General features: G+C 45.1%; 1 protein-coding gene across 1 annotated transcript; it reads right to left on the bottom strand.

The window, feature by feature from the left end:
* Window positions 1-21,420: 21,420 nt before the first annotated feature.
* Window positions 21,421-107,824, bottom strand: DEF6 (DEF6 guanine nucleotide exchange factor). Its single transcript, XM_053457864.1, has 11 exons — window positions 107,663-107,824; window positions 106,201-106,341; window positions 72,445-72,621; window positions 65,406-65,624; window positions 64,730-64,876; window positions 53,995-54,103; window positions 51,990-52,288; window positions 51,296-51,462; window positions 49,910-50,108; window positions 33,469-33,559; window positions 21,421-21,786 (listed from the first exon to the last, which is right to left on the bottom strand). The coding sequence occupies exons 1-11, from the start codon at window positions 107,756-107,758 to the stop codon at window positions 21,635-21,637; spliced, it is 1,797 nt and encodes a 598-aa protein (XP_053313839.1). The 5' UTR covers window positions 107,759-107,824; the 3' UTR covers window positions 21,421-21,634.
* Window positions 107,825-117,580: the final 9,756 nt, after the last annotated feature.

Genomic DNA, 117,580 nt, shown 5'->3' with positions numbered 1-117,580 from the left:
TCTGGGCAGCAGAGTGGCATATAGGGGGTTTAAAGGAATATCAGGGAGGCAGAGTGGCATATAAGGGTGTATAAGGCATATCTGGGGGCATGTTGGCAAATAGGGGGTTAAAAGGCATATCTGGGAGGCAGAGTGGCATATAGGGGGTATAAGTTTGGAGACGCAAATTTTTGGAAATGTAATTTTGTACATCTGGTTAGTTTGCACATATGCCCTATTTGTGACATCTAGGCAATTAAATTCCGAGATTTCCTGGTAGGCCGGCCGGTCCAGTGACTGGTGGCGCAGTGAAGTGGCCAATGTGGGTGAAAGACCGTCAGGGCCGTCTTTAATGTGGGGGCAAAAGCCTGCAGCAACCCCATCGCAGGGGTCACAACTGCGACTGGGCCCGTCACTCTAGGGTGCAATTTGGGTTTCAGAGCTGACATGATACTTCAGGGAGGAGTCAACATGCAAGGGTGTAGGAGTATCACATAAATATATGATGTGGGGCTTGCTAGGGGCAATACACAAGGGTATGGGGGCATTAGGGAGACCACATCAGCCATGTTTTCCAGGACACATATAATTTTTACATATTGCTGACCAGCCCTGCTGGGGGATGTATAGACTCATAGAAGGGAACCAATTAAATATACCATATTTGCTCGGTTATAAGACAAGGTTTTTTTCAGAGCAAAATAGAGGTCTGATATATGAGATCCAGCGATACGCACAGACAACCTCCACTGCTGCAGGCACTTCCGCCGGGGCTTCTATGACTGAGCACTGGAAGCTCACGTCACGCTGGCGCTCCTTCATAGAAGTCCCGGCGAAACTTGTTATGTCCTGTCTACCCATTGTACAGCGCTACGGAATTTGATGGCGCTATATAAAACTAGGGCTGCAACAACTAATCGATAAAATCGATAATTATCGATAATGAAAATCATTGCCAACGAATTTCATTATCGATTAGTTGAATCGATTTTTATCGATTATAAAATGAGGGTTTTTTCAGAGCAAACGCTCTGAAAATACCCCTCATTATATAATCCGTTTAGTCTGACTCACAGCAGCAGCTCCTACTTACCAGTCCCTCCCTGTAATCACTGTGACAACTGGCCCCGCCCCTTCCTTCTCCCAGAAGGCCAGAACCACATGGCTGTGACACTCATCTAACTGTAAGTATAAAATTTATATTTGGGCTGCTGAAAGTTAGGGGAGGTGGGGGTTAATTTAGGGGCAGCTATGGTTAATGGGGTGTTTAGGGGCAGCTATGGTTAATGGGGTGTTTAGGGTTAATTTAGGGGCAGCTATGGTTAATGGGGTGTTTAGGGTTAATTTAGGGGCAGTTATGGTTAATGGGGTGTTTAGGGTTAATTTAGGGGCAGTTATGGTTAATGGGGTGTTTAGGGTTAATTTAGGGGCAGCTATGGTTAATGGGGTGTTTAGGGTTAATATAGGAGCAGCTGTGGTTAATGGGGTGTTTAGGGTTAATTTAGGGGCTGTTGTGGTTGATGGGGGTCTTTAGGGTTAATTTAGGGGATGCTGTGGTTAATGGTGTGTTTAGGGTTAATTTAGGGTAGTTGTGTTTGATTGGGTATTTAGAGTTAATTTAGGGGTAGTTATGGTTAATGGGGTGTTTAGGGTTAATTTAATGATGAGGAATATGCGTGGAGTGGAATATGTGGGAGGCAGCGTGGAGTGGAATATGTAGGAGGCAGCATGGAGTGGCATGTCTGGGAGGCAGCATGGAGTGGCATGTCTGGGAGGCAGCATGGAGTGGCATGTCTGGGAGGCAGCGTGGAGTGGCATGTCTGGGAGGCAGCGTGGAGTGGCATGTCTGGGAGGCAGCGTGGCATGTCTGGGAGGCAGCGTGGTAAGCCTGGGCTCAAATGTTCATAAATTGTGGGGGCTGGTTGGGAAATAAAGACAAGAAATGCATTTTATCAAAGTTTTTTTATTCTGCTGTTTGTATTTAACATAATTTGTTTATTAAATTATTTTAAATAAATGAAAAATGTACATTCATTTTTTTTATCCGATTAATCGAAAAAATAGTCGGCCAACTAACGGGAAGCAGAGGATGTCTACGCGCATTGCGCAGACGTCCACCGGCTGCCCCCCACAAGACACCAGACAGTATGTGGAAGCATTGTTAAGTCGGGGGCTGAGTGGCATATGGGGGGATATAAGCCATTCCTGTAGGCAGAGTGGCATATAGGGGTTAAAAGGCATTTCTGGGGGGGGCAGAGTGCCATAATGGGGTTAAACGGCATAGCAGAGTGGCATATAGGCAGGTATAGGGCATATCTGGGGGGCAGAGTGGCATATAGGGGTTAAAAGGCATTTCTGGGGGGCAGAGTGGCATAATGGGCGTTAAAAGGCATATCACGGAGGCAGAGTGGCATATAGGCAGGTATAATGCAAATCTGGGGGGCAGAGTGGCATATAGGGGTTTATAAGGCAAATCTGGGGGGGCAGAGTAGCAAGCCATGGGGCAGATGTGCATAACTGGGGTGCAAATTGGCAAATAAAAGGAAATAAAAACAAAACAAAAATATTTTTTCTCAATCGTAGTTTTGATTAAATATTTAAAATAGTTTACATGTGAATTAATATTTACTAGTAAAACAATTTTCCTATAGAGTAGTCTTATATTCAGACTTTTTCTTTTTTCCTAAATTACCATATTTGCTCTGAAAAATACCCCTCCTCTAATAATTGGGGTCATCTTATAATCAGACCTCAAATAGGGCTGCTGGGGACCTGGATCCTCCTGTCTGGTAACCCCCTCCCCAAACTTACTGGTGCTTCTGACTCCCCGGTGTGTTGTCCGGGCAGCAGGTAGACATGTACGCGATTCGTAGGCAACTTCCGCTGCAGCCGGAAGGAGGTGCGGTTAGCAGCAGGGGTTGTCTGCGTCCATCGCAAAAAAAATAAATTTCATCTTAGGGTTATAGGATGAAGTGAGAGTTATAGCGTTAATTGTAGGCTAGTGAGTGTACAAGGAAAGGTCCTTGTGAATTGTGCGTGTGTGTGTGTTATGGTTGGTTGGTTGTGAATCAGCCCGAAAAAAAGAAAGGAACGAAAGATTTGCTGAGAAAAAGTAGATGATTGAAAAATGGAAAAGGTGAATGAGTGGGCAATTGGCGACCCACTTACCTGTTTCACCCCAGAGCAAAGCATCCAAACACTGTCAGTCCATGACGGTTGGCAGCGGACTTCCAGAGCTCAGACACTAGGCCCTAGTGTAAGCTGGCAACTCCGGCGGAGGTAGCAGGCATTGCCACACTGCAAACAGACGTAGCCAAGGGGGAGAAACTACCCTTACCATTAGGGACATTTTGGGCATGACTCTAGCCAGGAAGTGAACCGGCAGAGAAGAGAGGCTGGCACCACCACCAGCAGCATTGGAAATGGAAAAGGTGAATGAGTGGGCAATTGGCGACCCACTCACCTGTTTCACCCCAGAGCAAAGCATCCAAACACTGTCAGTCCATGACGTTTGGCAGGGGACTTCCAGAGCTCAGACACTAGGCCCTAGCGTTAGCTGGCTGTCCCGGCGGAGGTAGTAGGTGTTGCCACACCGCAAACAGACACAGCCAGGGGGGAGAAACTACCCTTACCAATAGGGATATATGAGGCATGACTTTAGCCAGGAAGCAAACTGGCAAAAGATGCTGGCACCAGCAGAAGCAGGAAACGAAAAAGGTGAATGAGTGGGCAATTGACGACTCGCTCACCTGTTTTACCCCAGGGTAAAGCATCCAAACACTGTCAGTGCATAACGTTTGGGAGCGGACTTCCAGAGCTCAGACACTAGGCCCTAGCGTAACTTGGCTACACTGGCGGAGGTAGCAGGCGTTGCCACACCGCAAACAGACGTAGCCAGGGGGAGAAACTACCTTGGCCACTTTCCAAACTAAGAGCTGGGTAACCCAACTTGGGCAGATTGAATTTAAGAAAGGCAATCTGCTCCATCAGATGAGGTGCCATGCGCTCACTTTGAACAGTGGCTGGCGGACTTGATAGTAGCTGCTGCGCAACCCATGAGAGCGCAGGCCACACACTCTTCTTTTCATCCCAGTAGCTAAGAGGGTCAACATTTGGCGTAGAAGGAACTTCACTGAGGTAAAGTGTGACCATTTCAGCAGCACTACTCTCCTTTCTACTGTTCTGCTACTAGCTCTGTCAGATGGTCCAACTATACTCCCAAGTGCCTCTTCCTAAAACGCAGCTGCTCCACTCAGCTGTGTTGTGCTGCTTGTGGCACTGCTGCGGATGCTGCTGCTAGGAGTAGCAGAAAACATAATCTCTTCCTCCTCCTGCACCTCTCCCTCCTCGGACAGCATTCCCCTTTTACACTGCCAGTCACGCACCTTTTTAATCAATTGTTCCCGGTAGCTATTGAGAACATTGAATTTGATTGCTGGCTTTCCCTTAATCCGTGGATTGCAAAGGCACGCTAGCATCGTTTCGGGACTTTCTTCCATGCGTTTGCGAAGGTGTACTTTTAGCAGATCCTTCAGCTTCCTGACTGGCTGCTACGTAGAGTGCTACGTAGAGTGCCACCTTGAAGGAACACATCCATCTTGCTGCCTAGATGGAAGAACACTGGGATTACCTGGGCCAGACTGGCAGTGTTTGAGCATAAATTTTCTGTGGCATCCCTGAATGGTTTAAGGATTGCCACTAGCTGGTCGATCACTGTCCAATCCTCCCTATTCAATGGAGTGTCAGGATTCAGCCCCAGCCCTGCAAACTGCCAGGCGTGGCCGCCCCTTTAAGAGGTCTGCCTGGAGTTGAACTCCTCTCCACAACTTGCTGTCTTGTTTTTTTGTATTTTGCGATTTTGAAAAACTGCCACAGAGCCCAAAAAAGCAGTAAAACGCCAAAGAGGACTGAAAAAACGCCAAACAGAAAAACGCCAAGTGGATATGGCATTATGCCATTTCCTATTGAAGAACTGCTAACATCTAGCCGCAGCGCTTTTTCACTGTGTGGCTGAATTGGCGTTATTATGGGCATTCTTGCAAAAAAAAAAAAACCCAAGTGGAAACCTAGCCTTTCACTGCTGAAACACAGGACCGATACAGTGAGGGGACAATGTTCCTACTGAAAGTGGAACGTGACGGAACTGTGTATTGTGGAGCCACAGCCGCCATCAATTGTTTGAAAGGCTCCCCTTAAATCATGGAGAAGGATGCCCCTCCAACAGCAATGAACTGACCAATAAGTCGGGTGTTGGTTGAATTAATAGTCGAATTCTCCTCAGAAAAAGTTTTTTCTTTATTTAGATTATGCGCATAATCGAGACAAGGCACACAACACACAAAAGTCGAAGCGTTGTCTAATTACATATTTGGATTACATGGTTTATATAACTTCTTATACTTCTTATCTGCTTCTAATAGCATGCATTATTCTGATTCTGATATTGTCTTTGTCAGCAATAATATTTATGATAACATAAGCATTTTTCTAACATCGGGTTACTTTATTGGCCTGCTGTTTGGACATTGACCTCTTGGAGTGGAATGCCCCAAATTCTTCCAGGGTGGGCTGGACATGCAGTGCTCCAACATGCCTTGGTCTCTGGCTGCTAGCACTAGCTGTAGCTGCTATTGGCTCAGAAGCAGCTGTTGGGGTTTTTCCACTCTCTCTGGAGATGGTACTAGTTGTTGTTGTTGTAGTACCACGGCCACCAGCTATGCTGCCTGCCCTGTGTTTTTCTGCATCTTTTCCCAATAGCACAGCGTTGTGTTGAGTGCTGAGATGATGCTCCATGCTAGCACTGGTGAAATGCCCAGACACTTTCCCTCTGCTTATTAGCTTCCCACTATGTTTGTACTTTCCATAGTGCCCTTCTTCTACACTTTCAAAGTGCTCCAAAACTGGGGCGCGGAGAGCCTTGGACTGTGCCTTGGGTGCTGCTTCTACTGCTCTGGGTCAATAAGACCAACCACTAGTTCTGCCGCTACTCGTCCAGCAGCGGCAGAACTAGTGGTTAGTCTTATTGGCACAGTTACGGTACTGGAGGTGGCACTGGTGGTAACTGTGCCAGTGCAAACAGGAGTACTGGCCATAGTGGGACTGCTAATTTCTTTAACTCTACCAGATTTGGTAGGTTTTGCTGTTGGTGGTGGTGATGATGATGGTAGCAGAGAAGGTGGAGGCTCAGGGGAAAATTGTGCACTACTCATTTGTACACTGCTCCCTGAGGAATCTGATTCCTGACCACTCATCTCCTTTACTTCTTATGGCTCATAGTGAAGGTCTTCATTAGCCAGATCAAATGGAATTCCTGCTAGGCTGGAGCTAAGACTGATATCATGACTAGTAGTAGTGCGAGCAGGAAGAACAGAGAGGAGGACATGGAGTGGTGGGACCGGTGGGAATAGCAGGCGCAGCACTAGTGGTGGTGGTAGAGGTGGTGGTCTTGGGAGGTGGATTTTTTTTTTCTTACAAAAAGCCTCTGTGTGAAGGAACGAGATTGCTTTGGTTTGGGGACACCACTCTCAGTCTTGCTGTTAATTTTGCTCTTCTTGGTACCTTCCATGCTGCTCGTGGATGGGGAAGATGCTGCTTGGGGCAAAAGGCCCTTCTTTTTACTCACAGGACTAGTAGAAGTTTTAGTTGTGCTACCCTTTAACTTTGAACATGCTGCTGGTGCTTTAGGCTTTCCGTAAAAAACATAGAGCTGGTGGGCCTTGCAGCACTACTACTGCTTGCTTTTGGTGCCTTTCCTTTACTTGATGATCCTTCAAGCAATGATTCTTCAAATGATAAGCGAGAGCTTGGCCTACTTGTCCGACTAGACTGATGCAAAGGCTGCATCATAGAAGAACTGGTGGTGGTGGTGGTAGATGGAGCTTGTCCCTCCTTAGTCCCAAAAGGAGGATCCATTTCAAATTTTGTGTTGTGTGTGTAGTGTTTTAAACTAGGGGGACAGGGAAAAATTATTAAGAAAAATAGGATTAAAAAAAAAAGGGAGAGAATAAAAGGAAACAAAAAAATTAGAGGAAGTTTCTCTTCAGTGCTACTGCTGAAAAACTATGCACAACTGCACTGTGCTATTGTGTGCAATCTGCCAAAGTGCTCAAGTTATTTAAAAATTGGTTAACTAAAGCCGCTAAATGGTGTTATTAACTCAAGCCTACCTATAATACACTAACTAGTAAAACTAGTAGAAGTATTTTTATTTTAAATTTACACAGGCCTAAAAGTCTACTACTATGCTAAAGCTATATCTTCCTCTAGGCAAAGGCAGACGCTCTCAAGCCCACTAAGCTAAAGTGAGGTTAGATCAGTATATTATTTATTAATATAATTAATTTATATAATATTAATAGATTATAAAGTTCACTTCACTGATGGACTGAGGTGAGCAAAACAAATGAAATGAAATTAATTAATAATATTAAGAAAACTTGACTTGGTCTCTTGCTGTTGCTAAAACAAAGCACAAACCTGGAGCTGCAGTACCAGTGTTAATACGATTAGCTTAACTTCGTATAACGTAGCCGAGGTCAGGATTCCGGAGAGCAGGATAGTCGTAAACGTAGCCGAGGTCGGGATTCAGGAAAACAACGAAGTCAGACGAGCCAGGATCAAACACGGGAAACAGTAATCAAACGCTATCTGGGAGCTAGCACCACGCATAGACAACCATCAGAAGGCAAGGCATAACTGAACTGAGCAGGTTTAAATAATGAACCGCAGGGGAAGTTCGAATCTCCCGCCAAAACCTCATGACGTCACTTCCGGGGTCCGGGACTCGCGGCCATCATCCGTAACCTCCCTTCATATACCCCTGCAGTTTGCGCGAGGACAGAAGCAGGATGCCGTGTACCAGGAGGTCTGCTTCTCCTGCACGGCACTTCAGAGGACGGCGGCGGAAGCGGCTGTGCGGCGGAGGGGGGTCTCCCTCTCCTTCGTGGTGGCTGTAGTGGAGGTGGCTGTGCGTTGGAGGGGGGTCTCCCTCTCCCTCGTGGCGGCTGCAGTGGGGGTGGCCGTGCGTTGGAGGGGGTCTCCCTCTCTCTCGTGGCGGCTGCAGTGGAGGTGGCCGTGCGTTGGAGGGGGGTCTCCCTCTCCTACGTGGCGGCTGCAGTGGAGGTGGCCGTGCGTTGGAGGGGGGTCTCCCTCTCCTTCGCGGCGGCTGTTGTGGCAACGTGGGAGCCGAGGACAGGTGAGTAACAAATATATTATAATATAGCTAATTAATTTTTAAGCTAGCTAAAATTAATTATAATAATATTATTATTAAATATTAATGGTTTTAGATTACACACTAGTAGTCTACACTCTACACTAGTATACTATATGACAATATAATAATGTATTTTATATTATTTATGATTATATAAAATATATAAATTCTATTATTTAATTAATAATTGTAAATTCTAACAGTTCAGCTTAAAAAGTTAAACTAAGTGAAGATAGGGCAGGCAGTAGGCACTGCCAGCCCAGGGCAAGGGCACCCCAGTGTGCAAACTGTCAACTCAACAGCATTACACAGTTGACAGCCAGAAGCACTGGAAATTTTTTTTTTATTAAAATTACTAAATTATTTATTCAGTAGAACTGAAGAAGAGTAGAGTACACTGTGAGAAATGGCAGGCTGAGGCTTACTGGTCTCACACAGAACAATCTCTCACTGTAACGCTCGGATGCAGCACAGCAGTGTTGCCAAAGCAGCCACAGCGAAAATAATTAGATCTCAGGCAAGCTCTGGTCTTATAAAGGCGGTTTCTGAATTAAAAAAAAAGCAGCACAGACATTGGACAAGACCCTCAGCATGACGTCATAAGAGCAAGCTGATTGGACAGACGAGGATCAGCTCACTCAATCTGTCTCCTCCTCCTCCTGTTTGAAAATTTGGCGGTTGTGCAGAGAAAACGAAGACAGTCACAAAGAATCGAAGAGTCTTCGTTTTGTGCATCTTCGTCTACGTTTTACCGCCACTATATTCTATTCTATTCTACATTTCTTAAGAGCGAACACGAAAACGCACTCTTCGTGTTCGTTTTCATGTTCGCCTGAAGACGAATGCACAAGTCTAATTATTTCTGAGGATTTAAAGGTATGTAGACAGTGCAGTAGAGCAGCAGGTAATGCTAGCAGAATTCTTGGTTGTATAGCGAGAGGTATTACCAGTAGAAAGAGGGAAGTGCTCATGCCATTGTACAGATTACTGGTGAGACCTCACTTGGAGTATTGTGTACACTACTTGAGACCGTATCTCCAGAAGGAAATAGATATGTTGGAGAAGGTTCAGAGAAGCGCTACTAAAATGGTTCATGGATTACAGGGTAAAACTGACCAGGGCAGCTTAAAGGATCTTAACATATATAGCCTGGAAGAAAGTTGTGACAGGGGGGGATATGATAGAAACATTTAAATAATTAAAGGGAATCCGCAAGATAAAGCAAGAGAGTTTATTTAAAAGGAAAAATACTACCACAACAAGAGGATATAGTCATAAGCTAAATAAGCAAAGGTTTAAAGGTAACATCAGGAAATATTACTTTACAGAAAGGGTAGTGGATGCATGGAATAGCCTTCCAGCAGAAGTGGCAGATGTTAATACAGTAAAGACAATTAAGCACGCATGGGATAGGCATAATGCTAAGCTAGATAATGGATAAGGAAAGTACTCAGAGGTTGGGCAGACTGGATGGGCCTAATGGCTCTTATCTGCCGTCTCTTTCTATGTTTCTATGTAATGTGTTATCCGTACTCTGGTATTTCTACAGAGGGCATCTTCACCCTTCTAACCAGAACGGCATCAATCGTGCACTTAAGTTTCCGGGTGGAAATAGTAACATAGTAACATAGTAACATAGTTCATAAGGTTGAAAAAAGACCAAAGTCCATCAAGTTCAACCTATATACATATTGTGTCCCTACCGTGTTGATCCAGAGGAAGGCAAAAAACCCTTATGAAGCAGATGCCAATTGCCCCATACCAGGGGGAAAATTCCTTCCCGACTCCAAATATGGCAATCAGAATAAATCCCTGGATCAACGTTCTGTCCCTATTAATCTACTATCCATAACTTGTGATATTATTGCTTTCAAGAAACACGTCCAGGCTCCTTTTAAACTCTTTTATTGAGTTTACCATTACCACTTCCTCTGGCAGAGAGTTCCATAGTCTCACCGCTCTTACTGTAAAGAACCCCCGTCTGTGCTGGTGTAGAAACCTTCTTTCCTCCAGCCGTAGAGGATGTCCCCTTGTTATAGATACAGTCCTGGGTATAAATAGGTCCTGGGAGTGATCTCTGTACTGCCCCCTTATATATTTATACAATGTAAGGTTTTGCCCTGAAGCTGTAGACTCTGTCCTGTAAGTGTAGTGTTAGTCCTTTTAGTATGTCAATGCCTATAGTTGCCCTATCTTTAATTCTGTGTTTGAACCACGGGAATTTGTTTTCCTCCGATTCCTGCAATCTTTGCCCTTTTTCCCTTAAACTTACTAGGGTTCCCATAAATTATTGAGGCCTCCACTCCAGTATCCACCAGTGTGTTAACCTTTTGTGTATTTTTGTGTTGCCAATAAATTAAAGCTTACATAGGGTGGGCTCATAGGGACTAAGGCCCTATCACTGGAGCTTGACCTGTTCTGGGGATCCCCCAAGCAGGAATAGTAGAGTAAATGTCTCCTTCACTGGTCTGAGTTTCTTCCCCCTGAACCTCCTGCTCATGGAAATTCTTAGCCCTGCGTCCTCATCCGAATCCCCTTTTAGCTTCCACATCTCCTCATTGCTGATCTCATCTATCTGATCTTCTCCCACACTATCTTTTATGAGGGGTGAGCCTACCCGATTAGCATGGTCATAATTACATGTTTGAATGCAGGTGGGGCAGTACGTATCAGCCGATTTTGTACCGCTACTGTCAGTGGGCAGTCCATAAGATCCTGCGCGTATCCCACCATGATAGCGGTTTTCATGGTTTCCCCCTTAAGTCGTCGTGTTGCATCACTTAATGTATACCACGGTTTGTCATTAGGGTGGTAGTCTCCGTCAGAGGGGTACTTCCTATTGCACCCATCTATCACCAGCTGCAGTCTCATTTTGCACCTGTCCATCAACCATTCGTCCTCTATAATCACGGAATGTATCCTGTATGGTTGGGTCAGATCCTCACAAGGTGACTATTTTAGAATCAGTAGGATCTAGCATAACACCTACTGCTCCTCCCTCATATAATCGTACAACCCATGTGAGTAGGCTTTCCCTGGATCTCTGAATTGTGTGTGTGTGTGGTTCACTGACCTCTTGCTGTGTGTAATCCTCGTATGTGCCCATTGGGACTCTCTGGGTAATGTTGTAGTTTTCATCTGTGTATGGGATTTACTTTGATATGAGGTTGGGACTCCTCTTGCTTCTTGGGACAAGCTTCCTCCTCGTTCTCTATATTAGTAGAATTCCAGATATCTCCGTCCCATGTCTCTGGGTCCCAATCTGTTTTGGCAATGACAGCAGCTACCTTTCCAGGATTAACCCTACCCGTCCTTTTACAATATTTGCACTGAGCTACTTTTACTGCAGCTTTGCTAGCTACGCCCTGAAATTTGTCTGCCTTATCTAGCAGTAGCATACTTTAGCACTAGAATATTACTATCTTATTCTGTAGTTCAGTTACTTGCTTTTCTAGAGCAGTTACAGCTTGTGCAGCATTCTGTTTCTGCTGATGAGCCTTGCGATAAGCACTAAGCAAAATCCACCAGCGCCACCCCAAGGCGGCTGCCTCCTTTCCTTTTTCAACTATCACCTTTTTGAGACATGCTTGCACGTCCCCAGGATCTACCGCAAGTAAGAATTCCATATCTCACTGGGGCCGGCACCACCAGAGTATTCTGTGGCCAAGGTCTAATAAGACTCGTTCTGCCACCCCAGAATCTCTATTGAACTCTTACTTGGCAATCTTATTAGTATTCGTGATTGTCCTCTAGTAACAATAAATTAAGTTTCCATAGACCATTCCTAGTTTTAGATTCATTAGGAATTAAATGTTTTTAAAACCTTTATGGTCTGAGAATACACACGGTTGCGCCCTGCCAGAAGGCTTCGGTCTCTGCCTGGTTCTTTCTCAGCATCAGCCTTGCCAGTCTGCTGTTGTGTGCCTATCTGTACCTTCCTACCAGTCATGATGCATCAATCGCTACAGACAGATCCCCCGATATCTCCTGCAACTGGGCTCCTACCCGACCTGCTTTCCTGTGTCCTGACAGTTGGGCTGGTCAAATATGGCAATCCCTGTCGTTTGGCCTCAGTTCAGCGCCTTGGTGCTTTACAAAGTTTCTCAAGCCGGGCATGGCTTTCTTCAGATCTCGAGGTATCAGGTCCATAATATACCCATACGATATTATTTTTTTCTCTCAACGTCAGGCGACTCTTCGAGTTCACGCGGACTTTGTTATTTGGACGCTACACCAACTGAGTTTCATCGTCAATACCATCCATTTGGAACTGGTTCATAGTGTACAGATACGATTCATAAGGTTCCAGACTCAACGGTGGCTATGCTTCATCTGCTGAAGGGGTCCACTGGATCTTTTTGCGTCCAGGACGAATCACCAAACCAGCGTGGCATCTCCGGTCCTGTCCATCTCATATGCATCCCGCGTGGCTGCAGCAAAGGCCTCACTCAACTTTATGCGTCCCTGCTCAGAAACGGCGGGGAACACGCTTGGGTGATGTCACGCCAAGGGGCGTGGCATTCTTCAGGCAGCAAGTTTAAAACAGAGCACTGAGCCGTACCCAGACATAGAGTCTCAGATATTTTTAATAATTGATCATATTCTTCTTTTTTGATCAGGTACACAGTCTGATTTATAGCTTTATCAATTGTCTTATTCAAAAGTTCTCGGCAACATGGAATACAACAGCATCCTCCAAATATTAATACTGCAGCTACTATAGTAATAGTAATTATTCTGGACGTTATTATTATCGACCATCGCCCAAACCATCCTTCTAACCAAGAGCTGAATACATCATGTATCCCTGCATTTTCGGGCAAGTTCATTTTATAAGAATGTTAGTCCTTCAAGGGCTTTGGTGATGCTCCCATCAGAGGCGGTATTATTTGGTATGAAGGTGCAACATTGGTTCCCGAACATATAACACACTTCTCCTCTCTCAACTAAAAACACGTCGAAGGCCGTTCTGCCAGACAATAAGAGAGGTCGCATCCAGTTGTTCATGTATTCCTTTAATAGCATCTCAAGTATAATTCACAAATTGCTGTTGATTATAATAGATGTAGTTTATCCAGTCCACATTTTTTGCTATTGTACTCCACCAGAAAAGGACCGTTTCGAAACCTGCAGCAATTTGATTTTGGGCCTAGAATTAATTTGGAACTCCTTGTGGTACTCCAATTTCATCAATATATACTCGCTCATCGAATGATCCTGGTGGTTGTATTGATTGCCTTTTCCTTGACTTTGGCTCCTTCTGTGAAGTCAACAGGTACAATTTTTCTTTTCCTCTTGGATCGATAAAGGATCTTATCTTTCGGTCTCCACATAACCACCAAATATCTATATATATATTTACCTGCCTTGATTACTTCAGTCTGAGTTACGATGGTATACCCTGTAGCAATTGTGCCATCAGGATTCTTTTTTGAGGACCCATCGATAAATAGTGTATCATCAGGGTTTTTAGAGGACTATCACTCAATCCTTCTTGGTAAAATGTTTGTTGTGATTTCATCAATACAGTACTTTTGTTCGTCTTTTAAGTATGACTCATAGTATTTATCTCGCCCTGCTGTCCTTTTAAAGTACATTGTACAATGAAAATTGTTTGAATGTTGAACTTGTAAATGATCACAGGTCTCAAATGTCTTATTTACAAGTTCTAATACCTGTATTATGTTTTCCTTATTTTCAGCAAAATCTATATTCAAGGCATAATAGTAATGGTCATGCCTTCCCTGATAGTTATTTCTTTTTCCCACGGTAACATCAAACTTGTCTCCCACAGGTGCAGTATGCACTCCCAACTCTTTAATCAAGTCTCCTCCTAAGAGATTTACCGGACATACCTCGGATAGTATTACACTGGCAGTAATCATTTTGCCAGACCCCGGATGTTGTATTTGAAGGAGAACAGATAAACTCTCAACATGTATTCTCCCATTTACTCCTTTATGTGAATTTTACCATTTCCTCTTTGTATGGCCGTACATGTGGGATAACTCAATAGAGTTTGTAAGGCCCCCGAATCTACCAAAAAGGTTATACGCTTATTATTTACAATTAAATCAATTTCAGGCAAGTTTGACAATAGTAATATATTGTGAACATTTCTGAGGTCTCTTTTTCCTGTATTAGTCATTGCTTGGGTGCTTTTTGCTTTCTCCTGTCTGGCTCGGGATACTCTCTTGCCCAATGATCTTCCTTTCCAGAATTATAACATCCTCGTGACCTTCTATCACCACTTCCTCCTCTACCTGGGTATCCTCCTCTGCCCCGACCTCGATATCTTTCTCTTCCGCTTTCATTTTTCCCACATTATTCCCTGTCAACGTTCTTTCGTACTCCTCTCCTGCTAACATTATTCTAATTTTCTTTCTCTCTCTTTCTTTGTGCAATTTCTCAGAATGCTTAGCGTATTTTAACACATCATTCAATGGGGCTGTACGGAGATTTACCATATGTTTACTGATATACGCATTTATCTCTTTACGTGTCCCTGACACAAATGCATTTTTTAATGCTGCTCATCAGCAGAGTTTGGATCTGGAACAGGAGGTGGTGTCAATCCGCTATAGATATCAAATATCTTTTTCATCCTATGAAAATATTGATCCACATCCTCCCCATCCTTCTGCTTACATCTATTTAACTCCATCCAGTTTGTTCTACGAGCCCATCTGTTTGTGCAAGCAGTAACAAAGGCATTAGAATAAAAGAGATAAAATGGCTTTCCCAATGTCAACTTTACATATAATCTATGATCGATTACAGATAACAAACAAGACATACATTTAGACAGATTCTGGAACTAGTTAGAAACGTGGTATGGAATCTGGAATATTCTAATTTAGTCAATACATATGTCACGGAGCTGGATAGTCAAACCACCTACCTCTGCTGACTTGTGCTCCATTAGCCTGGGACACACACTCTTTCATTAACATAAAACAAGATATTGGGATACAAACTGCCCCCTTAATCTGCCTCCCAGAGACAACAGGGGCAGTAACGGGATTAACAATACAAAAGGGTCCCTGGTTGCAGATTCTGGCTGTCTGCCAAAAATAATCCCCTCAGCAAGTGATGAGATGATATACTGCTGGGGTAGCCACAGAAGTCTTTACAAAGTCAGGGCCCATAGTGAATAGGGAGGAGGCTGGCTGTCAGGCCTCTCCAGTGGCCCGGTGATGGAGGGTTCCATCACATTTCTCCCCCTTCCGAATGGGACTGACCCAGGAGGGGACCCCAAACGTAGTCAGTTCATTTGGCCCATCAATGCCCTCCCAAAACCGGTGCCTCAAACAATCTGCCCCTCCAAGAGCAGGACTCACCCGCCTGACCTCTGCCTCTCCCGAAAAATATAACTGCCGCTGGAGAGAATTGCCAACTGCACCTTCTCGCTGGAGTCTTCCCAGCCGCTGGGGAGACGACAGGGTGGCGGGGGCTCCTTCAAGGGTTGGGGATCCGAGCCAGCTGTCTAGCATTTCTGGGGACCACAGGTGACGACCACAGTCTCATCCACCTGTATGGGATACATGTCCCCCAGTGCTGGTTTTGTACCATCCTGTGGTGGAGGGACGTCTGGTGAGAGAGGGCAGAGGCCAGCTGCCCTCTGACCTGGAGAATGATCTTCTATAGGGTTTGCGGGCACCTCCAGTGCTGGTAGAGAGGGGCCGTCCTGCCTCTCTCCTGTTGCCGGTATTTCGGCTGGGGTGGTCTGAGCGGGCACTGCGGGAGCGTCATGGTCAGACTCAGGAATAAGGGGGAGGGGTGGGCAGAGACCAGCAGCACTCTGCCCTGATGCCAGCGCTCCTGCTGGGCAGTGGGGATCTGGGCCAACTGCCCAGCATTCCGGGGACCCAGGTGTGGAGACTGCAGTCCCATCCACTACCACAGTCTCTGGGGCTGCCTGACTGGACCCTACAAGGTTGCTGTGGTCAGGCTCGGGAAACAGGGAAGGCAGCAGGCAGAGACCAGGGGCACAATGCCCTGATGGCAACTCTTCTGCTGGGTGGATGCTAGTGGAGACCGCAGTCCCATCTACTACTCCCAGAAAACTTTCTTCCTTTCTCTGGGAAGAGAAGTCAATTGCGAGCCCTGCTGGACCAACATCTTCAGATGTAAAACCAATTTAATCCACAATCTCTGGATCCGGTGGTGGTGTAAAGTCACATAGCTCCGGTATCGGATCTGGGTTAGCTGCCCAGTATCCCTGTGACTCAGGGGCGGAGACCGCAGTTCCATCCACCCTTCCTGGGTCAACATTCTCAGGTGACCACTCAGTAAAATCCATGAAATCCATGGTCCCTGGGGCATTCTATTGCACATGGTCAAACAACTCTTGATATGCCTGTTCCAGTTCCCATTCTTGTGTGACCAAATAATCCAGGTCAGCCCACAGCTCAGGCACGTATGGGATATCCTCCGCCCTTCACTCCTGGACATCTTCCCCTCGACACTCTGATGCACTACCAAAGTAGGGATCCTTTTCTATAATTTCCATTAATAATCCCAGGCCGCCAAAGCCATAGCCCTCTGTGGGACCTTTATCCTCCAGCCCCAGGCACAGCTGTGCTGCATATCACCGCAGAGCCCGATATCCATCGTCCAACCTCAGCTTTGTCTGGACCAGCACCTCCAGCTCAGCCACCCATTCCTCTTTGGGCTGCTTCCCCAAAAACGGCATCCGCAACATCTGCTGGAGCCAGAACCTTTCCTCAAAGGTTGGGAGGCATTTCCCCTTGTGCTTAATTTCCAAGTGGAGAACCTCCCTCCAGAGCTTCAGGCGGGTACAATTCCTCTGGATCAGCTCTGCGTAGCTGACTTCCATTCTCTTTCCTGGAAATAGATCCTGGTGGAAAGGAAGGGTCCCTCAGACTAGGAAGCAATCCCGCTGCTTGCCACCAATGTCGCAGAGCTGGATAGTCCGACTGACTACCTCCGCTGACTTGTGCTCCATTAGCCTGGGACACACACTCTTTCCCCGGTTTCCCAGTCACTCAGTTTCCCAGCCGAGACTCAGTGTAGGGTATAACCAAAACGAAGACTGATTTATTTTAGACAGACAGGGCTGGATATATCCAGCAAAATACACATTTAACATAAAACAAGATATTGGGATACAAACCGCCCCCTAATCTGCCTCCCAGAGACAACAGGGGCAGTAACGGAATTAACAATACAATAGGGTCCCAACCTCCGCTATCTATTACTGGATGAAACCAGTTCCAGAGATAGGCCGGGGTAAATGTCTGTAGTGGTGGAACTGGTGTGTGTGGGGGGGCTGACTTAAACAACATATTAGTACACCATGGGTGGCTCTGATATTAAACAATGGCGGTCACTCCCTGGTCTCAGATCCTGGTCTCCTCAGCAAGTGATGAGATCATATACTGCTGGGGGTAGCCACAGAATTCTTTACAAAGTCAGGGCCCATAGTCAATAGGGAGGAGGCTGGCAGTCAGGCCTCTCCAATCTACATGTCCACTGAGTGGTCCAACCACTCCGAGTCTAGACCATAGCAGGATGGTCCAACCAAACAACTCTCTTGGTTGATGCCAGAGGAGGTCTCTGCAGGCAACCAATAGAGTCGTTCGCATGGCTGTTTTAACCCCTGATGGCAAACCTACGGATTTCCACTTCTGTTAACCCCTGCGATGCTGCGTAGGTAAGGTAAGCTAGATGGGGAAGGGACCAGGGAGATTAGTAGACGAACACGAAAATTATTCGTGTTGTGTGTATTCATCTACATTTTGCCGCCACCATGTTTGTATGTTAAGTATTCGGGCTGAACAACGAAAACGCACCGTTCCTGTTCATTTTAATGTTCGCCCGAATACGAAAGTCTAATAAATATTAGCAGTCTTACCCTCGGCCAATACACACGCCCCGGCGGGAGCCTTCAACTTTGCCTCCTGTGCTGAGCAGTGAGGAGCGAGTGGTTAGGCTTTAACTACTTTGTGTGCGGAGACGACAGAATAGCCAGTGTAGAAGACAGTGTAGAAGACACCGATCTGGACAACAATATTCCCCTTTGAACATATACAGTATCTCACAAAAGCGAGTACACCACTCACTAAGTAAGTAACTTTCTTGCATCCACCTATCAGAACTTCGTCAGACACTCTCTGACAAACATTCGTCTTTGATTCCAGACCATGGTCTCTCAGCCAACTCTTATTGTTTCGATTTACCTTTTCCCAAAGAATCTACACTAGTAGTTTCAACAGCCATACCGGCTTGTTTTAACATTGTTTTCAACGCCTTTTGTGACTCCCTTCCCCTCTTTTCATACGCTATCCTGATATCGCTTTTTTCAGTGGGATTGCCCTATCTGTGGGGCTACTCATCACATTTCCCATTGCACCACTATACCAACTCAGACACAGAACGACGACATCAACAACACACCCCTGAAGAGGAATTTCCTTTGAGCTGACCAGAGACAGCATTACCTCCAACAATTATATCATAAAAGTCAGAATACTTCTCCCTTTGCAGAACAGAGACAGTATTACCTCCAACAATTATACGATAAAAGTCAGAACACTTCTCTCTTGAACGAAGACAGTATTACCTGCAACAATTATATCATAAAAGTCAGAATACTTCTCCCTGCACAGGAAGGGGAGAACCCTTTTTGCACACTTTTTTGTAATTCTAAACAAAAACATCACCTGATGGCACGTTCTGGACAATACCAACAATTTCCAAAGTCAAACATCCGTCATCACCCATACCACTCATACCAAGAGTGCCCACAAGTCGTATTCCTCTAATAGTTCGCAGGACCCAGACTTTCTTTACCAAACACTCACCCGGACTGAAGGTGAACTCACAGTGAGGGTGAAACAAAGTGGAGTAAGAATAAAGCTTCTTACTGTGCTGCAGCTGATTCTGTTTCCTTGTCACTGCGTGGTCATCCCTTCTAGAGGTCCTGGATGTCACCAGGTCCCGGGTTTCGGCACCAATTTACTGTTGGAGAATTTCCGAGTACTTCTATGCCTTGGGGATAAATCTTTATCGAGCGGCTTGAGAGAAATCAGACACACAGACAGGTGTCCGTTTATTATGGTGCAATAATAATAATAATCCAATAATTTTACATAAAATAGCAGTATGCCCATATTTATCAAATGCAAGGAGGAGAGGGTGGGCAACAGATACTTGCTGATGCTTGCAAAATAACCTTGCACCTGCTTTCAGCTGAAACCGGTTTTATTTGGAACACAGTGGTCCTGCAGATTTGGGAGAACCAAAAGTTCCTCCACAAGAGCATAATGAAATCAGTCCTTATAATTAAATTGGGTTTCACAGACTCTGAACCACCAACCACCATCCAAGTTTCTGTGACTATATACCCTTGTGAAAAGATCTGCTTATTGAAATAGAGTACAAAACACAATACCTTTATTTTTCCTCTCACTGATTGCTGGGCCCAGAAGGTTTTGCCCTCTGAAGTAACTACAAATTCAGGAGGACGTTCTATCTCTGGATAAGTAAAAAAATAAATAGTTTTATTTATTCCTAGAGAAAGTTAAGTGCCAGGAAACAGATGACCAAACACACACCAGGACAGCCTCTGCCACACCCAGTCACACATACACCAGGACAGGCTCTGCCACACCGACACCCAAAAAAATACACCAGGACAGGCTCTGCCACACCGGACACCCAGACACACACCAGGACAGGTTCTGCCACACCCAAACACACACACCAGGACAGGCTCTGCCACCGGATGAGCTAAGTTACAACAATTAAAAAAAATTATTTTCTACACTGCTTTGTGTTTTTGACCCCTTGTGTATCCCCGCCACCAAGCACTATGTGTATTTATGCTCCCAGCGTCCCCTCGCTTAAGTATTGATTTATGTAATGACCCCAGCTGCCCACCTTTTGATGCCAACAGCAGAGATTAAATGCTGCCCTGCGGTATGGGGGATATATATTTGACTAATTGGTTCTCTTCCATGAGTCTATACATCCCCCATACTGCAAGGCAGCATATTATCTGGTCTGGTCAGCAATATGGAAAAATTATATGTGTCCTTGAATTCATGACTGATGTGGTCACCCCAATGCCCCCACATTGTATATTTATCCCACCATCCAGCCCCTCTTTAGTATTGATTTATGTGATGCCCCAGCCAGCACCCCCTTGCAAATGAATGCCCCCACACCCTTGCATATTGCCCCCACTTTAGTATCATGTCAGTCCTGGCACCCAGATTGCACCCACAGGACCTGCCTAGCAACCAGATTGGAAGCATTGGCCATCTTTACCCCATAAAGCCCCCCTGTGGCATCTTTGCCCCAAACAGCCTGCGGCATCCTATCCTCCACAACCTCACTGTGCCATGCTTCCCCTGACTTATACATCCATGCTATCACAATCATATTCATTCACTCATTAACAAATATTCAATCCCTCATTCACAGATACTCATTTACAATCATTCATTCCCTAATTCACAGATACTCAATTATTCACTCATTCACAGATACCCATTCACAAATATTAATTCCCTCATTCACAAATATTTATTCCCTCATTAACAAATACTCATTCATTCCCTCAATCACACATACCTGTCCCCACCCCTCCACCACCCCATTACCTGAACTGCATCTAACTTCTTAGGATACAACTCCTCCCAGTAGCAGCAAGAGGGAGGATGCCTCAAGGTGGATAAGAAGTTTTCCCAGTCATTTTAGCAATTAACCATTCTCTTACCTTAATAGAATTCAGCATTAATAGATTTATTGTGACCTCATCCGCAGGGGAGGGTTTCTACCTGTCTTCATACAATGATGGAAATGGTCTGGAAAGTACAATTTACAATTGAAGGGAAAGATCTTCTGTGATGGAGCGTCACGTGACCTTCCAGTGTTCGGTCATAGAATCCCCGGCGGAAGTGTCGGGTAGCAACGGAGGTTGTCTGCGCGTATCACCAGCTGCCCCCACTAGACACCAGAGCGTCTGGAGAGAGGAACAGAGTGGCATGTCTGGGGCATAAGGCATATGAGGGTGGGTGGCATATGTGGAGTGGGCAGAGTGGCGTATCAGGGGCTATGAGGCAAATCAGGGGGGCACAGCTATGCATAACTGGGGGTGGATGTACATAACTGGGGGCAGGTTGGCAAATAAGAGGAAATAAAAACAAGAAATGCATTTTTCTCATGGTTTTTATTAAATATGAAAAAATTGTTTCCATGTGAATTAATATTTACTAGTAAAACGTTTTTTTTTTTTTTTTTTAGGTACTAAAACCGAGTTTGAGAAATATTGTGGTTGGGTTCTTGTACCTAAAATATAGCTACAATGACACGTTCATGTAAATTTTAAGGTTTTTATTCTGATTTATTCTGGGTTTTTATCACCCAGTTTGTTCATTACATTAGTCAGGACTACGCAGAGTTGTTTGGTAACTAAACATTTTGAGGATTTTCCATCTGGTCTTCTGCGTTGTGAAGAGATTTTTTCTCATAAGATGTCTGCAGCCGCTTAATGGATGAGTCTCGACGAGTTAGTGCTACACTCCATATTCCCTGAAATCCAACAGTTGGGGCTACGCGCTTTTCTAGATACAAAACACAAACAAGATATGACTCCTGAGTGCATGAGACAAATACAGGGATCTGAACATCAAGAAAAAAAACTCTACAGTAAGAGGTTTGCAAAAGCTGTATATCCTGTATATGAAAGGGGCACTGAGCATAAATATACACAGTATGTGTTATCTTTGTAATGCTGATTTTAAAGCATGATTTCATACTTCCTTAGGGTCTTTTATTTAAAAAAGAATTTAATTTTACCTACATTAGGGAGCACGCATATGTCTTACGAGTTTTATTTTGATTATGTTTATTAAATATATCATCACAACAGTGGCGTACCTAGCGGGGGGGGGGCGGTCCGCCCCGGGTGTCGCTCATCAGGGGGGTGCCACGGGTTAGGGTGACCACATGTCCCTGATTGCCCGGATCCCCGGCAGCGTCGTCATTTTTTTTTTTTTTTTTTACGCTGAGGAGACAGAGGGGTGCCTAGCAACCGTTTGGCGCCCCTCAGTCTCCTTCGCGAGGCTTCTAACTCCGTCGCGGTGCCGGCATCTCATGCTGAGCGCCAAAATATGACGTCATATTTTGGCGCTCAGCAGTGAAGCAACGCCGCGGCAGAGCACGAAGCAGCGGCAGAGCAGGAAGACTGAGGCGTTGTGCTCCCACCGCAGGACTTCTGAATGGTAAGTCCAAAACCTTTAATTACAAAGGGGGAGAGGGTAGATAGTGGGGAGGGAAGGAGAGGAGCAGATGGTGGGGAGAGGAGGGTAGATAGTGGGGAGGGAGGGAGAGGGGGGTAGATAGTGGAGAGGGGGGTAGATAGTGGGAAGGAGGGGTAGATAGTGAGAAGGGGGTAAAAAAGGAGGAAAGGTAGATAGTGAGAATGAGTGAATGTGTTGAAGAATTGTCTGAATGAGGGAGATAATTAATGAGTTTGTGAGAATGCATTAATGAATGTGTAAATTTGTGTGAATGGGTGAGAGAATAAATGATTGTGTGAATTAATTATGTGAATGAAAGTGTGAATTAGTGAGTTACTGTTAAAGTGTTTGTGTATATAGATGCTAACAGCAATCATACTCCTATCATGCCAAGTCAGCTAGTACATGCTGGAATCTGGGTATGCCTGGGCATGATAGGAGTGTGATTGCTGTTAACAATCATATATATATTAATATTGTTTGTCCTATTTGCTGTGTTACCTACTTTAAATAAAAGTGTGAGATTTTTTTAAGGTGGGGGTCATATTCGGTTTTGGACAGGTAAATGCTACATTTTCGGGTTTCAGTCCAGAAGTTTTCGGTGCATCCCTAAGCCAGACAATGAAGTGGTAGGCCTACACCACATCAATGTTTGGCTTAGTATATAGCGATAGGAGTTATGCTGCACTATTATCAATGTCTGGCTCAATGTATAGTGATAGGGATTTTGCTGTACTACCATCAATGTCTGCCTCAGTATATAGTGATAGGTGTAATGCTGTACCACCGTCAATGTCTGCCTCAGTATATAGTGGTAGGTGTTATGCTGTACCACCGTCAATGTCTGCCTCAATATATAATGATAACAGTAATACTGTACCACCTTCAATGTCTACGCCAGTATATAACGATAGAAGCTATGCAGTTTTAAAGTGTTTGTGGGGGGGGTGCCACATACAGGATCCGGCCCAGGTGCCAAATACTCTAGGTACGCCCATGCATCACAACTCTACACAGGATGATGTACTTTAATTCTGCTTTAATAATGCTATCAGACAATTCCACTGCATTTGGTTGAGCATTTGATATACATGTTCTAGTTCATAGAATGTAAAAAAGCTGCACACGTGTGCTTGTTTGTGAATTTTGATTTTATGTTTTTTGTAAACGTATCAAATGTATCACAACAGCACACAATGATATTGCACCCTGTTTATCTTGTCAGACATTATCACTGCATCTCATTGTATATTTGCTACATCAACAGATACATTTTCTAAATATCATAAAATGCCAAAGTTCTGGATTGTTAGGGAATGGGAACCAGATGGACACAAAACATAAAATACAAAACACCTTTATTGTAATAACAATAGCAAACAAAGCCAAATTGTAATCCAAGAGACAAGCTGGGGTCAGGAACCAAGATGGGTACTCAGACAAGCTGGGGCCATGAATACGGAGGTCAGCGAAGTCAGGAACAAGCCAGGAATCAGGAGCCAGGAGGGACGTCAGAAAGCCAGGTCATGCGCAGGAACACAGAGATTGCAGCCGGAAACTACACAAGGGCAAGGAGGAAGTGAACTTAGCTGCTTAAGTAGCCAGAAGGGGCTGGCTGGACAATGGGCTGAGTAACAGGAGTGTAGCCATGGCAAGCCAGACAGGTTGCAATTAGCTTAGCAATGTAGCCCTGGCTGTGAGCAGGAAAGCAGCCAGACCATAATAGTAACCCCTCCTCAACGACACCGTCCATGCGGGGTAGGACCGGGTTTGAGGGGAAAACGTGAGTGAAAGGAATGAAGGAGAGTGGGAGCATGGACATTTGGGGCTGGAACCTAAGATCTCTCTTCAGGACCGTACCCCTTTGAATGGACCAAATATTACAGCTTCCCACGGAACCAACAAGAGCCGACTATGGAGCAGAGCTCGAACTCCTCATGATTGTCAACGGATACCAAACGGGGACGAGGAGCGACCGTAGTGAAACGATTACAGACCAGAGGTTTCAACAACGAGACATGGAACACATTGTGGATGCGCATATTGGAAGGTCCAGGGCATAGGCCACGGGGTGCACCCGTCGGAGGATACGGAAAGGCCCCACATAACGGGGAGCCAGTTTCTGGGAGGGCACCCGGAGGTGAAGATTTCTGGGTGACAACCAGACCCTCTCCCCTAATTGATAGGAAGGTGCGGGTAGGCATTTACGATTGGCCTGGAGCTCCTGACACTGTTGTGAGCGTTGTAGTGCCTCCTGGACCCGCACTCATGTGTAACAGATCTGCTGGAGATGATCCTCCAGTGCCGGAATCCCCTGGGAAGTGAAATTACCAGAAATCATGGAGGGCTGATACCTGTAATTCACCATGAAAGGGGAGAACCAGGTGGAGGCCGAGACTGCACTATTATGAGCAAATTCCGTCCAGGGTAGCAGATCTAACCAGTTGCTCTGATGGTCCAAGATGTAGCAATTGCTCCAAGGCCTGATTAGACCTCTTAGCCACATTCGATTGTGGGTGGTAGGTCGAGGAGAAGGAGAGTTGGATACCCAGTTGCGCACAGAAGGCCTTCCAAAATCTCGATACAAACTGGCTACCCCGGTCAGAAATTATGACTTTGGGAACCCCGTGTAGCCGATAGACCTCCTTGATAAAGACTGTAGCCAACTCCTTAGCGGATGGGAGCTTTTTGAATGGTATGCAGTGTATCATCTTAGAAAACCGGTCGACAACAATGAGGATAACTGTTACCGTTCGAATGTGGAAGGTCAACTATGAAATCCATGGCAAGGTGTGACCATGGCCTCTCACCATTAGGTGCACGCAGACTGGACAGGCTGCTACGAAGGCAACAATATCTTTGTTAATTCCTGGCCACCAGAAGAGACGGAAAACCGACCAGAGAAGTTGCTTCCTCCCGGGATGTAAAAAGAGGTGTGATCCCCACCGACTCGTGTATAAAAGTGCAAAATACACTGCTCAAAATAATAAAGGGAACACTAAGATTACACATCCTAGATTGAATGAATTTATCGGATGACATATTTCCGTCTTTACATAGTTGAATGTGCTGACAACAAAATCACACAAAATTCTCAATGGAAATCAAATTTATCAACCCATGGAGGTCTGGATATGGAGTCACACTCAAAATCAAAATGGAAAACCACACTACAGGCTGATCCAACTTTGATGTAATGTCCTTAAAACAAGTCACAATGAGTCTCAGAAGTGTGTGTGGCCTCCACGTGCCTGTATGACCTCCCTACAACGCCTGGGCATGCTCCTGATGAGGTTGCGGATGGTCTCCTGAGAGATGTCCTCCCAGACCTGGACTAAAGCATCCGCCAACTCCTGGACAGTCTGTGGTGCAACGTGGCGTTGGTGGATGGAGCGAAACATGATGTCCCAGATGTGCTCAGTCAGATTCAGGTCTGGGGAACAGGCGGGCCAGTCCATAGCATCAATGCCTTCCTCTTGCAGGAACTGCTGACACACCCCAGCCACATGAGGTCTAGCATTGTCTTGCATTAGGAGGAACCCAGGGCCAACCGCACCAGCATATGGTCTCACAAGGGGTCTGAGGATCTCATCTCGGTACCTAATGGCAGTCAGGCTACCTCTGGCAAGCACATGGAGGGCTGTGCGGCCCCCCAAAGAAATGCCACCCCACACCATTACTGACCCACCGCCAAACCGGTCATGCTGGAGGATGTTGCAGGCAGCAGAACGTTCTCCACGGCGTCTCCAGACTCTGTCACGTCTGTCACATATGCTCAGTGTGAACCTGCTTTCATCTGTGAAGAGCACAGGGCGCCAGTGGCAAATATGCCAATCCTGGTGTTCTCTGGCAAATGCCAAACGTCCTGCACAGTGTTGGGCTGTAAGCACAACCCCCACCTGTGGACGTCAGGCCCTCATACCACCCTCATGGAGTCTGTTTCTGACAGTTTGAGTGGACACATGCACATTTGTGGCCTGCTGAAGGTCATTTTGCAGGGCTCTGGCAGAGGTAGCGGTTCTGCTGCTGGGTTGTTGCCCTCCTATGGCCTCCTCCACATCTCCTGATGTACTGGCCTGTCTCCTGGTAGCACCTCCATGCTCTGGACACTACGCTGACAGACGCAGCAAACCTTCTTGCCACAGCTCGCATTGATGTGCCATCCTGGATGAGCTGCACTACCTGAGCCACTTGTGTGGGTTGTAGACTCCGTCTCACTACCACTAGAGTGAAAGCACCGCCAGCATTCAAAAGTGACCAAAACATCAGCCAGAAAGCATAGGAACTGAGAAGTGGTCTGTGGTCACCACCTGCAGAACCACTCCTTTATTGGGGGCGTCTTGCTAATTGCCTATAATTTCCACCTGTTGTCTGTTCCATTTGCACAACAGCATGTGAAATTGATTGTCCATCAGTGTTGCTTCCTGAGTGGACAGTGTGATTTCACAGATGTGTGATTGACTTCGAGTTACATTGTGTTGTTTAAGTGTTTTACCTTTATTATTTGGAGCAGTGTATATTAATAATACTTCCCACAGTCTCCTGCTTCCCGAATTTCACTCTTCCTCAGAGTGTAATAGTAAACATATGTCCAGAATAGGGGCGCAATGACATAAAGGGAGAAGGAAAAATCAAAATAGTTTAATATTGTCAATAGTGTAACTGTACGTGTAAAATGTGTAAGTTCCACTCACACTTTAAATAGAAATATCAGGCACATCTGATGGTTATTTATAAAACTTCTTTTATTCTTCATAAGATTCTAAAAATGGTGAAACAGACCGCAATGGTGATAGTACCACTGAAATGGGGGACACAGTAAAGAATTGCACTTACAATTTGGGTTAAGCGCAAAGGCAATAACCCTGTAGAATAGTTCCAAAAGTCTCTTGGTCCTCACAGAGGCCACTTGTTGGTCCGGTATAGAGGTAAGTGTTGAAAGGAAATTAAAAACGATTAAATAAACTTTCTCTCTACGTGTTTCGCAGCTTGGCTTCCTCAGGAGAAAAGTCTGTGTATATCCTGTCACGGTCTGCCCAGGCTGCGGAGCTGCATATCTGTCCTGCTGTAGTTTCTCTGCTTTGCTTTGATCCATTCCTGGATTTCCTTTTGCTTTGTTCTATTTTCCATTCCTTGCTTCTGCTCCGGCTCTTTGCTTCAGCTCTGCTTCCTTTATTAGGTGTGCCCCACCTGTGTGTTCTGTTTGTCTCAGTCTGCAGTCTGCAGTCTAAGGTATGTCTCTGTGTTATACGTGTGGTTTGTTTTGTATCTTTGTCAGTAGGGATTAGCGTTAGGACCCACCGTCATTGGAGTACTTTGGCGTAGTGGTGGGCTAAGCATACTATGGCCATATCATGTGACGGAATCTCCAATAGTTATCTTGTAGTCCTAGGCTAGTTTCTGTATTCATGTTTGTCTGTCTCTTATGTACCTTTGCCCTTCTTCCTTGAATCATCTGAGGATTCCGGTTCCTCTCTCCTCTCCCCATGTCCCTGTTAATATGTCCTATCCTTGCTTATAGGAGAAGCGTCCGAGGGTTCCGGCTCCTCACTCCTTCCCCTGTGTTCCTTGCCTTCTTCCCTGTCCTTTGTTGTGCCCTGTAACATGTATGTCTTGTCTGGTTATGTTTATTCCTTGTCTTGTGCCTGTTTATATCTTTCGTAATTCATCTCATGCTTCTAGCCACTTCTCGTGTATATCTTGTATCATGTTTCTTGCCTGGTCTCCCTTTCCCTTGCTTGTTTTGTGTCTGCTACATTAACCCTTTGCTTAGCTTTCATTCTCCCAGCCTGCAGCATCCTGCTCGTGATCCATGTGATATGCTTCATGCCTGCTCCAGGGTGCCTGCAGGATTCGTTTTGTTCTGGACTCCATCTGCTGCCATATCAGGGCGCTGGTGTTTGGCTGCACTGCCTAGGTGCTCAACGCCTGGGCGAGTGTGGTCACCCTGCACCAGGCCCTGCCCCAGACTCCGCTACTGCATCGAGACTCCTGCAAACAACCATCGGGCGCGCTGGGTCCTTCCAGCCATCAGCTTGGACCCAGTCCGTGACACATGGCCGCAGGTAAAAGGCCAGGAGTTCGCGGAGTGGAGTTTGCAGCGTCAGCCCTTCCAGTGGGCCTCCGTATCCGTCTGCCCTTCCAGTGGGCCTCCGTACCCGTCTGCCCTTCCAGTGGGCCTCCGTACCTGTCTGCAGCATTCCAGCCCGGCCAGAGGGCTATCTATCATACACCCCACCAAAAGGGGTTTCCTGTCGTGCACCCCAGCAAAAGGGGTTTTCTCCTAAGCTCGCCCCTTCCGGTGGGCTTCCTGCCAAGCTTGCCCCTTCCGGTGGGCTTCCTGATGTGTGAGCCCTTTCCGTAGGGCTTCCTACCGAGCGTGCCCTTTCCGTAGGGTTTCCTGATGTGTGAGCCCTTTCCGTAGGGCTTCCTACCGAGCGTGCCCTTTCCGTAGGGTTTCCTGATGTGTGAGCCCTTTCCGTAGGGCTTCCTACCGAGCGTGCCCTTTCCAGAGGGTTTCCTGCCAAGCTTGCCCTTTCCAGAGGGCTTCCTACCAAGCTTGCCCTTTCCAGAGGGCTTCCTACCGAGCGTGCCCTTTCCAGAGGGTTTCCTACCAAGCTTGCCCTTTCCAGAGGGCTTCCTACCAAGCTTGCCCTTTCCAGAGGGCTTCCTACCGAGCGTGCCCTTTCCAGAGGGCTTCCTGCCAAGCTTGCCCCTTCCGGTGGGCTTCCTGTCATGTTCCGGAGTTGCGGCCAGCGACCCACTATGGACTCCCAGTATGAGTGCCTGCATCCGGGCTACCTTGGTCGAGTATTCTCCAAGTGGGCAACCTGCCGTGTACCCTGAAAGAGGGTTTCCTGAGTTGCGGCCAGCGACCCACTATGGACTCCCAGTATGAGTGCCTGCATCCGGGCTACCTTGGTCGAGTATTCTCCAAGTGGGCAACCCGCCGTGTACCCTGAAAGAGGGTTTCCTGAGTTGCGGCCAGCGACCCACTATGGACTCCCAGTATGAGTGCCTGCATCCGGGCTACCTTGGTCGAGTATTCTCCAAGTGGGCAACCTGCCGTGTGCCCTGCAAGTGGGCAACCTGTTGTCTGAACCTGAACCCGTGCCTGAACCGTGCCTGTGCTTGCCCTGTACCATGTATGTCTTGTCAGGTTATGTTTATTCCTTGTCTTGTGCCTGTTTATACTTTGCTCTATTCATGTCATGCTTCTAGCCACTTCTCGTGTATATCTCGTATCATGTTTCTTGCCTGGTCTCCCTTTCTCTTGCTTGTTTTGTGTCTGCTACATTAACCCTTTGCTTAGCTTCCATTCTCCCAGCCTGCAGCATCCTGCTCGTGATCCATGTGATATGCTTCATGCCTGCTCCAGGGTGCCTGCAGGATTCGTTTGTTCTGGACTTCATCTGCTGCCATATCAGGGCCCTGGTGTTTGGCTGCACTACCCTAGGTGCTCAACTCCTGGATGAGTGTGGTCACCCTGCACCAGGCCCTGCCCCAGACTCCGCTACTGCATCGAGACTCCTGCAAACAACCATCGGGCGCGCTGGGTCCTTCCAGCCACCAGCTTGGACCCAGTCCGTGACATATCCGTGGAGTGTTGCCGGCATTTTATTTCCGGGGTTCTGACGTCATCACGCATCGTGCGGGGGTGTCGTCCCGTCAATGTCATCTAACTTTATTCATCTTTCGTATCCTCAGACTTGAGATTTGCAGGAGACGCAGAGGACGGAAATTACTTGTTGGATCCTCATCGTGTAGTCCTGCCTCCGCTTGTCTCTTTCTTAGTATAACCTGAATGGGCAGCATCCATGGGCAGATGAAGCAGATAGATAAATATTGATTATAGATATGTATGTAATTTGTTTTACATTAAATATGTGTGGAAAAAATCACAGGATGACCTGCTGACTTAGTCTTATGACAGGTGGAAAGTAACTTGGTATGAAGGTTCACAGGTACGAAATATCGCCCAGAGGGGGTTTCAGCAGGTGCATCCACTTCTGTCCCCGAGGAGAAGTTATGCTGGTATGTATGGTAGCCAGTACTCGGTCTGAGGGAATAATTGGACTAGGAGGATACTCTTCTTTAGCATTTGAGTATTTGTCTACACAGTGCATCGGCCCAGACATTCTTGGTCCCCGGCAGGTACGAGACCACGTAATTAAAGCGGGAAAAAATAAAGTCCAACGGGCCTGTCTTGGAGTTAAGCGTTTAGCCTTGGACAGGTAAGTGAGGTTTTTATGATCCGTGAGGATCAGGATTGGTACAGCGGTTCCCTCGAGCGAATGCCTCCATTATTTGAGTTGCATTTCATAGTTGCATTCCGCAGGACTTAGCTTCTTGGAGAAGTACCCACATGGGTGAAACTGGCTCTGAGGAGTAGGACGTTGAGACAGGAGGGCGCCGACCTCAAGTATAAACGGGAGTTCAGGTTTCGGGTGTGCCAAAATAGGAGCTGCGGAAAAAGCGGCTTTCATTGGCTCGAAGGCTTTGATGGCCCATGGACCCGGTCTTTTTTTGGACATGTCTGTAAGAGGTTTACAACAGAGGAAAAATTACGAATACATTTTCTGTAGTAGTTAGCGAACCCAAGGGAGCAGAGACCTACGGGTCGTGGCCACTCGAGAACAGCCAACAGTTTTTCAGGGTCCATAGCGAAACCGACCTCTGAAATTACGTACCCCAAGAAGGTGACCTGTTTGCGGTGGAACTCACACTTCTCCAACTTGCAAAAGAGATTATTCTCTCGTAACCTCTGCTACATTAGCGTGGTGGCTTTCTATGGAGGTGGAATGAATCAGAATGTCATCTAGGTATATCACCACGCATTGTTGGAGCATGTCCCGGAGGACATCACTTATGAATTCTTGGAAAAGCGGGGCATTGCAGAGACCGAAGGGCATAACAAGGTATTCATAATGGCTGCTCCTGCTGTTAAACGCGGTTTTCCATTCTTGACCCTTCTTTATCCTTACTAAATTATATGCCCCTCGCAGGCCAAGCTTAGTAAAAACCTTGGACCCTTTCAATCGATCGAATAGCTTGGTAATAAGTGGAATCGGGTAGGTATTTTTAACCGGATATGGTTGAGCCCCCGGTAATCAATACAGCAAGAGAGGGCGACCATGCCATGGCCAAGAGCGGATCAGCTGGAGTTGTATAATTGTATAATATGATGTAGGGGTCAGCCATCGATCACCTTAATGGCAAGTGGAGCAGAACAAAGCTGCAGTGGGATAGGTGCTGTCAATAAAGAGACCCGCAGCCCCCGAGTCAATGAGTGCCTTTGCAATGACGGAACTCTTGCCCCAAGTGAGGCCCACCGAGACTAGAGATTTATCCTTCTGAATAACTGCGGATGTCGAGACGCCACCTAAGGCCTTTCCCTTCTGGAGCCTTAGGTTTCCCGGACATGTGGGACAAGTTCGCAGCAGGTGCCCTGCCTTACCACAGTAGAGACAGAGACCCTCCCTCCTCGAGACCATGAGGTGTGGGAGGAGACCGAGGTACGGGTGGGAACGAAAAGCTCAAGGCTAACCGGATAGGAGGCCTCCGCAGGCGCTCCTGGAAGGATGGTCTCTCACGGATTTGGGAGTCAATAAGGATGTAAAATTAAACCAATTCCTCCAAATCGCTGGGAAGGTCTTGGGACGCAATCTCATCCTTAACCATATCCGAGAGCCCATTAGAGAAAGCAGCCAGGAGAGCCTCATTATTCCAACCAACCTCAGCGGCCAGGGTACAAGACTCGATGGCGTAGTCCAAAACTGTCCTTGTACCCTGTCGAATAGACATTAGATGTTTGGCGGCCGACGTGGAGCGGGCCGGTATATCAAATACCCTATTTAAGGACGCAACAAACTCAGGGTTATTGTGTGCTACAGGTTTCTGTGTCTCGCAAAGGGGATTAGCCCATGCCAAGGCCCTGTCTGAGAGTAAGAAAATCACAAAGCCCACCTTACTCCTGTTAGACAGAAAAGGCCTGAGGTACCATCTCCAGATAGATACTGACCTGGTTCAGGAAACCTCTGCACAGATAAGGGTCGCTCCCATAACATTGGGGAAGCGGGGGAGACCCAGTCATGCCTCTGGTTGAGGCCAGAGGAGGCCCCTGCAAGCGACCAATAGACTCACTAGCACGGCCCTTTAACTCCTGACTGTGGAACTTGGCCAAGGGAGACCATGGTCTCACGACTCCAAGAGTTAAAGGGGCATAAGAGCGACTCTATTGGTCATTCGTACGGACCTTTAACTCTTGGAGCGGGGAGACCAGTAGTCTCCCCCGGCCAAGTTGCGGCACCAGGATTTGAAAAGTCTGTACAAGCAGAGGAGCTCCCTGCCGGTGACCTATTGGTCGCCTGCAGGGGTCTCCTCCTCATCTTCATAGCTTGTCCTTGTGTCTAAATGCATACTGTCATATGTCATTCCTCCATCTGGCTCCCAACCTAGCCCAGTTCCTTCTTCCATTTGTACAGTGTCATGGGCTGAATACCCAACTAGACTCTTGAGATGATTATGGTTTTTATGTGTCCCTTTGCCAACAAGAACACATGGCAAGAGACTGAGCCAGCATCTTATTTATGGTAGAGGATAGTTGTCCCTGCACCGTTGGCCCTGTTGGGTCATTTCTTGCAGCTGTTTTCCTACACCTGCCGTGATCACACAGTGGGTGGTTGATGACATACCAGAAAGACAAGCAGCTAAACAGCACCGTATAAATGAGTGTTTTTCCATGGTAAGCCTGTAAAATGAACCATGTAGCTCATAACACTAATAAAAAAACAACAAAGAGGAATACCTCTATCACTAAATCCCTGTGAGCATTGTTTACTCAGAATAATCAAAATTATGTTATACTAGAAAATATAAGTGCAAGGTTAGGCAGTATCTGTGCTATGAGGAGGAGTATTCGGCTGCAAAAACAAACCACTAAATTATCCTGGATTTAATTGCATCTTGTCAGAGAAAAAGCATTATAAGACTTTTATGGCTCACCTCCAGGGGAAATTGGATGCATTAGTCTGTTCATCTGGACATTCCAATGACGAACATTTGTACTGGCTTGATGGAGCCTCTTCTGCGCCACCTAAAAATTAAAAGTAGAGGAAAAATAAATGAGAAGCATGAAACAAAATTTATGACAATTAAGACTAGGAGGCTACCACAACCATAAGGCATCCCAAGGGCAGTCTTTTTAGAATGTGCCAAATGACCAGATCAGAGTTCATGTTTAGTGGACATAATAATCATCCTAATCTAACATCAAAACAGTGCCCTTGATAGTCATATTAATACTCTCAGCAGCACATTAGACATGTCAGAATTAAAATATATCACACAATTAAACTTTTACCTTTCAAATGATTGCCTTAAATGGTGTGCTTTAAGATCTGAAAAGTTATTTAGTGTCCCCTGTGGGGACCCAATCAACACACAACCCCCTTCCCTGAAGCTGTCTGTGGCAACTGAAAACGCAATTGCTGGTTTGCCGGCAATCGCGTTTTCAGCCTACAGAATCACTCCGTGGCAGTGATCACTGGCTCGGGGGTGGGCTCGGGGTGGCTGTGCTGGTCTGCCCAGACACCTGGGCTGACAGCAGCAGCGCCCCCGCGATCACCACGATTGTGGCGACGTGGGGGCATTTTTGGGGGATTTAACAGGCTGACAAACACCTAGGCCCCAGGACAAAATTCTCAGTCGCCATGGCGACCTGGCGCCTGGGATTTGTCGAGCCCTGTAGTAGATAATGCTTGACCGGAGAGAACCGAAAAATTAGGAAGATATCCGAAAATAGAGATAATCGGGTCTGGGGCATGATTTGCTAAATAAGTAAGCGAAAAAAAAAATTTCAAGCACATAAGCTGAGTGCCAAAACTGGAGCGGAGGACCCCAGCCAAGGGTCATACGAGAAATGGGTCTAATACCAGAGCGGGTAGTCAGATGGTCCGGATCATACATTGGATGAAGCAAACAAAGCCAAATCGTAGTACAAAGGAAGGTCAGGATAAGCCAAAGGTTGGATACATTAAAAAATCAACTTTAGAACAGGCACAGCTTAGAAGACCACACCAGGGTACCGAGACAGGGACTTCTGTATTTTTAAATGCTGCGCCCCTCCGCTGTCATCACATGCGCCTCCCTCCCTGCCAGAACATGAGAGCGCGCCTGCTGCTGCTATAAACTAGCAGCGCGCAAGCCAAGCAGGGGTAGAGCTCTGACGAGAGAATTCTCCGCCCAACGCTTCCTCCTTAGCCCGACATGAGGTAAGTGTAGTAGGGCACCGAAGACTGTGGGAGCGAGTGACAGTTAAAGGGTTATTATTTAATTTTTGCCTTGAATATATGTCTTGTATTAAATGCTGCGTAGATTGTTGGCGCTATATAAATAAAAGATAATATTAATAAATAATGAAATGTTTACCCTATTTAATATACATTTTCTGCATCTATAGAAAGCAGTAACGTGGTTGTTTTGGAAGCTTTATCAGTGTGGTGCTATATCCCTTGCCTCTCAGCCAGAGCAAAAACTTACTTGATTTGGTCAGGTTCTGTAGTGGGGATTAAATTAGGACAGCATTGTCAGGCATGCACATTACTCAAAGCGGTAAGAGGGTCTAAATCACTATCTTTCTTCACCAGACCGGAAAATAATGATTAAAAAGTCCCGCTTACACACCTCCCACTGTAATATAAGGATAACACTGCCACCAAACCAAACCTGGTTAAAACACTCAACTTACATTTAATATACTTAGGCCCGGACTGGGACAAAAAATAGGCCTGGGCATTTAAGACTGAGCAGCCCTTTTTCTTTTTTTTTTTTTCAACCAAATTCTGACAAATTTAATATACAATTCCTTGTTGTCTATTAGTTATATTTCAGCATGCTTTTGTCACTGTAATCAATTAGCATTACATAAATATATAATAAATGAATCATAACGTCATGCAATTTATAAAATGCTATATCTTTAATGAAAGATTCAAAACAGCAACTAATCTTTGACCATTTAGTTGGTACTTAGAAAGAGGTAGAAACTTTGTTAAAAAACAAACTTTCACTTAGAAACTAAGCCTTGTTTACTTAAAAGGGTACTCTAAGCACCAAAACAACTTTAACTTAGCCCCTTAAGGACAATAGGGGTTATTACTCGTAGTATATTGCGGGACAATGGCTCTTTTAACATTTTTCAGTGTTACTGTTTAGCTGTGATTTTCTTCTTTATCATTTCGTGCTCCCACACATATTATATATTGTTTTTTTCAGGACAAACAGGGCTTTCTTTAGATACCATTAATTTTATCATATCATCTAATTTACTATTAAAAAATGATAAAATATGGGGATTTTTTGTTAAAAAATTACTTTTTCTCACTTTTTAAACAAAAAACTTTTACTCATCTGCAAAAACGAATGAAAAAACCTGCTAAATAGATTCTACTATTTGTCCTGAGTTTAGAAAAACCCAATGTTTTTTTGCCTTTTTCTGCACGTTATGGCGCAATAAGTACAGGTAGCGTTTTGCTATTTCAAAACCTTTTTTTCCAAATCTGGTAATTCTTCCCCCCATGTGCCATTTCGGGTATCATTGAAGCCGGCCAATGCAATTTACCCCATCAAATCATATATTTTTAAAAACTAGACACCCCAAGGTATTTGAAATGCTGGTATTTTAACCCTTTCCATGTACTGATTTTACCACCAGCCTTTGTGAAACTTTATGGTAGTACATTTTTTTTGTATTTTTTTCACACATGTTGTACTTCAGGTATAAATTTATCGCTCCTGGTATATGTCCGTGTCAAACAACACCCCAATTTGTGTTCAGTAACATCTCCTGAGCGCAGTGATACCCCCCATGCATGAGTTTGTTGGGTTATTTGGGAGGTAAAAGGCCGCCTTTGTGAGGTGTGTTTTTTTAAGCCATTTAGACATCTGATCCCACTGCGCCCATGTCCCATATTTGGGACATCTTTGAACTCGGCCAATTCAATTTACCCCATCCACTCATGCATTTTTTAATACGAGACACCCTATGGGCATTTGTAATGCCAATATTTTAACTCTTTCCATGTAAAGATAAAGAATTTTAGGACTTGCTTATTAATTTTTTTTTTGGTGACAGTGGGGCTTTTTACATGTTACCATATTTTTTTTTATTTTTTTTAAAACATTTTTGAACAATAATATTTTTTTAATTTTTTTTTTTACTCTCATTAGTGAGGTGGGCTCCATTGACCTTGCATGGTTGGATGCAGTACCTACATTCAACCTGCAGGAGGAGCTCGAGAGTTCTCAAGAGGGTCTGGATAGACCCTCTGTGAACTAATTTTCTATTGTTAATGCCATCCTGTGAATGACGGCAACGTCATTTACAGTATGGCACTTGTGGTTGCTCCACGGAGCAATCACAAGGCTATCGGGGTAGGGGGTAGTGTTGCTGACATGCCTCGGTTTTTTGTTTTCACTGTGCTGTGTGTTATTTAGGATAAGTGTCCAGCTCACGTTATTATTGAGGTGCTCTGTTTTATCTCACTGTCTGTCTGGTTTCCCATTCCTATAATTAGATTACCGGCAGGTCGGTTCCCCTCATTACAACCGGGCCCCTCTTCCAATAATTGGAAGAAACAGATGTTCCATGGGGTTGCTAACCTTAGAGTGTCAGGTTTAGTGAGTCAGATAGGAGGCAATATTCTCGAGACCTTGTTACGTCCCCGCTTAGATAGACGGCCTCCTTGAACTAGGCAGTTGGCCCCCCGCCCCACCCCGAGGCAATCTCCCCTCCTCGCTTGGAGGTTACGCCCCACGAGCTAGTTTTCATGCCTCACTGTTAGTTAATTAGGCCTTCCTCTACGTTTCATCCCGCTCCAGCGCGGAGCTCGGTTAGATATTAAGTTAGTTCAGATTTAGGTCCGGGGTATATGTCCAGGTTCCGTTGCATAGACTTGTCATTCCTATCCGATCAAGAATAGAGGTCCTCCATGCCGCCTCACATTCCCTCCGTGCTCAGTCTGTTGCTAAATCGACGGCTGTATTAACATGGTGATACATTCCTTTCTCTGCCTCGGCCAGCATAGCGGAATTTTTCTATCCACAGTTTGCTAGTCCCCTCCTGTTGTCGTCAGTCATGTTTATCAGCTATGTTAGGTTATTGCGTACCAGGATTGGCCTTAACCCGCTCGCATAATCGGGGCAGCGTCTAAGAATAAGTTCCAGCCCAGGTGATTAAAAGCTAGGCAGATGGAACTGCTCGTGTTTCCTTCTTTATATCTCACAACCAATCTCCGGAATGCGTAATGCCTTCACGTCACTCGCTTAATAAGCTTGGTCATTCATATTGTCATGTTATGGTACGACTAACTTTGTTTTCTTCTTTTTGCCCTCTATAGGCCTACCTGGTACGTCGGTCATGGCACACCTCAGACCGAATGGACCCTCTCTGGGTCTTTGGTTCTCCGTTCCACTAATCCTATTCGTTTGCCCCTCACACAAATAATACTTGGTCATTTAGCATGGGAAGCCTGAAGCCACAATTTAATGCGACTAATCCTTGAAATAAATATTATAGAGTAAATAACACAATACCTTATCTTTTCCACTAAATGATTTCAGGGCCTTGAATGTTTTTTCCCCTGAAGTCACTACAAATTCAGGAAGGCGTTTTATCTCTGGATAAGTAAAATTTAAATAGTTCCTACTGTAAATTAAGTGCCAGGAAACGGATAACCAAACACACACACCAGGATAGGCTTTTCCACAATGACAACCAGATACACACACCAGGACAGGCTCTGCCACACCGACACCTAAACACACATGCCAGGACAGGCTCTGCCACACTGACACTCAAACACACACAGGACAGGCTCTGCCACACCAACATTCATACACACCCACACATACCAGGACAGGCTCTGCTACACCGACACCCAAACACACACACACCAGGACAGGCTCTGCCACACCGACACACAAACACACACACCAGGACAGGCCCTGCCTTTGCCACCAAAACAGCCTGCCTGTGGCATCTTTGCCACCAAAACAGCCTGCCTGTGGCATCTTTGCCCCCCCTTACACATCCATGCTATCACACACACATTCATTCACTTGTTCGCAAATATTTATTCACTAATTCACAGATAATCATTCAGTCATTCAGATATTCATTCATACATTGATAATCATTAATTCCCTCATTCAGATACTCATTTACATATACTCATTCACAAACATTCATTCACTCACTCCTTCACAGATACTCATTAATTCACTCACTCACATACTCCTTTATACAGCCTCCCTCATCCCCTTACCTGAACTGAAGATGTACGTGCCGCTTGCAGACTTCCACGAACAACCTGTTCTACTGCACAGGGGAAGCAGACGCGCAGCAGGGTCATGTGACGTACGTAATGTGACTCCGTTGGATACCTGCTCGCGAGTGTCTGCCAGGTAAGTAGCGGGCCCACTACTAGAGTGGCGGGCCGGTCGCAGTTGCTGCAGGCTTAAGGGGCTGGTGCCCCTTTTGCCCTGCGTTAAGGACGGCCGTAGAGCTTAGCCAAGCATCTATGCAAACTACAAACTATGAAATAAGTCTCTTCAAGGAAATTGTGGTTCTTATATCAGACAATGGCAGGAACTTAATAAATGAATGATTTATTATGAAATAAAAAAATATTCACAGTACATATAAAAAAGATATTAAAATTTAATCACACAAACAGATAAAAATAAAGAGGAGAAAAATTAATAAAAATCCTACTTACAGAAGTACTTGATTCTATTCCCGGGGAACTTCCGGCAGGAAAAATAGTGACTTTTTTCAAAATTAGATCTTGGCCCCCAAAATAAGCACAACTTTTATGATAATAATAATTTATACATGTTGACTGCAGGTCAGATTTCAGGACGACCTCTGGGATGAATGAGGCGGAAGAGCAGCTAGGAGATAGGGCCACCTTTTTGACACCTAGCAAAGGAGTTTTTCCATTTACAGCGTCTTACATCAAGAAAAGCTTGATATCTTGCAGTATGAATTTTCTATAAAGGTTATATTTTCAGATTCAGACTTGTCAGAATTTCCTCTTTCCATAAAGACCTTACACGGCCAGTCTGTGATCTAACACAGCAGACTTTTGTTTATCTCTTAATTGGAGATACCCCAACCTTGTCTGGTGTCATTCTGTTAGGAAAAATGGGGACACCTCAAATATAAATACGAGGACCCCCAGATGTTAAGCCCTGGATCTATATTTAATCTTTTAAATATAACCTTTAGTAGAAAAGGGGCTGAGTTTGTAATTCCTTTGTTTGCTGGAGGGTTCTTTGCAGGGTCAAAATGGTGCCTTTCTGGCTAGGACAGGTGTCAAATTTGCCACCTGCTCATGGTTTAGGCAAAAGGACTCCCATAATAACACAAAGATGCCAATTGACTGAAGTAAACCTCATGTATGGTTCATTGGGTTCACACCGCATCTCATTTAAACTCTCGCCACCAGGGGCGGGCTGGGCCGGGGGACAATTGCCCCCCAGGCCGCCCGAAATCTAATCTAAACGGTCGCTGGTTGCTGATGCCGCCGGCTGCGCTACTTTAATACTTTTTTTTTTTAAATTTAATATGGCAAGCCGGATCGGCTATTAAATGAAAAAAAAAAAGTATTAAAGCAGCACCGGCGGGCAGCATCAGCACCCAGCGGCCGTATGCGATGGCCGTCTAGTGATGGGAGCAGCGTGAGGGGTGAAAGCTCCGCCCCCTCGCACGGACCTTTCACCCCTCACGCTGCTCCCATCACTATGCGGCCATCAGATTGTTGGAAATCTAATCTAAACGGCCGCTGGGTGCTGATGCTGCCGGCCTGCGCTACTTTAATACTTTATTTATTTATTTTTAATATGGCAAGCCGATCCGGCATATTAAATAAATAAAAAAAGGATTAAAGTAGCTCCGGCCGGTGGCATCAGCACCCAGCGGCCGTTTAGATCAGTTTTCCAGCAGTCTGATGGTCGCATAGTGATGGGAGCAGCGTGAGGAGTGAAAGGTGAGTGCGAGGGCGGAGCTTTCACCCCTCACGCTGCTCCCATCACTATGCGGCCATCAGACTGCTGGAAAACTGATCTAAACGGCCGATGCGTGCTGATGCCGCCGGCCATAGCTACTTTAAAACTTTTTTTTTCATTTAATAGCCTCATGCTCGCCATTTTAATTTTTTTTTAAAAAAAGTATTAAAGTAGCTCCGGCCGGCAGCATCAGCACGCATCGCCAGTTTAGATCAGTTTTCCAGCAGTCTGATGGCCGCATAGTGATGGGAGCAGCGTGAGGGCATGTATGGTGGGCTGATTCGTGGCACAACGGGCCACTTCACTTGACTTGCCCCCCAGGCCTTAGGCTGCCAGCCCTCCCCTGCTCGCCACTACACCCTCATACCATCTCTGCCTGAATGGGTAACCAGCCAATGCATCTACTACACACATATTTATAATAAACTGTCTACTGGGCCTGACAGGCTTAAACTGTGGCAAAAAGCTTGACGCATGCAGCAGTTGCTGAAGCTGAAGGCTGAAGCCTTCACGTCTGGCATCAGAAACACAATCAATATCATGAAGCAACAGCAGTACAAGCAAACATCCTGGTTGTAGTAGCGGTGAAATATTCTCCACCCCATCTACCAATGTGAGGTGAAATTTTGATCAGAGGGGTTCATGTTCGGATGCCTTGCTGGGATCAAAACTTGTAAACTACTATATAGTGAAGCACATAAAACAAATAGCACCACTGGTGACACCACTGCCATCACTGCAATGTCCCTACTCTTCCCAGAGAATAGATGGGCAGGCACGGTCAGACAATAGCATCAGATGTATTTTCGGGAGGGGGGGCGGGGCCGGCGCCGATCCAAGATGGCTGCATAAGACCGCAGCTCCGTCCACCGTCTCGGGACTATCCGCATTTATTTTACGCTGCCGCGATCATGGGGAAGTCAAATCGCTCGGCCGGCACTCCTAAAGCCCCCAACACTCGGGAGAGACCTATGGCGCCTTCGGTGAGGCACTTTTTCCGGGGCTCCCAAGACTCCGAATCTCGGGGCCATGCATCCAAGATGGCGCCCTCTCCCTCGAGTCGAGCGAGAGAATGCTCCGACGACGCCTCGCTAGACCAGGACGCCGTGCTTCCAGATCCTCCGGCGGAGTCACTTACCTGGCAAGACGCCCTGAAGCAGTACCCACGAAGGCGGATCTGGTCTCGGTGATCGATGCCGCCTTGGACCAGGCCTTACAAGGTGTTCGGGCTGATCTCACCGCGATCAAGCAAGATGTTCAGCATATTGGTGACCGTGTCGCTACGCTGGAGGAAGACCATATCAAGACCTGCGAGGCGGTTGATGCCTTGTCTGCTATGCACCGAGATCACTCGGAACTTTTTACTGCCCTACACAGACAGCTTGAGGACCTGGACAACGGGAAGGCGCAACAACCTACGCATCAGAGGCCTGCCCGAATCGGTCTCGGCTGCTGACGTCCGCAAGACGCTGCAAACTTTATTTAATAAGCTTCTCCAGCAGCCTGACGACACCCCGATACAGTTCGACAGAGCCCACCGGGCACTCCGTCCGAGAGGCCCCCCTTCGGCTCCACCGAGGGACGTGGTATGCTGTTTGCACGAGTACTCTGTTAAGGAGGCTGTGCTGAAAGCGTGTCGCCTTTCGGGCGACTTGGATTTCGAGGGAGAACAGATCAAGATCTTTCAAGACCTCTCCCCAATCACCCTGCAGAAGCGTCGAGCCCTTAAACCTGTTACAGCAGCGCTACGTGCAGCGAATATTCCGTACCAGTGGGGCTTCCCGTTTGTCCTCATTGCCCGCAAGGACAAGGATGTCCTTACCCCCCGTCATCACAGCGACCTGGAGTTTTTTCTTACTCACCTGGATCTTCCAGCCATTCGCCTTCCGGATTGGGAACTTTCCGTTGAGGTTCTGCAGCAGCTGAACGAACCGGCCAGGTCCTGGACTGCCCCGGTGCACCGTAGGAAGACGTCTCGACGGGCCACGACCACAGCGACGCCGACCGATGGAGACCCTTGAGGGTCTGGCTTCGCTCCCAGATTTTCGTCCTCCGTTGGGTTCCTGAATTCTGGCTGGCCGACGCTCTTCGATTGGGGTTCTCCGCCGGTCCGGGTGGTGAGTTGGTGTCATCTCCTGTACCCGCGTCTGTGCTCTCACGCACTCCGTGGGTGAGGTGCTCTGGACATTGGCATATTGACTTTTCGGACTTCGGCATTTTTCTCTAGTTTTTTCTGTATTTTTAGTTCCTCGCTCGATCGTCCCGTTTTTCCGTTATACACGTGCCATCGCTCGTACACCACACTACATTTTTCGCACCCGCTCCACTAAGACTAGGCAGTTTCCTTTTCCCTGCCAGGCTGGGACCCCGGCAGTTTGTGGGGGTCTGACTCTCACCGGCCTCAGTAGTGCTCTCTGACACATCACACGGTTTTCTTTTTTCTTTTGCTCCTCTTACACATTTTTGTTACTAGCCAGCAGGGCGCCTAGCGCTCTTAGGCCGTTACTTCGGCTCCCGGGTTCTCCTCCCCAAAGCGGTAATCATGCTTTGTCTTAGTCCCGTTGACGGGGACGTATAGTTCTTCCCTGTCACCTTTGGTTTTAGGGACCGTTCCGGTCCTTTCCTTCTTTGCCCTCCTCGGCACCCCCCCCAGAGCCTTCCTGCCCTTGAGTGGACGGTTGATTTGGGCCTGATAGCAGTCCCCGTGCTCACCCTGCATATTGCTACAGCAATATTACTAGGGATGTTGTCCCTTGCATCGCACCACACGTTAGACACACTATACACAGTTTGGTTTATGTTCTGTTTTATTGTTTTGTTTGCATGTCCCAGGGGTCCAAGGTATCGGATGTGCTCTTCTCAGAGCTCTCTCATTCTTCTGTATGGCTCCTCAATCTCTTAACTTGGTCTCGTTGAATATCAGAGGCCTCAATAAACCCCAACAGCGTTGTAAACTCCTAGCGTTTCTCCGCTCCTTTAAGACACATATCGCCTTTGTACAAGAAACACATTATTCTGCTAACAGGGAATCTCTTTTAAATAGACACTTCATTCACTCATTTTTGTCCAGTTCCCCTTCCTCCAAAACCAAGGGGGTGGCTATCCTCATTCATAAGTGCATTCGCTTCAGACCCTCTGAGGCGTGGAAGGATGCTGAGGGAAGAGCTGTCTTTGTTAAGGGCTTTGTGGGCTCTCATAAAGTCACTGTGGCAAATATATATGCCCCTAATAGTAACCAAGCCCGATTTGTTACCTTGATCCTGTCCAAATTGGCTGATTTCCAGGAGGGTATTACCATCTTGGGGGGGACTTTAATATGGTGTTGGACCCTAAGATTGACACTTCCTCGGGGAGCTCCCATGTTCCCTTTTCAATGATTCGTGAAGTGAACCACCAATTGCGTTTGAACCAGATGGTGGATGCGTGGAGAGCCCTCCATCCTACTGTGAGGGATTATACCTATTTTTCCCCTAGTCACTGTAAATATTCACGCATAGACGCCTTTTTTCTGTCCCACTTCCATTTGTCGCTCCTGCGTTCGGCTAGCATTGGTGTGGCTACGATTAGTGATCACGCCCCGGTTTTCATGAAGCTTGCTCTCTCGGGCCTCCCCAGGACCAATTGGCATTGGCGTCTCAATGAGAATTTATTGAGTGATCCCCACCATGTTTCCCAATTGTCCTCTCACATTAAACATTATTTTGCAGAGAACGTCACCCCTGCCGTTTCGCATCCAATGATCTGGGAAGCCCATAAGGCGGTCTTGCGAGGCCACCTGATAAAGTTGGGCGCTTCCGTTAAAAGGAACCGCGCGGCCGCTATCTTAGATCTTACGCAACAAATAGCACGTCTGGAAGCCCGCCACAAATTAACCCTCCTTCCCTCCACCCAGGTGGAGCTTTCTGCTCTACGCACGCGGTTAGCGGCCTTCCTAGATGATAGGACTAAGCGTAACTATCTTTTGGAACGGCGTCAGTTCTACGAATTTGGGGACAAACCTGGCAGGCTCCTGGCTCGGGCGCTGAGGGCGAAGAGGGCACAAACTTATATTCCACGTATTAGGGACCCTGCGGGTCGGCTTTGCTTCCGTTCGGAGGAGGTCGCCAACTGTTTTCGACAGTATTATACTTCCCCATAATATTAGACCCTTTTGGGATTCCGTCATGACGGCGATCCGTGATGTTGCCAATCCTGATTTCCAGGCTTCTCCTGAGGCCATTCTGCTCCATCACACACAGACTTCTTTTTCTAGCTACAAGCGGTCCTTGACGTTTCATCTGATTAATGCGGCCAACACGGTCCTCCCCTGCCACTGGAAGTCAGCCACCCCTCCCTCTTTTATGGCCTGGGTTAATCAGGTCAAATTCATTTACCAGATGGAAGTTCTAGTGTGGTCAGCTAGGGGTGCGGGTCATAAAGTTTAACTTAAGTGGTTTCATTGGAGGTCGTTTATCACGTCCCTAGAACATCGTCCCTTACCTGTTTCCCTCTAGGTGTCTGCTGCTACTCTCCTACTGGGTGTAAGTCCTCGAGACGGTTCCTTCACGCGTCTCTTTATGTCTATTTTTATGATCGTGCCTTTGGTTAGAATGACTATGTAGTGGAGCTACCTGCTGGACCCTGGGACAGACATGTTTTATTCTGTTTTTGTTTCCTTTTGTTTTACACATTGTTCTATGGCACTGTACTATTGGGTACCTAACTGCTTATCTGCCTCGTTTCGTCCTCCCCCTTGGGGGTGGCTTTACTCTTTTATGTACCTGATTTGTTCCACTAATGTTCTCAATGTCTCATGTTTTCTCTGCCATTCCGGTCCGTGTGCAGTGTATGCTGTATATGTAAAAGAGTTGAGACATCTCACCAATTCTAGTATGAAACAACACCTATCAGCAAGAGGTGATACATTTTGTTTTAATATTGGGGGAAATCTACTCAATCAAGGGGCTGGATGTGCCTATACCCCAGTGCCTGCGAAGGTCACATGCTTTACTACCAGTGCTGCTGCTACTCTACTTTCTTTCCTGCACTGGTTGGTAATTTAAAAAAATTCAGTCTTGTACCAAGCAGGTTGATATCTCTGTCTGTCAATGCTTGCCCTGTGCCCTGCCCCTTAGCTGCTGCCCAATTTATTTCCTTCCACTGAGGGATTAATTCTTTACATTTTTAATTAATCCAGTCCTGCATAAAGTATCTGGATGTGTCTGTCTGGCAATATCTGCCCTGTGCCCTATCCTGCTTTTGCAGTTCAGCCTCCTTCCTTACCCTGGGGGATCAATTCTTCTAACATTAGGGGAGATTTAGCCCTATTTAATCATGAACAATCTGGATGTATCTGCCTGCCAGTGCTGAGGGATCAATTCTTGTACATTTTTCTAACATTTAGTCCTGTACAATCCTATATAGTCTGGATGTGCTGTCCTTGTGCCAATGTAAATATTAGAGAAACAGTCCTGTGCAATCCTATATAGTCTGGATGTGCTGTCCTATGAAAGGAGACTTGTGCCAATGTAAATATTAGAGAAACATCTGAATTGCTTAGAAAAAGCATTAGGCCACAGAGTTTTTATCAGTCTATGACACTTATAGCAAACATATTCAAAAGGCAAATAGTGGCATATTTTAAGGGACTCATATGCCGTTGTTCAGAAAATTTAAAAATCAACCTATGTGACATATAAACAGAGTACGAATCTCCATGACTGTTCATACAGAACTTTCCCTGGACAGGATAGCTGCTCCACAACATTTCTTGGGTACAAAAAGATTGGGTAACTTTTCCTGTTCAAATTGTGTATCGTGTAGAGGTATCCTAAAGGGTGAGAAGTTCAAGCATCCAACTAAGGATAAATGGTATTCAAACCATTCCTTTTGCACATGCGACACTGTGTCAAATACTGTTGTCTACAGTATATGTTAAAATGCACCTGTGATTCACTTTACATTGGGGAAACAACACAGAAAGTCAAAACTAGACTCCCAAAACATAGATCAACTATCACCACAAAAATTGATAATTGGTATATGGTAACAAACATGACACTTTTGTAAGGTACTATTAAAAAATCTCTGAATTGATACATTTGTTTTGGTCAACCATATAGAATTATGTAAATTAGGACTTTGTATTGTTTAGATTTTTTATGCATTGTCACTTTAAGATCTAGATACCTTTGATCACATGGTTGCTAATTACTTGACATTTAAACTAACCTTTTGACCATGCACTATTTAGGCTTGATAAAAAAAACCCTGAGTGGGTTGAAACGTCACTACACGTTTGGAATAAAATTGCACTCGTTTATCCTATTGCTGATCATCTTTTGAATTTGTTTAAATGCTTGTGGGGATCTGGTGGAGTCCTGCTCGAGCAATAAGGAGCCTTCGTTGTTGGTGCGGTCAGGGCCGGCCTTAGGGGTGTGCGACCTATGCGACCGCACAGGGCGCCGTGGTAGCAGGGGCGCCTGCCCGGGACTTAAATTAAAGCGTCGTTTTTTTTTGTTTTGTTTTTTTTTTAAACTTTATTTAACATCATTCATGTTAAATAAAGTTTAAAAAAAAATAAAAAAAAAAACCTCGATGCTTTAATCTAAGTCCCGGGCAGGGGCGCCGAGTGGTTGCTCGTGAAGGTCTCAGCAACCGCTCGGCACCCCTTACTCTCCGTGACTCCAACGTGGTGCCGGCATCTCGTGTTGAGCGCCGGACTATTAGTTTGAAGGGGCGGGGGGGGGTAGTTTAAAGGGGCGGGGGGGAGTATTTTGAAGGGGCGGGGGGAGTAGTTTGAAGGGGCGGGGGGGTAGTTTGAAGGGGCAGGGGGGGTGTAGTTTGAGGGGGGGTAGTTTGAAGGGGCAGACGGGGATAGTTTGAAGGGGCAGAGAGGGGGGTAGTGAGGGGGGGCTCCAGAGGAGTAGTCCGCACAGGGCGCCACAACACCTAAGGCCGGCTCTGGGTGCGGTCTGCCCTCTTTGCCTGTTGTCATTTGCTTTGTCCTATCTCTGCTGCTGCTGACTCCTTTCTGTTTCTGGACAATCCATTTTTTGTTCTAATATTGAGGGGGTTCAGCCATGTAGCTGGATGTGTCCATCCGCCAATGCATGCCTTGTGCCTTGCCCTACATCTGTGTCTCAATCTGCTGCTTTACTCTGAGGGATAAATTCTTCTTTTTTCTAATATGAGGGAGGAGACTAAGACTTGTGGCTGGATGTGTCTGCCTGTCAGTGCCTGCCCTGTACCTTGCCTCTGAGGCTTTATCTCCTTCCTTACTCTGTGGGATCAATTCTTTTTTTTATTATAGTAGGAAAGATTTAGTCATGTTCAATCTTGCATAGTCTGGTTGTGTATGTCTGGCAGAGCTTGCCTTGCGTCTTGCCCTGTTCTGCCTCTACTCCTGTGGCTTAGACTGGAGGACTGCATTGGGACCCACCTCCCAATGCAGTACTCAAGTCTGAGCCACAGCAGTAGAGGCAGGACAGTTGCGGGCGGTCTTGCTGAGGTTGCGGGTGGTCAGGCACTGTACCTGCGGGTCCTGGTAATCCCGTGCAGTCCCGCAAGGCTGCCTTCTCGTTGCTCCCTTACAGTGTCTCCTCTCTTGCTCCAAGAGAAGAGATGCTGTGAGGGAGCAATTCGAGGGCAGCCTTGCGGGACTACGCGGGATATCTGCAGTTCAGGTAAAGAGGTGGGTTTAATTGGCCACAAATGTGGCGGGAGCAGGAAGGATTGGCCACAAATGTGGTGGGAGCGGGCGGGAGTGGAACACCCACATTGCAGGAGCGGGCGGCATTGGTAAAAAAATCAGCGGGAGCAAAAAACAGTCCAGCGCAGGGCTCTAGCTCAGACTAATTGTTACTTTAAAGAATAAATTCTTCTTTTTTGTTACACAGGGTAGAGGGATTCAGTCTTTTGGCTGGATATCTCTGCTTGCCTGTGCCTGCCCTGCGCACTGAGGGGATTGATTCTACTTTTTTTCTAAATGGGGAAAGGGATTCAGTTTCTGGCAGCTTGTGTCTGTCTGACAGTGCCTGCCCTGCCTCTGCAGAGCAATCATCTTCATTACTCTAAGGGGTCATTCTTGAAATATTTTTTCTAATTTTGGGGGAAGTTGAGTGTTGTGCGACATGCGCATGTGTCTACCCAAGGCCCTACTATTACTGCTGCTGCTACCTTATGACATTATTTTGCTGTGAGCACCCTTTGCTTTCAAAATAGCTTTGTCTTCTAGTTACACTTGCACACATTTTGTAAGGAACATGGCAGGTAGTTTCTTCCAAACATTTTGGGGAACTAACCACAGTTCTTCTGCAGATTTAGGGAGCCTCTTTTCCTTCTACCCTTTTGTGTAATTTTGTAATGATGTTGAGATTAGGGTTCTGTGGGGACCATACCATCACTCCTTGTACTTCTTCATGCTCAATATGGTTCTTAAGAACCCCAAACATACAGCCAAAGGCATTGTCAAGTTTCAAAATAAATTTGGGGCCAATCGGATGCCTCCCTAATGGTATTGCATCTGGCTTAACTTCTCAGCATTGAGGACACCATTAATTCTGACCAAATTCTCAACTCCATTTGCAGAAATGCAGCCCAAAACTTGCAAGGAACATCTACTATGCTTCACTGTTGCCTGCAAACACTAATTCTTGTACCACTCTCCAGCCCTTTGGCAAACAAACTGCCCAGAGCTACAGCCCAATATTTCACATTTTGAATCATCAGTCCAGAGCACCTGCTGCCATTTTTCTGCACACTGTTTTTAGAGAGTAGTTGAGCTGCTTGGCACTGTTTTCACTTGGGATGTATGTTTTCTGCCAGAGTGCCAGTCCTGGCCTGATGGCATTGCAGGACATCTTCCAATTGTAAACGTGATGTGTCTTTCATCTGCTGTTTCTATGGCCTTCCACTGCATCTATGTTCTTCAGAACTTGGACAGAACATCAGAAAACCCATGTTCACCTTAAAATGTCTACCTAGGATTGACCTTGCTGATGCAGTAAAACTACCTTGTGTCTTTTTGCTATTCTCAGTCTTGCCATGGTGTATGACTTGACATTTAATAGTCTCCAGCAGCTTGTTAGTAAGATTGGCCATCCTTCAAACAACTTTATGCTCCTACATAGCTGCTTCTGTTAAAGAATTTGTTTTAACCTACACATTAAATTGCTGACAATAAGCACCTGTTTGGTATAATTATTTAATCCTTCATGTACATATATGTCTACAAAATTCCAGACTTTGTACAAGTCTACATAAAATAATTGATCCTGTTTTGAAGGCCTGCCTGAAACTTTTGCACAGTACTATATACATTTGAAAAATAAAATTAGATAGGACTGTTTCATTAAGTAAGACTATGTGCATAAGTGAAACATTATGACTCTCAGACCTGCACGTCTCTGTCAGCTCTCTCTCTGTTCTCTTGTACGTCTTCTAGTTGCTTCTGTGCCTCCTGTAGTTCTTTGCTTTTTAGTGCCATCTCCTGCTGCAGCTCTTGTTTCTCTCTCTGAGCAAGTTCCACATAATGTATCTGCTCCTCTCTCATCCTGAGTAATACTCGCAGTTTCTCTTCCTCTTGTATCAGCAACCTGTGTTGTAATAAAAAAATAAATAGGACATTTACATATGTACTAAGATAAGAACAATAAAGCAATTATGTAATGAGTGCCTAACAAAATGAAAATGTATTCTTATGGGAAGTGGATTATTTTATTGAGTGCCATATGTCCCCAATAGATGTCTAAATTTAAACCAACCCTCTGTCTAATTGAGTTTCAGCCCCTGTTTTACATTTTGATACAATACACAGTATTGTTCATTAAGACCACTTTTGGTGTGTAATGTTGCGACCTTCCAGTCAATAATGACTTCTGGGCTACAGCATGTTCCTACAATATCATCTCAATAACATTCTCATATTTTCTAAGAATCTAGCTCTAACATCTCAAAATGGTTCTCAATTGCACTCTTAAAAAGGAATAATTTACACTGGCCAACCATAACATTATGACCACTGACAGGTCAAGTAAATAACATAATCTTGTTTTCATGGCACCTGTCAGTGACTGGGATACATGAGGCAGCTAGTGAACATTTCATTCTCAAAGTTAATGTGAAATCAGCAGGGTATATGCAACTTTGAGAAGGACCAAATTGTGCTGGTTAGACGGTTGGTTAGCGCATCTCCAAAACTACAGCTCTTTGTGTAGTGTTCCTAGTCTGCAGGGGTCATGCACGGCCAAATCTCACATGGAGAGGAGAAGGCTGGCCTGTGTGGTAAAATCCAACAGACAAGCTACTTTAGCTCAAATTGCTGAAAAAGTTAAAGCTGGTTCTGATAGAAAGGTGTCAGAACACACAATGCATCGCAGCTTGTTGCATAGCTGCACACCAGTCAGGGTGCCCATGCTGACTCCTGCCCACTGTCCACTGCCGAAAGCAGCTACAATGGTCAATTGATCATAAGAACTGGAACACAGAGGAAGAAGGTGGCCTGGTCTGATAAATCACATTTTGTTTTATATCACGTGGATGGCGGGGTGTGTGTGTGCGTCGCTTACCTGGAGAACAGATGGTACCGGGATGCAACTTACATGACTTAAAGGATCTGTTGCTAATGTCCTGGTTATAGATATCACAGCACACTTTCAGAGGTCTAGTGGAGTTCAGGGCTGTTTTGGCGCCAAAAGGGGGCCATATATATATATATATATATATATATATATCTCCAGTGTCTGCATTTGTTTGGAAAGATAAATAAATAGATCTACTTTACTTGGCTTGAGCATGCCTGTAGTCCTCCTCATCCCGACGTGCTCTTATTTCTTGTGCAAGTGCTTCCTGAAGATGTTGCTGCAGTTGTTCTAGTTCACAAATTCGTTGTTTTTGGCTCATCGCCTCCATCTCCTTTAACTGCATCTCTGCTTGCATGGTAGCACGTGCCTTGTGCAAAGGGAAAATTACAATTAAAAAAAATGTCATTCCTCCATAGAAAAAGACTGGAAAATGGAAATACAGGGGAAAACAAAAATACAAAAATAACTTTTGGAAGTGCAATCTAAGTACTGCATTGCCCTCTGAAATTACAAATATAACATACCTCCCAAAATGTGAAAGATGGTCAACAGTAAAGCTTCAGATGCTAGCTGTGAACTACAATTCCCATGATTTTCAGCCAGCCAGGTGTCCACCATAATGCTGGCTGAGTATCATTGGAAGAGTAGTCAACAGCAGCAGAGATTTTTTTTAATAAAAAAAGGCTTATGTTAGCCTCCCTCCCAGGACCTTTACACACACCTACCCGTAAACACACATATACACATACACTGCCCTTACACACACATATACTCCCAAAATCGGAACTGCCCCGCCTAAATCGGGATAGTTGGGGGGCATGCAGTCGTTGTGTACATCTACCACTGTGTATCTCTGGATTTCTTCTCTACTGCTCTTCCCCAAATCTCAGTCACCTCTTCTGCTTCTCGTAGCTGTCCAGCCAGCTGTCTCTGCATCTCTTCTTGTTGTTCTCTATGTCTATGCTGTTGTTGTAAAATGGCTTCCTCTGCTCTCTTTTGTGCCTGTCTCAGCTGTTCCAGCTCTTGCTGTTGGCGCTCTTTCTCGGTTTGCAGGTCTGCCAACCTTTGCATCTCCTGCTCACGTGCTGCTCTGCGCTGCTCTCTTTGCTCTCTCAGTTCCCTACGCCTGCTCTGTAACTCTCTGTGTAGACTCTCGGAGCCAGAGGATTGGAGACGGGCCGCTGTTTGGATAGCTGTAAGGGCAAAGATTTACATTCAACAATGTTTGTCTTCAAAATGGGTATATTTTTTCAGCATTAAGTTGCATGTATTTGGGTTTTCAAACTCTACATCAGAAAATGTACTTATTTCTTACAATTAAAGGTTTCTTGTTATACTTGAGAGAAAAAAAGGTAAATATAGACAAACACTCAGATTAGTATGTTCCTCTCTTCCATGTTGAATATTTTGATACAAAATTGTTCCATATGCTCTTATTTATATTAATATTGCTGTGTATATGTTTGTGTGTGTGTGTGTATATATATATGTATGTATGTATGTATGTATGTATGTATATACACAAAAGCTACCAGTTTTCCATTAACCTGAAATAGGAAACATTTTTATTCCTTTTACACATTGGTTCATTTGTAAGTCCCCTTCTTTTGCCTTTTCTTTGCATGTATTGCAACTGTCCTGGCAGTTTAGTGGAGAGAGAAATTTCACAGTAACGGGATCAGAATATGTCATTTCAGAGTTCAGCTGTGCCTCATTAAAAGGTCGACTTCTTAGCATAGGCCAGATATTATCCAATATTTCCTGAAAAATTAACATTACCCTTTCCTGGAGCAGGGCCCTCCTCACCTGTTGTCTCTGTAAGTCAAATTGTTATGTTACATACTACTTGTCCTGTCTACCCATTGTACAGCGATATGGAATTTGATGGCGCTATATAAAACAATAAATAATAATAAGTAAGGGGCCTAGCCCAAACCTTTAAAGAAGCCTCAGACCATTATCCCCCCTCAACCAAACTTTGCATGAGGCACTATGTATTCCAGTAGGTAGCATTCTCCTTGCATCTGCCAAACCTAAACCCATCCATCAGACTTCCAGGCAGTGAAGTGTAAGTCATCACTCCAGAGAACAGATTTCCACTGATCCAGTATGCAGTAGTGGTGTACTTTACACCACTCTAGCTGGCACTTGGCATTTGGCCTAGTGATCTGTGGCTTGAGTGCAGCTACTCATGGAAACCAATTTCATGACGCTCCTGATGCACAGTGTGTGTGCTGATGTTATTTTTAGAGGTATTTTGGAACTCTGTAGTGGATGATGCTACAGAGGACAAAAATTTTCTTTTTTGTTGTATGTGGTTCAGCACTTAGCAGCCCCGCTGCTTGAGTGTGCATAGTCTACCGGTTTGTGGTTGAGCTGTTACTCCGAAGCTTCCACCTCACAACACGAACACTTACAGTTAAGTGTGGCAGATTAGGCAGGGCAAAAGCGGACTTGTGGCAAACACTGGCATCCTTTGATAGTGCCACGTTTAAAGTCACTGAGCTCTTCAGTACAACCTATTCTACTCCCAGTGTTTGTTTATAGAGATGGCATGTCTATGTACTTGTGGGGAATGTGCATGTGGGGTTCCCACATAGAAAGCAAACCACAAGTGTTCGATGCAGGTAGGTATATTTTATCGATTAGCTAGTGCTAGTATACACGGAGACTAGAAGGCTTAATGCATTTTGGGCATGACTAGTGCTTACTCCACATACCTTTGGTCACATACTTTAAGGCAGAAGACGACTTTTTCACTCTCTGATAAATCAAGCAACCAAATGTTTAATTACCTGTATTCCCTACTCCACACATTCTGCTCATGTCACAGGTTTCCGATTTTCTAAAATGTGATCTTGTTCTGTGACCCACTATGTCCTCCCATAAGCATCCATACCTGTCACCCATTCTTGTCTGAGCTTTGTGTCAGATGCACTCATCTCATGGGTTTTTGTGGTTGTTTTGACACAAAACATGCAGCGCCTCCCATCCCTGTCAGGAAGTACCTGAAAGACAGAAAGGTAAAAACTGAAAAAAATGAGCAGAGTTTAAAAAATGGCTTCCGGCACTCTCACTATACACTAATTTTCTCCAAGGCATCGTAACTGAGTCCCTAATGACTGGCTTAGACTAGAAGGGCAATTTATCTGCCATCAAAAGTTTCTATGTATGAACAACAAATTATACAAACAGTGAACACCAAAGTAAAATGTTATCACATAAGGTTTAATGAATGAACTAATAAATGGATGGTCATTTAAGAAGCTACCTTCTGAGGTCTGACTGGGTAACTTAGCTTACTGCTTAGCACATATAGGAATGTGTGTGTTCTGGCTAGAAATTATAGTTGCAGAGCAAATGGGTATCTCTTAGCATTGTTTCTGATGTTGGTAGTTTCTCCCTCACAAAGCAGTTTTAAATGGTAATTATGGCTACCGTGGATATCCTCCCATTGGGTTAAGGTCAGGGCTCTTTGCTGCCCACTGGAGTTCTTTCACAACAAACTCCTCACACAATGTCTTTATGACATATTGCTTCTACCACATCTGGTGAAAATCTATTAAATGTATTAATTGTTCTCTTAGTTAAAAATATTTTCTAACATCAAAACCATGTGAACCTCTACATTTAGTCCCTCTCTTTTGAATCCCTATATGAATATGAAGGTTTTAATCATATCCCTCCTCACTCTTATATTTCCAGACTATACATGTTTGGAGCTTTTTGGTTTTCTGTTGGATTGCTATTGGTACCTTGTACCATTTTAGTCATCCTTATTTTGTCTCTTTCCAGAATATCTATACCCTTTATGCGTCCTGTAATGTATAAACTTGATAACTCCAGGTTAATGTGTCTATATTCCTTGTTGCCTTGTGACATTGCCTGTCTACATTTGGCATCCAAAATAAAAACTCCAGTCATCCCATTAGTCACTAATAATAGACAATAATACACATCTGCAGTTGTCAATCTCTTGTCCATCCTGCTAATTTAAATTTGGTTTATTACTGCAGGGACAGTAATAAACTGGTACAGGAACATATACACTGGGTATATACTAACCTGTAGACTTGCGCATTCGTCTTCGGGCGAACATGAAAACGAGCACGAAGAGGCCGTTTTTTTTGTTCGTTCCGAAGACACGTCAAAGAGAATACAGTGCCGGCAAAACGTAGGAGAAGACGAAGACTCACAACCACGAAGAAGAGATCCATTCATTTTTCACTGTGACTGCTTTGGCAACACTGCTGTGCTGCATCCAAGCGTTACAGAGAGAGATTGTTCTGTTCTGTGTGAGACTGGTAAGCCTTAGCCTGCCATTTCTCACAGTGTACTTCATCCTCACTTCAGTTCTACTTAATTAATATATTTAATAATAATAATTTGATTTTTTTTATTTATTTAATTTGTCATCAACTGTAGTGTAAGTGCTGTTGAGTTGACAGTGCACCCAGTGCCTCAGTGGCACTGCCTGTCCTGCCTAAATAAATTAAATAGAATTTATAAATAATAATTTAATAGACTCTATAATTTAATAGTACATTATAATATTATATATATGTCACGGCACAGCGTACAGAGGAGACACCGTAGTCAGGTAGGACTGGCAAAGGATGGTCCAGAGAGCCGAGGTCAGGATACCGGAGAGCAGGATAGTCGAGGAGCAAGCCGAGGTCAGGATACCAGAGATCAGGATAGTCGAGGAGCAAGCCGAGGTCAGGATACCAGAGATCAGAGTAGTCGTGGAACAAGCCGAGGTCAATAACCGGAACAACAGGAAACAACAAGAACGCGTACTGGGAAGGCACTACCGAGATAGGCACGACCATCAGAAGGCAAAGTCTCAGAGTTAGGAAGTCTCTTAAATAGGCACAGGAAATTAGGCACTAATTGGAGATTTCCTGCCAAATATTCAAAGTGCCGTTACGTCACTTCCTGCACGGCCATCTTGTGGTTGGCGATTATGTAGTCTTCCAATATAAGTTGAGGTAGTACCTGCCGGCGCCACTAGAAGAACGAGTCCGGACTCCAGAAGAGGACCCGGCTGCAGCTGCTGGGGACGCACGGTGCAGGTAGGCGGTCTTCCTCGCAGCGGCTGCTGTGTAGAAGCGGGGGGTCTCCCCCTTCTTCGCTGCGGCTGCTGTGTAGAGGCGGGGGTCTTCCCCTTCTTCGTGGTGGCTGGAGCTGCCGTGCAGAGGCGGGGGGTCTCCCCCTTCTTCGCGGCAGCTGCTGTTGCTGGTCCGAAGCGGGGGGTCTCCCTCTTCTTCGCTGCGGCTGCCGGACCGAAGCGGGGGGTCTCCACCTACCTCGCGGTGGCTGCGGTTGCTGCCCGGCGGGTCTAACCGCCGGGTATGTGACAAAATATATATATATATATATATATATGTCAGTGATATATATATATATATATATATACTGTAGTATACTAGTGTAGAGTGTGCTGTAGACATTCAAGACATCTACTAGTGTCTAATCTAAAATCAGTAATATCAATAATTCTATAATTCTTATCTTAATAGTTAATTAAATTAGCTATACATAAAAGTAATAATAATTAATTACTACTAGCGTATAGTTCAGCTAATCTTATTTGTACTGGTGCTGCAGCTCTATAGTTTGTGCTTTGTTTTAGCAACAGCAAGAGACCAAGTCAATTTTTCTTAATTAATAATCTTTCATTTTATTTCATTTGTTTTGCTCACCTCAGTCCATCAGTGAAGTGAACTTGTTGGGCTAGTGAGTGCAGCCGCATAAGTGCTGTGTGTTTCAGCAAGCAGTGAAGCTAACTGTTTTGCTGTGACATTTTATTTTATTTCTAATTTCTTTTCAAGAAAAATTGACTGTGTGACGACAACAACTGTACTAAGCAAAACTTCAAGCTACTAGCTGTAGTACTAAAATAATTATAATCTTCTTTAATCTTAATCTATAATATATTATAAATAATAACAATATAAATTCTAGTTCATAATCTATAATATAAGTAATTCTAATTCATAATCTATATTCTTCTATCTATAATACATAATATATAAGTACATTATTTCTAATCTATTAATATTATATAACTTAATATTAATAAATCATATACTGAATCTGATTTCACCTCACTTTAGCTTAGTGGGTTTGAGAGTGTCTGCCTAGAGGTAGACTTATAGTAAGGAAATATAGCTTTAGGCTAGCATAGTAGTAGGCTAAGCTCTTAGGCCCGTGTAAATTCAAATTAAAAATAAAATACTGCTAGTTATATAAATAGTTAATCTTGAGTTAATAATTTAAATAACTTTAGCACTTTGGCAGATTGCACACAACAGCACAGTGCAGTAGTGCATAGTTTTACTTTTTAAGCAGTAGCACTGAAGAGAACTTCCTCTAATTTTTTTTGTCTTTAATTAGTTTTTCCTTTTTTTTTATTTTTGTTTTTATAGTTTTTTAAACACTACACTACACTACACTACACACACAACACAAAATTTGAAATGGATCCTCCTTTTGGGACTAAGGAGGGACAAGCTCGATCTACCACCACCACCACTAGCACCACCACCAGTTCTAAGATGCGTCAGTCTAGTCGGCCAAGTAGGCCAAGCTCTCGCTTATCATTTGGGGAAGCATTGCTTGAAGGATCATCAAGTAAAGGAAAGGCACCAAAAGCAGGCAGTAGTAGTGCGGCTAGGCCCACAAGCTGTATGGTTTTTTACGGAAAGCCTAAAGCACCAGAAGCACGTTCATAGTTAAAGGGTAGCACAAGTAGTACCAGCCCAGTGAGTAAAAAGAAGTGCCTTTTGCCCCAAGCAGCATCTTCCCCATCCACGAGCAGCATGCAAGGTACCAAGCAGAGCCAAATTAGCAGCAAGACTCAGAGGGGACCCAAACCAAAGCGATCACATTCCTTTGTAGGGAAAACCACCACCACCACCACCCCCACCTCTACCGCCTCTACCACCACTAGTGCTGCGCCTACTGTTCCCACCGGTACCACCACGCCATGTCCTCCTAGTACCTCTAGCAAGCCACCAAGTCCTTACAAAATTTTTGTAAAGACAGTTAGAGAGAGGGCTACACATAGTGGTACTCCACCTAGCGAGGTAGCAGAGGAGCCTGAGACTGAGAGGCCAAGTGGAGAGTCTGTTCTTCCTGCTCGCACTAATACTAGTCACAAGTCTCACGACGATATCAGTCTTAGCTCCAGCCTAGCAGGAATTCCATTCGATCTGGCTAATGAAGAACTAGACTATGAGCGAGAGGAAGTAGAGGAGATGAGTTGTCAGGAATCAGATTCCTCAGGGAGCAGTGTCCAAATCACTAGTGCACAATTTTCTCCTGAGCCTCCACCTTCTCCGCTACGATCATCACCATCACCACCATCACCACCACCACCACCAGCAGCAGCAGCAAAACCTAGCAAATCTAAAGCTAAAGCAATTAGCAGTCCCACTATGGCCAGTACTGTTACCACCAGTCCCACCACCACTAGTTCTGCCTCTGTTCATCCACCCCGAGCAGTAGGAGCAGCACCCAAGGCACACTCCAAGGCTATGCGCGCCCCAATTTGGCAGCACTTTGAAAATGTTGAAGAATGGCACTATGGAAACATTGTGGGAAGCTAATAAGCAGAGGGAAAGTGTCTGGCCATTTTACCAGTGCTAGCATGAAGCATCACCTGAGCACTCAACACAACGCTGTGCTATTGGGGAAAGATGCAGAAGTAAAACGTAGTGCAGGCAGCATAGCTGGTGGCCGTGGAAAAACCCCAACAGCTTCTTCTTCTGAGCCAATAGCAGCAGCAGCAGCAGCAGCTAGTGCTGGCAGCCAGAGACCAAGGCAGGTTGGAGCACTGCATGTCCAGCCCACCCTGGAACAATTTGTGGCATTCCAATCCAAAAGGTCAATGCCCAAACAGCAGGCCAATAAAGTAACGCAACTCATTGGTCAGTTCATTGCTGTTGGAGGGGCATCCTTCTCTATGATCGAAGGAGAGCCTTTCAAACAATTGATGGCGGCTGTGGCTCCACAATATACAGTTCCGTCACATTCCACTTTCAGCAGGAACATTGTCCCCTCATTGTATCGGTCCTGTGTTGCAGCAGTGAAAGAGGAGCTTTCCAAGGCTGCTGGTCAGTGTGTTCATTTCACTACAGATTTGTGGAGTGCACCTAGCGGCCAGCATGCCTTTCTTTCTTTGACAGCACACTGGTGGCAGCCCGGTGTGTCTAAGGAAGCTGCTGCAGCAGGCTACTGATCTTTCCTTCTCCATGCAGAAGTCATGGATGAAAAGCAGACTTCCCAAAATATTCTGCATGCAATGAGGAAAATGTTTAGCCTTTGGGTGGGAGCAGAGGCGGGCACCAATGTTGAAGTTGGTTTTGTGGTAACTGACGGAGGTGCCAATATGGTGAAAGCGCTGCGAGATGGTCATATTGTTGGTGTGCGCTGTGCAGCCCACATCATCCATCTTGTAGTGAAGGCAGCAATGTCAGAAGGAACTAATGTGGCAGCAGTAGTTCTGTCCCGCTGCAGAAAGATCGCTGGGCACTTTCACCATAGTGTTAAGGCTAGCCAACTTTTGAGGGAAGAGCAAGAGAGGTCAGGTCTTCCCGTACACTGCCTACGTCAGGATGTCAGTACACGGTGGAACTCCACGTTAGACATGCTCGAGAGGATTTTGGAGCAGCAGAGGGCAATCCATAATCTTGCCTCAGAGCACAATATTGGGATTACCTCTCCATTGAATAGGGAGGATTGGACAGTGATCGCCCAGCTAGTGGCAGTCCTTAAACCATTCAGGGATGCCACAGAAAATTTAAACTCAAACATTGCCAGTCTGGCCCAGGTAATCCCAGTGTTGTCCCATCTAGGCAGCAAGATGGATGTGTTCCTTGGAAACCGTGAGGCTGTTCAAGGTGGCACTCTACATCCTGACGTAGCAGCCATAGTCAGGAAGCTGAAGGATCTGCTAAAAGTACACCTTCGCAAACGAATGGAAGAGAGTCCCGAAATGATGCTAGCGTGCCTTTGTGATCCAAGAATTAAGGGAAAGCTAGCTTTGAAATTTAATGTTCTCAGTAGCTACCGGGAGCAATTGGTCAACAAGGTGCGTGACTGGCAGCGTAAAATGGGAATGCTGTCCGAGGAGGGAGAGGTGCAGGAGGAGGAAGAGATGATGTGGTCTGCTACTCCTAGCAGCAGCATCAGCAGCAGTGCCACAAGCAGTACAACACAGCTGAGTGGAGCAGCTGCGTTTTGGGAAGAGGCACTTGGGAGTATAGTTGGACCATCTGACAGAGCTAGCAGCAGAAAGGAGAGTAGTGCTGCTGAAATGGTCAAACTTTACCTCTGTGAAGTTCCTTCTGCGCCTAATGTTGATCCTCTTAGCTACTGGGATGAAAAGAAGAGTGTGTGGCCTGCACTCTCATGGGTTGCGCAGCAGCTTCTATCATGTCCGCCAACCACTGTTCAAAGTGAGCGCGTGTTTTCTATGACTGGAAACATACTGAATCCACAGCGCTCACGCATGGCACCTCATCTGATGGAGCAGATTGCCTTTCTTAAATTCAATCTGCCCAAGTTGGGTTACCCAGCTCTTAGCTTGGAAAGTTAATTTTTTTTCTCTCTAATGTTTAAGGTAGTTTCTCCCCCTGGTTGCACTTGCTGCGTTGTGGCAATGCCTGCTACCTCCGCCGGTGTAGCCAATTTACGCTAGGGCCTAGTGTCTGAGTTCTGGAAGTCCGCTCCCAAATGCCATGGACTGACAGACTTTCATGCTTTGCCCTGGGGTGAAACAGGTGAGCGGGTGGTCAATTGCCCACTCATTGACCTTTTTCCGTTTCCAACGCTGTTGCTGGTGGTGGTGCCAGTATCTTTTGCCAGTTCGCTTCCTGGCTGAAATCATGCCTCAAATGTCCCTAATAGAAAGGGTAGTTTCTCCCCTTGGTTGCAATTGCTGCGGTGTGGCAATGCCTGCTACCTCTACCGGTGTAGCCAATTTACGCTAGGGCCTAGTGTCTGAGTTCTGTAAGTCTGCTCCCAAACGCCAAGGACTGACAGTCTTTGGATGCTTTGCCCTGGGGTGAAACAGGTGAGCGGGTCGTCAATTGCCCACTCATTCGCCTTTCCCAATTCTGCTGGTGGTGGTGCCAGCGTCTCTTCTCTGCCAGTTCGCTTCCTGGCTAGTGTCATGCCTGAAATTTCCAAAATGTTCAAGGTAGTTTCTCCCCCTGGTTGCACTTGCTGCGGTGTGGCAATGCCTGCTACCTCTGCCGGTGTAGCCAATTTACGCTAGGGCCTAGTGTCTGAGTTCTGTAAGTCTGCTCCCAAACGCCAAGGACTGACAGTCTTTGGATGCTTTGCCCTGGGGTGAAACAGGTGAGCGGGTCGTCAATTGCCCACTCATTCGCCTTTCCCAATTCTGCTGCTGCTGCTGGTGGTGCCAGCGTCTCTTCTCTGCCAGTTTGCTTCCTGGCTAGTGTCATGCCTTAAATGTCCCTAATGTTAAGGGCAGTTTCTCCCTCCTGGCTGCTTCTGCTTCCGGTGTGGCAACGCCTGCTACCTCGGCCGGTGTAGCCAGCTTACGCTAGGGCCTTGTGTCTGAGTTCTGGAAGTCCGCTCCCAAACGCCAAGGGCTGACAGTGTTTAAATGCTTTGCCCTGGGGTGAAACAGGTGAGCGGGTCGTCAATTGCCCACTCATTTGCCTTTCCCAAAGCTGCTGCTGCTGCTACTGCTGCTGCTGCTGGTGGTGCCAGCGTCTCTTCAATGCCAGTTCGCTTCCTGGCTAGTGTCATGCCTTAAATGTCCCTAATGATAAGGGCAGTTTCTCCCCCCTGGCTGCGACTGTTTGCGGTGTGGCAACGCCTGCTACCTCCGCCGGTGTAGCCAGCTTACACTAGGGCCTTGTGTCTGAGTTCTGTAAGTCTGTTCCCAAACGCCAAGGACTGACAGTGTTTGGATGCTTTGCTCTGGGGTGGAACAGGTGAGTGGGTCGCCAATTGCCCGCTCATTCACCTTTTCCATTTTTCAATGCTGCTGGTGGTGGTGGTGCCAGCGTCTCTTTTGTGCCAGTTCAGTTACCTCCGCCGGTGTAGCCAGCTTACGCTAGGGCCTTGTGTCTGAGCTCTGGAAGTCTGCTGCCAAACGTCTAAGACTGGCAGTGTTTGGATGCTTTGCCCTGGGTGAAACAGGTGAGTGGGTCGCCAATTGCCCACTCATTCGCCTTTCCCAATTCTGCTGCTGCTGGTGGTGGTGGTGCCAGCGTCTCTTCAATGCCAGTTCGCTTCCTGGCTAGTGTCATGCCTTAAATGTCTTTAATGGTAAGGGCAGTTTCTCCCCCCTGGCTGCATCTGTTTGCGGTGTGGCAACGCCTGCTACCTCCGCCGGTGTAGCCAGCTTACACTAGGGCCTTGTGTCTGAGCTCTGGAAGTCTGCTTCCAAACGTCTAAGACTGACAGTGTTTGGATGCTTTGCTCTGGGGTGGAACAGGTGAGCGGGTCGTCAATTGCCCACTCATTCGCCTTTCCCAATTCTGCTGCTGGTGGTGGTGCCAGCGTCTCTTCAATGCCAGTTCGCTTCCTGGCTAGTGTCATGCCTCAAATGTCCCTAATGGTAAGGGCAGTTTCTCCCCCCTGGCTGCCTCTGTCTGCGGTGTGGCAACGCCTGCTACCTCCGCCGGAGTGGCCAGCTTACGCTAGGGCCTAGTGTCTGAGCTCTGGAAGTCTGCTGCCAAATGTCTAAGACTGACAGTGTTTGGGTGCTTTGTCCTGGGGTGAAACAGGTGAGCGGGTCGCCAATTGCCCACTCATTTGCCTTTCCCAATGCTGCTGCTGGTGGTGGTGCCAGCGTCTCTTCAATGCCAGTTTGCTTCCTGGCTAGTGTCATGCCTCAAATGTCCCTGATGGTAAGGGCAGTTTCTCTCCCCTGGCTGCCTCTGTTTGCTGTGTGGCAACGCCTGCTACCTCCGCCGGAGTGGCCAGCTTACGCTAGGGCCTAGTGTCTGAGCTCTGGAAGTCTGCTGCCAAACGTCTAAGACTGACAGTGTTTGGGTGCTTTGCCCTGGAGTGAAACAGGTGAGTGGGTCGCCAATTGCCCACTCATTCGCCTTTCCCATTTTTCAATGCTGCTGGTGGTGGTGGTGCCAGCATCTCTTCTCTGCCAGTTCGCTTCCTGGCTAGTGTCATGCCTCAAATGTCCCTAATGGTAAGGGCAGTTTCTCCCCCCTGGCTGCGTCTGTTTGCGGTGTGGCAACGCCTGTTACTTCCGCTGGAGTGGCCAGCTTACGCTAGGGCCTTGTGTCTGAGCTCTGGAAGTCTGCTGCCAAACGTCTAGGACTGACAGTGTTTGGATGCTTTGCTCTGGGGTGAAACAGGTGAGTGGGTCGCCAATTGCCCATTCATTCGCCTTTTCCATTTCCTTTTCCATTTCATTATTTTCCTTCTGATGCACAACCAACCAAACATAACACACACAATAACACAAATAACACAGTGACATAACACACATAACACATATAACACAGTGACATCACACATAACACACAACACATACACGTACAATGCACAAATCACAAGGACCTTTCCTCTTGTTATTTGTCCTGGCCGTCACTTCTACGCTCACTAGCATTAACGCTATAACTCACACTTTATACTATAACATTTTTCCATCAACATACCTGCCAACAGACCCAACTTTTTCAGGGACAGGCCTGCTTTTTTCCAGTCCTGTCCCATCTAATTTAGCTAAACTAGGTATGCAAATACACGTAGGTAGTTATAGCTCGGTAGGTAGCACTAGTATAAACATTAAATAAATATAATAAAGTACTAAATAATAAATCTAACTTTAAAATACATTTAAATAAACCCCTAATTTTTTTTAAAAAACCCATTAAAATTAAATTATTTAGACATAATACATCTTTAACCAAACCAGTGCACTGCTACTAATCTTAAACATAACCGTACATTAACCCTAAGCTATTTTTTTTAGTTCATTTTTCCATCCCCATACCTGCCAACACACCCAAGATTTTGGTGGACAGTCCTGCTTTTTTCCAGTCCTGTCCAGTAAAAGTTGGGTTGTTGCAAAGTATGCCATTGTAAATGGGTAGCAAATGTTAGGCATGTATTACAAGTGGTCCAAAATCAATTTAAAAACGTAAAATAATCCCTATTCTTTTTTAAACATCTATGGATGTGTGACTGTGTATGATAAAAATGGAGGCCAAGTTCCTTGGAGCATTTGTCTCTAGGTCATTTTGTGTACAGTACACCTCAGTACGTGTGTGCAACTCTATTGGTCGTTTCGGCAGGGGGCTGGCCTGCCATCAACGAATGAAGTGCGTTCTGCAATTCACTCGTTGATGCCAGACCAGCCCCCTGCCGAAACGACCAATAGAGTTGCACACACGTACCTTCACGGCAGTTGCTGCTGCTCCGATGTGTTGTTAACCCCGTATTAACCCCTGCTAGGCAACCGGGAGGGAAACTAAGATTAAACGAGCACGAAGAATGTCCGCAAATATTCGCCCGAAGAGACGACAGGAACGGGCGAATATTCGCGGAATACGAAGATTTTTTTCCCCCCGAAGACGAGCACGAAGACTAACACGAAGAGCCCCCTGGTGCCCAAGTCTACTAACCTCTACTCCACAGTCCTTCTCTATGGCAATGCTTCCCTTAATTTCTTTACATTCCTCGCTTGCATAATAGCACAAAAAACTTGGCTTCAGTACAAACCAACGTTCAGTCCACGTCCTTCTTAAATTGGCTTTCTTTAGGAGATATCCCTATAAAACAAAATCCAGTTACACTGGAATAATAGCTAAATAAGTAAGCTTAAATACTTAAACATTTTTTGTTTGACAGCAGAGGTTTAGTAAAAGGGAACATACCTGCACAGCTGTTTCGGTTTTAAAATCCGGTTAAGAATTGTTTCAGTGGCATTTATTGGGATTATTTTACCTAAATGAACTTTATACATGGAGCAAAACTACAATATCTACATAGATACTAAGGTAATTTTCATTTTTCCTATACCACTCTTAGAAACACATGCTGTGAGGCATAAACCAAAAGTAGTCTACTTGTGCTTTTATATCCTGAGGAAGACCCACTGTGATTGGTCTAAATGCTGTTTCTATTTGATGCAATGCAAACATGCATTTTTTCATTATGTAACTGTGAACCAAATATTTTTTTTTAAACCTAGATGACAACATGATAATGATGAATATTCATAATGGTATAAAAACTGGCCATATGGGTCATTGTTTGCATCTCACAGGTTTTGAATGCCATATGCAAGGTGCATTTTACCTGTTTCAGCACATCTTGAATGACCTCATCATACAAGTCCTGGATAGCCATGCTTAGAGTTTCTCCACTAATCCCCTTCAGAATCTTGGGGGAAGTTACAAGTTCCAGAAACTGCCAAACTGAGACTCCTGAGGACACAGATGATAAGATATCCCCTAACTCCACTTCCCCAAATTCCAACCGGGCTATAGACAGCAGCTTCTGCAGAAGATACTTCACCTAGAAATAGTTTAAGAACATGTCATTCAAAAACAGTTATTTATCCTGTAGTATTACATTCCCATGTTCATCAGAAATAGAAGATAACATTTATTTTGGGACCCAATTCATTCTCGTTTAGCATAGAAGTTGGTTTTGCTCATATATACTCTTTTCGGTATTAAGACTAATGGTCAAAATATATTTGGTCATAGGAAATATGGCCATAGGCATATGATCACAAGGACTTTTGCTCATAATCATAAGAGTCAATCATAAGTTCATTCGGTTATAAGCCCAATTGGTCATAGGGCATTTAGACATAGGGCATAAGGTCAAAAGACATAGGACATTTAGTCATAGAGTATATGGTCATAGAGCACATGGTCATAAAGCATTTGGTCTTAGGGCATTTAGTCATGGGGCATATGGTCATATGGCATTTGGTGATAGGTCATATGATAACATTTCTCATCATAAAAGGGGCACTGCCTTTAAAAAATGCCTTTAAATAAATAATCTTAGGACATTTTGCCCCTCTTATTTAAGAATATGTTCTCTTGTGGTACTATTTCTTCTTTTAAATATACTCTCATCCTTTAAATGATGAGTAAAAGAATTTAACAATTACAGTATAAGCTATTTTATTAGGCATGAACAGCAATATACAATTTTATTGAAACTATAGTTGTTTATTGCAATTTATAAATTAAGATATGCAAAGCATAGCATACTACAGAATGATAGGAGACAAAATAAAATAGAACATTAAACCTATACATCCGTCTTGCTGAAAGCAAGAATAAAAGGACGAATGAAAGAGTTAACAGCCTTTTGGAATTTTAAAGTGAGTCATTTAGGGAGAGAGTTGAACCCATGTAAATATAATAGCTGGGGAGGATCATCAACCATGAAATGTCAAATATGGCACAAGTAGACGAATCTCTCTATTTCAGTTTAAAGATAAGATTAATCATAGTCTTTGACAATCTGATTCTCAGGTACATTAGGAACTCTGATCTCCAATTATAATGGCATAAAGGCTTGAGGTAAAGAATATCAGCATGGGATAGACCAATGCTCAAGGCCTAAGATTTACAGGCAATGGAAATGTGGTAAGATATGGCAGTATATCTGCCTAAGGACTCATGCAGGGAAGGGTGATAGATAAAAGGACCTCATCTGGAAGCAAACAAATTTTAACAGAGCTTAAGGGAAATAAAGAAACAAGTAACTGGGTTATGAATGGAACTTGCAATTGGCTCAATAGCAGAGGCATAAAGACTTATACAACTATTGGTGTTAAGCAGTTGAGATATTAGAGGGCAAACCATATAGACCATACACAGCAGAGGTTATTAATTAAGGTAAGTTGATGAAAGAAAGTACAGCTTATAGGTGTGATTTCAATTGATCTATACATAGAAAGCTGGGTTTGTGTGTTCATGTGTTGATCTGTACTGGCAATGTTTTCATACATTATTTATGTATACTTGCAAATATGGGGTTTGTATGTCTTATTCGGTTGATTTATACATGCAAGTGCTGTTTTATGTGTTTATTTGATCTATACCTGAACTACAGGGATTAAGTAAAAGAGAGGTATGGCTTAGTGAATAAGGGGACACATGGGGACATATGGTGCCGAAGTGGAGGGAATTATTTCATGCTAGGGAGTGTGGAGTGGAGCCCAAAGAAATGCTTGCATAGGGTCCAATTATTTCAATATACAATTGTCAGCAGGGTCTAATATTTATATATTGTCAGCAGGGGCTAATATTAGTATATATTGTCAGCATGGGCTAATATTAGTATATATAGACAGCATTAATATACATACGGCAGCAGGATCTAATATTAAATAATGAAAACTAACTGTCAGTATATGTATATATATATATACCTGTGTGTGCAATCTCACCCTAGTGTAGTGATGGGAAGTTCGGATCATTAAAGTGAATCGGATCATTTCGACTCGTTCACTGAAATGATCCGATTCATGATCCAAATCTTCGGATCACTCAGTGTGACTCACAGGAGTTACTGTTTTCCAGTAACTCCGTGCAGGCACACTAACGATTGGCCCCGCCCCTTTCATTACTCAATGAATCCTGCCTACTCCAGTGATGTCAATGAAGGCAGAGAGTCCTTCAAAGATTCGGATCTTACAGGGATCCGAATCTTACAGTGATCCGGATCACTGTAAGATCCGGATCACTGTAAGATCCGGATCTTTGAACGACTCTCTGCCTTCATTGGGATTCGAATCAGTCAGATAATATCACTATATTGTTATAAACAAATACATTAATAATCACTGCCCCCTGGATTTACATTCCCCTTTACCTGCAACTGCACCTTAAGCTAACTTTATTAAATTAATTAAATTAACCCTCACCATTAAATTAACCCTAAACACCCCATCAACCATGACTGCCCCTAAAATTAACCCTTAACACCCCATCAACCATGACTGCCCCTAAAATTAACCCTTAACACCCCATTAAGCATAACTGCCCCCAAATTAACCATAAACACCCCATTAAGCCTAACTGCCCCTAAATTAACCCTAAACACCCCATTAACCATAACTGCCCCTAAATTAACACTAAAGACCCCATCAACCATACCAATTTATTAGGTAATTTATCTGGAGTACATGCAATTCATTTAGGGGCAGTTATGGTTAATGGAGTATTTAGGGTTAATTTCAGGGGCCGTTATGGTTAATGGGGTCTTTAGGGTTAATTTCAGGGGCCGTTATGGTTAATGGGATCTTTACGGTTAATTTCAGGGGCAGTTATGGTTGATGGGGTATAAGGGTTAATTTTATGCTGATGACTGAGTATTAATTTAATTAATTTAATAAAGTTAACTGTAGGTGCAGTTGTAGGTAAAGGGGGGCAAACTCAGGGGAATCTAAGTCCTGGGGGCAGTGTGAACATTATTAATGTATTTATTTATAAAAGTATGGTATCGGTAATATTCTCTGAATGATTCGAACCTTTGTAAGATTCGAATCATTCGACTCTTCAGATCATTCGAATCTTCGAACGACTCTCTGACTCTATGAGTCATCGTTCCTCTGTGAATTAATGAGCTGTAACCTGACCCCAGAGTCTGTGTCTGAGTGCTCTGCAGATGACTCACAGCTCTAGGATCAGGTTACAGCTGCATGATTCACAGACTGAACCGCTACAAATGAATCGTTCAGTCTACTGAACCGCTACAAATGAATCGTTCAGTCTACTGAACCGATTCATCCGGATCACTAAAAAGAATCGGATCAAATGAACGATTCGTTCATGATCCGGACATCACTACCCTAGTGTGTGTATGGGCAGTGTATGTGTATGGGCAGTGTATATGTATGGGCGGTGTTTGTAAGCCAGTGTGTGTCTGTATGTGTTTGTGTGTAAAGGCAGGGGAGTGTAAGGACAGTGTATGTGTATACATGTGTGTCTGGACAGGCTTGTGTAAGGGCAGTGTATGTGCATACGTGTGTTTATAGGCAGTGTGTATGCACAGTTTGTGTGTAAGAGAAGTGTAGGTATTTGTATGTTTGGAAGCTGGTATGTGTTTAAGGGCATTGTATGTATATATGCGTGTTAATTGGGCAGGTATGTGTATATGTGTGTTTTTGGGTAGATGTGTATAAGGGCAGTGTATGTCTATATGGGTATTTATAGGCAGTCGTGTGTAAGGGCGGTATATGCGTGTTAATGGGCAGATATGTGTGTAAAGGCAGTGTGTATGTGTAAATGCGTGTAAATAAAATAACTTCTGTGAAAAAAATAGCTGGGGGGCACAATTTTCCATTCTTGCCTTGGGCACAAAAGGAGCTAGCTACGGCTCTGCCAAAATGTAGGAGATTATGTGAATTGAGTCAAATCGTTGTTTATTGAAATACGCACACAGACGTTTGTGTGACAGTGTATTCTATGTGCATATAGATATACAAAGCAATAATGGATACACTATACATTATATACTACATCCCGCGGCATTACAAGATGGGTGAGCAGGAAAGAAAAGAAAATGATAAGTACAGAGTGCCTTGTACAGGACGACAGGCCAGAGTCAAGGGAAGTAAACCCTAGGGACCAACAGCCGTGTGTAAATAGCATGTAAACAGCGAAGAGACTTGGCGATATAACAGGGAACAACAGTTCCCAGACGGAACCAGGGGAAACATAAAGAAATGTAAAAAAGGGGGAAAAAACATAAGTTATGCCCAAATTGTGTGCCATGTATAATTGTATAACATACCAAAGAAGGGTGTGAGTAATACCCTACATTAAATCATTTTAGGACCTTATCGCGAAAAAAAAATATATATAAAATGGTTTAACATATATAAAATGTTAAGGTGAAATGTATTTAGGATGGCGCGGTGAGTGGGACACCTCAATTGTGTGAAAAACATATGTCTAAAAGGCGTTTGGAGGAGATGAATAAGGACCAAGGAAGCCATTTAAGGCCATTACTGTATTCTCGACCTTTGGCGGTAGCAACCAGGTCTTCCGTATGTGCAATAAAATTAACCTTTGCCAGCCAAGCATCTAAAGGAGGCAATCTCGGGGACTTCCAGAATCTAGAAGTGATAGTTTTGGTGGCTTGTATCAGATGTATCTTCAAGGACTTCTTATATGTGGCTGGTGAGGATATAGTGTGGTGTAAAAGTAAAGCCTCTGGAGAGGCTGAGAAATCAGGATCTACAATTTCCTGTATAACCTGGAGATTATGTGAATTGACCACAAAGGATTTGAAATAAAACAATTAAGATGTGATTGAGGTGCACACTTCCAGCATTTGTTTGAAAGTATTTACTTCCAAATTGAGTCTATGGTTTAGGAATTACAGCAATCCCCAAGATTTTCAGGTTGTTCAGAAGCAACATGAAATATATCTTTCCTTTTTTCTGTTATTTTCCACGTACCTGCAGATATGTAGCCTCAGTTCATTTTTGATCCAAAATCACAGTAAGGTGAAGCGCAATATTCTATACCCAATATATATAACACTTACTGGTGAAATAGTGCTGCAAAACACAGGAACAAACTCCCCAAATGTCCCAAACCTAATCACAATAAAATAAACAAACACGTGTCTGCGCACTCAAAAACAAATAAATTATATCTGTGAAACAAGTTAAATAATATGTATAGGGATACCCTTTCAACAGGAGCATACACACGGAATATCCAATTATTTCTCTCCTTCTTTCTTTTCCTTTAGGCTAGGTTTCCACTTGGGTTTTTGTCCTGCGTTTTTTTCTTGATGAAAAACGCCAGGAAAAACACCAAGAAAACTGCCACTGCATTTACCTGCGTTTTGGCGTTTTTTCTGGAGTTTTTTCTGGCGTTTTAGCCTTTCTGTGGAAATTGCTTTTTTTGACCTTAGGCAGTTTTTCCAGCCTTTACAAGTTAGAAGTTTCACCCAGCTAAAAAGGGATTGGGATAAATGGCAAGTATCTGCCCCCTCCTGATGTCATTTACTTGGTAGAGTTCTACTTAAACACGGCCCGGCGGACCCTTTTGTCTCTTTTCTGTGGTTTGTAAGGCATGCTTTATTCCGAATGTCTGCTCCTCTAGGAAGATTGGCCCCAAATGATGGTGCAAATTGTTTGCTGTTGCTTTTGGCACGCAGGATCCAGTTGGGTATGTTTGTTTGTAAAGGTATGTTTGTTCCCAATGGTGTACAATTCAATATGAACTTTGTTTTGTGTGAAACTGTTTGTTTCCAGCCCATTTCTCGTAGGACACACAGATACTGGGTCCATCCTCTGCATTGTAACTGTGGAAAAAAACGCCATAAAAAATGCCAAAGCAAAAAACCCACATGGCTTTTTCATGGCGTTTTTTCTCTCCCATAGACTTCTATTGGAGAAAAACGCCAAGATTTCCTTGCAAAAAATGCCAGAGTGTCAACATGCTGCGATTTTGAAAAACTGCCACAGAGCCCAAAAAAGCAAAAAAACGCCAAAGAGGACTGAAAAAACGCCAAACAAAAAAACGCCAAGTGGATATGGCATTGTGCGATTTCCTATTGAAGAACAGCTAACATCTGGCTGCAGCGTTTTTTCACTAAAAAAACGCCAGGTGGCGCTATTGGTGTTTTTTATGGGCGTTTTTAGCAAAAAAAAAACCAAGTGGAAACCAAGCCTAAGTCAAATCTCCCCACAGAGAGGCAGGTGGTGGGAAGCGCTGCAGAGCACACAACACAAATTATTTGAATGAACCTGCATAGGTTTAACCTCTTTAGTGCTGCAATTGCATCTGTGAAGTGTTTAAAGCGATGCAGCTACATTAAAATCCTTTGCGTGTGTGTGTGAATGTGTGTCTGAGTTTACCCTTCAATGACACACACATATTGCATTACAAAGACAGATTTGAATGTCCATTAAAGGGTTGAAACTACACAAATTATACTTCATGTTGTCCAGGAGAAGTAGGCCTTTCTTTTGAAACCATAGAAATACAAAAAAGATAATAATTATGAGGGAAAATAGATTTTAAAAAAACTATACTATAATAGAAAAAAAACCTTTTTGCAATGTATACTTAATATATTATCTTATATTACTTTATAGTAGATAGATGTTGGTGCCACCACCTGCCTCCCTTCTAGTTAGAGTGTCCTAGGCCTAGACAGCCCTGGTCAGAATACAAAGACGATGGTCACTCAAATCTCTGTCTACAACCAAGGCCACGACAATTGCTACCAAATATTCTCCTGAATTTTGGGGGGCAATAAGAAACTCTTCAGAGTTAAGTTATCCTAAAAAAATTGTAACAGGTTAAACATAACAGAAAATATCCTATAGGTATGCATGCATTACCTCATCAGGGACCATGATAAGTGGGTATATATCTTCAGATAAGTAATTGAAAAGACACCAAAGACGGAAAGCATCTTTGTTCGGCAGCACCGTTCCTTTTGGATGATAATTCTTCTTGGCTGTTAGAGTCCAACACAGCTCATGGAAATTCTCCTTCACAAAGGAACCTTCTACTACCTGTTGGTAAGGTAATTATGGATGATGTTAGCAATCAGAAATTAAGTGCTGGGATAAGAGGAAAGATGGTGGATGCCGAGTAGGCTCTTAGAATGTATATATAAAGAATGTATTGTTATATGTTTTGAATATAAGAATCATACTAAAAATAACACAGCCATTAATGTCTAAACCTTGGCAACAAATGTGAGTACACCCCTAAGTGGAAAAATGTCCAAATTGGGCCCAATTAGCCATTTTCCCTACCCGGAGTCATGTGACTCGTTAGTGTTACAAGGTCTCAGGTGTGAATGGGGAGCAGGTGTGTTAAATTTGGTGTTATCGCTCTCACAATCTCTCATACTGGTCACTGGAAGTTCATCTCTCTGAGGATCTGAAAAAAAGAATTGTTGGTCTACATAAAGATGGCCTGGGCTATAAGAAGATTGCCAAGACCCTGAAACTGAGCTGCAGCTCAGTAGGCAAGACCATACAGTGGTTTCACAGGACAAGTTCCACTCAGAACAGGCCTTGCCATTGGCGACCAAAGAAATTGAGTGCACATGCTCAGCATCCTATCCAGAGGATGTCTTTGGGAAATAGGCATATGAGTGCTGCCAGCATTGCTGCAGAGGTTGAAGGAGTCGGGGGTCAGCCTGTCAGTGCTCAGACCATAGGCTGCACACTGCATCAAATTGGTCTGCATAGCTGTCATCCCAGAAGGAAGCCTCTTCTAAAGATAATGCACAAGAAAGACCGCAAACAGTTTGCTGAAGACTAACGACATGGATTGCTGGAACCATGTCCTGTGGTCCAATGAGACTGAGATAAACATATTTGATTCAGATGATGTCAAGCGTGTGTGGCAGCAACCAGGCGAGGAGTACAAAGACAAGTGTGTCTTGCCTACAGTCAAGCATGGTGGTGGGAGTGTCATGATCACGGCCTGCATGGGCTGACGGCACTAGGGGGCTACAGTTCATTGAGGGAACAATGAATGCCAACATGTACTGTGACATACTGAAGCAGAGCATGATCCCCTCCCTTCGGAGACTGGGCCACAGGGCAGTATTCCAACATGATAACTACCCCAAACACACCTCCAAGACGACCACTGCCTTGCTAAAGAAGCTGTGGGTAAAGGTGACTGGCCAAGCATGTCTCATTGTGCATCTGCGGGGCATCCTGAAACGGAAGGTGGGGGAGCAGAAGATCTCTAACATCCACCAGCTCCGTGATGTCATCATGCAGGAGTGGAAGAGGATTTCAGTGGCAACCTGTGAAGCTCTGGTGCACTCCATGCCCAAGAGGGTTAAGGCACTGCTGGAAAATAATGGTAGCCACAAAAAATATTGACACTTCTGGCCCAATTTGGACATTACCACTTAGGGGTGTACTCACTTTTGTTGCCAAGGTTTAGACAATGGCTGTGCGGAGTTATTTTGAGGACAGTACATTTATACAGGCTGTACACTCACTACTTTACATTGTAGCAGAGTGTAATTTCTTCAGTGTTGTCACATGAAAAGATATAATAAAATATTTACAAACTTGAGGAGTGTACTGTATATTAAATTACAAAAATATTAAATTATATTTCTACAGCTTAAAGTTCAGATATCCTAAAGTTAAATACTGCATCATGTATTCAAATATGGCATTTCATAATGCATAGGCAATACATTGTAAAATTTAGCTCCATTTTAGCTTCACAATATAGGGAAGCTCAGCCCTTACTGCAGAAGCAGCTACCTGGGGACGGCTCATTATAATGTATAATTACATTCTGGGAGTTGAGATTTTAAACCTGGAACCTCATTTTTAAACAGACCCCACTTTTGTTGGAAAACAAGACTTCTTTCTCATTTCGTTCAACGCCTCTACTGCTGTCAGGACCCGGCGAGCAGGTCGGGTAGGAGTCCATGTGCAGGGGATACGGGGAACTCTGTCTGTACCCCCTTATGCATGGTGACAGAGAGATAGGTAAAGACAGAGTAGCAGGACTGGAAAGGCAGAGACGGGAGCTGAGGCAGGTACAGGCTCGGGAGCTGAGGCAGAGAGACGGGAGCTGAGGCAGGTACAGACTCGGGAGCTGAGGCAGAGAGACGGGAGCTGAGGCATGTACAGGATCGGGTGCAGGTACAGGTACAGGCTCGGGTGCAGGTACAGGCTCGGGTGCGGGCCCACTGGCAGGTAAGCCCACAGGCAGGTTCAGGCACAGGCTCGGGTGCGGGCCCACTGGCAGGTAAGCCCACAGGCAGGTTTAGGTACAGGTCCAGGCACAGATGGGAACGGAGGCCCACTGGCAGGGCGGACGGGAACGGAGGCCCACTGGCAGGGCGGACGGGAACGGAGGCCCACTGGCAGGGCGGACGGGAACGGAGGCCCACTGGCAGGGCGGACGGGAACGGAGGCCCACTGGCAGGGCGGACGGGAACGGAGGCCCACTGGCAGGGCGGTCGGGAACTGAGGCCCTCTGGCAGGGCGGTTGGGAACGGAGGCCCTCTGGCAGGGCGGTTGGGAACGGAGGCCCTCTGGCAGGGCGGACGGGAACAGAGTACTACCGGGCCAGGCACGTGTACAGGTTCATGTACGGGTACGGACTTATGCTCGGGTACTGGATCGGGAACGGGCTCAGGCTCAGGCAGGAACGGGCTCAGGCACAAGCACAAGCACAAGCACAAGCACAAGCACAAGCACAAGCAGCAGCAGCAGCAGCAGCAGCAGCAGCAGCTCAGAGCAAGGCAGTCCTACAACTTCAATGCCAAGGCCCTGACTGAAGGACAGGGCAGGTCTTTTAAAGGCAGGGCTTCACTCAGTTCATGAGGCGCAGCTGTCCCTGATAATCAGGTTCTGATCACTCCAGAGGGAGGAGGGTGGCCACTAGTGGAAGCAGATGTATTAGCCTGAAGTATAATTCAGCCATGGTTTAGGCAGCAGAGAGTGGATCCTGACAACTGCTGTAGCACCCAGACTGAAATTAGTAGCAGATGACAAACTGGGATAAGGTCCCAGGGATAAATAATTTAGAAAACATGATGAAGGGGGCGTGGCTGGCTGGACTCCGAAATGGCTGTGCAGTGATTCTGCTCCTCCAAGCCGCCCTGTTCTAAGCACTTAAAAGCAGCGTTTCACCTGACGTTTTCCAGCTTTTTTGGCAGGATTGTGTATGGGAATGCCGGGAGGTGTCCGCAAGTCCGCTAAGAAGAAAGTGGTGCCGGACATTTTTCAGAAAAAGGCGACTTACCTCGAAGCTCCCGCGCTTTCCCCAATGGCGTCCCACAGTCAGGATCCAGATGGCGATGCTGTGGCCTGCACGAGGCGCGACATAGATGAGCTCAAGGACCTCGTCCTGTCTGTTAAGCGTGACCTGATGGCTCACATCAGGGACGAAATCCGAGATTTGAAGAAAGACATCAATGACATAGGCACGCGTATGGATCAACTGGAGAGGGCCCAGTCTGCTATGCAGCGTGACAAGAAGTCAATGGAGGCTGACATAGCCGTGCTGCGCCACGAGGTTCAAGATTTGCAGGAGGCCCATGAGGACCTGGAGAACAGGTCGCGAAGAGCTAATTTCAGGATACGTGGCGTTCCTGAGGCCTACCAAGATGCCGAGGTTGTGTTGGGCATTATCCTCCAACAACTCCTACCGAACAAGCCTACCGACGAGGTCATCATAGACCGGGCTCATAGAGCTTTGAGGCCTAGGCCTAGACCCTCCGACAAGCCTCGTGACATCATTGTGAAGCTCCGGGATTATGCGGTCAAGGAAGAGGTCATGAGAGCGGCCAGAGCCACCAAGCTATCACTCGACAACTTGGAGATCCACATATTTGCGGATTTGTCTCCGCGGACATTGCTGCGGTGAAAGGCCCTCAAACCCCTCACGGATCACCTGCGGGCCCAGAGTATCACCTACCGTTGGCGGTTCCCCTTCGCCCTTCAAGTGGCCGCAGGTGACAAAAGCTACACGATCAAAGACATGTCGGAGGCTGCCGAGCTCCTGCATTATCTGGATCTGCTGCCCTTGCCTGTGAACCGGAAAAGAAGCCGCCAGGACCCAGGATCCCTACCAGCGGGGGAATGGTTCGAGATTCCATCGACACCGAGGAGGCGCGATCAAGATACCGTTCCCATGGACAGGTCGACGGATGACTAGCTGTGGTTTTATTGCTTTTATAATTTTTGTTTTTCGGCCGTTTTGCTTTCCCGCTCGTGATTCGTTTTCCGGGACTCCATCTTTTGCTTCGGCAACCCGTGGCTGTCTGATTGGTCCTGCCCAGGTGGCGTCCTGGGTCGCATTGAGACACCTCCATTACAGCAGCGGTACCTCCCTGATGGGGATCTACAGCTTCGGTGTGCCCGGATGGGCAGGTCACCGTTCACGGCTCTGACTTTGTGCAGTGCTGCTCCCACCGCAGCGGTTCTGTGGGACTTGACACAGCTAAGTTCGGCTCTTCGTTATATCTGTATCGCGTATTTTTCTTTTTTTGCGTCGTTTATCTTGTGTTTTCACTTTATCGGTACACTATCACGCTCGTTCTGTTATTTTGATTTATGATTTAATTTTATGCACACACTACAGCCTAGTTGGCTATTAAACTTGGCAAAGTTATCGGGCGTTTGGCTTATTTCCCCTATAGCTCTCTAGATACGGGCCATATAGTCTCGGGCCTTAGCTACTCATCCATGTCAGGTGATTCTAATCAATGAAGGGCTGGAGGTTCCATTTTGAGGTTCCTTTCCTTGCACCCCCCTTGACCTGAGTTGGTCCACGCTCTGCCTGACGTACACTTATGCCTTACACACTACACCACCTGCTAAGTCAGAGCAGTGCTTTACTGGTTATATGTGCTTCATATGGCACCTTTTCAGGAGACCAGTGTTTATGTGCTATGCCGTTATGTTGGTTGTGCATTGTACATGCATATTTGTGTTGTTCTCCCCTTTCCCCTCCTTCCCTCTCTTCTCTCTGTTCTTTCTCCCTTTCTCTTCTCCTCTTCTCCTCTTCTTTTCTTCTAGGTTGCGATTGGCCTTGATCTCTCCACTCACCTGCAGACTTACCCTGCTGTGCCACTATGTCAGATGCCATGGCTAGTGCCCTTAAAATTATATCTCACAACGTCAAAGGCCTGAACTTGCCCCAGAAACGTAGAGCTGCGATGCGTTACTACCGTAAACTACACGGGGGCATCTTGCTCCTTCAGGAAACTCCCCTGCGCAGTACTCACTTACCTGCCTACTGGGACAAGTCCTACGGGTCACACTTCCACGCCGTGCATCCAAGTCAAAAGAAAAATGGGGTCAGTGTGTTTTTTCGCTCTTCCCTAGGATTTCACCTGCAGTCTGTACACAGGGACAAGTGGGGCAGATACATCCTGCTCCTGGGGCTCCTTCAAAATAAACCTACAGCAATCCTGAATGTTTATGCCCCCTCTACGGCGGCTGCTGATTTCTATTCGCACATCATGGATCTCCTGTTGCCATACCGCAAACACAATCTCATCGTTGGTGGGGACTTTAACACGCTCTGGGATGGCTATCTGGATAGGAAGAGTGCCTCTCCTCTTTCTCATGCTCTACCAAACTCTGGTCGCCTTAAGGACTTTGCCAGGACAGTGGCGTTGGTCGACGCTTGGCGGTTGCTCCATCCTAAAGTCCTCGATTACTCTTTTTTCTCCCATCCTCACCGGACTTACTCGAGGATAGAGTACATATTTATTGGTCAACACATGGTTCGCTCCCTTCATGCTGCGCGGATCCACCCTATCATCTGGTCGGACCATGGCGCGGTTGAGTGTGTACTTCAGCTCACGGATTGGCACGGGGGCGCAAGGCAGTGGAGACTAGACGAGTTTTTGTTGACGGATCCGTCGTTAGTCTCAGAAATTAATAAGGACTTGTCAGAGTTTTTCGATTTTAATGAGACCCCGGGCGTTGATCCTCTTCTAGTTTGGCAGACGCACAAGGCGTACGTTAGGGGTTCCTTCCTCAAACTTAAAGCGCGGCGCCGGAAACTGCGACAAGCTGAGATTGAGTCCCTCACGTCTCAGCTGGAAGCCCTGGAAACCCGTCACAAGCAGCTTCTTGATAACTCGATACTGCACGATATAGTCCGGACGAGGGGGGAGCTGAACCTTTTGTTGAGCCGAGATGTTTTATATTCCCTGAATCTTACCAAACAAAATTTTTTTGACAAAGCGAACAAGCCTGACGCCATGTTGGCTAGATGCCTGAGAGCTCAGCGGAAAATTCAGAACATCTCCAGGATTATAGATCCCAACAAGAAAAGTTGGGTACATCCGAAAGACATAGCTGACCAATTTGCCACCTTTTATCAGGACTTATATGACGGCAACAAGGCTCCTCAAAATCTCCATGACAACCGACCGCTGCGCCGCTTTTTGGACTCGGTGGCGCTACCGCGTCTCTCGCCTGCTCAGCTGGAGTCACTTAACGGCCCTGTCTCGGAGGAGGAAGTCCAAGCGCTGATCGCCACATTCAAGACCTCAAAGGCTCCTGGCCCCGATGGGCTCCCAGGTTCATACTATAAAAAGTTCCGATCTCTGCTTACTCCTCGTCTGCTGGCTCTCTTTCAACGTTTCCTCAGAGGTGACCCCCCATCCAGTGAAATGTTGAAGGCTAAAATTGTGGTTATACATAAGGAAGGTAAAGACCCCTCTGCTTGTGGGAGCTATCGCCCCATCTCCCTCATTAATTCGGACATCAAACTTTATGCTAAATTACTTTTGACCCGTCTAAGCTCAGTTATCTCATCCCTAATCCATCCGGACCAAGTCGGTTTCATCCCTGGCAGAGAGGCCCCCGACAACATTCGGCGCACAATTGATTTGCTTGAGGCAGCCAAGGCTTCTACTCAGAGATCTATGCTGTTGGCGTTGGACGCCGAGAAAGCCTTTGATAGAATCGACTGGACATATATGTGGGAGGTGATGCATCGGTTTGGCTTTCGAGGCAGCTTTTTGGCCGGGGTCCGGGCACTCTACAGTTCTCCAACGGCGACGGTGGCCCTGATGGGCTGTGAGTCTTCAGTACTGAATATTAAGAATGGCACGCGACAGGGTTGCCCCTTGTCTCCACTCCTGTTCGCCCTGTGCTTGGAACCTCTCGCAGCTGCTATTAGGGCCAGTCCAGATGTACAAGGGATAGTGGTTCACGGAGTGCAGTATAAATTAAGTTTGTTTGCCGACGACATTTTGCTCAACCTGACGAATCCCCTGATTTCACTCCCTAACCTCTTTCACCTCCTGACGGATTTTTCCCGTATCTCCGGATACAAGATAAATGACGCTAAATGTGAGGCGTTGAATGTTAACTTAGAGCCTCATGTTCAACAACTCATTGCTACTATTTTTAAATTTGCCTGGCAACCGTCCTCCATCACATACCTGGGCATACGCCTAACCAGGGATTTTGAAACGCTGTATCACGCTAACTACCCACCTCTTCTGGGAACGCTGCGATCAGAGTTACGACAGTGGTCCCGGTACAACATATCGTGGCTAGGGCGTATATACGCCGTCAAGATGAACTTGTTGCCCCGGCTTTTATATCTTTTTAGGGCGCTACCCATTCCAGTTCAGAAAGATGAGATTGGGGCCTTTCAGTCTACTGTTTTCAAATTTGTATGGACCAACAGGAGGGCGCGTGTCAAAAGGTCTACTATGTACAAACCTAAACACCTCGGGGGTCTCGCCGTTCCGGATTTTTTCCTCTACTATGTGGCGTCTCGAGTATCGCAATTGGAGGCATGGTCCTTACCTGCAAACACCCTTCCGTGGGTAGATATAGAACGGTCGTACCTTCCACACCAGTCCCTCGGGCAGATTTTGTGGCTGGATAACCCGTTGCTCCTCGGCCCTCCCTCATCTGCAGTTGTGTCAGCAGCGCTCCGACTCTGGCGGACCTGGCGATTCCGTCTTCGCCTAGCTGGTCCTCTGTCTCCACTCACGCCGCTGTTGTCCAATCCCCTTTTCCCGGCGGGAATGCATCGGTTGTCGTTTCGCTGGTGGTCGGAAGCTGGCTCATCTACTCTTGGCGACCTAGTACGCGGCCGACGGATGTTCTCTTTTGCCACACTCCAGGAATCCAAGCATATCCCTTCTACGGAAACGTTTCGCTATTTACAAGTACGTCATTTTATTCGCTCCCTGCTGACCAGGGGCGAGATGTCTGCTCCCATGGTTTTTGAACGACGCTTTATGGCTCGGAAAAGACTTAGGGGATCGATCTCAGCGCTCTACTCCAGCTTTATCTCTGTTACGTCCGCCCATCCTCCTTTATATCGTTCCCAGTGGCATGCTGACCTACTCTCTACTTACCCTGACGACGTCTGGGACTCGGCGGTGACGACTTTGCACAAACTCACGATCAACACGCTGGTTAAAGAAAGGGCTTATAAAGTAGTCGCAAGGTGGTACACTTCTCCCGTGCAACTGTCCCATATGGTTAGAGGCTCCAGTGACTGCTGCTTCAGAGGCTGCGGGGAACGCGGCACCTATCTTCATGCGTGGTGGGCGTGTGGATTAGTCCAACCTATATGGTCTTCCTTTTCGCTCCAGCTGTCGAGAGCGTTAGCCACCGATGTCCAAGTGTCCCCTGAGGTGGCTCTCCTTATGATGGATATTCCGGGTGGTGCCTTGTCCGCTCCAAATCAGCAACTTATTCATAGGATATGCGTTGCGATCAAACAGGCTTTTGCTAGGAGATGGAAGGGAGTCCCTCCGACCTTCGGCGAAATCCATGCTAATATTTGGCATCTCATCTGTATGGAGAAGATCACCGCCAAGCTCTATGATACCATGTCAAAGTTTGAGGCTATATGGGAGCCTTGGCTCTCTACATTTCCAGGCCCTTCGGCCGGTTCATGCACTACTTCATTGGTAACCCGGCTTAGTCGGTTTTGCCTTTCTCCTCTTTCTCTGTTCTGTTTCTTTTGTCTCTTCTTTCTTTTCCTCTCCTTCCCTCCCTCCCCTTTTTCCTTCCCCCCATCATGTGAAGTGTTCGACAGTAGGTTGCTTTCCTTACAATGTGTTAGCTCAGTAAACAAGCCCGGCACCCCCTGGGGTCAGGGTGTCTATGCCTATGTTCATTGATACATTTGTGTTGCTCTAATCTGCATCTGTTTGCGGTTTTGTAACATGGTGATTGTGATGTGTTTAAGCGTCTATGACTCCTGCTCTGTACTGCTGTAAACACTTTGGACTTGGCAACTGTTGCTTTCTTTATGTTAAAATGCAAATAAAATACTTTAAACAAAAAAAAAGAAAACATGATGAAAAAGATCAGTGTATCAGTTTTCTTTCCAGAATTTACTATGTTTATTTCTACTGACTTTATGTTTCCCCCGGGAAGAAGTGGCAAGAAGCAGCAGCACGCAGACGTCCACCGGCTGCCCCCGCAAGAGACAAGGGAGTCTGGGGATGGAACGTGGCATATCAGGGGGGATAAAGCACATGAGGGGAGCAGAGTGGCATATCTAAGGGGAGCAGAGTGACATATCCGAGAGCAGAGTGACCTGGTGGTCAGAGTGGCATATATGGGGGGCATAAAGCATATGAGGAGGCAGTGTGGCATATCAGGGCGGCAGAGTGGCAAGTAAGGTGCATTATGAATTAAGGGGGACCTTAAAATGGCTATTGGTTTCCTGTTTGCATATAACATATACTAACTGTATAATAGATACCAAAAATGTGAAAATATGTGTATTCCTGTTCATTAGATAAAATACTGTTTTACCATTCCACTAATGTGTATTTTTCCCCCCGCAAGGGACCTGGATCCTTTTTGCTGGTAACCTCCACTGCTGCTGGCACTTCCTCCGGGACTTCTATGACCTTTCGGTGCTTCATCATAAAAGCATAGAAGCCCCAGTGGAAGCAGAGGTTGACTGAGCGCATTGTGCAGACATTCACTGGCTGCCAGAGAGGGGGATCCCCTGCAGCGTTGCAGGAAACCTGAGATGCACTCAGACAACCTTCGCTTCCCCCCGGCACTTTCGCTGGGGATTCTATGATGGAGCACATGACCTATCGGTGCTCAGTCGTAGAAGCCCTAGCAGAAGTGCCGGGTAGCAGCAGAGGTTGTCTACGCGCATCATGCAGACGTCCACCGGCTGCCCCAAGACACCAGGGAGTCTGAAGCTTGGGGGACAAGTCTCAGGATGCACTGGTAAGTCTGGGTTGGCAGAATGGCATATAGGGGGGTATAAGGCATATCTGGGGGGCAAAGTGGCATATAGGGGTATAAGGCCTATCTGGGGCAGAGTGGCATATCAGGGAAGCAGAATGGCATAAAGGGGTATAATGTATTTCTTGGAGGCAGAGTGGCATATAGGGGGTATAAGGCATATATGGGGGCAGAGTGGCATATCAACGAGGCAGAGTGGCATATAAGAGGGTATAAGGCAATTCTCGGGGGCAGAGTGGCATATAAGGGGGTATAAAGCATATCTGGGGGCAGCAGAGTGGCATATAGGGAGTATAAGGCATTTCTTGGGGCAGAGTGGCATATAAGGGAGTAAAGGGTATATGGGGGCAGAGTGGCAAGACTGGGGTAGATGTGCATTACTGGGGTCAGGTTGGCAAATAAAAGGAAATAAAAACAAATGCATTTTTCTCAACCATAGTTTTTATTAAATATGAAAAAATAGTTTACATGTGAATTCATGTTTACTAGTAAAACCTTTTTCCTATAGGGTAGTCTTATATTAAGATGCTATTTTGGAGTATCTCAATGAAAATAAATGTATGACTCCATATCAGCATGGGTTTACAAGGGATCGGTCCTGTCAAACTAACCTGATCAGCTTTTATGAGGAGGTGAGTTCTAGACTGGATCGGGGAGAATCGCTGGATGTCGTATATCTTGATTTTTCCAAAGCATTTGATACGGTGCCACATAAAAGGCTGGTACATAAAATGAGAATGCTTGGGCTGGGGGAGAATGTGTGTATGTGGGTAAGTAACTGGCTCAGTGATAGGAAACAGAGGGTGGTTATTAATGGTACATACTCTGAGTGGGTGACTGTTACTAGTGGGGTACCACAGGGGTCAGTTTTGGGTCCTATTCTTTTTAATATATTTATTAATGACCTTGTAGAGGGATTGTATAGTAAAGTATCAATCTTTGCAGACGATACTAAGCTCTGTAGCGTGGTTAACACAATAGAGGACAGTGCACGATTACAAATGGATCTGCATAGGTTGGAAGCTTGGGCTGGGATGTGGCAGATGAGGTTCAACACAGATAAATGTAAGGTTATGCACATGGGGAAGAAAAATCCAGGCTGGGAATATGTATTAAATGGGAAAACACTGGGGACGACTGAGATGGAAAAGGACTTAGGAGTCTTGGTTAACAGTAAATTTACCTGTAGCGACCAGTGTCGGGCAGCTGCTGCTAAGGCAAATAAAATCATGGGGTGCATCAAAAGGGGCATGGATGCCCACGACAAGGAAATAATTCTACCATTGTACAAGTCACTAGTCAGACCACACATGGAATACTGTGTACAGTACTGGGCACCAGTGTACAAGAAAGATATAGTGGAGCTGGAGAGGGTTCAAAGACGGGCAACCAGAGTAATAAGGGGAATGGAAGGACTGCAGTACCCAGAAAGATTATCAGAATTAGGGTTATTTAGTTTGGAAAAAAGACGGCTTAGGGGGGACTTAATAACTATGTATAAATATATAAGGGGGCAGTACAGAGATCACTCCCAGGACCTATTTATACCCAGGACGGTATCTATAACAAGGGGACATCCTCTACGGCTGGAGGAAAGAAGGTTTCTACACCAGCACAGACGGGGGTTCTTTACAGTAAGAGCGGTGAGACTATGGAACTCTCTGCCAGAGGAAGTGGTAATGGTAAACTCAATAAAAGAGTTTAAAAGGAGCCTGGACGTGTTTCTTGAAAGCAATAATATTACAAGTTATGGATAGTAGATTAATAGGGACAGAACGTTGATCCAGGGATTTATTCTGATTGCCATATTTGGAGTCGGGAAGGAATTTTCCCCCTGGTATGGGGCAATTGGCATCTGCTTCATAAGGGTTTTTTGCCTTCCTCTGGATCAACACGGTAGGGACACAATATGTATATAGGTTGAACTTGATGGACTTTGGTCTTTTTTCAACCTTATGAACTATGTTACTATGTTACTATGTTACTATGTTACTATTAAGGCTTTTTCTTTTTTTCCTAAATTAATATTCAAATTGTGGGGGTGTCCAAATTTTTGGACCCTAGGCAAGCAACCACCATTTCCTCTGGACTCTATGAGAGAGTATTTTGCCATTCCTTCGATAATATTGCAGCAGTTTACTTCTTTGGATTTCCTAAAATATCCGGGCTAAAATTTTGGAGGTGATAAAATTGTATTGTTTTTTTCTAAAATGACATACTGCTTTGGCAGATTTAAAAGCACAGGAGAGTTAAGAGACAGTGAGTGAAAAGTTATATTTTCAAAAAATGTGACCAGCTGCATAGTATAAAAAAGAAGCAAAGGTACCTTCTTTATAAAAGTTTTTAAAACTTTAGAAAAAACTTTATATATAAAATACGCTTCAGATCAGACATTGACTTACCACCATTCATGTTTTGTTTGCAAGCTAAATAAAACAAAAATGCATACACTTCTTTGCATACAAGTTGGGGAGGTGGGGTGATACCACTCCTAAATACATCATCACTCTCCCTTCCATTGTCAGCTTTCGAGTTTGCCATAATTCTATTTTGTGGTAATTTTTCTCTAAAACCATGATCTCTTGCCATTATTTGCGTAATCAAAATCCACTCCCAGAATTTTAATACTGTCACCTTGGGTCTGGACAACAGGTGTCTTGACTGCTAACCGAATCACCAATAGTAAAACTGTCATGGAACAAGTTTCTTTATTCTGTTGTTTCTTTTCTCGCAGTACGTAGCTAGTTGCCCTGGCAACCTTCCAATTATCATAGTTGAGATCGGGCTATTCCTCCTCCCCTGTATCTTTTGTGCAGTTAGTTTGTCTTGGGTGTTTTCCCATTCCCCTGAATCTCACGTCTGGGTTTCTTATCTCAGCAGCCTCTGTGAGTACAAGTTCTGATGTTCTTCTCCCTTGTAAGGCAATCCATTTTTACCTTCCCCTCGCAGAAGCACTTCTACTCATACTTCTCTAATAAAGGTTAGAAAATACAGAAGACTTTTTGTGTGCTTTCATAGGAGACAAGTTAAGCTATCTGACCTTATTCATATCCTGTGATGTGACATTCATATCCAGGCATCTTACCCTGGGGTTCCAGAATATTTGTTAAGATTCAGCTTAAAACCAGAGGCACATGTAAAATACTCAGTCGTTCTTATAGCTGTTTTCAGGGACTCTGGGGTTGTGCAATAGCCCAGAGCCATGTAGCCCAGAGCCATCACCTGTACCCCTGCCTCCCCAGGATGGGTATGCCCTGGATAAACATATACTTTTGTGGAAGTATCTATTACAGCTTTTGTTCTGATCACTAAAATCTTAGCCGTATCTTTTAGTCTACATTCAGTAGGGCGATAGGCCTCCAGTTATCTAATTTTGATCTATTACACGTCTTGAAAAATAAAGTAATGATGCCTCTTCTCCAGGAAGAGGGTAACTCCTGTCTACGAAAAGATTCTATAACAATATTTTAAAAATATGTATAAAATTCAATAAGGGAGTTCCAGGGGAGGAGTCAAGCAAAATGGCTGCAGTTGTTTGAGTTCTCATATTGCCAAAGCTAACCCAAGCCCATCCATGGGCATAATACAGTGCAAAACACCATCTTCATCGGCAATAGACTTTGCACTGTGCAAGAAGTCCAGCGTTACCCGCATAGACATCACTGCACCCCCTGGAGGCCTTCACCTGGTAGGAAGGCCGCAACTCCATGTGGAGAGTCCAGCCAGGAGACATCCATGACCCCGTGCAAAGATACCTACAAGTGTGAGTAATCAGACTACACTTCACACCTACTGACAAAGGCCCGGAAAAGAGTAAGGATTGTGGCTGTTTACTCCCCCCCACCTCAGACACCGGGCACCCCAGGAAGGCAAACGGAGGATCAATCCTACACCCTCACATCACCAATCCAAAACTGCCAACTCACCCTGTGCTTGCATACTGCAACCCCGCTTATCCCCCTAGACACTACCTCAGTCTCACAGAACATGTATGCATGCCTGGATGAATCCGTCCAGGGTCCATACCTCTGTGGCAGGTTTGAACAAGTGGCTTCTCTGGAAGCTCACATCGGAGATCTGGAGAAGCAAATTGCAACTTTGAGACAGACTGACAATCTTGAAAGGAGTCTACTGCTCACTGAGCAGAGTGTAGTGGGGGAGGTAGTGAAGAGGGAGGAGATAAGTCAGCTGGGGTACAGGTACGTAGCTGGGTGACAGTTATACGTGGTAGCAGAGGAGGGAAGAGGAAAGGTTTAGCTAGCCCTGACCTTGTGCAGCCAACATATTTGCCTACTTCAGTGAGGATGATGGGCGCATCAGCTCAGGAGTAGCTGTACTGGAGGAAGCTGTTCCTTCTTACAGCCGAGGGAACAGCCCCTCTAGTATGGGTGGGGTTGAGAGTGTAAGAAAGGCTAGACACAGTGAGGGGGGGCCCAAGGGGTGCCGAGCGATCGTTTTCAGCAACCGCTCAGTGCCCTTCTATCTCCTCTGCTCCCTGCCGCCGCCACCTGCCTCAGCGCTGCCCGACTGCAGTGGTGGGAGAATGAGGCATATGACTCCATATGCCGGTGCTCAGCAGTGAAGCCGCACGCACCGCGACAGAGCAGGGAGACAGAGGCCTCGCACCCCCACCACAGGACTGCATGGTAAGTGACCTACAAAGGGGGGTAGGGAGAGGGTATATAGTGAGAAGGGGGTAGGTAGAGGGTAGATAGTGAAAATGGGGGGGTAGGGAGAGGGTAGATAGTGAAAAGGGAGGGAGAGGGGGTAGATAGCCTGAGAAGGGGGAGAGAGGGGTAGGGAGAGGGTAGATAGTGAGAATGGGGGGATAGGGAGAGGGTAGATAGCCTGAGAAGGGGGAGAGGGGGTAGATGGTGTGAGAAGGGGGAAGATTGGGTTGGGGGGCCCTTAACAGATTCTCGCACCGGGGCCCTGAAGCTTCTAGTTGTGGTGGTAGGGGACTCTATAATTAAGAGTTTAGGGTAATCTGCCACTCTGATCGGCTCAACCGGACAGTTTGCTTTATCCTGGGTACTCGGGTCCGGCATGTTGCTGACAGAGTGGATGAATTATTGTAACAGTAGAAAGGCAACGGGAGATTAGGGAGGTTAATGACTTTTTAGACCACTGGGCTGATTTTGCACTTGGTACAATCTTTATAGCTGTGATGGATTATACCTAAACGGAAGAGGGCCTGCTATGCTGGGGGACAGGATGGCTAGAAGGTTGGAGGGGATTTTAAACTAGTTGTAGGGGGGACACACAGAAATCTAGAAAAGGTATATAGCACAGAAAGGAGGGGGGCTTTAGATCAGAACAAGAGGGGAGGAGATAGGGAGGGGCAAGATCAGAACAGAGGAGGTATGTAATAATAAAAATTCATGATAATATTAAATGTATGCTTACTAACGCAAGGAGCCTAAATAACAAAATGGGGGAACTAGAGGCAACAGCATACACTAAGCAATATGACATAATAGGCATAACAGAAAAAAAGGGGCAAAAAAAGGAAATTGACTACTGGTTGGGGTATGTTATAAAGCACCCTGTTAATACTGATGAAGAACAGCTGTTGGGCATATTGAGAAAGCTGCACATCTAGGTAACAAGTTAATTATTGGAGATTTTAGTTACCCGGACATAAATTGGGATAGAGGGACTAGTAGTTCTGCAAGGGGATTCAGTTTTTGAACCTGTTAAATGACACCTTCATGTCACAAGGGGTACAAGCACCAACTAGAAAGGATTATTGTCTGGATCTGGTTATAACAAACAATGTTGATCTACTGTCAAACATTCAAGTGGGGGAGCACTTGGGTAATAGTGATCACAATATGGTGTCTTTTGAAATAAACTCAAAAAAGAAATGGCACATGGGGAATACTAAAACATATAATTTTAAAAAGGCCAATTTCAACAAGATAAGGGCAGCTTTATAACATATTGTCTGGCATAAACTCTTTAGTGATAAAAACACTGAGGAAAGATTGAGTATTTTCAAATAAATACTAGAAAGGTACACTTCTCAGTATGTATCATTGGGTAATAAATATAAAAGAAGCAGATTGAAACCAATGTGGCTTAGTGTGGAAGTAAACCAAGAAATTACAAATACGGAAAGGGCTTTTAAAGCATTTAAATCAGAAAAATCAGAGGCATCCTATGTAAGCTATAAGGAAGCAAATAATGCATGCAAAAAGGTGATTAGATGTGCTAAACTAGAGAGGGATAGCCAAAGAGAGCAAAGCCAAGGCCAACAATTTCTTTAAGTACATACATTCTACAAAAAGGAAAGTGTAGGTACTCTAAAAACAGATGGGAGTGTTAGTTAACGAGGACCAGGAAAAAGCAGAAACTTCAAATAACTATTTTTAGTTTATATTAAGGAGGAAGCTATGGAAATGAATATGCAAATGACTACTGCAAAAAAATTTGATTGGATGACTCAGGACAAGGGCTGCAGCAACTAAAGAAAGTTAATGTCAACAAAGCTCCGGGGCCTGACAGTATTCACCCATGAGTACAAGTGAACCTCTGTTTCTAATCTTCCAGGATTCTTTTATTTCAGGAATTGTTCGAGAAGCTTGGAGGAAAGCAGGTGTGGTTCCTATATTCAAAAAGGGTTCAAACTCTTTGTCTGGAAAGTGTAGACCAGTGAGCTTAACTTCTGTGCCTGGGAAAATATTTGATGGGCTATTAAGGGATAATGTTCAAGAATTCATTGGTAAGAACGGTGTTCAGCATAGTTTTATGAAACAAAGGTCATGCCAAACTAATTTAATTGCATTCTACAAAGAAGTAAGTAAAAGTGTAGATCAGGGTCTTGCAGTGGATGTCATCTACTGGGATTTTGCCAAGGCGTTTGACACGGTTCCACACAATAGGTTAGTATTCAAACTGAAAGAAATTGGTCTAGCTGCCAATTCTTGTTCTTGGGTTGATCACTGGCTTAGTGAGAGAGTACAGAGAGTTGTTATAAATGGTAAATCTTAAAGCTGGACAAAAGTAGTAGGTGGTGTTATCCAGGGTTCTGTTCTGGGACCAATTTTATTCAATATATTTATAAATGACCTTGCAATAGGCATTGAAAAGCCTTGTTTCCGTGTTTGAAGATGACACTAAACTTCTGCAGAGGGATTTAGACTGGGCACACAAATGGCAGATGAAATTTAATGTAGTATAGTTATGCACTTTGGGGTAAGGAATGCACAAGCAACTTAAACCCTAAATGGTAGTGAATTAGGGACAACAACAAATGAGAAGGATTTGGGAATTGTTATAGACAACAAATTAGGAAACAATTTGCAATGTCAGTCAGCAGCTGCTCAGGCCAGTAAGGTATTGTCATGTATAAAAAGGGGCATCAATTTGCAGGATAAAAATATAATTTTGCCCCTTTATAAATCAATGATAAGACCACACCTTAAATATGCTGTGCAATTTTGGGCACCTATTCTAAAGAAGGATATTATAGCACTGGAAAAAGGTGCAGAGGCGGGCTACAAAATTAATAAAAGGAATGGGACACTTTAGTTATGAGAAAAGGTTAATTAATTTAAATCTTTTTAGTGGGGGATATGATAGCATTATATAAATATATTCAGGGCCAATACAAACCAATGTGTGGAAATCTATTTATAAACAGGACTATGCATAGGACACGGGTTCACGCATTTAGACTAGAAGAAAGGAGATTTAGTCTAGGGCAAAGGAAAGGGTGTTTTACAGTTAGGACAATAAGGACAGACATTTAAACAACAATTGGATAAATACTTATAATATTCAGGGCTATAATGTTTAAATTATGGGGAAACAGCTTCTTGATCCAAGGAGAAATCTGGCTGCCATTCTGGGGTCAAGAAGGAATTTTGTTCCCCTAGTTTGTGCAAAATTGGAAAGAGCCACAACTGGGTTTTTTTGCGTTCTTTTGGATCAACAGCAAGAAATAAACAGATATGGGAAAGGCTGAACTTGATGGACGCATGTCTTTTTTAGCCTAACTATGTAACTATGTAAGACTGACTGAAAAAAACAAAGCAACAAGCAAAATCTAGAAAACCACACCCACGTATCACTAAACTTCAAACACCACATGGACCCTCCCTTAACACAAACACCATCAACAAAACATTCCAAGTTTTCTATACTTCCCTATTTGAAGCCCAACCAGATGATCCCCACTTAGGAGTCTTCTTTCTACAACAGGCAAAACTAAAATGACTCACTAACGCTCAATGTGAACGCTTAAATCCCCCAATTACCCAACAAGAAATCCATCAAGTTATATCCTCCCTACCAAATGCTAAAGCCCCATGGATGGATTGCCATCTGAATACTTTAAAATTCTTAAAGACAATATTACCCCTACTATACAGTCACTCTAAAACAGGGGTGTCCAAGTTTTTCATGCAGCGAGAAATGTATATGTTCGGGGGCCGCACTCATTTTTCACTGAGAGAAAAAAAATGGCCTTTAATAAGACATGCAGATTGAAATAAAGTAAATGACACAAAATCCTTGACAATGCCTCTCGCTGATTTCTGGGCCTAGAAAGGTTTATCCTCTGATGTGACCACAAATTCAGGAGGTCATTTTATCTCTGGATACGTACAAATTAAATAGTTCTATTTATTCTAGGGATGCACTAAAATGAAAATTGTGGATCGAAACCAAAAATGACCACCCCATCTTTAAAAATAAACTAAAAAAACACACTTTTAATAAAAGTAACACACCAAAATTGTACAAACAAATTAAACAATATATATATATATATATATATATATATATATATATATATATATATATAAATATATATATAATTGTAAACAGCACACTACTGGTCGCCTGGGATTGCTATTAGCAATCATGCTCCTATCATGCCAAGGTTACAGCATTTACTGGCTGATTTGGCATGATAGGAGTGTTATTGTTAACAGCAATCACACTCCTATCACGTCCAGGCAACCAGTAAATGCAGGAACCTGGGCATGATAGACTGTGATTGCTGTTAACAATCACACTCCTATCATTCCAAGTCAGCCAATACATGCTGAAACTTGGCTCCCTGTGCCATGCCCCCCCACTTACACATCCATGCTATCACACATACACTTATTCATTCACAGATTCATTCCCTCAATCACGCATACAACCCCACCACCACCCTCTCACCCCCACCACCACCACCCCACCCCCAGATCTCTCACTTGCAGACTTACGCAGGGACTGCTGCTTCCCACTGTGTAGCTCGCGAGCAACTTCTCTTGTGCCTAACCGCGGAAGCAGGAATGGAGCGGAGTCATGTGATGTGACATAAATTCACGTAACTCCGCTGGGTTCCGCTGACACTGACTGTTGTGCGAGCAACCCACAGGAAAGCAGCAGGGCCCTTGCGATTCTGCAATCCTGGTTGCCCTGCCTGCGGATCTCATGAGGGCCGCACCTCAAGGTCCGGCGGGCCGCATTTGGCCCTCGGGCCAACATGTTGGATGCCTCTACTCTATAATAACATATATCTGGAACAACAACCCAATGAAACACTCACAGATGCAAAAACTATGCTATTACTAAAACCTAACAAGGACTGGGAACTAATCACCTCATACAGGCCCATAACCCCCCTCAACACAGATCTTAAAATCCTTACCAAACTGATATCCACACGTCTACACTCCGTCCTTCCACATATACTTTCACACAATCAACTAGGAGTCACAAAATCATGTAACCCCATTATAGGCATTTGGAAGGCCATAGCAGCCACGATAATTTAAGCCAACCCACAAACTCCACATCATAACACTCTGATTAACTTAGACGCCCACAAAGCTTTTGACTCCATCTCATGGGCACACAGTTAGAATATAAAAATTCCATTATTTTGGGTCAAATATCCTAGCATTTTTCAGGAACCCATACACCAATCCAACGACTAAAATAATCACAAACTCTGAGATCTCACGCCGAATTCCCATAGGTAGGGGTGTGAGACCCCTACCTTCTCTTCAATATCGCCCTAGACCCCCTACTACGTCTTCTAGAAGACATACCAACTACACAGAGCATTGGTTTAAACACACACTCAATTAAAGTTACCGCATTTGCAAACGCATAAGTGGATTCAAAATCAACTATGACAAGTCCACAGCCCTCTTTCTAAACAACAAATCCACACGACATGCCTCCCACACCACTACAATGGGCAACCTTCAACCTTCTATATACAATATGTAGGTATTAACATACCCAAAATCCCACAAAAACTTTACAACTTGAACATTAAACCCACATTAGGCAAGATCCCCGTGAACTAAAATCCTGGCAACACATCACTTTATCTTTCACACACTTCGCTTTCCCACTTTCTCTGGAAAAACAAAAGGGCCAAAATTGCACTAATCAAATTGCAGCAACCCACCCACAATGGAGGCCTAAACCTCCCACATTTCAGGGAATATAGTTTAGCAGCTTTATACAGACAGGCCATAGACTGGATCTCTGCAAACTCATACTGCACCACTACAACCCTTGATGAGGCCTTTTGCCCACACATTTCTCTAACCACCCTTCTACATACACCGGTGGGCTTGCTACTAACAGAGGCAAGAGCAAACCCCCTGCTGTACAGTACAATCCCAGCATGGCAACTAATCAGACCACAAATAAACTTATCCTTCCAACAATCAATCTTTTTACCTTTCTTGAAAAGCCCATAATTTCAAAATGGCCAGGCAGGACACCCATTCACACAATGGGCAGATAAGGGACTCACTGGCATAAGACACCTTTTGAATGAAAACACAAAGACCATCCTATCCATTGAACAACTTAGAAAGAAATACCCAGACTTGAATATCACACAATTCTCATACACGCAAGCAAAACGTTTTGCCCACTCTCAAATACAACGTTTCAACACGGATGACTGGAAAAACCCTTTAGACCGCCTTCCACTACCAACTTCTTGTGTTCACCCATCAACATCTAATCTTTTCTCCATGATCAGACACATTATAGATTTTGAATCACTCCGTAGAGGGCCTAGACATTGCCCTGGACCCCACTCACCACACAAGACATACTGAAGGCCCATCTAAAAATGCTTAAAACAATCCCGTCCTCTTTATACAGTGAAATGTTCTACAGAATCTTCCATGACAGAATCTTCCATCTCCCCGACACAAAGCTATAAAATGGGCAGATCCAATACAGATCAATGCCCCAAATGCAAATATCCAGCAGCCGGCCTGACCCATTGTCTATGGCACTGTCAACACTCCCAAACATTATGGCAACAGGTTCACATAAAAATAGGGCTTTCACCTAGCTACGCCATACTCGGCATCACACACTCACATCCCAGAAACGCCAAACTACAAAGAATCTTAGCAGCAGTCACCCTTAAAAATATACTCTTACCGGCAGGCCCGGACTGGGACAAAAAATAGGCCCGGGCATTTAAGACTGAGCAGCCCATTTTTATTTATTTATTTATTGTTAAAGCCCACCCTTCATGTACCATCTTTGCATTTCCCCAAATCACTTAAACATTCATGATAGACACAAACACATATTCATTAATGCAGTCTCACAAATCATTCAAGCAATTCATCCACACATGAATTCATTAATTCTCATACGCATTCACACAGTTCATCCACACATTTATTCATTCATTCTTGTATGCATTCACACTACCCCCTCTCCCCATCCCCTTCTTATCTGCCCCTTCTAACTATGTTCCTCCTTATCACTATGTACCCCCTTCCCCATTTCTCAATATGTACCCCTTCTCACTATCTATCCCCTCTACCCCTTTCTATCTAACCCCTCTCCCCCTTCTCACTGCACCCCCCTCCCTTATCCTACTTACCTTGTTGCCGGAGTAACCAGTAACTGCGACCGGGTCCGCCACTCTAGGGGGCTGGGCAGCCCCCACAAGGGCCGGCCTTAGGGGTGTGCGGCCGCACAGGGCTTAAATTAAAACATCAGGGTTTTTTTTTTACTTTATGTAACATCCTCCATGTTAAATAAAGTTAAACAAACTTTATTTAACATGAAGGATGTTAAATAAAGTAAACAAAAAAAAACCCGATGTTTTAATTTAAGCCCTGTGCGGCCGCGCACCCCTAAGGCCGGCCCTGGTGGGGGCTGCCCGGCCCTCTAGAGTGGCGGACCCGGTCGCAGTTGTTGCGGGCTTAAGGGGCAGGTGCCCCTTATGCCCTGCGTTAATGCGGCTGCATAGGCCCAATCAGTCCGGTCCTGACTGAGCCTATTTTAAGGTAGGGCCTGGAGCTGCAGCTCCATCAGCCCCTACGTCAATCCGGCCGTGGGCTGCCCGGCCCACCGGAAAAATGCCCGGTGTGCCCGATGGCCAGTCCGGGCCTGCTTACCGGATAGAAACCACACCACCACCTCTTACACCTCTTCCACTTTTACATTCCAAGTCATCTACATGTCGTGGTTAACAGCACAACGCACAAAAGAAACTGCCGCCGCATCTTTCTTCCATACCTGGCTACCATACATTAACTCACTTCCCATCCAAACATGCACGCGAGTTAAGCACACATTCCAACACACAGCCTGGTACATGACAGAATTACTCAGACAAGACCTGATCCCACTGACCTAACGAACATCAGTGTGTCTCCACCTTCTACTCTCATCTGACTCTTCTTGAAAATCAAGAACTGAAATATACAGACTGGGACAGCCCCCCACCTGACAAGTAGACTATTCACTAAACGCTCAAAATTTTCTTAGGACGGAAATTGTACGGGTAGCTACAACCAGGTAAATAAAAAGTTTATATGTTATTTAATTGTTTACATGTTTACATATACTTCGGCTCTCCTCTTGGTTTGTAGGGTTGCCAGATATTACAGCACATTTTCTATAAATAAATTGTATTTTCAATAAAAAAAAATTCAATAGGGATTCCATGTGCAGAAAAGCTTTTAATTGCATCATGCAATTCGGTTGACAACAGCTTTCTGCTAATACCCACTTGATCATCAGATGCTAAAACATTGGTTATGGCCCCCAGACTATCTTTTTAAAAGGAACGATCTATAACTTTCTCATTAAAAAGGTTTTGGTAAAATTCTTGTGACACTTTTAAAATACCCGCAATGAAGGATTGGCCTTCCACTTCTAAAATATTTCTTTTGAGATATTTGTTTAAAAAATAATCAACCGCCTTTCTCTAAGTGCTTTACCTGGGCATTAAAAATAATTTGTAACCTTTAAATAAAAAAAATGTTTGTCAGTATTACTTACACCAACCTCTTTCAACTTAAAGAGTTTGCAAGTGCTGCGCTGTTCCTATGCTCGGGGGGCAGTTGCTGTTGGTGGTCCTGGGGTTGTTTTTTTTTTTCTCACAGGGTTTACTTTTTCCGCCGCTCTTGCACTGCATTTTGCCTCTAACCTGATTATATTCGCTACCTTATTTCATGACAATTTACATTTGCTATGTCTGTACTGTACTCGGCTCCCATACGTTCCTGGCGTCTACGGTACCCTGAGTGTATTTCTCACCGGTCTCGCTTATTGTTCTCACATGCATGATCCTCCGTGATTGTGGATGTTGCATTATCCTTGGAGTATCATTGATCACGTTTGATTGTCCGGCAGCTATGCCTCTTACTCCTTTACTTTGTTGATTTTACATTGCACTTGACTTATGCATATTTGTGATATATGGGGTCCCGGGGCCATGCAATATTGTTGTAAGTTTGCACACTACGGGCGCGGGGGCTCACTTTCCCATTTTCACCCATTTTCATTTTTTATTTTTTTTCTTCAGGGTTTCCTTCCCTCGCAGCTTTTGTACTGCCCTTGCCTCCACCCTGATTATGATAGATACTCTCCTTCCAGCCACTTTATATTTGTTCAGTCGCCCTAGTCCTGTATTTGGCATCCATACGTTAATGATGGCTGCGCTGGTGGGTTCTGCCACGTGGTGGAGCTTATTGCTCCCTTGCTCTCGCACTGCACTTGACACATACACGTACGCGAAGCTTATGCTGCTCTGTTTGTTCTCTTCTTCTCCCATCACTCGGCCTCGCACTCGGTCCCGCTACTCGGTACCGGTCCTGGGGCCCCTGCTAGTTACATCCCTCACTACCCGCTACTCATTCATGCTACTTTTCATACTCACACACACTACGGGGGGTCAGGTCCTTCAGATTGTCATTGTGTTCTTCGTTCTGTTTCGGATGGTTCTGGTTCTTTTATATGCAAATGTGAGCCATGGCTGTGAAGTACTGCGGAGTTTATACTTCACACTTTCCATGTCTCTGCCTAGCTGCCACTTACTGTGGAGCTTCCGTTCTCCCAAAGCAGATCGGTATCCCATTGCCTGAGGGCCTGGCTATTACGCCTTCGCTCTCACCGATTGCTGCTGCAGCACGTTACTAGCGCTTTTCTACGTTGTTGTGTTTGGTATTCCACCCTTTTGTGTCGTGTCTTCTCCCCTTTCCCTTTGTCATACCTTCCTCCCACCCTTCTTTTTTTTTTTTTCTCCTTTCTTTCTCTCCCCCTTATCGCCCTCCTTGGCTTTACTCCCTTTGTCTCTTCTAACTTCTCACCATGCCCTCTCTGACTTCAGCCTTTCGCCAGTCTAATCTTGAGGTCTTGAGCCTCAACGTGAGGGGCCTCAACTCTCCTGAAAAGAGGTCTAGGGTCTTTCGTAGCCTTTGCAAACCAGCTCCGTCGGTGGTTCTTCTGCAGGAGACTCATCTTCGTGGCGTGGACGCCCCTTCTCTCCGTCACCCGGCTTATCCGCAGGTCTATTGTAGTAACTATGCGGGCTCCAAATCCCGCAGTACGGCTGTCCTTTTTTCCCGCCATACCCCCTTCCTGGTGTCCGCTTCTCAGGTTGACTCTGATGGAAGATACACATTTGTTAAGGGCACTATCCTGGATCAGATGTTTACCTTTGCCTCCGTGTACCTTCCCAACCAGCGGCAATGCACTGCTTTGTCGCGTATACTCCGCAAGCTTGTGGACTTTAAGGAGAGCATCCTGTTGGTGGGGGGGGACTTTAACGTGGCACAGGACCCTCGGGTTGACACTACTTCAAGTCCTTCCAGGGCCCCGCCGGCTCATGTAAAGCAATTTAACTCACTGTTAGGGAGATATCGACTGGTGGATTGCTGGCAGGCTTTCCATTCGGGCGAGCGAGACTATACTTGCTACTCCGCCCCGCACCGCTCTTACTCTAGGATTGATCTTATCCTAATGGAGTACTACCACTTGGGCCTGGCTGAGAGTTGCTCTATTGCAGCGGCTACAGTGTCGGATCACTCCCCGGTTACCCTGCGCCTTCAGGCTCGCCTTTATCGGCCTACTGTCGTTTCCTGGCGCCTTAACGACTCCTTGCTCTCTGATGCTGCCACGGTACAGGAGGTCTCTGACCAATTAACGCATTATTTCCAAGATCATGCTGACTGTGTGGGAGGCTCACAAGTGCACAGTTAGGGGCCTCTTTATTGGAAAAGCGTCGTATCTCAAGAAACTTCGGGCTCGTGAGATCACTGCTCTCACTCAGCGGATTGCCGCGCTGGAGACGCTTCACAAGCGTTCCTGCGATGAAAACACCTACCTGGCATTGAATGACCTGCGGCGTCGATTGACCTCGTTGCTTAATCAGGATATTCAGAGGTCGTTTCTTCGCACCCGTTCCCTTTTTTATGAGCACGGTAACAAAAGCGGGCGTTTGCTGGCACGGGTGCTGCGGGCCAAACAACAGACGCTGTACATTAGCAGAATTAAAACTCCCGGGGGCCGTACCTCGTGCATGCCTTCTGACATAGCTGACTCCTTCTGTCAGTACTACCGCTCGCTGTACAATCTCCCCTGTGATTCGGAGGGCGCCAACCGGGTGTCCCTCATAAACGCATATTTGGAGGAGCACGTTCGTCGTAAATTGACGGCGGATCAGTCAGCGGCCATGGAGAGGGAGATTGGAGAGGAGGAGGTGTGGGCAGCGGTGAAGTCGATGGCGGCAGGGAAGGCCCCGGGACCGGACGGCCTCCCTCTCCGCTATTATCGCACGTTTTGGGAGCAGCTGAAGATTCCCTTCACTAAGCTTCTAAATGCCCTGAGGTTGGGGGAGCTCTTGCACCCTCACTCTCTGATGGCCACGATAACTGTTTTGCCGAAAGACGGAAAGGACCCGCTTCTCTGCCAGAGCTATAGGCATCTCTCTTCTGAACTCCGACCTGAAGATCTTTGCTAAGGTTCTGGCTGCTAGGCTGCAGGAGGTGCTTGGCTCCTTGATACACCCTGACCAATCGGGATTCATGGTGGGGAGGGAGGGGCATGACGGGACTTATCGAGCCCTCAACACGATTCACCTCGCCCACTCGTCCGGCCAGAGAATTCTCCTCTTATCTACTGACGCGGAAAAGGTGTTTGATAGGGTGGCCTGGGACTTTATGTTTCAGACCCTTCGCGCCATGGGATTCGGGCGGGCCTGGCTCCACTGGATCATGTCGCTATACTCTTCTCCTTCGGCACGTATCCGCTTGAATGGGGCCCTTATGGCTTCCTTCCCCATCGGCAATGGGACGCGGTAGGGCTGTCCCTTGTCTCCGCTTCTTTTCGCTGTCTCCCTAGAACCCTTTTTAGAGTCCATTAGGAATAATCCCAGCATACACGGTCTGTCCTGCTCCGGCCGCGACTATAAGGTCTCTGCTTACGCGGACGATCTGCTCTTTGCGGTCTCTCAACCGGTCGTATCCCTTCCACATATACACGCCGCACTGAGGACTTTTGGCTCCCTCTCCCACTTTAGGATTAACTCTGATAAGTCCGAGGTTATGGATGTGTCCCTGTCTGCTGCTGAATCCCGCGCGGTGGGCGCCTCATTTCCTTACCGCTGGTGTCAGGATCATATCATATCAAGTCACCCCAGACTCGGTTACAAGGTGCTCACGCGCCTGAAGGACAGAGGAGGTCTCTCCTTACCCGGCTTTTTTGGCTACTACTGTGCCACCCATCTATTGTGATTCCTTGAGTGGAGATTCCACCCAGCCTCTAAGGTTTGGGTTGAGTTGGAGCAATTTGGTACACAGATACCCCTCGGGGTCTGCTTAGGGCTTCGCCCTGAGATTCTTCAGCCCGCCTTTAGCTCGAACCCTTTCGTGCGGGCGACCTGGGGGGTTTGGCACAGGCGGAAGGTTAGCAACACTCTTTCCTCTTTTCCGTCGCCGATTAACCCGTTCGCTGGCAATCCGGACTTTGTCCCTGGCTTGGAGGGCGGTTACCTTCAGTCGCTGGAGTTGACCCCTGACGTCTCCATCTCGGCGATCTGGGATCGCGTGAGCCCCGGTGCCCTTTGATCGCGTGAGCCCCGGTGCCCTTTGATCGCGTGAGCCCCGGTGCCCTTTGATCGCGTGAGCCCCGGTGCCCTTTGATCGCGTGAGCCCCGGTGCCCTTTGATCGCGTGAGCCCCGGTGCCCTTTGATCGCGTGAGCCCCGGTGCCCTTTGATCGCGTGAGCCCTGGTGCCCTTTGATCGCGTGAGCCCCGGTGCCCTTTGATCGCGTGAGCCCCGCTGCCCTTTGATCGCGTGAGCCCCGCTGCCCTTTGATCGCGTGAGCCCCGCTGCCCTTTGATCGCGTGAGCCCCGCTGCCCTTTGATCGCGTGAGCCCCGCTGCCCTTTGATCGCGTGAGCCCCGCTGCCCTTTGATCGCGTGAGCCCCGCTGCCCTGGGTACCCTGCTGCAACGTTTCCGTTATGCCCAAATGGTGCGATATGTTCGGTCTCTCCCGGGTAAGCATCACATCTCTAGGTCCCTTACCCCGTTCGAACAACTAGTCAAGCGAGATTGCCTCCCCAGGGGCAGGATTTCTATGATTTACCGCTTGCTTCTGAGCGCGGATTCTTCCGTCCCCCCGGCATACATGGGGAAATGGAAAGATGACCTCGGGGAGGTGCTTTCTGAACAGGAGTGGGAGAAGGTTTGCGTCTTGACGCATAAATGCTCTATTGCATCTCGGTACCAGGAAACTGCCTATAAACTGCTGTCTCGGTGGTATAGGACTCTGGTTGCCACCAGTAGATTCTTGTCATGGAGTGATCCGACCTGTTGGAGGTGTGGAGAGGAGCATGTTTGGTGGGGCTGCTCTCGACTTCGGCCCTCTTGGGACGGAATTTTTCGTTGTCTGGAGGTTTCAGGTGAGCCAATCCGGCCTTCTCCGTGCTTTGGCCTCCTTCTTCACTCAGAGCGCTCTTTGGGGTTGATGAAACGCTCGCTCCTCCGTCTCCTTCTTAACGCTGCTCGCAGCCTCATCCCGTTATATTGGAAACGCTCGGAGGTCCCCTCCGTGCGCCACTGGGTCACCCGTGTGGAGGAGATCCGGGGTTTGGAGGAGCTGGTTCATTTGGCCTCTGACAGGATGGAGTCTTACACTAGGGTTTGGGCTTGCTGGCTGTCCTTCCAATCTTCTCCTGTCCTGGCCTCCTTGCTCCGGCAGTGACCGCTCACGGTGCTGTTGGGTGCCTCTCCTTACTTCCGCCTCTCAGGCCTTATTTCTAACTTGCTCTGCCGGCCCTTCTCCTCTTCTGGTCTTTTCTTCCCCTCCTCCCCTTCCTTCCCCTTTTCCCGTTCTTCTCTCCCCCCCTTTCTCCCCTTTTTCCTCCATCCCGTTTCTCTCTTCTTTCCTCACTCACTCCCATCCCCCCCCTTTTTTGTTCTTTCTCCCTCCTCCCTCTTGATACGTGTTGGTCCATCCCTGTTTTCGCATTACACTGTGCCCAATGTAGGGGCAGGCAGCACTTTCGCATTGCAGTCCATTTGGATCCGCCCTATCACTCTGCATTGCTTCTCAACTGTGCGTCGCCCGTTTATGTGTCACGGGTTTAGCCACTGAATGTCCCCGCTGCCTTTCCTATGATTTTGCATTATTGTCTACCTCCCCGCCTATCCCTTTTGACTGTATTTTCCCCTATTGTTCCGTAGTTCTGTGTTTTATCTTTTTGTTTTCCTGTTTCAAAAATTTCATTCACCTAAAAAGAGTTTGCAAACACACATTAAGATCTTTAAAAACTTGTTTGCTCTCTTTTTTCTTTGCTATCTCTCTCTCTCTCTCTCTCTCTCTCTCTCTCTATATATATATATATATATATATATAAACACTGTTATTAACTTTTTGTACAATTTTGGTGTGTAACTTACTTTTATTAAAAGTGTGGGATTTTTTAAATATTTTGGTGGGGGGTAATTTTCGGTTTCGGTGCATCCCTAGAATAAATAGTACTATTTCATTTTTTACTTATCCAGAAATCAGTGAGAGGAAAAGTAAAGGTTTTGTGTCATTTACTTTATTTTAATCTGCATATTTTATTAAAGACTTTATTTTCTCACAGTGAAAAATGAGTGCGGCTCTCACACGTATACAGTTCTGATGAAGTGGCCCACTATAGAAAAAACTTGGACACCCCTGTGCCAGGGGCGTACCTAGAGTATTTGGCACCCGGGGCGGATCCTGTAAGTGGCACCCCCCCCAAATATAAAAGTTTAAATAACATTTAACAAACATAATAGTGCTTTCTTTAATAACCCTAACAAATGAGTGACAAACATTACAAATTAAGTACTGGCTAAGCAGCTAAAGACACTATAAACTAAAAAAAATTCTGATATTATAATCAGGAGTCACCATAACATTGTTCTCTTTTTATTTAAGCATTTGCATATATAGTGGTGTTGCCATGTCGACTCATGATTATATATACCATATGAACCAGACACTGACTGTGGTATAGCATGACACATATCACTATATACTGAGCCAGGCAGTGACGGTGGTACAGCATAATGCCTATCACTCTATACTGAGACAGACATTGACGGTGGTGCAGCTTAAGTAATTTCATTATATATTGAGGCAAACATTACAGTGAAACAGCATAACTCCTATCACTATACACTGAGCCAGATACTACAGTGGAACAGCATAACACCTATCACTGTAACTGAGCCAGATATTGATGGTGGTACAGCATAACCGCTATCTTTATATACTGAGCTAGACACTTATAGTAGTACAACATAACTATCATTATACACTGAGGCAGACATTGACAGTTGTGCAGCACAACTGCTATCATTATATACTGAGACACGCGCTGACAGTAGTACAACATAACTGTTTCCATTATATACTGAGGCACGCGCTGACGGTGGTACAACATAACTGTTAATATATACCGAGGCCCACATTGCCGGTGATACAGGATAACACCTATCACTTTATACTGAGCACACATTGACGGTGGGGCAGCGTAATCCATATCACTATACATTGAGCCTGACATTTACAATAATGCAGCATAACCCATATCACTATATACAAAGCCATTGATGTGGTGTAGGCCTACCACTTCAGTGTCTGGCTTAGTATATAGTGGTAGGGGTTATGCTGCATTATTGTAAATGTCTAGATCGATGTATAGTGATAGGGATTATGTTGTACTGCCCTCAACTGCAGATCAGGGGAAGACTGTGAGAGTCAGTACAGCCTTCCCTTCTTCTGACTGCACCGTGACATTGGGAGGTCCTCTCCCCGTAATCATCCCCAAAGTCCATTTGTCCCCTACGTCACTAAACCACAACTCTCTTTTAATTACTCCCTGTAGTTCAGGTATAGATCAAATAAACAACACATGGAAACAGCACGTGCAACTGAATAAGACATAAATATCCTGTATTTACAGGTATACATAAATAATGTATGGAAACATAGCATTGCAGGTATAAATCAACAGAACACACAAACCCAGCATTGCAGGTATAGATCAACTGGAAATCACTCAGCACTGAAGGTATAGATCAAATAAACAACACATGGAAACAGCACCCCAGGTATTGATCAACTGAATAAGACATACAAATCCTGTATTTGCTGGTAAACATAAATAATGTATAGAAACATAGCATAGCAGATATAGACCAACACATTAACACACAAACCCAGCTTTTCAGGTATTGATCAATTGGAATTCACATAAAAACTCAGCATTAAAGTTATAGATAAAACACCCTAAATTACAGGCATAGATCACAGATTGCACACCCCAAAGCCAGCGTCCACATTGCCCACATAGAACCTGACCAGCACCCTGCGGTGGGGGTGCAAGGCCTCTGTCTCCCAGCTCTGCCACTGTACGGAACAGTATAGAGTGATGGGAGTTATGATGTACTTTAGAGCATAATTATAATGAAAAAGACATTGGAAATGGTACAGCATAACACCCATCACTCTCACACATTTACCAATCAACACTTACAATCCACAGATTCCACACATACCAATCCACAGATTCCACACATACCACACATACCAATCCACAGATTCCACACATACCACACATACCACACATACCAATCCACAGATTCCACACATACCACACATACTAATCCACAGATTCCACACATACCAATCCACAGATTCCACACATACCAATCCACACATATACCAATCCACAGATTCCACACATACCATACCACAGATTCCACACATACCAATCCACAGATTCCACACATACCAATCCACAGATTCCACACATACCAATCCACAGATTCCACACATACCAATCCACACATATACCAATCCACAGATTCCACACATATACCAATCCACAGATTCCACACATATACCAATCCACAGATTCCACACATATACCAATCCACTCTCACTGTCACTCAGTCTTAATGAATGATTTCCTACCTTCTTTTCTACTTCTTTTCTTCTTACAGCAGTCTTATCTTTTTACAGCAGTCTTCCTCTTCGCTCCTCTTCTACTGTCTTTTTCCGGGTCAGAGGGCACTGTGGGCGCGGCTTCAGTGCCGCCGGGGTTTGTTGTCAGATCCCGGCGGCACTGAAGCCGCGCCCACAGTGTCCTCTGCACAGCAGCAGTTGCCGCGCGGATCGCAAGGGAGCAGTATCGGAGGTCTTTAACAGACCTCCGGCTCCCTTGAGTGATATTAAGCCGGTTCAAGGGAACCGGCTTAAAATCACTCAAGGGAGCTGGAGGTCTGTTAAAGACCTCCGATACCGCTCTCTTGCGAGCCTGCTCCTCCAGCGGCGGACATTACTGTCCGTCTCTGGAGGGGTGCCGGGTGCCGGCAAGTTGGCACCCCCTGATGAGCGGCACCCGGTGCGGACCGCCCCCCCCGCCCCCCGCTAGGTACGCTACTGCCCTGTGCTATGCTATGTTTATCTATACCTGCAAATACAGGGTTTGTACGTCTTATTGAGTTGATCAATACCTGCAGTGCTGTTTCCATGTGTTTATTTGATCTTTACCCTCAGTGCTGAGTTTACATGTGATTTCCAGTTGATCTATACCTGTAGTACTGGGGTTGTGTGTTCTGTTGATCTATACCTGCTATGCTATGTTTCCATACATTATTATTGTATACCTGCAAATACAGGGCTTTTATGTCTTATTCAGTTGTAAACAGCATGTGCATGTATAGATCAATATTTGTATATATTGGCAGCAGGGCCTAATACTTATATATATTGGCAGAAGGGTCTAATAATATATACTAGCAGCAGGGGCTAATATTAAAGAATGAAAAATAATTGCCAGTTCAGCTTTTATTTTGAAATTATATTTCAATCACGGTCTTTACTTCAAAGAGATAAGCACATATTATATAGTTAAAAATGCATGTCTAAAGCATACATATATATATATATATATATATATATATATATATATATATATATATATATATATATATATATATATAATACACACACATAGAGTGTATATGTAGCATTTTATAATGTGCCCCCCCTAAATAATAAAGCTGGAGACACCACCTGGCCAAGCTTCAGTATCCTTAAGTATGTCATACTGTTTATTGTTAGCCTTATTTTGTTATTCTTTATTTGAGAAACAGGTTCTGAGCAAACAGATCAAGATCTTATCACCATTTTAAACCGTTTTTTTCTACCCTCAGCCCTATCTTGTGTCTTAAATTGCCCAAAAGTGACTGCACGTCTACAGTGACACCTCTTGCCCCACATAACAGAGCGATTTAACGCCTAGAAAGCTTTTCCAGCTGTTGAAACATTTAGCTTGTTGTTCACAAAGCATTAGTTTGCTACTTCACGTGTATATTATTACTTCAATCACTTTTTAGCAAAGTGTTTTTATTATTATTTAAGATAACTGGTACTTTCATACAGATCTGTATTAAACACCACAAAAATACTCCCTCGCGTTTTTTTCTGGTTTGTATGTGTATTTGTATATCTATGTATATAGAAGCCAGTTGTGTAAATTATTTATTATTACTCTACACACGTTCTAAAAAGGTTAGATGGATGACTGAATCTATGCATAGAAGGAATTTCGCACCTTGTCCAGTATATACTGGTTGAGATATGGCATGTACCCCTGACTAGACACAGGACCATCATCATCATCACGGAAGTGGTCTTCCAGAGCCACTGGGTCATGGGGAATACATAGTACGGTATACAGGTTGTGGGATAGCACCTGTCAAAGAGAAAAGCACGAGTCACAGTTTGACAAGAAGTGCACACTCCACAATGTAACACACTGTTCAGATATATAACAGGGCCGAACAGAGCAGAGGTTGATGAATTAACACAGCTTTATCTAATAATGCAAATAAGTTTGATGTTTCAATATTCTTAATGAAGAAAACAGGACAGCTGACACCATAGACATTGTTGTGTAGTCTTACAGTTCTCCCCTCTCTTACCACTTCCGTTCACCTCCTTTGTTTCCTGCTCTATTGAGGTTTTCCTGCTGTAGAACAACTGTGTAAAATAAAACATACATGCACCAGGCAGCTCTATGCAGCTGAATTATAAATTTAAAAATATATTATTCAAATTGGACAAGGTGGCTTACAGAGCATCTTCCAATAAAGCAAGCGTCAACAGAGCTTTAGCACATGCATCCTATCTACCCATAAATGGACATTCAGTATATCAACCTGAAACACAGACTATGCATATACATTACAAACAACATAATCATAATCAACTGTTTAACATAAAATACCAATGATCCTCCAGAACCTTTTAAATGAGACACTTTTGCACACATGTATTGGCTGCTAACTATACCATGTCACTCTCTCTCTTGCATTAGCCATTATAGCATGTAACATTGAGTCTACCTGGAAATGTACACAATATTTTAGTTACTAAATAACATTGAGTGTGAATAACGTGGGATGATCTATGAGGCTTTTGTTTTGAATGCAGGATAGCAATATGTCTATTCTATGCAGGATTAAATTACCACACTGTAGTATGATATAACCCTTCTGCAAGGGCTCCACTAATCTACGAAGTGAATCCTCTCACATTACATCTAAGCCTTTAACCTTTTAATATTAGACTATGACCTCTTGAAAGAATAGATAGTACAGCTATAGACATGAACTGTACAAAACAACTGACAGAACAAAAATCCTATATTCTACCATGTTGCCTTATGTAAGAGTCTTTCCAGAGACAGAATTAAACCCACCAAAAATCTGTAAAACCATGCCAAGGAATATCTTTTAACTACCAATAGGCATGCTGGGCCAACATATTTCCCTCTATAACTTGTGTTATACACCTATTAAACACACAACACTTTTAATGGAAATGCAAGCTATACAAGTTGCTGGCTTTTCATCCTTCCTTCAAACCCCAAATGTAAAATTTGACACTATTGCTAATCCCTTGTTCACATAATGTTTAAGATCACTTTATAATTTACCCTTTATTTTTCTGACCAAGTCTGCATTTAGTTAATTATCTACTCTGCACAACAAATATGTTACAGTTTGGCTCACCTTAAGCTGGGATTTGGAAACTTTCCCACTCTTTTCTGTGTCCAGCGATGTAAAGGCATACCAAACCGACTTGAGGAGCTCCGTCCTTAGGGACATGCTGCGCACTGGCTATTACCGCACCCACACAGCTAGGACATGCAGTCTTTGCCAAAACAGAAAAACTTAGCTATAATAATAATAATAATAATAATAATAATAAAAACAATATTAGAGTACTAGTGTCCTGTACTTGAAAGAGGCTGTAGTTAAATCTCTGATTAATTTTGTAAAAGAATAGTTTCCTTCCTGGTTTTTAATTTTAAAATGAACAATATCAGGGTACAGACAATGCTATACATTGCAGCAGGAAGAGTTGTGACACACAATCTACTAAAGCATTAACCAATATGAAGCACTGGCAAGTCTACGAGACAACAAATGAAAGCCATTTACCTAAACAAAGCAGACACTCGTAATCCCAGTAAATGTTGATATATACTACAGTTCTAACCCCAAACAAACACACAGGCAATTTTGTTACACACTCTCTCTATCAGATACTTAATGTTTTACCACGCCATGCACAGACCTGGTTATGCGCTCACATTCTCTAGCAAACAGATATAATGTGCTCTATTGCACGAGGGTACACAACCACATATGCATTCACATGGGCAGAGAGAGACAGATACAGCAAACCACTGTAGTTTTTAGACAGGATAGCAGACGCACCAACCACTTCCTGCTGACAAAAGCACACAATTACATGGAGGGTTAATGTTACGGAAATACACACAGATTCTCATAATATAGCCGGTTTATTAATTGCAGCCATTAAATTCAGCGTATTACAGGGTACAGCATGTTTACTCTGAGGTAAACATACACTAAACATTATCCTGGAATAAAATACTTTCTTCATCAGTGTATAGATTCTCATCATCTTTACAGTATTGCGTAATGTTGAATTTAATATCTGTTAAGTTGAGCTGCACATGCATTATCTGCAATAGAAACATAGAATTTGATAGCAGACCATTTAGCTGTTTAACCTGGGTCTTTTCTTAGATTTAGTATAACCCTATCCCTGCCCCAAACATGTTTAAATTCCCTCACTGTATTAGCCTCTGCCACTTATGATAGGAGACAGTTCCATTTATCTACCACCCTCTGAGTGAAATAAAACTTCCCTACATTATATCTAAACCTCTGACCCTCTAGTTTTAGACTATAGCAATTTACTTATGAGGGATAGCGTCAAATGCCTAACTGAAACTGAAATAAGATAACTGCTGCTCCCCTCATCTATTAATTTAGTTACCAAGATCTTGCAAGCATGGCTCTCCCTACCTAATATATTGGTTTGTCTTAGTCTGTCAGTTAGTCTTAGTTGTCATACCTCTGTAATATATATATATATATATATATATATATATATATATATATATATATACACTGCTCAAAATAATAAAGGGAACACTTAAACAACACAATGTAACTCGAAGTCAATCACACTTCTGTGAAATCACACTGTCCACTCAGCAGTGGCGACTCTAGAAACAATATATAGGGGGGGCACACAAGATACCACAGTCAAACTGGGGGGGCATTAATTGTGCTGTCCACTGGACTGTATTTATTTAATGTCCACCATATTGTCACTTCTTCCATCACCATGTTGTTTATATGTATTGTTGTTTTGCTGCCACCTGCTGGCCAGAATTCGTATGCTGCACGCCTCTGTTCTTGTTAATAAAGTTGGGCGTGTTTTCAGGAGCCTGGGTCCATGTCACTTCCTGCAACCCTTGTGTGAGGGATCTGCTTTCTGTGTGACTGGACATTCATCACTCGGGCACGTAAGGCATCAGTTTTTTGACCAGCAGATAGCGTTAGGAAAGATATTAACAGACAACACCAAGGTTTCAGTATCATTGTTTGTGTTTGACTTGGGTCAAATAAACCCACATTGATTCAAATCTCCGTGTCTACGTGTATCCGTCTAACCTGAGCTTTTGCCGGTCCTGTCTGCTCCACTGCTTGGACACGAAGGTAGGAAAGTCACACAGCCACTACCAGTTACACCTTCATTCGCCTTCATGTGGAGACAGAACAGTCAAAAAACTGCCTTAGTGACCAGTACCACACTCAGGAATCTCCCTAGCAACAGGCTCACGTGCAGCAAATCTGCCCAGCCACTGAACATGTCTGGACAAAGCTAGGGGAATCAACGTGCATCTGCAGTATCTACTCCCTCGCCTGGAAGTCCTCCACAACTCCAAAACCCCAGCAATTCACTCAAAACACCTTAGGAAGCTTATCAGGTGCCCTATAGGAACCGTGCAGCGATTTTCAGCCCCCAATTCAAAAGTTTATTTTCTTAAAGAGATAGCGCACCTTAAATCAAAATGGCCGAAAAGGACCTTGCTGAGTTCCCCAGTGATAAAACAAAGCAAATGCAACCTGATAATGGTAATTATGAAGAGCAGGAAGCAGAGCCCACGCTTCCAGCAGACCAAGACGCACGACCAAGACGCTCTTTTAAACCGACAATAAAGGTCATTGAAAACTATCACACCATGAAAGATGAGCTATGTGATAACCTGGAAGAGCAATGGGAACGGGTTTCCTCCCTCATGTCAGGACTTAAATCCTCCTCAGGTGGTGCTGCCAGGTTACAAGTCGCCATTGGACGGCTGAACACAGCTTTTGAAAGATACAAGGGACTATCTACAAGGTATATAACCTTTCTAAAAGACTCTAATATCGATGAAGCCTCATCAGAACTGAGCAAGGCAGAATTAGTAGACAGAGAAAGAGACGCCATGGTGCAGGATGTTAAAGATAAAGCGGAACTCCATATCTCTCATATGCAGGAAACTAGATCACACAGATCAAATTCATCTAAAAATTCCTCTCGGTCATACAGATCATCGCGCTCTAGAAGCTCAGCCATGAGTGACAGAATACTAGAGGCCCGCATAAATGCAGAACAATCCAAGGCGAGACGTACCTTCATTGAGAAAACAGCTCTTGCAAAGGCAGAAGCAGAGGCCAAGAGGGCTGGGGCAGAAGCAGAGGCCAAGAGGGTAGAAGCAGAAGCAGAGGCTCGGATAAAGATTTTTGAATCAGAGATGGATGAGGAAATTGCGTTAGCCGAAGTAAGAATACTTGAGCAAGCATTGAGCCAAGGTCTTGATCCAGTCTGCTCACTACCACAGGAAATGGACGATCCAGTCGATCGCACCAGTGACTATGTGCTGAAACAGTTACCCGTGTCACCCCCTATTTCCAGTACTGTACAAGCCGACAACACTGAAACCTCCGAACCAGCTTTACCTACGGTGCTAGTGCCACCCACAGCACCCGAGCAAGCTAATAACCGTCACCCGGATGTACCCACTCAAGGACAGTTATTACAGCAAGATCAGGTGTTTTCTGACCTACCTCCACAGCTCAAGCAGCAGTCATCAGAATCTACAGAGGCTAAACCACAGCTCAACCCTGCAGCAACATCATTTTACCCGGTAGCATCTCACCCTTTCACGCCAAGCAGCCCATACGCCCCAGGGGCATCACAAGTTGTCATGGCAACAAGCAGTGAGAAATCAGATATGTCTGAGTTCGCCAGGTTTATGGTGAGCAGAGAGCTAATCAACACCAGTCTTTCAAAGTTCGATGACCGTGCAGAGAGCTATAGAGCCTGGAAAGCAACCTTCAAAGCCGCCATTGCCAACCTCAACCTAACCGTAGAGCAAGAACTTGACCTCATGATCAGATGGTTGGGCCCAGGCTCTACAAATCGTATCAAGAGCCTCAGAACTGTCTATGTGGGACAAGCAGAAGCAGGTCTCGCTGCCGCCTGGCAGAGACTTGAACGTACCTTTGGTAGTGCAGAAGCGATAGAGAAGGCCCTATTCCAGAGACTGCAAAACATCCCAAAGATCAATCTCAAGGAAGTCCATAAGCTTCAGGACTTAAGTGATCTGCTCATGGAACTGGAGCTAGCCAAAAGAGACCCTCGTTTGACTGGGCTGTGCTACCTGGATACAGCGCATGGAGTGAACCCAATTGTTGTGAAGCTACCATACAGTCTGCAAGAGAAGTGGGCAGCGTCAGTCTCAAGGTACAAAAGAGCGCATGATGTCACCTTTCCCCCATTTATTCATTTCTGTAGGTTCATCGACGAACAGTCCCAGATGAGGAATGACCCCAGCCTCGACTTCCTGGGGTCCAACACTATAGCCTCAGCGACGTCATCATCATCAGGGTATGAAAGTGTCATGCATAAACACAGAGACTTTAAGAGCAGCGTGAGCGTTAGAAAGACTAACCTACCATCACCTGCAGTACCCACGGGAAAACAGTACACTACCTCATTAGGAGACAAGTCCTTCAATCGTGAATGTCCCATTCATAAAAAACCACACTCATTGAACAAATGCAGAGGGTTTAGATCCAAAACCATACAGGAGCGCAAGAAAGTCCTCACCGAGCTTGGGGTATGTTTCAGATGCTGCGCTTCAGTGGAGCACATGGCTAAGGACTGTAAATCTGCCATCAAGTGTGAAGAGTGTCATAGCGAAAGACATACCTCAGCTATGCATCCAACCCCACTCGCCAGAGACTCCCTGGCTGCAGTCGCCATTAGTCCCGCTCCAAGTCATGGCGGGGAGCCCCAGAATCACGCCAACACCACCACAGCTGTTTCCTGCTCATGCTTGGAAGTATGTGGGGAGAGTCAGAGAGAGAAATGTTGTGCCCGACTATGCCTAATCGAGGTTTACCCAGATGGACAACCAGAAAAGGCAGTAAGAATGTATGCCATCATCGACGACCAAAGTAACCGGTCCCTAGCGGGACCTAAATTCTTTGAAGCCTTTGGAATCAAAGGACCATCAGAACCCTACACCTTAAACACCTGCTCGGGCCGCATAGAGACTAGCGGCAGAAGGGCACAAGGATTCATTGCTTCTCCTATCAATGGGGATACCGAAATACCCCTACCGACGCTGATCGAATGCGACCAAATACCCAACCATAGGGATGAGATTCCTACCCCAGAAGCTGCATTTCACCAACCACACCTAAGGCACATAGCCAGCCTTATCCCACCTATGGACATCAACGCCGAGATTCTACTCCTGCTCGGCAGAGACAATCTAAGGGTACACAAGGTGCGTCAACAATGTAATGGTCCCGACTATACGCCATACGCCCAGAGACTGGACTTGGGATGGGTAGTCATAGGGAACGTATGCTTAGATCAACCAGGAATTGACTCCTTCAAGACTTACGTGCGTGTAGATGGACGCGCAACTAGCATTAAGCCGTGTCCTCATCACTATGAAGTTAAAGAGAAGTCTCCAGACCTCATACAGCAACCTGACATCATTTCTCCCTTCTTTGCCGACGACTTGGGGAGATCAGTTTTTCACACAACCAAGAACGACGATAAAGTAGCCTTGTCAGTAGAGGACAGAGAATTTGTCAAGATAATGGACAGCGAGTCCTTTAAAGACGAAACCAATCACTGGGTTTCTCCATTACCCTTCCGAGCTACCAGGCTAAGACTCCCTAACAATCTGGAACAAGCTCTGTCTAGATTTAACTCTCTTCAGCGTACCATGAACAGCAAGCCTGAAATGAGAAAACACATTGTCGCCTTTATGGATAAAATATTCCGTAACAACCACGCAGAAATAGCTCCATCCTTAAGGAAGAACGAAGAGTGCTGGTACTTGCCTTCATTCGGAGTGTATCATCCACGGAAACCTAATCAAATTAGGGTCGTTTTTGATTCAAGCGCCAAACATCAAGGTGTATCTCTAAATGATGTTCTTCTCACAGGTCCCAATCTGACAAATAACTTAGTAGGAGTGCTGATGAGGTTCAGGAAAGAGCCTGTTGCCATCACTGCCGACATTGAACAGATGTTCCACTGTTTCGTAGTCAGAGAGGATCACCGTAATTTCCTCAGGTTTCTGTGGTACAAGGACAATGACACCAACGCAAAGATGGTGGAGTATCGAATGAGGGTGCATGTATTTGGAAACAGCCCTTCACCTGCCGTAGCAACTTACGGCCTTCGGAGAACTGCGTTAGAAGGAGAGTCCGAGTATGGTGCAGATGCGAGAGACTTTGTAGAAAATGACTTCTACGTAGATGACGGACTCAAATCACTACCGACTGAAGAAGCGGCTATCAGTCTGCTCAAGAGGACTCAAAAAATGTTGTACCAAGCTAAACTTAGACTACACAAAATTGCTTCAAACAGCCTGGCCGTAATGAGAGCCTTTGAGTCAGGTGATCATGCACCTGGATTCAAGGACATTAACCTGGGACTGGACAGTCCACCTGTGCAGAGGAGCTTGGGCCTCAGGTGGGATCTCTCGGCCGACTCCTTCGGTTTTCAAATAAGTTGTGCGGACAAGCCATTCACAAAACGTGGTGTCCTATCAGTGGTGAACAGCCTATTTGATCCGCTGGGATTTGTAGCGACCATCACCATACAAGGTAGATCCCTACTGAGACAGCTTTCTGAAACCGTCAAGGATTGGGATACCCCACTTCCTTCTGATAAAGCGCAAAAATGGGAAGCCTGGAAACAATGTTTCTGTGCCTTGGATGAGATCCACATCCCGAGATGCTATGTCAAAACCTCATCTACCTCTAGCATAAAGAAAGAACTCCACGTGTTCTCAGACGCCTCCACGGAAGCCATAGCAGCGGTTGCCTATCTGCAGGATGAACAGAACTGAACTTGAATTTTGTGGATCTTCTCCATTTCAAGTTTGAAACAGGACTATGTTGTAATGTTTCCTGTTATATTCTAACATGTTTGTTACAGGTTTGTTCCATATATTTTTTTTTTTTTTTGGACATTAGTCATAGTGAAATTCCCTCAGGGAATTTCAGACGGGGAGTGTGCTGTCCACTGGACTGTATTTATTTAATGTCCACCATATTGTCACTTCTTCCATCACCATGTTGTTTATATGTATTGTTGTTTTGCTGCCACCTGCTGGCCAGAATTCGTATGCTGCACGCCTCTGTTCTTGTTAATAAAGTTGGGCGTGTTTTCAGGAGCCTGGGTCCATGTCACTTCCTGCAACCCTTGTGTGAGGGATCTGCTTTCTGTGTGACTGGACATTCATCACTCGGGCACGTAAGGCATCAGTTTTTTGACCAGCAGATAGCGTTAGGAAAGATATTAACAGACAACACCAAGGTTTCAGTATCATTGTTTGTGTTTGACTTGGGTCAAATAAACCCACATTGATTCAAATCTCCGTGTCTACGTGTATCCGTCTAACCTGAGCTTTTGCCGGTCCTGTCTGCTCCACTGCTTGGACACGAAGGTAGGAAAGTCACACAGCCACTACCAGTTACACCTTCATTCGCCTTCATGTGGAGACAGAACATTAATAATTTCCACCATTAAATCATACCACTGAAAAACACACACACTATATATATATATATATATATATATATATATATATATATATATTGCCAAAAGTAATGTGCTATGGAATGATACTTTTGTTATTGGACAATACAATACTTGATTATTCAACATGGGAAGCCTGAAGCCACAATTTAGTAAGACTAATCCTTGAAATCCTTTAAACAACACAATACCTTAACTTTTGCACTAAATGATTTAAGGGCCTAATATTAGATCCTGCTGCTGATATATATATATATATTAGCCCCTGCTGCCCAAATATATTAATATTAGCCCCAGTTGCCGATATATATATTAATATTAGTCCCTGCTGCCGATATATATATAAATATTAGACCCTGCTGCCGATAGCAGGTATAGATCAACAGATTAACACACAAACCCAGCTTTGCATGTATAGATCAATTGAAATTCACTTGTGATCTCAGCACTGAAGGTATATATCAAATAAACAGAATCAGACATACAAATCCTGTATTTGCAGGTATACAATAATAATATATGAAACGTAGCATCACAGGTATAGATCAAATAAATACATGGAAACAGCATTGCAGGTATTAATCAACTGAACAAGACATACAAACCCTGTATTTGCATGTATACATAAATAATGTATGGAAACATAGCATACCAGATATGGATCTACAGAAGAACACACAAACCCAGCTTTGCAGGTATAGATCAATTGGAATTCACATAAAAACACGGCATTAATGGTATATTTAAAACCCCCTAAATTACAGGGATAGATCACAGGTTGCACACCCAGATAACACACATACGATTTGCCATCTTTGTCCCATATACACCCTGCCTGTGCCATCTTGGTCCCCAAGGCTCAAACATCCTGCTAGTGCCATCTTTGCCCTTCCACAATTATACATCTATGATACGCACAATCACATTAACTCATGCTCTCCCTCATTCAGACAAATCATCCACATATTAACGCATGCTCTTCCTCATTCAGACAATTCATCCACATATTAACTCATGCTCTCCCTCATTCAGACAATTCATCCACATATTAACTCATGCTCTCCCTCATTCAGACAATTCATCCACATATTAACTCATGCTCTCCCTCATTCAGACAATTCATCCACATATTAACTCATGCTCTCCCTCATTCAGACAATTGATCCATTTTAAGAAACTACACCCCTTGGACCTTCAAATGAGGGGCTACATGTATTTCTAGGACAAAAGTTGAGTGCACAAATAATGATGGAATATGTCGCTTTGGCTAGAAAATGTTTTTTCTATCCATAGCGACATGTTCATTTGTGTCTTGCGCACTCCAGGTTTGTACTAGAAACACATGCAGCCCCTCATTTAATGCGCCAAGGGATGTCGTTTTTGCAAATGTGTACTTTTTGTGCCATAATTTAACTTCCTACGTGAGCAGTAATGCCACGTCAAGGCTTCAACCCTAATTACTGACCATTCACACGCCTTTCATATCTCCATTCACTCGCAGAAGCACACACACCATACTTTAAATACATTCACTCACAGAAGCACACACCATTCTTTCCCCTTACAATCCCAAAGAAATGATGGTAAAGGGAGAAGGGAAAAAAATCACTTTTACAGCAAAAATAAGTTTTGCAGTAAAAATGCAAGGCACTCCAGGGATGATATGGTTACTCACGTACCGCACAGGCTAAATGGCTGATTTTAATAATATTTGCAGTTCATCAGGATTTCAAAAATTGCCTCCCTCTACCGTTGGCTAAATTTAACCCCATGATCAAAGGGATCATAGGATTAAAAATTAGTATCGGCCATTTTTAAAAAGGGAACGTGACTTTTTATAGCTATATGATCGCTGTGGTAACATTGGCTGCCACAGTGATCATTTAGCTAGAATACTTAAACTTTTTTTTTTTTTTTTTTAAAGTTAAACTACTTTGTTTAAATAATTAAATTTGGGGGTCTCTAGGCAATTTTGATCTTTTTTATCTGCCTTTAGAGACCCCCAAATCATTTTTTTTACATTTTTATTTTTTTAACTTAATATTTTTTATTTGTTTACCTTTCCAATGGTATATGTTGGGGGTATGTAGCTGCTTAGATGCCTGAGATACAGGCATCTAAGCAGCATGCCCCCATACCTCTTTAACTGACAATTGTCAGTTGTTAATAAAGTTGTGCGGTGACGTCATCGCGTCATTGCGCGAGACGTCACTGGGCAGATCGGGTGGCTCCGGTGATGCCCTTCAGTTTGAGGGGCAGATCGCCGGGGTAGGTGGTAATGGAGGTCCACAGACCTCCATCAAGGTAAGGTAGTGCTAGTGACGGCATGGTGCCGTCGTTAGCACCTGACTGGGACTGCTAGCGACGGCACCATGCCGTCGTTAGCAGTCAAGGGGTTACAAAATTGGCGGCGGGGCAACAGGGGGGGCAAGGAATAACCTAGGGGGGGCAATTGTCCCCCCTTGCCCCCCTGTAGCGACGCCACTGCC

Source organism: Spea bombifrons, chromosome 2 (genome assembly GCF_027358695.1).
Source record: "Spea bombifrons isolate aSpeBom1 chromosome 2, aSpeBom1.2.pri, whole genome shotgun sequence".
Classification (NCBI taxonomy): domain Eukaryota; kingdom Metazoa; phylum Chordata; class Amphibia; order Anura; family Pelobatidae; genus Spea; species Spea bombifrons.
This window is presented reverse-complemented; position numbering and strand designations above follow the sequence as displayed.

Bases quoted from the DNA above. Each gene is read 5' to 3' on its own strand.
- DEF6 (XM_053457864.1), bottom strand. From the start codon at position 107,758: ATGTCCCTAAGGACGGAGCTCCTCAAGTCGGTTTGGTATGCCTTTACA. The intron at 65,625-72,444 runs GTAATGCATGCA...AACTATTTCTAG, and splicing joins TTATCATGGTCCCTGATGAG to GTGAAGTATCTTCTGCAGAA. The intron at 52,289-53,994 runs GTATGGATGCTT...TTGCCCTTACAG, and splicing joins CAGACAAGAATGGGTGACAG to CTATCCAAACAGCGGCCCGT.